At 33.2% G+C, this 129,359-nt stretch overlaps 10 protein-coding genes across 14 annotated transcripts in view; 6 read left to right on the forward strand and 4 right to left on the reverse strand.

Annotated features, from left to right (window-relative positions):
- The window catches only part of LOC114190404 (uncharacterized), a 3,139-nt gene extending 1,262 nt beyond the window's left edge, over positions 1 to 1,877 (forward strand). The window contains exons 4-9 of the mRNA XM_028079272.2: positions 1 to 25; positions 580 to 676; positions 799 to 913; positions 996 to 1,150; positions 1,258 to 1,383; positions 1,481 to 1,877. The exon at positions 1 to 25 is cut by the window's left edge and continues 70 nt beyond it. Of these exons, the coding sequence (XP_027935073.2) occupies positions 1 to 25; positions 580 to 676; positions 799 to 913; positions 996 to 1,150; positions 1,258 to 1,383; positions 1,481 to 1,705 (743 nt within the window). The 3' untranslated portion in view covers positions 1,706 to 1,877. The remainder of the gene's footprint in view (positions 26 to 579; positions 677 to 798; positions 914 to 995; positions 1,151 to 1,257; positions 1,384 to 1,480) is intronic.
- Positions 1,878 to 13,511: 11,634 nt separating this feature from the next.
- Positions 13,512 to 14,642, forward strand: LOC146884778 (uncharacterized). The gene is made up of 2 exons (XM_085676027.1): positions 13,512 to 13,862; positions 13,944 to 14,642. The coding sequence occupies exons 1-2, from the start codon at positions 13,512 to 13,514 to the stop codon at positions 14,640 to 14,642; spliced, it is 1,050 nt and encodes a 349-aa protein (XP_085532153.1).
- A 456-nt stretch (positions 14,643 to 15,098) lies between these two features.
- LOC146884779 (uncharacterized) lies at positions 15,099 to 16,148 on the forward strand. The gene has a single exon (XM_085676028.1). The coding sequence runs from the start codon at positions 15,099 to 15,101 to the stop codon at positions 16,146 to 16,148; it is 1,050 nt and encodes a 349-aa protein (XP_085532154.1).
- Positions 16,149 to 25,779: 9,631 nt separating this feature from the next.
- On the forward strand, positions 25,780 to 32,181 carry LOC114189716 (uncharacterized). Of its 2 annotated transcripts, XM_028078374.2 has the most exons (13): positions 25,780 to 26,037; positions 26,257 to 26,394; positions 26,605 to 26,686; positions 27,236 to 27,312; positions 27,799 to 27,908; positions 28,677 to 28,797; positions 29,823 to 29,939; positions 30,048 to 30,139; positions 30,410 to 30,476; positions 30,579 to 30,657; positions 30,727 to 30,818; positions 31,148 to 31,291; positions 31,922 to 32,181. In XM_028078374.2, exons 1-13 carry the CDS (start codon positions 25,822 to 25,824, stop codon positions 32,060 to 32,062), a joined length of 1,476 nt encoding a protein of 491 aa, XP_027934175.2. In that variant the 5' UTR covers positions 25,780 to 25,821; the 3' UTR covers positions 32,063 to 32,181. The 2 variants fall into 2 exon arrangements, 1 of the variants encoding a protein (XP_027934175.2); XR_003605722.2 differs by lacking the exon at positions 31,922 to 32,181 and having other exon boundaries at positions 30,727 to 31,067; positions 31,148 to 31,285.
- Positions 32,182 to 40,341: 8,160 nt separating this feature from the next.
- LOC114190930 (uncharacterized) lies at positions 40,342 to 41,690 on the reverse strand. The gene has a single exon (XM_028080008.2). The coding sequence runs from the start codon at positions 41,581 to 41,583 to the stop codon at positions 40,891 to 40,893; it is 693 nt and encodes a 230-aa protein (XP_027935809.1). The 5' UTR covers positions 41,584 to 41,690; the 3' UTR covers positions 40,342 to 40,890.
- Positions 41,691 to 45,612: 3,922 nt separating this feature from the next.
- Positions 45,613 to 46,580, forward strand: LOC114191082 (uncharacterized). The gene has a single exon (XM_028080248.2). The coding sequence runs from the start codon at positions 45,761 to 45,763 to the stop codon at positions 46,334 to 46,336; it is 576 nt and encodes a 191-aa protein (XP_027936049.2). The 5' UTR covers positions 45,613 to 45,760; the 3' UTR covers positions 46,337 to 46,580.
- Positions 46,581 to 47,444: 864 nt separating this feature from the next.
- Positions 47,445 to 55,081, reverse strand: LOC114191081 (CTP synthase family protein). Of its 3 annotated transcripts, XM_028080246.2 has the most exons (22): positions 54,722 to 55,077; positions 54,552 to 54,631; positions 54,355 to 54,441; positions 54,190 to 54,240; positions 53,958 to 54,075; positions 53,812 to 53,868; positions 53,377 to 53,441; positions 53,203 to 53,286; positions 51,478 to 51,528; positions 51,328 to 51,390; positions 51,187 to 51,233; positions 50,718 to 50,787; positions 50,565 to 50,627; positions 49,967 to 50,056; positions 49,838 to 49,876; positions 49,444 to 49,593; positions 49,288 to 49,365; positions 49,120 to 49,205; positions 48,657 to 48,705; positions 48,481 to 48,561; positions 48,180 to 48,273; positions 47,445 to 47,986 (listed from the first exon to the last, which is right to left on the reverse strand). In XM_028080246.2, the coding sequence occupies exons 1-22, from the start codon at positions 54,837 to 54,839 to the stop codon at positions 47,925 to 47,927; spliced, it is 1,683 nt and encodes a 560-aa protein (XP_027936047.1). In that variant the 5' UTR covers positions 54,840 to 55,077; the 3' UTR covers positions 47,445 to 47,924. The 3 variants fall into 3 exon arrangements, 1 of the variants encoding a protein (XP_027936047.1); XR_014996661.1 differs by lacking the exons at positions 47,445 to 47,986; positions 48,180 to 48,273 and having other exon boundaries at positions 48,480 to 48,561; positions 49,093 to 49,205; positions 54,722 to 55,081; XR_014996662.1 differs by lacking the exons at positions 47,445 to 47,986; positions 48,180 to 48,273 and having other exon boundaries at positions 49,054 to 49,205; positions 54,722 to 55,081.
- Positions 55,082 to 71,600: 16,519 nt separating this feature from the next.
- Positions 71,601 to 75,044, forward strand: LOC114190978 (pollen-specific LRR extensin-like protein). The gene is made up of 3 exons (XM_028080082.2): positions 71,601 to 71,887; positions 72,404 to 72,501; positions 74,322 to 75,044. Exons 1-3 carry the CDS (start codon positions 71,762 to 71,764, stop codon positions 74,785 to 74,787), a joined length of 690 nt encoding a protein of 229 aa, XP_027935883.1. The 5' UTR covers positions 71,601 to 71,761; the 3' UTR covers positions 74,788 to 75,044.
- A 14-nt stretch (positions 75,045 to 75,058) lies between these two features.
- LOC114190977 (putative protein disulfide-isomerase A6) lies at positions 75,059 to 79,798 on the reverse strand. 2 transcript variants are annotated; one of them, XM_028080080.2, is made up of 11 exons: positions 79,506 to 79,798; positions 78,748 to 78,832; positions 77,938 to 78,035; positions 77,760 to 77,815; positions 77,296 to 77,413; positions 77,119 to 77,146; positions 76,924 to 77,015; positions 76,380 to 76,536; positions 76,131 to 76,255; positions 75,753 to 75,852; positions 75,059 to 75,463 (listed from the first exon to the last, which is right to left on the reverse strand). In XM_028080080.2, exons 1-11 carry the CDS (start codon positions 79,670 to 79,672, stop codon positions 75,398 to 75,400), a joined length of 1,092 nt encoding a protein of 363 aa, XP_027935881.1. In that variant the 5' UTR covers positions 79,673 to 79,798; the 3' UTR covers positions 75,059 to 75,397. The 2 variants fall into 2 exon arrangements, with proteins under 2 accessions (XP_027935881.1, XP_085531973.1); XM_085675847.1 differs by lacking the exon at positions 75,059 to 75,463 and having other exon boundaries at positions 75,759 to 75,848; positions 76,129 to 76,255.
- Positions 79,799 to 105,018: 25,220 nt separating this feature from the next.
- LOC114190831 (transcription factor MYB12-like) lies at positions 105,019 to 110,391 on the reverse strand. The gene is made up of 3 exons (XM_028079880.2): positions 110,107 to 110,391; positions 109,840 to 109,969; positions 105,019 to 106,081 (listed from the first exon to the last, which is right to left on the reverse strand). The coding sequence occupies exons 1-3, from the start codon at positions 110,237 to 110,239 to the stop codon at positions 105,247 to 105,249; spliced, it is 1,098 nt and encodes a 365-aa protein (XP_027935681.2). The 5' UTR covers positions 110,240 to 110,391; the 3' UTR covers positions 105,019 to 105,246.
- Between the last annotated feature and the right edge of the window lie 18,968 nt (positions 110,392 to 129,359).

The following is a 129,359-nucleotide window of genomic DNA, read 5'->3' on the forward strand; positions in this document are numbered from 1 at the left end:
GAACTAAAGTCGTAGTACTGAACAGGTTATAACTTTCACAAATTCATAATTGCCTCTACTTTAGATAGACTTGATCCCATCTCGGAAAGCCTCACTACTCAGATTAGTTCCCTTGATATTCTTCAATTCAACTAATAGAATAGCGATCGAGTGAAAATTTTAAAGTAAAGATATGAATAAGAAATGCTGTTCCGATCAATTTATGGTTGAAGCTTGTATTCATTTAAAATTTTCCATGTTACAAATGATTCCTTTTGTGTATTTTGATGTCAAGGATTCCCAAGTTTATGCTTCTGATACGCCGAATTTTCGGAGGCAATGGCAACCCTTGAAGAAGTTTGCTTTGTTTTGCTTGTTATTCCTTTTCTTGTGCAGAGCAAAATTTCTCTTTCGAAGAATTATTAGAAAGGGTTCAAGCAGTCAGGAGATGCTTGTTTTCCTTTGATTATTCTGGATTATTGCATCGACTCTGATAATAACACACTACAAGTTTTTTTTTTCCTTATGCGTGACAATGTTTGTAAAAAATGTTCAGTTTTATGATATGAACTACAAAATGCTGACAGAAAATGTAAACAGCCCTCACAATCCTACTGGCAAAGTTTTCACAAAAGGGGAACTTGAGATTATAGCTGGGGAATGCTGCAGCAGGAATTGCTTGGCTATAACAGATGAAGTATGTACTTCTCTGCATTGTTTTGTGCGGGAATTGCTGGGAATTTATAATATGCGAGAATAGAGCATTTGTCTTATATTTGAGTAATGTATGTTTTGTGTTCTGTTGGATTCTATATGTAGGTATATGAACACGTAACGTATGACAATCTAAAACATATATCCCTTGTCTCATTTCCTGGGATGCAAGAGCGGACTATATTAACATCTTCTTTGTCCAAATCATTTAGTGTCACAGGTAAAAGCTCAAAGCTGCATGCACCAACATCTTCTTCATTATTTGTGTGAAGAACTAACTCACTGTTGATGTGTATCATCAGGTTGGAGGATTGGATGGGCAATTGCACCAACTTTTCTTGCGTCTGCTATAAAAAATATTCACGTTAGACTCACAGATTGTGCCCCAGCACCTTTTCAGGAAGCTGCATTGATTGCTTTGAGAAGTCCTCCAGAATACTTTGAATCCCTCCGAAGTGTAAGAGATCAAAGTACATTTGATGGCGTTATTCACTCCCCTCATAACAAAATGCTATATTTCTTATTCGTCTTTTTCCTGGTGTTTTTTTTTTTCAATTTGTGCAGGATTATCAATCAAAAAGAGACTATATCGTAAATTTGCTAGGGGGAGTAGGTTTCAAGATTGAGTTTATACCTCAGGGTTCTTTCTTTTTATTTGCTGAGCTTCCTGAAAATTGCCCACTTTCAGATGTATGTGCACTCTGTACTCCATTTAAGGAGTGATTTTCCTGCAATAAACAAGTTCATTCTTCTACTTTTTTCTAACAAAAAATGTTTTGTTGCACAGGAAGAATTTGTTAAGAAACTAATATTACAAGCAGGGGTTGTGGCCGTTCCAGGACGAGGATTTTTTCATACAAACTTATCATCAGATGAAGTTTCTAACTTACCCTATTCCTACCAGAAGAGATACATCAGGTTTGCATTCTGCAAAAGCGATGCGACTTTAACTATGGCGGCAGAAAAACTGGGTAAGCTTTTGGATGCTAAAGGGCATCTTGTGCTATATTAGATTTTGAGAAAGAATAATGTAATGACAGGAACAAACGACTATGATTGAGGATGGTCGAATTGAGAAGCTTGTATTACTTATTCATTTGAGCAAAACAACCGCGAAGTTTGCTAAACTTGTATTTGTCTCACTGTTCAAAAGTTGAACGATATTACAGTTATTTTTTTTTTCATCCTTTTTTTCCCAGCCTTAAATGCCATATACTTGGATCATAGAAAAATCATGGGTTAAATATGTTTTTGATCCCTCAAGTTTCAGCAAAAATTGGAATTAGTCCCTCTTCAAAACTTTTGACCAATTTAGTCTTTCATCTTTCAAAATGCGTGAATTTAGTCCTTTTAACCAAATTTTGTTAAGTTTTTTTGACGTTTCAAGCGTATTTCATGATAGTATTTAAATTATTTATACTGTTTGACACATTTTTGTTTCAATGTTAACTTAAATATTATCATGAAATGCGCTTGAAACGTCAAATAAACTTAACAAAATTTGGTTAAAAGGACTAAATTCACGCATTTTAAAAGATGAAGGACTAAATTGGTATAAAGTTTTGATGAGGGACTAATTCCAAAATTTACTAAAACTTGAGGGACCAAAAACATATTTAACCCAAAAATCATAAATTCAGTACTACAAGAGATTTCAAAATATTAAAATTTAGCTTAGGTTTGTGAAGACACACTTTTGGCCTGAACTTATTCAACATAACGCTTGACCCCAGAAATGAGAAAAAAAAAATGTAACTTGTTTTATGCACCAGTGCCATCTAGGTCATGATTAACGAAGTTACAGTTTTAATAACATTCTTAAGAGAGCTTATTTTCTGAAAATTAGGAGAAAGAAATATTTGGTAAAACTGGTAAAATAATATTTTATGTATTTTTTTTAATGCATTAAATATTTTAAGATATTATTTGGAATGGTTGAGAAAGATCATATTGGTCAAGGAAAGGACAAAAATATTTAAAAATCTAATTGATTTCGCTCTCCAAATTGTATATATTATTTGGACATTGATATTTTGATAACTTTCTCCGTAATATTTTTTATTTTTTAAGTGATTTTAAAATATGATAAATGAAAAAATGAAAAAAATAGAAAACCATTTAAAAAATGTAACATATCAAGTTATAAAAATAAGTTGTCAAAATTTAGTCGTTAAAAAATTATTTTCTATTTTAAATAATACTCAAAGAGTGTATTGAAATTTTAGCCATTATGAAATATTTATCAATTCTATAATAACTAATTTCTATTAAAAAAATCAAAGTGGCAAATTTTGGTGGTGTATTCGTTTGACAAATATTTCAAAGTAAAATTTTCTAGGCATGTTTGTAACTACCTTCTAGGCCATTAACATTATTTATTCTCCTGTTAAGTTTGACCATAAGAGAAAGTCACGTACAAAACATAACATGGTAAATTATCAAATGGAGATACACGTTCTCAAATAAATCAATCCTTATCAAATCAAATATATCTTAATATATTTTACACCTTTATTTATCTATAAATTTCAACTGAATAAAAAATAATAACATATTAGAATACTTATATTAAGTATGTTTTACTATATATTATAATTGTGGTGATAGACTTAATATTGAGGTTCTGATAAGTAAAAGGTCGATTTGATAAACATTTATGAGAGTTTATATTGAGGATACAAAAGGTTGAACAATTAAAGATGAACAATAAATGTTAATGACAGGATTAAATAGGACATTGAGAGACAATTAAGAAAGGAGGAGAATTTCAGGGGTCAAAATATGGAGTGGGGGTACTGGACTCAAAATATGGATCTCAGCTGAAATTGAGAGAGGGAAATACAAGCAAACAAGAATCATGGTGATGGAGAGATATACCTAAAGTTTGCAGAGAAGGACAACTGAATAATTGGTTATCATTAACATGGTATGTTGAATGTTGTGTTTCAAACAGCAATTGACCCGGGTGACGAGGTCATAATATTCGACCCTTCCTATGAATCATATGAAGGATGTGTTACCATGGCCGGGGGAGTACCGTTAGTAATTAATTTTGGGTCATACATATATATGACACATAGTTAAATGTGTTAGGATCATTATTTATAAAGCCAAATAATGAAGTGATCTGACTAAATTAAAGATTTGGCTAAAGACATATGTCATGAAAATAAAAATTGTATAGAGACCAATTAGTAATTTCTAATTTGATGAGGGGTCAAATTAGAAATACTAAAACTTAAGTAATTCAGTTTATAAATGGTCGTGGTCCCCTTCTGAGAGCACACACAGAGTCATAACGTACTCTTCCTGTTCATTTCTCCCTATCCCCATCGAGGGAGAAAACCAAAGGGAAATAAAGGTGCTCTACAGGAGGAAGATCACTGTATCATTAGTGCTTTCTAATATTATCGTTATGGTCAATTCAGGTACCCTTCCGTTTACTTTTTACAACATGGTTATCAGTATGAGATATTGTTTATGATTGATTGTCAGAATAGATAATAGGATCATATTCTGCGTTTTTATGCTTACATGTGGTACTCATACTTGATTCATGTTTGTCTTTGGTTAATTTAATTAATTTCTATTCAGAACCCTAAATCCCTACTTCTGAAACCCTTAATCCCAATTTTGTTTTTTTGGGAGAAAAACCCCAAATTGAGAATCCTAGGGTTTCTTAAAACCCTAATTGAAGTAAATTATTTTAATTAATTTTGAATTTTGGGTTCAAGACATTTGAACATAAGGATTTATATTTTAGAATATAAATGATTTTATTTATTTTATATATTTTTTGGTTGTTTAATATATAAAATAAATATATTTGGTTTTGGAATAAATATATAATCAAATTTTGGTTTTGTTTAATATTTTAAATGAATTAATTGAATCAAGAAGTCACCAAAGTGACCTCTCTTGAGTAGATAGTTCGTGAAAAAAAATGTTAAATGTTGGTGTTTATGTATGTTCATGCGAGTATTGATTGGCCCAAAGGAAGATTAATATTTGGCCGGATTGCATACACACTTGTGATGATAAACATGTGATAATTATAAGGATTTACTTTGTCGATGATAAATTAATCCAAAGATTAGTTTGTTGTTGGACGTGCTTTATTATCAATGTTTGATCATTACAACCAGATACCTCTAGTAGTTGATATTACTGTCCAAAGACTTGATATTAATGGTGTATTGGGTGTTTTGGGATGGGTTAAACCATTATTTGAATATTCCTCTTGTTTTATATATATATATATATATATATATATATATATATATATATATATATATATATATATATATATATATATATATAGCTTCAGTTGCTTCTGTATCTGCCAATGTGAATTATGTTCTGATCCTCAATGGAACAAATTTTAAGGACTGAAAGGAGAATATTGAAATTATTCTTGGCTGCATGGATTTGGATCTTGCGTTAAGGACTGAGGAATCCCTACTCCTACGGCGGAGAGTACTCCTGAAGAGAGGAGGGATCATGAGAAGTGGGATCGCTCAAACCGCATGAGCATAATGATCATTAGGCGCGACATCCCAGAGGTGTTTAGGGGCACTGTTTCTGAAGACGCTACTACTGCCAAAGAATTCCTTGCTGAGATTGAGAAGCACTTTGCAAAAAAGCGATAAGGCGGAGGCAAGTACTCTTCTTCAGAACTTGATCTCCATGAAATATCAAGGCAAAGGAAATATTAGGGAATATATTATGAGCATGTCTAATATTGTCTTCAAACTCAAGGCACTAAAGCTTGAAATCTCAGAAGATTTGCTCATTCATTTGGTGTTGATTTCTCTTCCTGCACAGTTTAATCAGTTTAAAGTATCTTATAACTGTCAAAAAGATAAATGGTCTCTTAATGAGCTCATTTCATATTGTGTGCAAGAAGAGGAAAGACAAAAGCAAGACAAGACAGAAAGTGCTCATTTTGCAAGCACCTCAAAGGCTAAGGGCAAAAGAAAGAGATGGGAGGATCCCAAGAAGGAAGCTGCTAAGGGTCCAGAACAAAAGAAACAATCTCAGAAAAACAAATGTTTCTTTTGCAATAAGACTGGACACGTAAAGAAGAAATGTGACAAATATCATGCTTGGCGTCCAAAGAAAGGTATGTTTCTTACTTTGGTCTGTTCTGAGGTCAATTTAGCGTCAGTACCTAGTAACACTTGGTGGTTAGACTCAGGTGCAACTACTAACATCAGTGTTTCTATGAAGGGTTGCCTGAACTACCGGAAGCCAACTGATTCTGAAAGATGGATATATGTTGGAGATGGCAAATCGGTGGAGGTGGAGGCTATTGGGCATTTTAGATTATTATTATGTACTGGTTTTTATTTGGATTTGAAAGACACTTTTGTTGTGCCGTCATTTAGACGGAAATTAATTTCAGATTCTTATTTGGAGAAATCCGGTTATTCTTTTTCATTTGGAAACAATGAATTTATTTTGTCTTTTAATTCAAATATTGTTGGAACTGGTTCACTTTTGGCTTATGATAATCTATATTTGCTTGATACTGTGACCACCTATAATGAAACCCTCAATACAGAATCTCATGGTACTAAACGTAAAATTGACAATACTCAATCAGGAGCATTATGGCACAAGCGCTTAGGTCACATCTCTAAAAATAGAGTTGAACGACTTGTGTCAAATGGAATCTTAGAGTCCATTGACTTCACAAACTTTGATGTTTGTGTTGAATGCATTAAGGGCAAACAGACCAAAGCGAAGAGATTAGGTGCATATAGAGCTTCAGACGTCTTAGAGTTGATTCATACGGACATTTGTGGGTCATTCCCTACACCTTCTTGGAATGGTCAACAATACTTTATATCATTCATAGACGATTACTCAAGATATGCATACTTATTTCTTATGCATGAAAAGTCACAGTCTTTGGATGTGTTCAAATCTTTTAAAGCTGAAGTTGAAAATCAACTCAACAAAAGAATAAAGTCTATTAGATCTGACCATGGTGGTGAGTACTATGGAAGATATGATGGATCAGGTGAACAACGTCCAGGACCTTTTGCCAGGTACCTAGAGGAGTGTGGAATTGTCCCACAGTACACCATGTCGGGATCACCCAGTATGAATGGTGTAGCTGAGAGACGAAACCAGACTCTTAAGGATATGGTAAGGAGTATGATTTGTCATTCCACCTTACCAGAGTCACTCTGGGGAGAGGCACTAAAGACGACAGCTTATATTCTAAATAGAGTACCAACTAAAGCAGCTACCAAAACACCTTATGAGCTTTGGATTGGGCGAAAGCCTAGTCTAAAGCATTTCCATGTGTGGGGTTGTCCAGCTGAGGCAAGGCCTTATAAGCCAAATGAAAAGAAATTGGACTCCCGAACAGTAAGTAGTTACTTTATTGGTTATTCTGAGAGATCCAGGGGATATACATTTTATGATCCCATATTAAAGACAATTTTTGAGACAGGGACTGCTACATTCTTTGAGGATATTGAGTTTGGGGGAAAGAATCAGATTAGGAAATTTGTTTTGGAGGAAGAATCGGTAACAATTCCAGAACCGATTCAAACAATTACTTTTGATGAAGTAAGTTCGGAACCTCCACAAAACATTGCTGATGAACTCCATACTCAAGATGATTTGGTTGTTCGTGAAGAAAAAACTCAAGATCCTCAACAACCTATGCTTCATGAGCCAGCACCTTTGCGAAGATCCATGAGAAAAAGGAGAAGTTCCATTTCAGATGATTATGTTGTATTTCTCCAAGAAAATGAAGATCCTAACAATGGTGTGATGGAAGATGATCCAATCACCGTCCGTCAAGCCATACAGGATCCTAATTCAGAAAAATGGATTGAAGCAATGAGGGAAGAGTATAAATCCATGCAAGACAATAAGGTTTGGGAACTTGTCCCATTACTAGAAGGTGTGAAACCCATTGGTTGTAAATGGTTATTTAAAACCAAACAGGATTCTAACGGTAATGTGGAGAGGTATAAGGCTCGTCTTGTAGCTAAGGGATTTACTCAAAAAGAAGGGATTGACTTTAAAAAGACTTTTTCTCCAGTTTCATCAAAAGACTCTTTTAGGACAATTATGGCTCTTGTTGCACATTATGATTTGGAGCTTCATCAAATGGATGTCAAAATGGCGTTTCTCAATGGTGACATTGACGAGACGATCTATATGGTGCAACCAGAAAATTTTGTGTCAGGAGACCCAAAGAATATGGTTTGCAAATTGACTAAATCCATTTATGGACTAAAACAAGCATCCCGTCAATGGTACCATAAATTTCATCAAGTAATTCTCTCATTTGGCTTCGAGATGAATCTTGTTGATGATTGTGTGTATCACAAGTTTAAGTGGAGCAAGTTTATTTTTCTGATCTTGTATGTTGATGACATTCTGCTTGCCACTAATGATATAGGCATATTGCACGAAACTAAGAAATTTTTGTCAAAGAATTTTGAAATGAAAGATCTTGGTGACGCCTCCTTTGTATTAGGAATTCAGATACACCGAGATCGATCTCGGGGTATTTTAGGATTATCACAAAGGAGCTATATCGATAAAGTTCTTAAAAGGTTTAGCATGCATGAATGTAAATCCGGGGATACTCCAGTTGCTAAGGGAGACAAGTTCAATCTCAATCAGTGCCCAAAGGGAAATTTGGAAATTGAGGAAATGAAGAAGATTCCTTATGCGTCAGTTGTAGGGAGTTTGATGTATGCCCAAGTATGTACGCGTCCAGACATAACATACATAGTTGGGGTTCTAGGCAGATACTTAAGCAATCCAGGAATGGACCATTGGAAAGCAGCAAAGAGGGTCATGAGATATTTAAAGAGAACAAGAGGTTATATGCTTCACATACAAGAGGTCAGACCAGTTGGAGATCACTGGGTTTTCTGACTCAGATTTTGCAAGATGTCAAGATAGCTTAAAATCTACTTTAGGTTACATTTTTATGTTGGTAGGTGGTGCGGTTTCTTGGTGCAGTGTCAAGAAAACCCTTACAGCTTCATCCACCATGGAAGCAGAATTTGTAGCATGCTATGAGGCATCTAATCACGGGATATGGCTGAGAAATTTTGTTACAGGGCTGAAAATTGTGGAAAGCATTGAAAGACCAGTTAAGTTATATTGTGACAATAAATCAGCTGTATTGTATTCCAACAACAATAGAAGCTCGACTAAGTCGAAGCACATCGACATTAAGATCCTAGTTGTTAAAGAAAGAGTACAGGGTGGACAGATTTCCATAGAATATTTAGGGACAAACTCCATGATTGCAAATCCTCTAACTAAAGGACTTCCACCCAAGGTCTTTCATGAGCATGTTGCTCACATGGGTGTTTTACAGTTTGAGGAATCTGAGGTTTAGTGGGAGATAGTCATTTTTATATGTTTTATGTTCTATGTTTAATTTCTTGTATGCATACATTAAACTTTCAGACATATTTGGTTATTTATATATGTGGTTTTAATTTACACTTTGTACATTAAGTTTTTATATTGATCTCATTAAGTTAAAGTTTGGACCAGTTGAAAATAGATGTGTATATATAGATCACCTTCACATAATTTTTCATGCTACACATTTCATGATGAATCCATGTCATTTGGTTGTGTTAGAATTAGTGATCATTGTTGGTTTTAGTTGTGATTGATGCAATGAAAAACTGGTTTGGTTCTACATACTGATATAATCAATGGACGGGACTTTTGGAGTATGCTCGAGTAATATAATGGCAATTTTGAGCTCATAAAGTCTAACACATTTATAAGGTTGTAAGGACATATATATTTGTGACTAGTGGGACATTGTTAGTAATTTTGAGTCATGCATATATATGACACATAATTAAATGTGTTAGAGCCATTATTTATAAAGCCAAATAATAAAGTGATATGACTAAATTAAAGATTTGGCTAAAGGCATATGTCATGAAAATAAATATTGTGTAGAGACCAGTTAGTAATTTCTAATTTGATGAGGGGCCAAATTAGAAATACTAAAACTTAAGTAATTCAGTTTATAAATGGTCGTGGTCCCCTTCTGAGAGCACACACAGAGTCATAACGTACTCTTCCTGTTCATTTCTCCCTATCCCCATCAAGAGAGAAAACCAAAGGGAAATAAAGGTGCTCTACAGGAGGAAAATCATTGTATTATTAGTGCTCTCTAATATTATCGTTATGGCCAATTCAAGTACGCTTTCGTTTACTTTTTACAGCATGATTATCAGTATGGGATATTGTTTATGATTGATTGTTAGAATAGATAATAGGATCATATTCTGTGTTTTTATGCTTACAAGTAGCTGTAAGTTTTCTATCTTCTACCTTGTTTAAGTTTGTATCATATAATTGTTACTTACGATTTATGAACAATTATTAGCAGTATAGTTTTCTTTCTGTGGGTTTTGTGTCCATTTTTCTGCTACAATGCATGTTCAAATGATTCAGTGATCCCGTAGAGATTTACACTGTGTTCGTTTTAAGGAGAGCAAATTACCGAGCAAAGAAATTAGTCAGGTTGGAGTGTTCGTTTTAAGGAAATGTGTGCAGAAGTGAGAGCGAGGATATGATGGATAGATGAGATTTATAATCGCGGCTATTATGCGAGGATATGGGAGGAATGGGTGTGGGTTTTACAATTTTACCCTTCGCATCTCTCTCACGTGCCAATGCATTGTGGGATAGTACATTCAGTAGCCATGCACTGTGTAATATTCCTGAAAAAGGCACATTAGATTCCTGACGGGCTTATGACCATACATACAAAGCTATTTGAATCTGTTTGACTGAAAAAAAAGCCATTAAATACGTATTGAATAAGTTAGATAGGTTGGTAGTTGATATTGGTGGAGTGTTATAGTTATAAGAGGGGAGAAGGCAGCTTGGGTTTTTTGTTTTGGTGGACATATCCGTTCTGTACTGAGTGTTGTGTTTTTTTAAATGTGTGTGTGATAGTTGGGTTTTTTACTAGTGTGTGTGTGTTATTGTTCGATGTGAGTTGTGAAATGGTGAGGAACCCATCCATCCAAGCTCTGCGCCCATTTACCACCTCTCCACCTCTCCGCTCCGCTGCAATGCAAAACACTGCTGCAACCAAAAGTCGGTGCAAGAAGCTGCAACCATGGCGCGGAAAACCAGATCATGCGTGAAGGATTCAATCTTCTGCTGCTGGATCGGATACGGTGCGTTGGTGGATCGAATATGCATGGAATTTGTGCTCACTGGATCGGATACGGCTTCGCGGGATCGAATACGCATAGGAGTAGATCGAATACGCTGTGTGGCTGGACGCTGTTGGATCAAATCTGGCTGGACGCTGGATCGAATCCGTTTTGTGGATGGATAGAGTGTGTGGATCGGATACGGCTATGGTGGATCAGATACGCGTGTTTTAATCATTTTAGATCCCATCTTCTTCCGCAATGGCTGTCATGGGTGCTTGGTTTCGTAATGTTTGACTTTTGTTTTTGTGTAGGAGGTGGTTGACAAAGAAGTGCAGCGGATTCAATGCAGGGGAGATTTTGCGAGGTGGTCCAACACTGCAGTGCAGGGGATTTAGCAGTGCAAGGGATTATTTGCACGTCTTGTAATTGTGGTGGCTGACCTATTGTTATTATTTACTTGCAGGTGGTGAATAATTATGGATTGTGGTTGAGGCGGGTTTGCGGCTCCTTGTTAGTGTTGGAGGTTAGTTATTTCATGGTCCGGTTTATTTTGAGTTACAAGTTTCCATAATATGTTTGTTGGTGTAGGTTTGTTGTGGTGTGGTGTGTTCGTCGTTTTGTGTTGTGGTGGTATGCGTACTTGGTGGATCTGAGTTGAGTTGTGCTCTGTGTGTTTGTGGAAGTGGTCCAGCTGTGAGTGTGACAAACCTTGAGATATGTTTGTAGTTCGGACAAGAAGTTATTCTGTGTGATTTGAAAATTCTAACATGATTCGGTTCGGTTGGTGTAGGTTTTTGAAATTTGTGGAAGTTTGTTTGAAGTCTTGAAAAGCTAAAATAGAGGTATGTAACATGTTCAAGTGTGTTATTTGTGTTACTTATGAAATGTGTTATTTATAGTATGAAATGTGTTATTTCTTTTTTTTTTTTTGGATATATTGTATGTTTAATTTATGGATACATAATGGATTGATTGCATGGTTAATTGTACGTGTTATTATTGAAGGAAATACTTGTAGGATGTTTATAATAGTTCATTATTATGTGTATTATGTGGAGGTAATAGTTTTTACATTTGTTAAAGGTGACATACATGGAAGAAGAATTAGAACTTTCTTATTTGGATGGTGATGATGTAGTTGATGATGTTGTGGGTGTGGACTTCAATATAGTCACACTTTTACACTGACAATTACAAATTCGCACAGTCATAGCGGTAGTAACAATGTTATGCATTGTTGCACATGCGTTGAATATATTGAATATATATTCAAATCATAGCAATATTGGTAAGGAATTTTGGCCGAACAAAGATCGTCGAAGACAACAGCTTATGTCTTACTTGGTGCATACAAATCGATGTCGTGATATCATTCGTATGGGACCAGAGGCATTCATTAACCTGTGCGAGTGACTACGGGCAACTGGGTTAGTGAAGGATGCGATTCGATCGTCAGTGGAGGAACAAGTGGCTAAATTTCTTCACATAATTGGCCATAACGTGAAAAATAGAAGTGTCGCATTCTTTTTCCATCGTTTAGGGTCAACTGTTAGCAAACATTTCCACAATGTGTTGGATGTAATTTTGACTTTGGAGTTTGAATTTTTAATTCAGCCATCAGGAAATGAGGTTCATTCTCACTTGGCCAACAATCGTCGCTTTTTCCCATACTTTAAGGTATAACTCAAATTTTTCCAACCTATGTATTCAATTTTAACATGTACAGTAAGATCCTTATATAACTTTGTTTCGTATATCAAAAAGGATTGTTTAGGGGCAATAGATGGAACTCATGTACGCGTAAGGGTCCGAAGGTCTGATGCCGCAAGGTTTCGAGGGAGGAAGGATTGGCCAACTCAAAATGTGTTTGTCGCGTGTGATTTCGATATGAAATTCACCTATGTCTTAGCTGGTTGGGAAGGGACAACATCTGATTCAAGAATATTGAAGGATGCTCTAGTGAGAGATGATCCGTTGATAATACCTGAAGGTTCGTGTGTTGATTAAGTTTAATTTATTTCTACAATGGTGAGACACTAATAAGTGAAATGTCATGATTCGTGTAGGAAAGTACTATCTGGGGGATGCAGGATTTATGCTGAAAAGAGCGATAATGACACCGTATAAAGGTGTGAGATATCACCTTAAAGAGTTCACACGAAGATGCCCACAAAATCCACGAGAGTTGTTTAACCATCGACATTCATCACTGAGAAACGTTATTGAAAGAACATTTGGTGTGTTGAAGAAAAGATTCCCTATCTTTGCAAGTGGAAGTGAACCTCATTATGCTGTGGATACAATGACAGACATTGTTTTAGCTTGCTGCATCCTCCACAACTATCTACGTGGGGTGGATAATGATGAAGCCTTAATTGATGAGGTGGATCGAGAGCTGATGGAGGACCAAATGGAAAGTAACATCTCTAAAGTTCGTGAAGATGATTATAGGATTGGTTGTAACTTTAGGGATGATTTAGCAGAAAAAATGTGGCGAGATTATGAAAACTCTTAGATATTGTACTTGGTTGCATTGTTTGAGTATGCCATGTTTAATGAAAAAGTTTATCACTCGTAAAAAATGATTTAATAGTTTATTATAATGTCATGAATTTTGTTCAACTAGGTGAAAACATGAACAGGGGAAAGAGTATTGCAACGGACTCAAGTGTCGGACCACGAGAATTTATGAAATGGACAGAGGATATGGACGAAAAGCTTTTGAATGCTATGATAGAAGAAGCACGACTGGGAAACAGGGTGGACGGCAGCTGGACCTCCCAAGCATATAGCAATATTGTTACCAATCTACACCAAGCTGGTTTTGTTGGTGTAACAAAAAATCATGTCAAAAATAGGCAAAAGGTATTGAAGGAGAAATGGCGTGAAGTGCATGACTTGTTTAGTTCCCTTAGCGGATTTGCATGGAGTCCACTAAGTAGACGATTTCAGGCTGAAGACGAGGTTTGGGAAGACCTAATCCAGGTTAACTTCTATACACTTTATATATGAATAAAGTATAAAATTGTATTTAGTTTATTATAATTTGCTTCAAACTCATTTCAGGCCAAGCCAACTGCAGCAAAATGGAGGTTCACTAACGTTAGGCATTACGATGTAATGGAGGAGCTATGGGCAGCTGATAGAGCTACAAGTGGTGGAGTCCGAACTGCAAGGCAAGCACGTCGCATACGCCACCAATCTTGCGTGGATGTTAACTTGAACAATGAAATGGACTACATCCCTGATGCACCAACCCTTGATAGTTCTGATGCGTACCCTCCAACCTCACCACCTCATATGGATGAGTATAGTCCTGGACCAACTCAATTTGTGCCATCAGTGCCATCTGGGGGGACTTCGACATCTTGTGGATCAAAGCGCAAGGCCCCCATGGTGGATTTATTAGACTCACAATTTGACAAGTTGAGCACAAAGTTGGATGGTTTCATGGATGTAATGGAGTCAGGGAACACACAGTTCGAGAAGATGAGCTACATCGCGGAGCGACAAGTAATAGCCATTGAAAAGCGTAATGATATTCTCAGTCAACAAGTGGGGATGTTGCGTCGCAACGCTACATTCCAATACACCGAAAGTGATATATGGGAGATGCTTGAAGGGATGAATATACAAGATCCTAAGCCTATGGACCAGTGTTATGATTTCTTATGCACCCACCCCATGGTCGCGAAGATGTTAATGGGAATGCCTGCCAATCTTAGGTGGAGCAAGCTCTTGAACATGATGATGGGTGGAAAATGACACTTCCGTATGATGCAAGGACTATATCAGTTTGGATCAGGAGTTCATGTTTTTTGTTATCATTTTGTATGTCGTTGATTACGATGTTATGTTTGTTTATGTGTTCATGATGGCTTATCCGCCTGACCTTGTTTTGAAACTTATGGTTTGATGTACTACTTCGACCTACAACTATCATGTCATGTCTTTGTATTTCATATGAACTATGTTTACTGATGTTTTTTGTATTTTCTGTGACCTTCAAATTTGAATTATGTTATTGCTTTGATACTTAATTATAACTATGTTTTTTATCATTATTTGTTCTTGAAAACAATGGCGTCCCCATCATCACATACAAGACAAAAAGGCCGAAAAGAAAAACAGGTTGCAACAGACACTGGCCCACCGGCACCCAAAAGGACATACGTCGGAGATGTTTTAGATCAACGACGTTTCTTTAGCGACATCCGTCAAATGGAACACTATGCACATGAATTTTATATCAAAAAATTTGTGGAGCCAAAAGTTATGAATTATGATTCATTCACTACATCTGGGCTTTATTTCCATCATCATCTTGCCTATCAAGGGCTCGTCGACTTTGTGTCTTTGGATCGTCCTTTCTATCCGGATTTGATCAAAGTTTTCTATTCAAACCTAAGGATCTTTGGCAATGGATACCTATTAAGTGAGGTAAATAGAAGAAAAATTAAACTAAAACCTGATGACTGGTTTAATATTTGTCATTTGAAGTATGAAGGTCGAACTGTGAGCTTTACGGATATACCAGAGGACCTCCCTTTTGATCGTCATATGGCATTATCTTCTATGTTGACTCCAGAGATGCAGGGTCAATGTGTGAGATCAGTCGGCTCTATGAACGTTAATGACAAACTACTACACTATATCCTTGTGCATATTTTGACACCATGCCTAACTAATTTTGCAAAGTTGTTGCATGAAGACATTTTCATGTTGTGGTTGCTTAAAAATAACATATCAATTAATTGGCCACATCATATAATGCAACACATGCTTAAGTGCAAGGCTAGTGACACTCCTCTTCCATATGGTATATTGATAACCCAGATTATGCAATACTGTGGAGTGGATGTTTTTGCAGATGCAAGAACAACTATTGGGAAGAGACATCATTTTTCCACGAGTTCTTTGAAGAGGTTGAATATCGTTAATGTCGACGGTGTATGGCAGCATTATCGTGCCGTTGATGATGATGAAGTGCAAGGTCAACCACAAAATCCTTTACATGGCGAGGACGGAATGCAACTTAAGCATTCTATTGGTAATCATGAAGAACCTCCCTTCCAGTTACAGTCTCATATGCTTAATCGAGTGTGGGATGGTGTGCAAGACTTGCAAAATAGAATGCAAGGAATGGAAGATTTGCAAGGATGCATTCACCGAATAAAAGAAAATTTATCCACTTTGACTCTTGATGTCAATAGACAGATCACAGAAGTTAATTTCAATGTGAACTTAATTCTCCATAAATTAGAGGATTAAGAATGTTCTACTCGATTACATGTATGGTAGCACTCTTTGGTTGTATTTATTTTAACAACTTTATTTATATTTCATGGCGTCAAACTTTTTAGTTCCATTTAATTGGATTTATAACAGTATTGCAACTAAAACAAAGCCCATTCTACAATATTTTTTGATGTTTTTGGAAATTATAAATGAAAAAAAAAGCATTTGAAGATCAATAAGCACGTTCATTACACATTAGAATTGAAAAAAGAAAAGAATAATATATATATATATATATATACATTTTTATTAATTTTTTTCCTTTTTATTAATTTTTTTTACTTTCATTTGTTGTCTTTAAAAAAATTAAGAAATTCATTTACGATACTAATTTAACTAAGGGCTAAATGGTAATTTGATTATTACTTCTACTAAAACATATTTTTTAATCTATCACATCAATCAAATCTTTCCCAAACTTTCACAAAAATTACTTCTAAATTTACTCACCATCACTTCTAAATCCCTTAAAAAAATAACACAAATTTCACTCTTAAATCAACTCAAATCCTGCCACTCACTCTCTATCAAACACTCTCCTTCAAGTGAACAGAGCATTAAAGAAGGAAAGAGAAAGAACACAGATGATGAAGTGTAAAATAAGGGAATTCTCTTTTCTTCAATGATGAAGAATACAATGTTTATATAATGTATCAGCTTCTAAATAACAAGCATAATCTAGTTTAGACTAACACAACTGACCCTTTCTCTTAGCAAGTTCAGCATGTTTGTCGTGTTCGGATGTGTTATTGATACTATATTTTGTAATTTATTTTTTGTCCTTTATGTGTGTAATGGTGGTCCCTTGTTTTTGTATACCTAATTGGACAGATTCACGTGCCACTTGATCCACCTCAATGGACCCTGGATTCAAGCAAATTACTCGGATCATTTACTGAGAGAACTAAAGTCGTAGTACTGAACAGGTTACAAATTTCACAAATTCATAATTGCCTCTACTTTAGATAGGCTTCATCCCCATCTTGGGAAGCCTCACTACTCAGATTAGTTCCTTTGATATTCTTCAATTATACTAATAGATTAGCGATTGAGTGAATTTTTTAAAGTAAAGATGTGAACAAGAAATGTTGCTCCTATCAGTGTATGGTTTAAGATTGTAATCATTTTAAATTTTGCATGTTGCAAATGATTCTTATTATCCATTTTGTGTATTTTGATGTCAAGGATTTCCAAGTTTGGTTTGTTTTGCTTGTCTTTTCTTTTTTTCTATGGTTCAAAATTTCTCTTTGCAGGCTTATTAGAAAGGGTTAAGCATTGAGGAGATGTTTGTTTTCCTTTCATTATTTTAGATGCTTGCAGCGACTGTAATAATAAAAGCAATCACACACTACAAGTTTATTTTGTTAAGCGTCAGAATGGTTGTAAAAATGTTCAGTTTTATGATATGAAACTACAAATGCTTACAAAAAGTTTAAACAACCCTCAAAATCCTACTGGCAAAGTTTTCACGAAAGGGGAACTTGAGATTATAGCTGGAGAATGCTGCAGCAGGAATTGCTTGGCTATAACATGTTCAAGTAGTGATTTTCCTGCAATAACATGTTCATTCTTCTATTTTTTTTCTAACAATAAAGGTTTTGTTGTTCACAGGAAGAATTTATCAAGAAACTAATACTAGAAGCAGGGGTAGTGTCTATTCCAGGACGAGGATTTTTTCATACAAACGTATCATCAGGTGAAGTTTCTAATCCACCTTATTCATACCAGAAAAGATACATCAGGTTTGCATTATGCAAAAGCGATGCGACTTTAACTATGGCGGCAGAAAAACTGGGTAAGCTTTTGGATGATAAAGGGCATCTTGTGCTATATTGAATTTGGGGGAAAGAATAATGTAATGGCAGGAACAAAGAAGAATGATTGAGAATGGTCGAATTAAGAAGCTTGTATTACGGATTAATTTGAGCAAAACAACTGCGAAATTTTCTAAGCTTGTATTTGATTCATTAGTCAAAAGCTGAAATATAACATTTTATTTCCTTACTTTTTTTCCTAGCCTTAAATGCAATATACTTGGATCATAGAGAAAAATCATGCAAATGTAGCACACCAAGGAATTTCAAAATATTAAAATTTAGTTTAGGTTTCTAAAGACACGTTTGTGTCCTGAACTTTTTCAATGTAACGGTTAGTTGTATGCACCAGAAATAGGGAAAAAATTGTAACTTTTTGTAGCAGTGCCACCTGGGTGATGATTAATAGAGTTACAGTTTTAGTAACAGTCTTAAGAGAGATTATTTTCTGAAATTAGGAGGAAAATTATTTGGTAAAGAAGGTAAAATAATATTTGATATATGTTAACTTTTTAATGCATTAAGTATTTTAAATATAATTTGGGATGGTATTGAGATATAATTTATTCACCAGTTACAGTAATAAAAAAGGAGAAAAATATTTAAAACATTAATTTATTGCACTCTCAAATTGTATATATAAATTCGGAAATGATATTTGAACAAAATTTTTGGACTCAGTTTTGACATAGATGAGGTGGCACAGTAGTTAAGTTTTTTAAATTGATTTTCATTAAAAAGTTTTACCTTCTTGCACGTACGGACATTTTTTGGAGAGAAAAGAAAAAAAGCATTGTGTTTTGCAGAGAGAAGACAAAGGCATTTTGTTTTGCTGAGAGAAGACAGAGGTGACGAAAACACATCGTTGAGAACAAGGGTTTCCATTGTCGTCATCCATGCCCACGGTCGTTTGTGAGTTTCCTTTAATTTTATCTCACGACTTTCTCACACCTTCATCATTTCTGGGTTGGTAACCTAATCATGATTTATTTATTTCTTTGGCACAAAGAACCTACAACCCAAACATCAAAATGTTTGGTCTGTGTGAGATTCACCAGAAAAGTTGAAACATTGGGTTTATTTAAGCAAAAAGGTCAAATATTTGTGTAGTAGGAGTCATTGCAAGTAAGGAATGTGGTAAGAGTGATTGCAAGGTTGGGAGAATCAAGTTTTTTGGGTGTTGTTGTTGGAATCCTTCCTTCGTCGATGTTCATTCGTTATGGGTTCTGTATGTGGTGAGTAGTGTTGGAATAAGTGGGGAATTTTTCTTAATATTATGAACAACACTAACAGTTTTTTTTAATGCAAAAATATGAAACTTAATCCACAGGCAAAAAGTGCCTGAATACTACGATTTATTTGTTAAAAGTTAGATGGTGCTGTAGTTTGTTGACATTGCCAACCATTTTGAAGTGCAAAATTATGGATGGATTCAAGATATGTGAACTGAAAAGTCAATGCAATGTAAAGTGGATGGCATTACTGGCTTAAAATTTTTTTTTTAGTCATTTGTATAAGTGCACAAAACTATATGGTAGATCCCCAGTAATTTTGAATTGGGTCCCCATTTTCGACGTCAGACCTGATGTCGAAGTTGTCATGAAAAGAAAGTTGCAACTCTGTTGTTTGTGTATATTAAGTGCAATGTTAAGTTATGCAGAATTATATGTTGACAGTAGCAGGCCTTGTGTTTTGTGGAATGATTGAAATATGGATAGACAAGTTTATTTGATGCCTTATTAGATGAAAATGTAAGTCCAAATTTCTAGTGTTTATGCTTTAATAAGAAGAAGTATTATGGACATTTAATTATTATCAATATGGAAGTAAGGTTCTTTATATATTACTTGTGATGAATATAGGATTGTTAAAGGATGTGGTGATGTTTTGGAAGGGGACGAAATTGCACAATTTTACAAAAATTGGGACTAAATTGAGACAAAAATTAAAATGCAGGGACCAAATTAAGAATGAGAAAATGACACCTGGCATAATAGTGACATGTGGCATTGTCACTGTCACGTGGCACGATGTCAGCTTGACACGTGGCAAACTTTTCAAAAGAAAAATAAATAAAAATTCAAAAAATTCAGAAATTGACATGTGACACCCCATTTAACGTTATTACAACACTACTAACGGAAAGGACTTGATTGCATCAAACTTTCCAAAATAGGAACCAAATTGAGATAAAAAAAATAAAGGGACCAAATTGATATTTTACTACGAAAATGGGGACCAAAGACATAATTTAACCTAAAAGTTATAATACATCACTCGATCAAAATGACACAAAGAAAACATAATATTATCAAATATTCAATGTTAGGAGGATGATTATTTCTTCCGTATCAAATACTTTGAAATAAATTATAATTATTTACAGTTTAGATTAGAATACCAAATAAAATTTCATGAGAACCAAAATATTTATTAAATTTGTAAACTACAAATATTAATGAAACTTAGTTGACAAAATTAAAAATTATTTAAAAAAATATAAAGGAAAACAAATATTCAAATTAAAATATATTTTAAATGTTTGTTTACTTCAATTTTTTAAATTCTAATGAATTTCTTTTTTATACACTAATAAAGTTATAATACACCACTTGATCAAAATGACACAAAGAACAAATAATGAACATAATAATAAAATTTTGACATAGATTTTGTATCTTTTAAACTCCAATATATGTTGGATAGTGACAACAAAATATTCATGGCAATTACATTAAATTTTTATATTGTACTAAATAAAAGTTATTTATACAATTAAAGTGAAAAAATTACAATATGATTGATAATGAGTTAGAAAATAAAAAATAATTAGATAGAATATATCAAAATATTATTTTACATGATGAAAATAAACAATAAAAAAAATGTTAAAAGGTTTACAAATGTGTGTCTTAGAAATAATTTGAGAGACTATTGAAAGAAATCGCACAAAGGAAATCAAATGTATAATCAAGGGTATAATAAGATGAAAAATACCTTAAAAATCTAAGAAAACTTTTCAAATATCAACATACATACTTAATGGTTGAAAAATAACGAAAATTATTTTAACGAAACAAAAGTGTTCTTCAACTTAAAAAAAATCAATAATAATAATAATAATAAGTAAATAATTTTTTTTATATTACATTAATTTGAGAGTATTAAACATTCTCATATAAAAGGAAAATATATAATAAATAAAAATATTAAAAAATTATAGAAATATTCAAATGTGAGGCATAACAATTTTTTAATTGACATATATTATTTTAACATAATTACATAAAGGTTATGATAACATGAAAAATATATTGGAAATGCGAATGAATTTTATGACAAAGCAACTAATTAGAAGAAATAAAAAATAAAAAGTATATATATATATAATTACTTAATTAATTGTGAATATTTTAATAATTTAAACAGATATGGCGGGAACGAGTATTATGGCGGGATATATACATCCCGGTACTCATCCCTATACCTAATTGAAAAAGTCGGGGATTTCTCGTACCCATACCTATACCCAGTCAATGCAGAAATTTCCCATCAAAATAGAGACAGATTCGAACAATACCCACACGAAAACAAATTTATTTGTCATCTCTAATTATCAACTTTCATTTCGGTCATCTTTCATTTCGATCTGTTGGTCCTATTATTAGGCTTTAGAGGGTCGTCATTACTGCAGGATTTCGAGTAGTGTCGTCGTCACTGCTGAGTTGATTTCTTTTGTTAACTCTCTCGCTTGTAACTCTCCTACATCGCGGTGTCTGCCTTCACACACTTCTCCTAGTCCCACAAGAGCACCTCCATTGTGAATTTGTGAGCAATGTGTCGCCACAAAACTGCAAATTGTAATTTATGTATATATTACACTAGTTAAATTTGAACCGATGTAAAATGTGTTTTACTTTCTACATTGGCAGTACCTACATCATCCATTTATCCAATGTAAAAGTTTATTAATAACCGTAGCAGTGTTGACTTTATAAGTCAAAGTAATTAGGTTTATTGTATAAAGAATTATAATAGTGGTGTGATGGATTTTCTTTTTTCTTTTCCGAAGGGTTCATTAGGAAGAAATTGTATATGTATGACTTGAGTACTTTAAATAACTGATATAAAAGCCTGATTTTTTAAATAAATATTTTAAATAATTATTTTGGTTACAAATATTATGTCGGTTATTATAACAACTAATGTAATAGGGTCTTCTTTTTTGTTTATCAAAACGTATTCTGTAAAATTCATGAAATTTAATTAATTAATTATTAAATGCGGGTAGTGAGAATTTTTATGATATTAATTATTGATTAATATAATTTGGAAAAATATTAGTTTAAATGGTTAAGAATACTTAGTTGTGTGTTCAAATCCTATATATACCATTTATGTTTTATTTAATTGATTTTTATTTTAACAATATGTTTGATCATGTTGAGTGATAATATAATCTTAGAATTATAAGAATTATCATGAAACATTAATTGGTTGAATGGTTGTGCATTGAGTTGACATTGACATGGTTATGGGTTTAAACTTTGGTAGAATCAAATTAAACTTTCTTTTTGCCAGCTGACAACAATTGGAGAAGATTAGAGTTGACCAAAGGGGAGTCAAGTGCTACCATCACAAGGGAACTCTAGCATTGTCTATTAAACAAGGAAACCAGGTTAGGGGAGTTGGAACCGTCTACTTTAATTCATAATTGCTTAATTGTATGACATATATGAATTATTTAATGTATATATTCTATCAATTTGGAAATTTTCGTGATTCTGGAAAATTTTTAAAAACCGCCTGACGGGCTATTCATAGCCGCCAAGTGACTCATTCATTTGGAGTGATTTCTGGGTCTTGAAAGGGGAACTGCCTGGCGGCCAGGGTTATGCAGTAGACAAATGTTAGAATTGTTATAATTTTTTTAAAATTTTATATTTGAATTTATAAAGTTTTTATTTTTAAAGTAACTCTAACATTTATTTATAAATTATAGATATATAAATATTTAAAACAAAATTTAAATAAATATTAGTGCAAAATATACATTTAAATAAACTTAATTTTGTTAAAAATATCAACTATAATAAAAATACCATTGTAAACTTTATATAAAAAATTAAATTTGATACAAAGATGAAATTGATTCAGTTTTTAAAAAATTGGGACTAAATTGAGACAAAATAACAAATACAGAGACTACATTGAGATTTTTCACATCCAATAGTGACACGTGACACTGTCACTGCCACTGCCACATCACATTGTCTCTGTCACGTGGCACAATGTCAGATTGACATGTGGCAATTTTATTTTTTTCAAGAAAATTATAAAAAAAATTAAAAATTAAAAAAGAAATTAAAAAAAATCAAAAAAACCACGTGCTGACATGAGACACATAATTAACACCAACGAATTTTCTAAAATAGGGACTCAATTGAGTCAAATAAAAATGGAAAAATTTACTTGAAATTTCACTAAAAAAATGAAAACCTCTGAAATGATTTAACCTTTGAAAAATTAACATTTTTTCAATTAATGAAAATTTAAAATACATACGATTAAAACTGAAAGCGCAGGGATAGAAAGATTTTAAAACAAAATACAAAAATTAATCTATTTAAAACTTTGATTGATAGATATTTATCTACCTTTTACCTTATATATGTTTGAAAAAAAATGAGAAAATCATAGAATTAAAAGAAAAGTATAAAAGAAAGTTAGAGAAAGAAAAAAATATATTATATACTTTTGTCACTAATTATTTTTTAGTATTAAATAATAAATTTATAATTATAAAATACTATGTGAAATTATTTTAGTTTAATAATATTGTATAAAAAAATTATTTTTCTTAAGAACGATATCAAATAATTGTATATAGTATATTAAAAAAAATTGTATGTGATTGTCTTATTTCTAAAAAAATTAAATAAATTACTGAAATTGAATTACACATATACAAACAGAAATGTTAAAACAAAATAAAATCAAGGTTTAATTATGCCTTTGGTCCCCATTTTGGAGTCAAAATCTCAAAATGGTACCCAAAATTTTAAAAGTCTCAAAATGGTCCCCTTTTTTGTTGAAACATCTCACGTTTGCCCTTGCCATTAAGTCAACGTTGACGCCGTTAGAGGGAGTGCCACGTGTCAGTTCCTCGATTTTTTGAATTTTTTTATTAATTTTTTTTTGAATTTTTTTTATTTTTATTTTTTTTTTTGAATTTTTTTTAAAAAATTAAAAAAATTGCCACGTGTCAAGCTGTCATCGTGCCACGTGGCAGTGACAGTGACACGTGTCAGTATTACGCCACGTGTCATTTTTTTAGTCTCAATTTGGTCCCTTTATTTTAATTTGTCTTAATTTAGTCCCAATTTTTGTAAAAATTTGCAATTTTGTCCCTCTCCAAATTGAAATCAAATTTAATTTCTGTATAAATGTACACAAATATTTCCATCAAAATTGATATTTCAAGTAAATATTTTTAACCAAATTAAGTTCATTTAATTAATATTTTACATTGAACTTTATTTAAAATGGTTTAAAAGTTGTTAATAGAAAATAATCTTAATAGAAAAAAATTCATAAATTACCTAGTTCATGTTACAATAAAACACATATAAATTTAAAATTTTAAAACAATTTTAAGTAAAGTTGAATGTGAAACATAATTTTAACTAAACTTAGCTATGTTAAAAATATATAATAAAAATATCAATTTGAATACAAATATCAAATTTAATAAAAATATTTGTATAACATTTATATAAAATTAAATTTTGTTTCAATTTGAAGGGGGACAAAATTGCTAATTTTTACAAAAATTGGGACTAAATTGAGACAAATTAAAATAAAGGGACCAAATTGATACTAACAAAATGACACGTGGCGTAATACTGACACGTGTCACTATCACTGCCACGTGGCACGATGACAGCTTGACACGTGGCAATTTTTTGATTTTTTTAAAAAAATTCAAAAAATAAAAATAAAAATAAAAAAAATTCAAAAAAAATTAATAAAAAAATTCAAAAAATCGAGGAACTGACACGTGGCACTCCCTCTAACGACGTCAACCTTGACTTAATGGAAAGGGCAAACGTGAGACGTTTCAACAAAAAAGGGGACCATTTTGAGACTTTTAAAATTTTGGGTACCATTTTAAGATTTTGACTCCAAAATGGGGACCAAAGGCATAATTAAACCTAAAATCAAATTACTGATTCATTTAAAAAATCGAATTCAAGACAAAAGAAAAAAAAAATAGAAATCCTTAAAATAAAGAAGATACAATATTTTAATATCTCAATTGAAACAGAAGAATATTAATTATTAGTTAATGTAATTTTGACAATGAATTAATGAGAACAACTACGATAAAAAGAATATAATTATTCTGGCTAGACATCTCACACTGAGGAAAGACAAAACAAACTGATTAAAAAATTAATTTTTCAAAATCTATATGTCTCGGTTAAAATTTTATTCAAATCCAAAGTTCAATATTTCAATTATTTCCCATTAAAAGATCACTCTTCCGGCTACGCATATTTATTCATTTCAACTCTTAGAAATAAATCATTAATTTCAGAACATTTATCAATTATTAATAATATAAACTAAAATGAATATAAATATTAAATTTTTAATTTAATATGTTAGTGTTTTATAAAAAAAATTGCAAAAGATTTGCCTAATCATACCCAATCCAACTATGATACGGGCTTTAGCCCAAGTACTGGAGCCCACACCTAACAATTAAAAATACTAAAATAGCCTCGAGGGAGACTTTGACCGTAACGAAGAGAAGTTTGTTGGAAGAAATGCCGGGTGAAGAAGATGATGGTGTCGCCGGAGAACAGCGAAGACCTCTCATCATCAACCATGATTTTGATTCTTCAGTTCACATCCTTCATCAAAATGAAGACACTATCTCTCCTTTGCCATTCAGTCATACAGAAACGCTACCTTTACCCTCTCTTCCCGCTCCGAACCAACGCCTTGCTTCTCTCGATGTCTTCCGCGGTCTAACCGTTGCGGTTTGTCTCCACTACTTCCTTCATCACTTCAATTACTTCATGTGTATGATTAATTCGAAAGCGCCGCTAATTCAAGAGAAGAAAATTAGCTTCTATTATTTTGAATATTCTTTTTGATTTCAGTGACAGTTAGTTACTTGTATACATCTTGTGATTTCGACAATTGGAATCTAGTTGCTTCTCCTTGCATTAAAATGAATCTTTTAAATTTCGCTGCAGTTGATGATATTAGTTGATGACGTCGGAAGAGCATTCCCATCCTTGAATCATTCACCATGGTTTGGGGTGACACTAGCAGATTTTGTAATGCCATTTTTTCTCTTTGTGGTTGGCATTTCGATTGCTCTTGTATTCAAGGTACGTAATCTCGCAAATTCGGAAAACGTACGAAACTGATGTTCTATGCCGTGGTTTTGTACTGTATATCACTTAATGAAAGATGTTTTGGACTTCGGCCACTATTTTTTTATTCATATTTATATATATTAGTGGCTTTCTTATATAGACGTGCAAATAATGAAAGAACAATAACTTAGAACGATGTTTCATTCCTGGACAACCTTTCAGAAAGTCTCTAGCAAACCCAATGCGACGAAAAAGGTTGTATTGAGGACAATTAAGCTTTTCCTTTTGGGGCTGTTACTTCAAGGTATGTTCACTCACTTGTTTTTCTTTCATTTCATTACCTGGCAACCAGCTGAAACTTGTCACCCAAAGTTCTCATGTATTCTTTTGTGCTAGTTATCCATTATTCATATTATTTATTAAAGGCTTAAGTAAGTTTTAAGTCCATGATTAATTTGAGGATTTTTAATGGAGTCTCTATGGAAGTTTCTTGCTATGTTGAACACTCAAAAATTTTATGTTTCAACTTAGTTCTTGCCATTTAATTTTTCCTGGGTGTCGTGACTGTTTGTTTTCCAGAATCTCACATTGTTAACACGTGAAGATAAGGAAGATGACTGGACAATATAATAGTCATGCTACTAAATTGAAAAATATAAATATTTTGAGTACTCAATAGACAAAAAAAAATCTAATAGGAACTCAATTGAAAATACCCAAATTTAGCTAGTACTTAAAACTTAATTCAACTTTATAATCCAGGTTTATGTACTTGTAGTAATTTTCTCTGTGTGTATAAGTGATGCAATTGAAAACCTTTGCTTTAATGCTTTTGTCTGAAAATTGTTCATAGGTGGGTATTTCCATGGACGTGGCAAATTGACGTATGGAGTTGATTTGAGTAAAATTCGCTGGCTTGGTGTACTTCAGGTAACTGCTACCTGTAAATTTGTAAACCGAAACTTGTTAGTCTTGTTTTCTTTCCGTTATTTCTAATTCAGTGGATTTTGTATTATTGTTGTACATGTTATTTCTTTTATGATTTACTACATGCCACTAACAATTGTCAGTTTAATTGATGTTTTGTCAAATAACTTATCTATTTGATCTACAGTTAATGACTGATTTTCGATTGCGATCTTTGTAATGTCACTTCTTGACTATAGTCCATGCTTGGTGAATTGTGTTGGGAAAGTAAATATAGTGTTTTCTCACTTATGTTTTATGTTAAGGATGGTTTCAGATTTGCGATAAGTACAAGGGTCATATGTCATTGAAACTAACTGTACTATTGTAGGATATAGGTATTAGCTGAGAAAACAAGTTGGCACTTAAGAAAATAACCAATCACCTATCACTTTAATTTTTATAAACGTGCTATGAGTTTGATACATTATTTTCTTGTATGGTATCCAGAGGATATCTATTGGATATTTCTTGGCCTCAATATCAGAGATTTGGCTTGTAAACCATAATATTTTGGTTGACTCACCGGCAGCTTTTGTGAGGAAATACTCCATTCAGTGGTTAGTTTACATTTCTTGTATTTAGTTCTTCCAGGGGACTGAGCTTTGCAATTAAAAGTTTCAACTTCTATGTTGAATATTGCTATAAACTATACATAACAATGCCATGTTTCTTTGTCATTTTCTTAAAAATGTTTGCATAGATGAGTTCTTTGTGCTAATTCTCTCATTACATATCGATGCAGATTCTGCTACCTGATTCATGATAATGCATAGTACTTTGGGTTTTATAATGCCCTTAAGTTTTTATTTTGACATTCTCATATTAAATGGACGTACTTGTCATGTGTCATGGATCTTTTTTGATACACAGTTCACTATGCTGTATCTTAAGGTTAAAACTTGATTAAGATAAACATTTTTTTCTTTTTCTGCATGTTCCGGTTTGATTTCAACTTTTGTTGATTGGATTTTAATGTCTTGAGATGAAAATGTGTCAGCCATCTTTCGAACCTGATAATTCAATATAAACTAATGCTGCAACTTTCACCCGAACTTCATTACAAAATATTAATGGAGTAGTTGTGAATCATGACCAGTCATTGTTAGGCTAAATGCGTAACCTTTATTCAAAGGCATGAATATATCTTTTATAAACTTTTCAAGCTACCTTTTTGCAAAAATAAATAAATAATTAGAATTCAGGTTACTGTAATGGATGAAGATACTAGCTCTCGGCATCTAAGTGTCAAAATTAAACTTCCGTGGGCACTATGTTTGCTTGCCTTGTAATATTCTTTGGTCCTGATTGCTTATTTCTTTATGCAGGATGGTTTCTATCTTACTATGCTCAGTGTACCTTTGCTTGCTCTACGGTCTCTACGTTCCAAATTGGAAATTTGAACATTCTAATATGCTTGGGTCCAGTCATTTATCAATTATTCAAAATGTAAGGATTTGGTTTTTATTTATGACTTCATCTTGTGTGCTTAACTCATGACTCGTTGTATACAATAGACAAAGTCAGCATGTAGTTTGGTTTCTTATTACTGATATTCTTTGTGGAATCTGTGTCAAATATAATCTATAACCCCTACACATCGACCAGCCCAATTCTGGTGAAAAAGCGACTCTTAGAATATAGTAGGGTTTTTCTTTATTGGTTTCTATGTTACATGTAATTTGGGTTACTATTGCTGATAGTCAATCCTTCCTTTGTGACAGCTGTCAACTAATCATTTCTGAAACCCCTCCCTTATTTTGCTGAAAAAGAAACTCTCTTATAATTGTGGAAATATTCATAAGCTGTATTTTAATCATGGTTAATTCTCATAGATCAAAGTGCTTACAATTGTTGTATTTTGTTTAGGAATAGAAATGCATTTGCATATTTAGTGATAACCTCTTTTTATGACACATCTAATTTCTGTATTTTACGACACATCCTAGATTCTAAAATCCCATTAGCAGTTTGAGCTGTCTAAATATTGGCCAAAAAATTACCTTGGAAATCTGCTTACACTATCAAGTAGTTGTTTAGTTTTGGATGGCATATAAGCTTCTGTTTTTTACTTCAAAATATTTAAATATCAACAGCCGGCTCTTTGACTAAACCACGGGTTTTCACTTTTCAAAAGTCAAACTTCAATTTGTATTTCATAAAATGATGAAACTCTGGTAGACTAGCATCAAAGAATCTTTTGCTATTTAAAAATGATTTAGAGTTCTTACTTTAATGAACTGAGAAAACAATAATTATAGAGTAATATTCATAGATAATCCATAAATATTAGAGAATAGATGCAGATGGATGTTGTGTGACATTATGATGATTGACATTTAATTTCATTTTTCATGGATTATGATGGATTGGTTTTCACGATTATCATTTTTAAATTATGTGTTTTTTTTTTTTTATGATTCTTCTAGCTACTGGGAAAAATTGGTTTGTAGTTATGCATTTTCATATGCCAGGTTCATTGTGAAGTGAGGGGCAGTCTTGAACCTCCTTGTAATGCAGTGGGATTTGTTGATAGATTAATTCTTGGTGAAGATCATTTGTACCAGCGACCTGTGTACATAAGGACAAAGGTTATTTATCCTAAGTAACTCTATACTCTTTTATTGAATATACTGCCACCTCAAATTTAATTTATCTTATCTGTTAAATGATGTTATTCCTGACCTTTTCATTCTCAGGAGTGTAGTGTCAACTCTCCTGACTATGGACCCTTGCCTCCAAATTCACCTGGATGGTGCCTTGCACCATTTGATCCAGAGGGTATTTTGAGGTGGAAAAGCATTCCCTGCTCCCTTCTTTTATCCTTATATAATTATTACAGGCATTGAAAACGATGGTTAAATCTTATAATTTGAGTCTCCAAAAAGAAGATATTTTATTTTATTGAGCTTTTGCAGAGTACTTAGCTTATGTTTTCTTAATATGTTTTCACTGCTCTCTCATGTGTTGGTATTTATCCTTGAGATTAGATTGGCATTGACAACTTTAAAATATAGTCAATGTAATATCTGCTTCTGATTGATTTTCTTTAATCTTCCAGTTCACTCATGTCTGCGATTACCTGCTTCATGGGATTGCAATATGGTCGCATAATTGTACTTTTCCAGGTTTCGGTTATGATTCCCTTATGACGCCTTAGCTGGAAAATTTAAATTTGCCCTTGGGATATGTCTACTTTTTATGATTCAACTGCTGTCTTGTTCATTCAGGATAACAAGCAGAGGGTACTTCTTTGGTCTGTGTTTTCCTTCGCTCTATTGTTAGTAGGATACATTCTGGAGATTTTAGGTACACTTCTAATCATAAATTTATTAAGATAAAAAGGGTTCTATGCTGACAGTTGAATTGTTTTCTCAGGAATTCCTTTATCAAAAGCACTGTACACGTTAAGCTACATGTTCATAACTGCAGGGGCATCGGGCTTAGTCTTGACTGCTATCTATTACATTGTAAGTTCATCCTTGTCCCCTAAGTAGAAATAATTTATATCCCAGGAAAGCAGAGAGATTATAGGCAAATGAACAAAAGGTGGTAGGCTGGTACTTCATGCAGTTAATCTCCTACTACCAATGGAAAAAAAATGTACACGTGTTTTGAGGGCCATTGTTTGGGATCACCCATACAGCCCTCGATAGCCTTATCTGGTGCACTTCCTGAGCCCATTTGTTAACCCAGTTGAATCACTGCCAAAAAAAATGGTGACATTCTGTTCTTAATAGGTGACTATAATCGCTGCCAACTATTTAAAAACCTGCAATCAAAACATATTTTCTTGCAGGTTGACATAGAACATCACAGAAAGCCTACAATTTTACTGCAATGGATGGGAATGAATGCCCTTGTTGTATATGCATTGGCAGCTTGTGACATTTTCCCAGCAGCTATCCAGGGTTTCTATTGGCATTCTCCTGAAAATAATTTGGTAATGTTTGTTTCCCAATGATTCTTTGAATATCTCTTCTTTTATTGTAAGTTATATTATTATATAAGCTAGAACTTGTTTTTTCTTTGAAGATTAAACTTTTACTAATAGGAGTCAACAGATTTCTGTAAATTCCTCTTTGGAATTAGAATTAAACTGCTAATGACCTGTCAGGTGGCATTGGCCAAATTCTAACTAAACTGTTTGCTTTCTTTCTTTGTGGACGATGTGTATTGATTATACTTCTTTGCCTTCTGTGTTAACCTGGAGAATTTGGAATCATAAATTGCTTCACACTTTCTTAGTACGAAAAAGAAGTGACAGTGCCGAATGTATAGTGCAACCCATATACATAACTCTTCACATATTTTGTCCACTGCAATTGAAATGATTCAAAGTATTTTTCACCATTTACTCAAGCAAAATGTTAACTAAAAGCTGTTTAACTTCATTTTATTAGTCCAACGAATATAGCATGGTTTGTTTTCATATGGCAATAATTATGAAAACTACTTTTTTCTAGCATTCCTTAATTTGTCACAATTGCATTTTTTGTGGAGGGATGTCGCAGCAAAGACCTTTTTCGTACTTAATTAGTAAATTCGGTTTTGTTGGCAATTTTATATGCAGGTTGACGCCAGTGAAGCTTTAATGCAGGCCATATTTCATTCCGAAAAGTGGGGTACAATGGCCTTTGTAATTGTTGAGATTTTATTCTGGGGTATTTTTGCTGGTTTCCTCCACAAGAAAGGTATATATATAAAATTGTAATTGATGATGCAATCACACAAAAGGCAATGAGCTGTACATATCTATGTTCCTTGTATGTATCTTCCATTAGAAACTAGCTATGCTTTTTTCAGCAAGTACATATCTTGGTTATATTTGTTGATTCTCCTGTGACCTGCCAAAGTTCTCTTTGTTAACTTTACCTTCAGAGTGTCTGAAAGGCTTTTCCACTGTCTTGAAAATCTTAGTGCGAGTAAAATTCAGCATCGGACTGAATTGATGCTTAAGTAATAATAGCTTTTGCCCGTAAGCCCTCCAATAGGATTAAGTTCCTTTTTGCTTTCCAAAACGAAGATTATTACAGCTATTTGCCATTAACAGGGGGAGTTAATATATAGCAGGGGTACCCTTCGATGCGAGGTTACAAGTTCATAAAAATATTTCCAAGTGTTATTATGCTTAGATATTTCATTTATTAATGAACCCAAAGTGAGGTTCAAGTTGTACGAAAATGACATGTAGTCGAGATAACCCTTTTTCGCATCAGGCAAAGTGTCTCACTTTGAATCTTACCATCGGCTTTATCTGAAAATGTGTTCAAGATTGAGACAGCACAATAAAGTCTGTGAAGGAAGTCATTCTGTATTCCACGAAAGATTAAGGTAAAGAATTTGAGGAAAAATTATGAGTGAAAATGAAGTATCTTCGGCAGAATGAAAATATAGGATATAAATAAAAAAAAGGTGTAAGTTCTATATTTTTTACTTCATTATAAATCGGTACAAAAATAAATAAGAAGAGGATGTGTGTCTGACATTTTTTGGCATTTCCTTCTTCTGTTAAAAATCACTATAAATTGTTTATTTACTAGTGGTTTGTGTAATTGGTGCTTTATAATTAAAAGAAAAGGCTTAAATACTTTTTTGTCCTCATTTTTGTATTGTTTGTTGCAGATGTTTTTCATTTTGACAGAATGTTTAAAATGATCATCATTTTTACTGAATGTTTAAAATAGTTCTTATTTTTGCAATTCGCAATTCGTGTTTTATTTGGTCATTTTCTGTAACACCGTTTAAATCACTAACGAAGCATTGTAATATGGCACGGTTTGTATGTACAGTACACATAACACACTCTAATACAAATACAAACTGTGTCATCTGTACAATGTTCCGTCAATGATTAAACGGCGTTATAGAAAAGGACTAAATAAAACTATGAATTGTAAAAATAAGGACCATTTTAAACATTCGGTAAAAATGAGGATCATTTTAAACATTCTGTCAAAATGAAGACTATCTACAACAAACACTACGAAAATGAGGACCAAGAAGGTATTTAAGCCTGAAAAAAAAATGATTATTATTGAAGACATGATTTCATAAATTATGCTTTTTCTTCTATTTCTTCTTTTACCCTAAACCAAACATTTATAAAAGTCACTCACTGAACGATCAAACACGTCGGGTCCGATAATCACTGTTCCTCAGGATCGAACACAACTAAGCACCACCAGTAGTTGCATGTTCCTCAAGATGGTGTATTAGCAAGAAGTGACGATCATTGCCGACAAGTTAGTAAAATGTCCTAATTAGATTGTTAATCCCAATTAATTTACATAATGGTGATTATTGGATTATTGGATCCCGATTAGACATGTAAAACGGTAAAGCTAAAAACCTATTTTGGAGAGTATAAAAAGATGTCTTAGGTAAAGTAGTTGGGATTTTTTTCACTAGCATTTATGGTCTTGATTAAAATCAAAATTGTGTCTTGCACAGATACCTTTGGAGAAGATGAAATAGGACTAAGATGGAACAAAGAGTATAGGCTAATATTCGGCTTTACAGAAACAATCACTATATTTATTTATCCTTTCGGTCTTTAGTACGAAACATATTTCAGAAGTTGATAGTAATTCATTCTATAATTTTTGTAAAATACTAAAGTTTTTAGTTTATCCCTTCTAAATGCTATAAATATGTGTTTTTTTTAATAAATAGTGAAAATGGAATCTTAAAATTTATTAATATTGAAATTAAATTTGTGAATTTTTAATAATGATTTTATATTAAGAGCAAGGGAATGAGTTTTTACTTTCATTTACTCTTGTTTTTCTTATTTTTATCTACCCGATTTCCCTCTCTATTACTAGATGCATTGTAAGAGAAACATTATTGATACATTTCCTAACATGCTAAATATGGCATATCTGGTTCCTTCTTTTTCAAGACAAGATAAGTCTTAAAAGTAGTGAAGAGATCGCTAGAAGTATTCCTTCTCTCTTTTACCATCTTTAACCCTTGCCATGTCGTTCCCAAAAGTAAATAAACTAAATTATTTCAGAAAACTTTCTAACATAACTTCTCTAAATTCTAATTTTAACTTTATGTACGATTTAATTTAAATTACGAAATATTTTCAGTAATATTTATCTAAACCTATTTTTATAAGTGTTTTTAAGGAAATTTGTCCAAACATATCCATATTTAAGTTTTTCTATTTTATTTTCCTATATATACATAACAGGTAGCGTGATCTATCCCCTTCCCTTCAGAGTATCCCCTTCTTCCTGTCTCACACTATTCAGAGAACAGAAAACACAAAAAAAAATGTCTACTGAGAAAGACAATGCTGATACATCAGACAACACTGTTCAACCATCATCATCATCAAGTGTAAACAATCCTCAAAAATGGCACTTTGGAAGAGCACTTGCATATAGAGCAGTTTATGGTTTCAATGCTTCCAATCACAGAAAAACTAAATGTAATGCTGCCAAGATATCACCAAGCAGACTCAGCAAGGTCTCAGTGCCAACCGGTAATAGCACACAGGATAAGTAAATAGCTTCAAAAATATGTGTTTTTCTATGTACTTATGTAACCTTCTACTTCAACCATTGATTATGATTTTTAGTGTTCTCTCTGTTCCATTTTTATATGGAGATTATAGTGTAACTTTATGCATTATGATTTTGATATCTTCTTGCGCATACAAAACTACATTGATCCTTTTTTGCGTCACGACCATTGCTGAATAAATGCAGAGTTCAGTGTGGTCTTTGCAAGTCATTGGTGCTAATGGCTAAAATGTCATATTTTATGTCAAACTTGTAACAAAGAGTGTTTTATAATTGATTATGAAATCCATCAACTTATAACTTCTTGATCAGATAAACTCAATAGTTTCAATAATAATTTAAATATACCTTTCGTCTTAATTTTTGTTAAAGCATTTTTAAAAGATAAAATTGTGTGGAATTCTAAATTCCAAAACAGATCATCCTTTAAATGTGGAGATTGATCTTATCATGTCATATATACTTTGTATTTATTATATTTCTTTATCAAATTGTGTTATTTAATTAAACCGAAATCACAGAATGAAATGTATGAATCATGTCATCTTCTCAACTATCAAGGCAAAGTGTATCATCGTGCTACTAAATGAAATTCCGTTTTTAAGTTTTGGGTCAGAAGCTAAATGAAAATGTAAAAGTGGGTCTCTACCTTCCGAAATCAAATTTGTCAGTATTTCAGTTGGGCTTTAAAAAGTTACGGACAATGTCTTCCCGCACCTCTATATTTTCTTTCCTACATCTCCAAACACCGCAACAAATGTTAAAGATATTCCTTCATATGATTTGATAAAATGCTGTTCTAAGAATTGTAAATTCAAAAATAAAAAGATTAATTTCGAATTATAAAATTCGAAAGTCGAAAAATAACTGTAGATTGTACAATTCTAATTATATTTTTAGATTATGTATTTGAAAATATATTCTAGATTAAATGACTAAGATTTTTTTTATATTCATTGATTGTACCATATGAAATTAAAATTTTATCACAAAATTAATTTTTTTCTTGCAGATGATTATTCTGGAATTAACTTTTTGTTCACTTACGGATGGTTGAATCCGGAAGTTTATTTCTTTGGCCAATAAAGAAGTATGCAAAATGAAGTATTTGAACAAAAACATACACCATAGTTAGACCAACTATGCATGCTCACATGTTCATAGTGTGCACATGATCCTGAATGATGTCATGTTCAAGTATGCATGTTTACCGTACCATGTTGTCATAGCTAATGCTGCATCTAAAAGAAGTACAAAAATGACGAGATATCAATCACAAAGGGTAAAAAGGTATTTAAACAAAGTTGAGGGTGGAGAAAGAAAATATGGGACTGCATAGAGCAATTGCCAATATTTGAAGCCACAATATTTATTACAATGTTAATGCATGTGCTAAAAACGATGGGGGCTTCTCCTTGCACTTCCAATAGTTTCTTCTGTATCCCAAAAACATTATTATTTCCTACTTTGCCCTCCTAGTAAAAAGTAAAGATTAACGACTAAATTTTCTCTCTCTTATACTTATTACAACAACCCACCTCTTGCATCCCCAATATTTTGAATCCCATTTGACCTAGTCCCTTGTCTCTTCTATTCGTGCAACAGTCGCAATCTCAACTCCAGATCGCAATCCATTGTGTGCTTCACATTCTTTCAACCCTCCTTTCAACCAGTTAAGTTATTCTTCACGTAATTAATCATTTATATGTTTAGTTAAACCGTTAAGTAAATCACTCGCATGCTTTGAATGTTCTATTTGTGCAATGGATCCATGTTTAAATCAGTATGAGTCATTTTGAACCTGTTCTTGTAAATTACGGAAGTGGACTTCTGTAAATCCAAAATTTTCGCTGAAACTGGCCAATATGGATGTCGACGGTTCAGGAATTTGAATTGTGGATGTTGACATCTAGTTCCCATTTTTTTTTGGTTGGGGTGTGGATTCTGATTTGAAGCCTTACAGATGTCAACATTCAGTTTACATATAAGAGTTGCGAATGTCAACATTCGTTTCGTTAATTTTGAGCGTTTGAGCATTGGATTACAAATGTCGACATCCAGTTCCCTTTTGTCCATTTGCTTTTCCTATGTTTTTAAAATGTTGTATTACGGATGTTCACATCCGTTTGAGATAATTGTATTGTGGATGTGGACATCTCGTTCACCTATTTTAATTGATAGTGTTATAGATGTCGTTGTTTTGGGTGGAGCACTACGGATGTCGACATTCGTAAGAGGAATTTTGTTACGGATGTAGACATCTATTTCACTTTTGTTGATTTCAGATTCTCTCCAACATCCCTCGAATTTTTCATCTATTCCAACACTAATATAAGTCACTTTTCGCTGCTTGTACACCTCATAATTCTTTTTTCCTTAACATGTACATTGTGACTAATTGCACGTACTCAAACTTTTGTGCTTTTCTTTTTTTCCTTCTTTCTCCACACCTTTGATACCCTATTTAACTTAATTATTTGAAAACATGACCTTCACTTGTGTTACAAATAAATAATACTTAATTTATTTCTGATGGATTAAACAAGAGATAAAATTTGATTTTGAATTTTATATATATATATATATATATATATATATATATATGCCTAGGACACGAGGTGGTTTAACAAGACGTGGTAGTTCTTCTTCTGGACGTAGTAGTTATTCTTCTACACACGATGTACCCGAGAGTTCTGCACAGGGTGCTACACAGAAGAGACCAACAACTTCAGCTCGTAGAAGGGGTCAACAGACTGTACCTGCTTTACCTGATCAAAACCTACGATCACATAATCAGGATGAGGATGTTATTGAGCACGGGGATGTCGATGTTGCTCAGGACCAAGAGGAGGGGGTTGGGAATGATGGAGCAGGATTTCCTGGTGGTCCAAATGATACATCCTTATTGGTTCGTTATGCTGATCATGTAGCACGTGTGATATGGGAGGGTAAGGTTAGTGAAAAGTTTTTATAAATGTTATATTTGATTGTTCAATTGTTTTTTTATTGTTTTATTGATTTTTTGTTTCTTAGGATCGAGTTATGAAACTGGTCTCTCATTCTAAGAAAGTTAAAAGATTTAGATGACCTCACACTTCTGTTCAACCTTTTGCGTTGAATTCTGGTTTATTGCCTTGTGCGATGTTTTGTATGAGTACCCCGATGCTGGGTTGATCTTGGGTTTAATTGAGAGATGACACCTTGAGACAAATAGTTTTCATCTACCTATTAGTGAGTTGACTATCTCTTTAGATGATGTGTGGTCGCTGATACATTTTCCTATCACCGAAGAGTTTTGCCCAAATGAACCACTTGCTTATGAAGATTCAATAGAAACTTTGATGACACTAATGGGTGTGGATCGGACTATGAATTCAGATAAGTTGAATCATTGTCGTGTTGCCTAGGTTAGATTGAGTTGCCTGAGATACCTCTATAACAACTATTGCGAAAACCAACTATGAGAGTTTGTTGCACGAGCGTATCTTTCGCACCTTGTTAGGTGCACCATATTTGCTAATCAGAGCGCCACTTTTGTTCATGTGCAGTACCTGCAGCTATTTAGAGATCTCCCTACATGTCGTAGATATGCTTAGGGAGTTGTTGCTTTTGTCTACCTTCATGAGCAACTAGGAGATGCTAGCTTTGCATCAACAAAATAATTATTTGGATATCTACCACTTTTACAGGTACCCATATACAGTTGACTTTTATTTTCGTTTTCATATCAGTAGTTAAATGAAATGTTATTATATGTAGATTTGGTTATATGAGTACTTCCCTACATTGGAAAGAAAGTAGTTACGCGATACGTATGTCGAGATTGAACCTCGTGCAACACGTTTTGTCACTAGACAAGTTACTTGTAGTCTACAAGATATTAGAGCCCAATTGGATGTTGTCACATATGATTGGGTGATTTGGTCCCCATATGGATCACATATAACTGCTCGACCCCTTATTGTAGCTTCCATGTTTTCTGGCTTCATCAGGCATGGTAGCATGGTTCACCGTCATATGTCGAAACGTGTGTTGTGACAATTTGGGTTTATGCAGCCTATTTCGCGACCGCCAAATCCACTTCCTATGGTGGACTTTTCTATTATTGATGGTCGATGGAGACACTACGACCAATATGTCGTTGTTCATGTCACAGTCGCGCCAACCCCATTTTCATGTGTTGATGGATATTTGTAGTGGTTTAGGAGAGTCTCTCATCCTTATCTTATACGCGGTGTTGACAACAAGCGACCCATTTATGTGGTTATGCCCCGACTTCGCTGAAATCTACTAGATGACATGCCAGTATGGAGGACAACAGAGTCATCATCTTCTGGTCTATTAGTATGTTAGCAATTTATTTGTTGATATTATTAATTACAAAAATAATTTACATTAATGTCGTGTTATTGTAGGGTGCCATGAAACGAAATTGTCAGCGGCCTCCAAAGGATGTAAAGACGTTAGTGAGGGCACATTTGTTTCCAACACTATACCGGATGTCCACATCCGTTGTTTTCTTATTATCAATTTAAACTATAATGTAAAACATAAAATTATTTAATTATAATTACATATGTATATAGAAAATAAACAACTAAATTTCTAAATAAATATTTTTATATCTAAAATAATATATGTCAAAGGCAAATAAATTATTTAAATGAAAAAAAATGTAATGGCTTGCGCATGTGGACCAAAACGAAATTCAATCGGTTCAAAATGCTTAAATCAGTGCACAAATCAAAATCTAACAAGATTCATGGTGGAAAACTCACATGCGGAGGTCGCAATGGCCGGCGAAACGCGGAGGAGAGCTTGCGAAGAAGTGAAATAGTGAGGTTTCGCGTGGCTGTTAAGCAATATATGAAGTGGGACGTCGGGTCTGAGACTACCCGACGTCGAGTGACGTTGGATAAGTGAAAAAATCGACGTCGAGTGACGTCAGCCGCGTGGGGAACAGACGTCAAGTTGGAGTGATGTCAGGCGCGTGGTGAACATTCGTTAAGGGACGTCGAGGCACACATGAACAGACGTCAAAGTTGACGTTTTATTTACAAAAATGTCACCGGTCATTTTTGACGTCTGTGTTCTCTTTAGCAGACGTTAATTGGATGACGTTATAGGCACTTTTTGTGTTAGTGTTAAGTAAAAGAAGTTGCACTCTGACTATTAGCTATAACTTTTGGCCTAGTGGTAAGCGTTTGATCTAACAATAATCGACTTTTGTAAGTGTACGGTTCTGTTAAAGAAGGGCATTCAAACTCCTTGTACTTTTAACAAAACATACATCTTGATGTGCTAGAGGTTGAAGTTGTCTTTTCCATAAATTTCTCAATCTTGATTGTGCTAATCATCTTTTTGATCTTGATCAAGAATCAACCACCGACAAAATGTAAAACACATTAGAACCAAAACTCTAATAACAGTTTATTGGTATTAGATTGAGAAATTTACGAATAGAAACGCCTAGAAGCACTGGACGATTTAATGCAACAAAGAACAAATTTGCGTAAGTATATGATCAACAAGAATATATATATTAATCAATTCTTGATGAACATATATAAAAATCTAAGTATAACAATTCATCACACACTCAAATAGAAAAGAGCGGATTGCAAATACAAAGTTCAACTTACTTGAACCTCTTAAACATTAGCATATAGGTCAGTAACAAATAACTAACCCTGTAATATGATTGTATAAAATGCTAACTATTGGACGATCTTTCACTGTAAAACGATGCAAGGCATTCTCAGCAAAAGCCACATGCAATCACTTGTCTCCTTCAAATATCCTTTATAGCCAACTGAAAAGTCATCTCTTCCAACCTCCCCTTCAAGGATTATTAATGATTATTCAAAAGTACGATGTACTTTTTTAAATCATACCAATACTTCTTCAAGATTTTGAGAAGAATAATTTTTATAATTAACCACACATTTCTACCAAAAAAATGGAAATTCTGGTTGAATATTCCATGGATGCATAGGGTTGAAGTGGCTCATAACCCTAGTGATCTCATGCTAATCTCTTGATAATCACTATCAACAACATCTAAGTGTTGCAACCTCATTTGGTAGTAAAACTGAGCAATGAACTCTTCCGCCTTTGCATCAATCATCTCATCCCCTTCTGCATCATTGCTATCACCATTAATATTCTTCTCCTTCACACCTTCTTCTTCACCTTTGTTATCATCATCATTATTATTATTATTCTCCTTCTCTCCATCTTTCTCATTCTCCGCCTCCTGCACCATTTCGTTCAGTCCTACGGCCGAGGCGTAACGGCTGCTACACCGAGACGATGAGCGTGTAAACGCCGAAGCAGAATCAAACGCATCATCTCCGTGATCAATGCAATTCGCAAACGGCGTTGAGGAGATCGTTGTTTTAGATTGAGGAGTGCTTTCACTGTTATCATCATGCGGTGTAGATTTGTCGGTTGGCATGTGCAGAGGTCTGATAGACCCCACGATCTTCGTCCACACGCTCTTGGACTCCTCATCCACAATGATTTTCGGTTTTCTGGAACGCCCTGATCGCATCATGAACAGCGCCACCTTAAAAATGTTCTTGGACCTCTTTGTCTTCTTGCTGGAAGAATGAGTATCTGTTTTCTTAGGTGATTCATGTGCGGTAATTGCTTTCTGGTCATTGCTAATGATCACAGAGTTTTCAGGGTTGAGCTCCATTATCTATGGGAGAAAGGGAATTAAGAAAATAACTTTGAATTATAACTTAGAATTATATTTCTCCCTGCTACCAGCAGGGGAATATAGAAGAAGAGTGGTGTGAGAAAAGTTTAAACATAGCTTTTATATATATACTAATGAGAAATATTGTACGGGATGTTAAGGAAGGGAAGGAGTCAACACAAACATATTGTCGTTACATTATTGTGTAACTAATAGACAGTGTCATAATTATTTGGGGACATTATTGTTTGAGTGAATTCTAATATTGGGATGGTAGCATACCAGAGAAGCAAGGTTCATGAGTGGCGGTTTTTGAGGCAAAGGACTCGAAGGGAAGGTTTCTGTCTCGGGACAACTGTTACCTTTATTTTTGTTGTTGTCCTTATAGATGAATAAATGAAACCCTAGAAATAAGATGTATCAACTTTGTTAGTTATTTTAAAATAATACGTTTTTACTTTCAAATAATATTATCATAATAGGTATGACAAATAAACTCGTGGTGGATATTAGCCGAACCCGTCCCCATATTGATTGGATATGAATATGGATAATCTCTGACTTTTTCAACTCGATATGGAGATAGGTATGAGTGTGTATATATTACTACATAATTTCTACTTTTTATTTCTTCTAATTATTTAGTTTGTCATAAAATTTATTAGCATTTCCAATATATTTTTTTATCTTATCATAACCTTTATATGCAATTATGTTCAAATGATATATGTCAATTAAATATTTTTTATCTCTCACACCTGAATATTTTCTATTATTTTTTAATATTTTTATTTATTGTATATTTTTCTTTCGTATAAAAATGTTTAACACTCTAAACTTAGTGTTTAATAGCATAAACATTTCATTTACCAGGTAATATAAAAAAGTTATCTTCTTTACTCTATTATTTTTAATTTTTGTTTCATTTAAACAACTATTTTGTTTCGCTAAAACAATTTTTGTTATTTCTGAATCATTCACTATGTTAATATTTGAAAAGTTTTCTTAGATCTCTAAGTTATTTATCTTATCTTACCTAGGGATTAGTTAATGTTTTTAATTAGATAAGTTAAAATAATTATTAAATTTACATATTAAATATTTCAATTATAACTAATAATTCAAACTTAATTTGTAGGGATTAATGATTTAAATTACAATACTATTATATATTTATACATTTAAAATATATAATATAAAAAATTTATCTTTTTAATTTATTTTATTTTATTTTACTTTTTTCAAAACGGGCCAACGGGCTAGGACGGGCTAGTCCGTACATTGGTCTGTCAAGTTGACGGGCTGGACGAGACGGACCAGAACGGGCTGACGGGTTGGAATTTTCAACCCAACTCGTTCCTTTTAACACGGGCTAATGGGCTGGCCCGTTGGGCCCAACCCGTTTTGCCACTCCTAATCTTACCCTTAATTGTACATTTGTTTTCTTTTGTGCGTTTTCATTAAATAGTCTTTCAAATTATTTCTAAGACACACATTTAATAATTTTTTAATATTTTTATTTCTTGTTTATTTTTATCATGTATAATACTATTTTTATATATTTTATATAATTATTTTTATTTCTTACTCATTATCAATCATACTGTAATCTTGTCACTATAATCATATAAATAATTTTTATTTATTATAATATACAAATTTAGTGTAATTTAGCATCATACATTTCATCTAGAGTTTCCCTTCTGGTCTCACATTTATTATTCTCTAATAGAGATGAAGTTTAGCATCTCTATAAAAAAGAAAAAAGCTTGATACGCAAAAATTAAATTACGTAAACCTAGCAAATTTGGGATTTGCTTAGTGAAGAAAATACATAAATATAGTTCTTTAAATATTTTTATATATGCAAATATTTGTTGTATAAATTACTAAAGGAACCCTTTAGTTCTGATTGCAAACTCCTCTTCCGAACTCGAAGTAAAACTTTTTTTAATGATTTCAAAAATAGAAAAAGCTATTATTTTCGCCACACACAAATGCGAGTTTATCTGAAAAAAGCTTTGGAAATAATTGATTTATGAAGTTTGAGTGAGAACAGAAAATGTACCTCTGATCCATTCTTTTTCCATTTCATGGGAACAAGGGCTAGCTGGACCTTTGAAGTTTTACACATTCTTGTAAATTTAAGAGTAAGAAACAAAATAAAGGAAAGAGAATAAACAAGTCAAACCTTTGTTCTTTCTCTTCTTTCTAAATATTACAGTGTGAAGTTTCGTTCTCTCTTTTGTAAGTGTATCTTTTCCAGGGTTTTTCATTTTTAACTCTTTTAATCACTCTATGTAGGCATTGTTGTTGGACTTGTGTTTTCAGTATTGTCATTTTTGTATGAAGTTCAAGCTTTGATTTCAATCTAGCCGAGTTTGGGAGAAATATTGTTTAGGGTTATTGTAGAAATCATTTGTTAATTGAAGTCGTTGCGATGGATTTTGCAATTAGAAAATATAATATGACTGTTATATAAAAAATCAACGTTATAAATAATATTTACCATGTCATTATTTATAATTGATATAAAAATATATAATTTTTGTCTGGATCGATGATTATAAACTGTGTATTATTCTTACCATCGTAGCTAAATGTCCTAAATATAATTTCTGTGAGCTGTATGTGAATGTTTTGGTTGACTTCTCCATGTCAACATTTGGGAATTTTTTTCTCAATTCATTTAAAAAATTACCTAATTTTTAAACTTTTTGGCATGATTTTTTCAATTTTTTTAAAAAAAGTAAAAGAAAGGAAGGGGGAAATACAAGTAATACAGTTCATCATTTAGAATTCGACATAATTTTCAAACGTATGAACATTTAATGATTCTGATTGAATGAATAATATTGAGAGTGTTTATTTTGGTAATTTAGAAGAAAAAAAGTTTAATCCGTAGAAAAGATCCAACATTGGCTATAGATATGAATGATTGCCAATTAGTTATCCCCTTGAGTACGAAATCAGCTAAAATCCTGTTAGATACAAACAAAACACAACATAAATTTGTTGTGACATTTTTTTCCAATAATAATTAGTACAGCTTTTGAAGCACCAAATGAACTTTTGGAGAGAAAACAAGGTGCAGTAGGTAAACAATGAATTGCGTGAGCGAAACGAAACAGAAAGTTCCTAGATTCAAACGGAAAAATAGTTAGAATAGTTGTTAGAGCTTTGGATCCGCTAGCTCTTAATCGATATACATAAATCATATTACGACAAGTTTACTTGGAAAAAGTGCCTAAACTTTACGTCTAAAATGTCGCGTTTAATGATATTTAAATTTTGTGACTTAAAGCATTCACAGCGGCGTTCAAGTATGATCCAACAAAATCCAACTAGAAGCAGCCTCCATTTCATGTGGTTGTGGGCCCTTCTCTCTATTTTTTACACGTTGTGTCATGTCGTATGACCAAAAAGACCCTTACAAAGGGGTGATGGATTTCCAAAAGTGCTTATTTTTTTAAAACTTGTGTTGATCACCCTTACTAACCATTTTTATCTGTTACGTAAATTGCAAACCTCTAAACAACCACCTTAGATCATTCTAACTTGGGGTCCAAGTACTTCAACCCTATTCGTTAACATCTAATGATGCGCACTAAAGTGTTTTACAATACCAAACTAATTTTTTAACTAGGTAAATAATACTCTGCAGTACTTCTATTTAAAGAAAGATATGAACACTTTGCATAATAATTATGGTAGATAAAGTCTCTTAAATGCTTAAGTTGATTAGTAGACTTTGGTTGGTAAATCAATGATAACCTATACGAATAAAGGGCATTATAGTAATGAAGTAAAGAAATTATATAATGCAGTCTATCCAGCTTGATCCAACCGCGTACGGTGAAGACGTGTCCTTAACGAGTTGGCACTTCACATTTGATATGTGAAACTTGAGACTGAAAACAAAAACTACTAATCTGTCTCTTTCTCTGATCACGCTACGCGTCCAAAAACCTCCCACACCTTTCTCACTCTTTCCCACTATTGCCCATAGTATATATATGGAAAGAGCACCCAACATCTTTCATCATCAACTTAAAGCACATTCAAAAAGAGTTTCCACATTTCTTGCAATAGCTACGCATACACTCCTCTGGTCTTCACTAGATTTGTGTTTCAACAACATTAATTGGAGAACAGTTATAAGAGGTATCATATCATGGGTTTGAAGAACCGTGGCGTTGGTCATAGAGCATGGAACCTGCTGCGAGTGACATTGCTGTGGGCACGTAAAGGTGGGGTGTTGAGACGGAGGGTAGCGATGGAGCTGCGTCTGGTTCCAAAGTACTTGAAGCGTCTCGGACACAGTAATACGCCGCCCAGCCATATTCATTACTTTGAGCGCGAGCTGTCCTTCGACAAGACCCCCATTTTCCATGTCAAGATGTACCGTCCAACCTCTATGCGCTTCCACTTGCCTCACATTCCTTGTATTAACCCACAAGTTGATTTTGAGTATGATTTCGACGACGACGATGATGATGTTGAATATGATACCGGGAGAAAGAGTGTTCTCACGGCTGCAGGAGAGTGTGACCAAGAATTTTATGATGATTATGAAAGACGCCTGGAGATGACGTCTTGTAGTGAACAGGAGGAACAAGAAGCAGATGCCCAAGGGATAGATAAGCGAGCCGAGGAGTTCATACAAAAATTCTATCAGCAAATGAAGCTGCAGCGCCAGATTTCTCTTCTACAATACAATGCAACACCCAATAGAGACACGACTTCTTGAGCAGTTTTTCAAAAATACAGGCGGCTTACTTCATTTTTCCTTCTTTTTCTGTTGAGTTTTGATGCCACTGTTAATGTTAAAACATTTTAGTAAACGAAATGAGAGAGACTACTGCGGGATGCTGTAAATACCAGGAGCTAGACTTCAGTTCTAGTATTTACATTTTTTTCATGATTATATGCAATAAATGCTACAGAGCTGCCATTCATCGTTGAATTTAAAAGAATGTGACTGATAGCGCCTATGTATATGACATGGAAAGAACTTTTTATAAACTTGTGTAATGCTATAAAAATAACTTGCAGTTCATATTTTACAAACTTATTTCATGCTCAAATTTATAATAAAATATCATTTATAAAGAAATTATAAAATAGTTCAATTATTTACATAAACACGACCTATGTCTTATAAGCAGAAAAAGGCTAAATCCTGTGTAAACTAAGCGGTAAGGTGATATGAAGTTGACAGATTTCATCCATAATATCCAACGCTGTACTCTCCAATGCAAACATAGAAATAGAATGTTGACAATAAGAATAATGATACCAAATTAACTGGTGTTTTCGCTTGGCACTTGTCTCAAAATTAAAACTACGTGATCCTAAAGGCAGATCCTTAAATTGTCCTCAGATCAGCATAAATGTATAGAAAATGGTAAATGTAGCAGATTCTCAGAAAGAGTAGTAATTATGCTGATCTTGTGAAAATAGTGATCAAAATCTGACAGTTTAAAAATCGTAAATACGTATCAGCCATCATGTTATAAACCCATCGTTATAATCTCATCCATAAAACGATTTCTAATTTCCAAAACTCATAGTCAACAAACCTTCCAAAATAATTGACCATGTATTACCTTTTGAATCCGTTGAATAGAAAATATAAAACCTAACAAGCGTACATACAATGAAAAAGATCACGTATATATTTGGGGTAGCATGCTGAACTAATAAAGCGAATTGAATTTCAAGCAGTAATACAAAAATCCGTAAATGTCAGTTAACTGTCAGTAATGAAAAAGTGACTGCTTAAATTGTAGCAAATTGTCATATTCATATAGTATTATTATCAACACATTTTTATTGTGCAATAAAGGTCGAAAAGATATTCGAAAATGAAATCTTATATTAAAGGACATGGTATTACATCAACGGCAAACTACACCGACCGGAAAGTGTCTGGCCACTGCCCGAATATATTTAGAGCGTGGCCATGACTTGCCGATTTAAGCAAAGTGAAGAAAAGACCTTATGAGCTCTACAAAATTACTATTCTAGCTGCCATGGTTGATTGCACTATCCTTCACAAGCGAAGATACACTAGTATTTGCAACCTCCTTTAAGCATCTTGCCATAAAATTAATATAAAAAAATTAATGTGAGGTTTTCTGATGATAATAAAACAATGAGTGTGGAGGTGTGCATAATATTACTCGGCGACTAAGCTATAGTGTAAGCACAGGCAGCTGCAAATGTACAATATTACTCCCTTCCCTCTCCCCAACTTTTTTCCCTCTGGAGAACCAGTTAACAATGGGAAGATTAAAATATTCTGGGAGAGGTTCTTATAGTAACAAAATCAAAGATCAACTTCCATTTTGCCTACTAATATACGCTTCCAATTTCCCTGTTGCGGCCAATATGAGACCTACGTGCAGCATCATTAAATGTTTAATAGACAACCAAAACAAAACTGATGAGAATAGTTATGAGCTATTTGAAATGGGAAAGGGGAATTAAGTGTTTGAAACAACCAACTCAACACAGATGGTGAAAATAACTTAGTTCATTCATTATATGGTCCTTAAGATATAAAAGGCAAGTTAGTGAGTAGCCAGTACCTAAAAACAAAGCAGATGGCCTAGCTGGCCGTGATTTGAATTCTGGATGGAATTGCACGCCTACATAAAATGGATGACTTGGAAGCTCTAAGATCTGCACGAGAGAGAATTTATGAAAATCCACAAAATAGATGTAGGGTACAGAAAAACAAGTGGTGAAAGAAGTAAATTCTGTGTAACGATAAAATATAGGAACAAAAAAACAGGATAACAAATGCAACCACAAATGAAACTGAGATTCTCAACGTTTCTTCTAAATTAATATTGCTTCGCATCAACATTACCCAAGCTAAAAACTTACCTCCATTCGTTTTCCACTTTCATCCTTCCCGACAAATTGAAGTCCAGCTTCTTCTAAAGTTCCAATCACATCTGGATTTACCTGCATAATGTTGACGTCAAATAACAGAACATGTACCACATCACACCCATCCTCCAAAACGATCGAAATTCACAAAAGAAACTTCACAATCAAACCTCATATCTGTGCCGATGTCGTTCATCCACATACTCTGAACTACCGTACCTAGCAATTAGGAACAAGAGCGAAATGAGGAAATATTTGTAGAAGTGTATAAAAAATTTCCACAACACTTGAATTTTTCAGATCCACATTCCTTGCAAAATATTCAGGACAAGTAATAGTTGTTAAATTCTTTTTTCAATTTGTGAGTGTTTCCATGGGCGGGGTGAAGAATGTCAAGCACTTTAGTACTTGAATAAACCCAACCTCATTTATTGACATGTTTCTTTCATAGTAAAGCAGGCCTAGACTGAGACTTAATATTGGTCAATAGCCAGACACCTCTCTTAAAAAGCAGTATAATTGGAGGAACGGGTGAAGATGAGTTATTTCAATAGAGGGATATCTGACCTGCTTTTTACTTATTATTTCGTCAACTTAAAATACTACCTAATGGGATATAGCTAGGTCACATACAGCTTGGAAGTGATACAATCAGATGTCTGTAAGAGTGTTCTCCGAGATCCAAGTCTCATGGTACTTCCCATATGCGTTCGTGAACCCTGTTTATGACAGAGTCATTACAAACAAACAAAAAAAAGAATAGGAAAATCTGGGAACTGGGGAGCTAAGACACATACATACCTCTGGCATGAAAATCACAACAGGATTCGGTGTTTGGGCATCAAACTCTACACTGTTTGCTTTTTCCCAACCCAAAACCTTTGAGGAATGTTGAATTACAATGTTAAAAACATGTAGTTAAAAGAACCAAACATCACAAACAGATATGTTACTTACTGATCTAGCAAATTCAATTACAGAAATTTGCATTCCCAGGCAAATCCCCAGGTAAGGAACATTGTTCTCTCTAGCATATTTGGCAGCAAGCATCATACCTCTCACACCACGATCTCCAAATCCCCCAGGAACCAAGACACAATCTGCGCTCTGCACGAGTCAATTTTAAAAAATGGATGTTGTCAGTCAAAAGCAATACATATTTCCTGGTACTGTATAAGTCCAATTTGAAAGATGATCTATACACAGAAAACATGTCATTTTTCCACAACTAAAAAAGCCTATAATCTAGCAGAGGTAAGGTACATTATCTAAAAGTATGACGTTTCAGAATTTGCCCACCATACTAAAGATATAATTTGACTAAATTTTCACAAATTGTACATGCGTTTACCTTCAAAGTCGTCCAGGCTGTAGCATGTGCTTCCGGTGTCTGAATAAAAACACAATAAAATAAGCCTGACATTCTTCAAAGTGACAAGTAAGCTAATTTCTTGAAATGCAATTTGAAAGAAATCATTACTGATTTTGCACTCTCGTCTTCTAGATCAGACGCTGCAATCCAGTCGATTGATGGCTTAAAAGAGCGTGCAACACAAGCATGCAGAAGGGCCTGTAAATAATCAGGCATTATTAAAAATTATTACACAAATAAATAGATGTAAAATTATTCAGTGCATTTCAATGACAACCCTTGTATTGAATTGTCAAAAAACTTGCAAAAACAAAATTTATTTGTTAAATGAAAAAGCCACCACGCTGCAATGGAAGTGAGTTGATGCTCCTAAATTGTTGTACACGCTTTAATTATAAAAAACAACAAATTATGCTAATTGCTACCAAAAGGAAATAGCAGTTTTAAGGATTTATTAAGAATATGAAATTCAGATAATTTCTCCAGAAAATGACATTAGATTTATGGGGGAAAGTCAGACTAAACGAAAAAAAAGCCAGAATTTTAAATGATATTATCAAGTTGTGCATATATGATAGATTCCTCATTTTCAAAACCAAGCCAATAGCTACATAGTCAATATAATAATCTGCCATTAAGTTTTCAGTTAAATATACTGTTATCGTGCCACTCTTGTGATAAACATGAAATAAGAGATAAAACACACCTTTACAACCGATAAATATGAATCTGTTAGACCAACATACTTTCCAACCATTGCAATCCTAACCTGTAATTTCAAGTGCTGTCATACTCATTGCACAATTTATTATAAAATGCATTTGGTAAAAGCATTGCAAACTAAAGATATAATACTAACAGATTCAGTAAGACTGTCAAAGGTCTCAGCCATCTCTGTCCACTGCTGCAAATCAGGAGGTGTAGCTTGGCTGAAAAAGAATTTAGTAAGTGTGAAGAAAAAAAACAAGTATAATATATCCAGCACGCCTAAGTATGATCAACTTTATTCCGAATAATGAATATATTCTGTCTCACTCCAATTGTGATGTAGGATGGCAAGAGGGGTCATTTAAGCATACATAGATTACAGTGCAACTTTTCATGCAATTAAGCGCAATTACCGTTGTTGACACTTCATGTTATTGAAGTAGAAAAACTTTATCAATGGTTTCGACTTTGAAGGATGCAGAAGAAATAGGGTTTATATCATCCCAGTCAAAGTTTGAAGACTTTAACAGACTCAGATTAATCAAATTACATCATAACTAGAATTTTCTTCTATCTTCCCTAAATCAAGAAGTCGTCTACTTTCTAAGGAAAAAACTCACTTGAGTAAGTTAAGCTGCTGCAGAATTGAATGATGAGCATTTTGGTTCTGAAAATAGCAGCCAATCATAAAAAAAAAATCCACAAAATATAAACAAATAAGCCAAGCTTCAATGCAACCAAAAGATTTATCAAAAACTCACTCTCAATAACAGGGGAATATGCCAAATGTTTGGTACATCATGGATGTTCAGAATATTCTCAATCTGTGAAAAAACATACAGAAAATATAGATCAATTAACCGATAGAACAAAACTCTCAGACAACTGAGCTCGGTTCACCAACAACTTACTGGAACATGACAAAATTTTGAGAGCTTTTCCTTGGTACTTTCTAGAAGAGGCTGCCAAAATTCAAGAACAAAGTATTTCAGCAGCTAATATAACCAAACTAGCATTAAAGACAACAGAAAAAGTCAAAACAGAAGGAAACATTTGAAAAACGCTGAATTTATAGTTGATCTCAGCAAATAGAAAAGATGAACAATGTGAAATTCAAGCAATCACCACATTATCCTAATAGAATTATTAAGGTAAGAATGCAGCTCAACATAATAGCCCAATTGTAACAACATAATTTCCCTGGGGAAGAAAAAGCAAAACAAATAAACAGAAGCTCGAAGTAGCTTTGCATAGTACCGAGTCTGTCTTATTTTACCAAGAAATCATATTTCCTCAAACAAAAACACAGTACCTTGGGGTAGTGGAGTGGGAAAGAAAAATATCTGAGAGAATATAGGTTTTAAGGTTCTTTTCTAGGTCATTAGGCTTCAAGTATCTATTTACATGTACAGAAGAATGTTGCATGTACAAGGTCAAACCCAACATCCCAAATACTCAATCTAACAACATTGATCCTTGTACTACCTTTCTAATCTTAACCAGAATTCTAACAGGATCCAATCCATTAGTGCTAGAATAATGAACAAACACACCCAACCAAGAGTGATACTATACTACCTTGCCACGTCTAAACCGTTAAAGAACAACAATTTAGAAAATCATTATGTAGGCCCTTATAAAGACTGCATTAGGGCAACTACAATGCAAGGATCTTATAAAAAACTCTCATGAAGTCTTATCTTACTTTAAATGGGTCTCATCATGCCCACATCACTTATAAGCAACTCTTACAAGTTCTGTTCCAACGGCCAAGTCTTGTAAAACCCACATATCTATAATTTTGTATTTACATTTCAATTCTCAAGACATGACTGTTGATATTGAACAATTATTCTTTATTCTTGAGACCATACAAAACTCATTATTAATTTTAAAACCCTGATCATGTCACGTCAGCAGGGATTTTGTTATAAGACCTGAGTCTTAAATTTAAGACTACTGATAAGACCTTTGCATTGGAGATGTTTGACATGTTAATCTGAAATGGAAATTTCATTACAGTTATTCATCCACTGAACAACAGATTAATGGTTAGACAAAAACAAAAATAAATGAAATTTATCAACGTGACTATGACAAAAAATATGAAAAGCGTGAAAGTGTCGACCACATTCAGCAACACTATTAACATCACATTTTTTATCAAATATTATTACTGGGAGACTAGGTAAAGCCAATTTTCTGACTTTTACCCACACATTTAGTGAAAGACCCAACTTTAAAGGAAAAATGGACTTCCATTAAGACGAGCATATTAACAAATATTAATCATAATCATATTTGTTGCTAAAAGTGGAACCTGAATTTTGTAACTGATGCTCGTGTCAATAATTCCCTTTGCTTAAAAGAAAGAAAATAATAGTGTAGTATGCAACTGGGCCTGATAAGACTAAGTGAGCGAGAATTTTGTAACTGAATTTTGCAACTGAAGCTCATTTCAATAATTCCTTGACTTAAAAGAAAGAAAATTATATGTACGCAACTGAGAGCGCTAAGATTAAGTGAGTAAGAAAATTATATGTACTCCTACTACCAAAAGACTCAAGAGCGAACCTTACAACAGAAATTATTTTCTTTTAAATGCATCCCGGTGCTAAAATGGCAGAACAATATACCTCTGCAGAGCGACTTGTTAAAAGATGAGGTGTCAATCCCAATGCTCGCAGTTCCCTGACGCTATGTTGTGTAGGCTTTGTTTTCTGGAAGCAGAATATTGTACCCGAAATGAGAAAAGAAAAATCAATTTAAACTAAGTCTGCTGCAGTAATGCACAAGTAGTTAAATAGTACTTGCTCTCCCACGACACCCAACACTGGTATCAGGCTAACATGGATGAGACAGAAGTTATCAGGCCCTGAGAAGGAATCATGAGAATAAAAACATAAAAAACGTATTACAAATACTATGTATCAAGATAACATTTCATTTCCATAATAAAAAGGAAAAATTGTCAGCCAAAGAAAACATTTCATTGCCATACTTGGACTTCCAAGTTGGGGTGATTAGGGGAATTTTCAAAAAGATTTTAAAAAGGTTTCCAAGTCAAACATGAGGAAAATTATCAGAAATTCAATAATAATAAATGATTTTGACAATACAAATCATAGCCGTAAAAGGGCAATACGGTACTGAGTAGCATACAGAGAGAGAGAGAGAGAGAGAGAGAGAGGGAAACGCTATATTGTCTACCATTAGTTTAAAAGCAAAAATATTCTATTTCATACCCACTTGAAAGGACAATTGCCGTAGAGCCTCAATAAATGGCATAGATTCAATATCACCTGTAGAAAGACAAATATGATCCCGTATTATTGATTGAAGCGGATGGTGCAGTTTCAATAGAGGCATCGTCTCCAAGTAAAAATCTTACCAACAGTGCCTCCCAGCTCAATCACACAAACATCCGCAGGGCCCTCTTTTCCGTCAACGGGAATCACAGCAACGGACTCAATCCAATCTTTGATAGCATCAGTGATGTGCGGAACCACCTATTTTAAAATACCAATGACTCAGCAAACCGGTCTTTATTATCCACAGTCGCATACAAATAAAAAACAAATATGTAGCAACAAGAGTTAAATGGCATACGTGCGGTGTATCACCTGAACAGTTTTCCCAAGATAATCTCCTTTACGTTCCTTCTCAAGAACAGACTAGTCACAAGAAACGAAACCGTTAAGCCACAAAAGCAAAATCACTCTCCAGCACCCTGTAACTGAGTTCCATAACCATTACAGAGGTAAAGCACTGAAAAAGCAAGCATGAACCTGGTATATTTTTCCAGTGGTGATGTTATTATCCTTGGTAAGCGTAACATCGAGGAAGCGCTCGTAATTTCCCAAATCCAAATCAACCTTTCTCCGAGTCAAAACATAACACAGAGAGTTGAAATTGAGCACCAGCTGGGCGCCAATGAAATTAAAGCATGCAGAGGTGAAATAAACACGGGAAGAAGGAAAAAAACCTCTCCGCCGTCGTCGAGAACAAAAACCTCCCCGTGCTCGAAGGGAGACATGGTGCCAGCGTCGATGTTCAAATACGGATCTGCATGGGAGCGGTTGAAAGGTGAGAATTAGTAGAAAAAGCGGCTACAGGAAACAGAGGAAAGAGAACAAATTGAGAGAAAGAGAGAACCGATTTTGATGGAAGTGACGCGAAGGCCACAGGCCTTGAGGACAACGCCGATGCTACTGGCGGTGACGCCTTTGCCAAGGCCACTGACGACTCCCCCGCTGATGAGGACGTATTTCATTTGGTTTTAGGGGAAATGAGAGAAGTTGGCAGACCAAGTGTTTGGGTTTATACCCGAGCGGGAAGGAAGGTTGAGACGGTTATGGAATGGAATGGGAAGTGTGCATTAAGAGACGAGAGTGGTGAAGCTGACGGTCCCTTTCGAAATGGTATTTAAAAAAACCTAAAGCCAAAATTGAAAAAGCGTCTCAACTCAAGTCTCGTCTCCACCTCTTCCATCTTCTTGGACTTATAGCCGCCTACCGCCCACAACTGTCCAACTTGCTGCTTTGCGCATAATAAAAAGCCATTATAAAAAATTAAAATAAAACGTTTATTGTTAATTATACGCTAATATCATAATAAATAAATTCCAACGTAAAAAATAAAATATAGTAAAGAAGAAATGAAAACGAATTATGGAAAATGACTTTCATGTAAAAAATAAAACAAATAAGCATTTAAAATGTTTAATTTTACTAATCATTTTTTATTATAGCATAATTTTAATTATGGTAATATATTTAATTAGTTTATTTTCATATATAAATTTTAAGACAGCATAAATGCAGACTCGCTTGGACGCGATCAAGAATCTTTTATACCTTTTATATGGATAAATTTAATTAACTATCTTTAAAAATGAAGTGGATTTAAATTCTTCTTTCTCTTTAAAATAAAAGTAAAGATAAATGTATAACATTAATGAATCTGGTTAAGTCAACAAAAAAGAAATGTAGCTAAATAGAAACTAAGTAATTGTATTTTATAATAAAATTTAACAATTTTTAAAATAAAAGTAAACGACAAATGTATAACATTACATGAATTTGGTTAAGTCAACAAAAAAGGTAGCTAAATAAAAAATAAGTCATCGTATTTTCTAATAAAGTTTAACAATTTTTAAAATAATTTTACTATGTTTTAAGTATCAGAAAAATGTAGAGTAAATATAATTTTGATTTCAAAATTTTAAAAATTATTCTCTCAACAATGTAAATACACTATGTTAATCTCTAAACACTAAATTTTACAATTTAAAGTTAAAGATTTAGATTTTATAATAATTTTTAACCTCTCGAATTTAATATTTAAAGACTATTTTTTTATTTTATTTTGAAAGATTAAAAAATTAATAAATTCGGAAATCAAAATGAGAATTATCTCAAATTTTAGAGATTACAAATATAATTGAACCTTTTCAATTTTTATGATCAAAATCTATTAAATATATAAAGAACTCAATAATAATTTATTTATATGTTATTTTGAACTTATTATAAATATTATAATTTAATATAATTGTAACTTAACACATGCTTATGGACACAAAATATATGCAATTTTTATTTTTCATATTTCTAGAAAAAGTAATCATTATATGGATAAAATAGCTGTTTTAGGTTTATTACATCGATAAGGTTATAATTGGTATATTTGTTTATAAACTCAAATATTTTTCATTTTATCTCTCCAAGTTAGATAACTGTAGAATTATTTTAAAAGTTTATATATTTTATTACATGAGTTTGATTTGGTTTCTTTGTTCTTTCTAATTTTTAATAAAATTTCATATAAAAACAAATAATAAATGATGTCAAAATATATTTATGTCGGTATAACAATATAAAAATATATTATGATGCTTAATATGAATTTTACAAAAACTTAACCTTACTTTTTATACCTGTTTTTATATTTGTTAAAAAGAAAAGTCTATTAAAATTTTTAACGTAAATTTATGTTTGATAGGTGAATACCGTACGTAAATGCAGTTGTTTTAACAATTAATCAACCCATAAATCCAAAAAAAATAAAAAAATGAACATTACTAGCTCAAAATTACTAATTTTAACGCTACACAATAACTTACCAAAATAAAAGTTTGAAATACTAAAAAAATGCAAGATTTATACAAAATGAAAAAAATGAAAATTGTGCTAGAGCATGTCAAAATTTAAGTAATCCAACTAAAGCAACAAAATCAAAACATGTTAAACAAAAGGAGTTTTATCCAACGAAATATCTAAGAATATACATCCTATAAGTAGGGATGACAACGACTTGGGTCAGACACGAATATTGCTTATCCAATACTCAACCTACAACAAAAAATTAACATAAAATATTTATAATTGTCAACACTAGATTTCATTAACTTCGTTTCGTGCATTCATAAACATCTCAATTCCAATTTCATGTTAAAATCGTCTCACAAATATACTCAAATCTATCCCTAGAGACTTTTGGTCTATGATTACTCATCAAAGTCTAATCCTTTGGATCATCAAGAAGTAAAATCATGACTTAAGTTCAAAAGTTCTTAAGATCATTAATGATGAAATTTCTATCCCTAGAGACAACTTTCATTAGGTACTTAATTTCAATTCTAGGTTTAAGAGATATTTTCCAACAACTAAAGAACCACAATCAAGTCATGGGTGCTCAAGACACAGTAATAAGCATAGAAATCAAGTACTAACATTGAAATGAAAAAACATATGTATTAACCTCACAAAATACACAAGAAATCAATTTATTACATCTAATTTCCACAAATAAGTTTAGCTTTTCATGATGAAGAACCTAGGGTTTACAAAATTGAAGAATAGGGAAGAAATTGACACCATAAATTAGAACCAATGCCTCTCTCAAGGTTCTTGGTAGTTGTTCCACGCTCCAATGGTGCCTCCCTTTCACATCTCTATCTCCAATTTTGTGATCCATCTTCCTCCTCAACCCAAAAGGGACAAAACCTCCACGGATGAAGATGAAAACACAAGGAGGAGAAGGGAGAGGTTTTGAGCACCCTAAAGAGCCTATCTCTAGCACCTTAGGCGATTTATAGTTGTGAGAATGGGAGAAGATTATCGAAATCCTCGTGAAAACATGTTTAAATACTCAATTTCGTGTAGCAAGACATTCTTTATATTCAATTTGTAACTGAATAATAATCATTTATATATTCAATTTGTTGAGATTTCTTTATATCTATAAAATGTTTCACAAATAAAACCAAAATACTCTTGTCTCCAAAGTTATTTTATAAAACCTTAATTATTTAAAAAGTAGTAATAAAAATACCACTAAAAAAATAAACATAATAAAAACAATGATAATGACATTTATCACAAATATTGATAATTTATTTACACAATTGTTGTCATACATTTTTTTACGTCTGTTACCACCTACATGCCAAACTAAATTTAGTAATGTTGAGGACAATTTTTTGTATTGATGCATATACAATCGTTCACATGAATAATAATAACAAGTCATATTCTCCCATGAAGAAGCCGAGATAGCAAGTCATATTCATATATTCATATTCTCAGATGAAGAAACACATATTTTGCTTTCTTGAGATAGTGCAATTATGCAAATCCCAACGAATCAAACCAAATACTTTTTGAGTTATTCCCTAACGTTTCTTTTTTGTTTTACTTTTTCGCACGATAATTTCTAGTGACATATAGCCCAAGATATTCGTTTTGTATCCTAAGACCCCCAACTTATATTGAGAAAAAAATTAATGTTCCTTAATTTTTAAGTGCGATAGTGATTCGGTCACCGTTGATTGTCTTTTATATATTTATATATATACTGTCACTACTTTTCTCCCACCAGCAGAAAAAGCTCTTTGTTTGCTATCCTTTTCCTTTCTTTATTTTCCTCTTCAAGAGAATCATATTCAATAAGTGGTCTCCCGAGGGAATTTCCCCTTTTTATTTTGTTAAGGTTGTCCTTCTCCTCCTCATATGAGTGATCCAACATACCATAATAATATCTTATTTAATATAACAGATAAATTTTATTTGACTTAGCCTTATCGTTTTTTATTAAATATTATAATTTTGTTCATAATTACTAAAGATGCTTACATAATTACTTTAAAGCTATGCTCTTATTTAAAATCACAATAATCTATATATTTTGCATTTAAATATGTTTTGTTCTATTTATCTTCAATTTCATTTTTCTTAACGTATAAATGTGTATTCAATTGGTAAACTTCAAAATATCTCAAGAAAGAATTAATTGAAAGTAATGCTTATAACTTGGATTCTGTAAATAAATGCCAAATTTTATATTTTGGTTTACTTCACAAGTCAAATCTAATTTCGACTATTTAAATAGTTTATGTTCCTGTATATTTTTTATTTTATTTTATCAGAATGTTCCTATATTTTATTTGTAAAACCCTCTTTGTTCTACAAATTTAAAGGGTCTAGCCCTATCTATTGGGCCTAAGGACTGATCCATAGGGTGTCCAAAGCCCCTAAGGCAGCCTAATCCCTCTTATTTCTGCCATTCTTGCAAAAACAGTACCTTACTCTATCCTTTTTTCCTTCAACACAAGCTCTGCTAGGGTTTTGATCTCCTCCATCTTCAAGCTAGCTCAACTCCGTTCCTACATCACGTAAGTTGGTCTTCAACTCGTATCCTCTCCCATCTAACTATATTTTCGTGATTTCAGTTAGGTTTTACCGTAGTGAGCTTGTGTAAGACCCGAGAAATTTAAATAATTAATTAAATAATTATTTAATAAATGTGGGTAGTATGAGCCTTTAAGGCATTTAATGTGAATTACTATGATGTGGAAAAGTACTAGCTCAAGTGGTTGAGAGTACTTTAATTGTGTGAAAGGACTTGGTTTGAGTCTTATGTATGCCAATTGTGTATTATTTATTTGTTTTTATTTTTAAATATATGTTGAGCATGATTATGAAATGATATAATCATTTAATTATATTAGTCATCATGAAACATGAATTGGTTAAATGGTTGAACATTGATTTGGCATTTGTATGGTTATGGGTTCAAGCCTTAGAGAACCCAAATTAAACTTTATTTTTGCTATTTTGGGTTTTGGCTTGAATTTGAAGGGTTAAGAGAAACCCTAGATGCATGGGCAGCCAAGGGAGGCTAAAAAACGGACCATAAAGAATCAATAAATGATAATAAACATTACCATTAAACCTTAAATTCGTTTTTGGTAATTATCTAGCTTTAAGGCACCTTTAAAAGGCCAATGTGAGGTAAGAAGAAGGGTTTTGGCAAGTTGTGAGTGTACTCAGAAAATAGAACACGAATTTTGAGAGTAGTAAGGTTGGAATGAAGCTTTGAAGCTGAATTGGGAGAGAAAGCCAAAGGGAGATCATTGAGGATCAAGAGAGAATTCACAATAATTCCAAAATTTAAGCCAAGGGAATTAGGTTAGGGGAGTTTACACGTTAATTTTTATATATGAGCATGAACTGTATAATGATTAATGATAATTGTATGCTTGTATCTTGTTCTAGTTGCGTTTTTCAAGTTTCTGGAAATTTTCCACAAACCGCCTGACGGCTTTGAAGGCCCGTCAGGCAATGCATTAGAGTGACACCCATTTCTGGGTTTTGAGATGAACCGCCTGGCGGCAAGGGTGACTCTGCCAGGCGACGCGAATCCTTGTGTTCTTATTCAACGATTCTGTATGGATTCTGTGATGGTTGAATATTGTGCAAGGTTCCTGTGCATGATTGAATTTATAAAGTTATGAAATCGATGATTATCACTATGTTTGTATGAATTCAAGTGATTGATTGGGAAGCATCAAAGTGAAAGGAGGTCGTGTTGGGATTGGGGTCGAATTGTTAATTTGATTCTTGGAAATTAATGATAACAAAGTTGAGATTATGGAATTATTGAATTCATAGGCATTAAAGAAATCAATTTGTTTGTAATTTATGCGCTTGATTGATTGGGATGAGATTTGAGGGTTTAGGGTTCATCACGGGTGCGGGAAAAAATCTGGGGTTTGCCCAGAATTCGATGTGCCACCTGGCGGTAAGTATGCACCGCCAGGCGATAGACGCGACAGTACTGGAAATTGCATTCTATGACTATTCGGGACGCGTTTTGGGATTTTGTGAGGGTAAGGCTAAATTTTACACGTTATAATTATATAAAAATAGTTCAAATTGAATAAATATGATGAGTGAACAATATAATTAGGTCAAGACGAATGCTAGAATTGTTGATTTGGGTTTTTAAGGTTTAAGTAGATGCAGAACAATCTGAGATTTTTCCAGAACTGTATGCATCGCCTGGCAGTGCATGAATTGCCGCCAGGCGACCCACGTTAAAACAACTAAGTTTCTGGGTTACTGTTAAAAAATTGCATGGCGGTGGAAAGCTGCCGCCAGGATATGCGCGTGGTGTTCTGTTCATGAAAACGTTGTTTTTCGTACTTTTGGGCAATAGGAACCGTCGGGCAGTAGTTTAGTCCCGCCAGGCGCCACCATCCTGATTTTGGGCGCTAGGTGCCACTAATTTTTCTAGTTCGTGCAGTTTTCGTAAAACTGCATTTCCTGGTTCGTTAACCGTCCAATTTAGGTGAAATTTTGGCAGGTGGTCTATAACATGTGGTTCTTCACTTTGAACGGTGGAGATTGGTTTTGGAGGTCAGTAGCTAGATATATAAATTACTTAATATATATGATTTTGGAGTCTTTAAAATACATGAATAAGCTCTTGATAAGTTCAAGTAACTTCTAATGAAGTATGATTGAGTTATGTGGTAAGTCTCCATCAATTTGAATGTTCCTTTGGATTAGTCACATATGGAGAATTGGTTTGGTGAAGGCATGGGTGTCAATATTAAATTGCATTGGTGCATAAGATCATGTGCTTAAAATTGTTAGAGTGTTGCTGCTTATATTTTGTTTGAGCATGCTTGGGATGGTCTATATGACTAGGGAATGAATGCACATGTGAGGTGCTATAAGGCCTGGAACATTATAGATGGTAATGTTTTTCATTAGGGGTACTCTAGAATGAGAGCAACTTGTGTGAAGTGTGCTTAAACCTGAACTAAAACTAATATTGTGCAAGTACTGGTGTAGCGCTTGGCAGTAAAGAGGGGTGCGCCAGGCGGAGTCTACAGTTCAATGAATCCTAAGGCACGTGGCGCGTGGCGGTAGGAGAAGTTCCGCCAGGCGATAACTGTAGTGGCAGTGAAGACTAAGGCGCTTAGCGCCTGGCGGTACGTGTCCCCCGCCATGCGAATTTGCTGCAGCAGATTGGTGTTATGCTTGTTATGATGTGCGTGATCTACAAGGCTTATAGGATATCTTAAAGGTCGACTTGCTGGTGTTCCTTGAGTTGAGCTCAGAACGTATCCCTTGAGTTGAGCTTGGGATAGGGGTTAAGCACATGGCATTCCTTTAGTTGAGCTCGGAATGGCATCCCTCGAGTTGAGCTCGGGATGGCGGATGAACACGAGGAACCCTTGAGTTGAGCTCTGGTTGGTGAGTGTTGCCGGTGTGAGTGTGCTGGTTGTGGCCAGTACGGATGGGTCCAGATAGATTGTTCTCCTCAGTAATTGACTAACGAGTTTGGTAGTCTTGGAACGTTATGGATTATGTTCGTATATGGGAACTCCACCTGGCGTTACGGTGTATGATCCATAGCAATGGTTTCCCGCACGTGCTCTATCGGTTGTGGTCGATAGGTATGGCAGCAGGTCATCTTGAGGTAATCACTAGAAGACGTAGAACACGGTTCACATGGTTATGGCCATGTGATGTGAAATCAAAGGACAGAACTCCTTTGGTGTGATTGTATTATATGTGTAATTGTACTATATATATGTTTATTTTGTTAGCTCACCCTATCTGTTTGTGTTTGGCAATGATCGTATACGCGGTATACGTGAGCAGATGGTGTTGTAGGTGAATCTGGTGAGACGTAGAGCCAGAGCGGGGCTAGTCTTGGGGAGTTTTTCTCAGAGTTTTTACATTGTCTTTATGATTTCAAATAAGTTGTAATTATTGGTAATACTGGACTATTTGATAATTATAAGAGTAATTATGTTCTTGGATTTTGAATTATTATTGAAGTAATAAAAGTTTGAAATTTCCCGCATTTTTGGGAAATGGATTTATAATTAATGAAATTTTATTTTCTTATTTTATTTTATTATTTAAACCCGTAATATCCGGTAGGAATGTTACAGCTTGTCCTAAATTTGTCCCGCTGTTTTTTCCAGCTTCGAATATGCTCTTAGAGCTACTGTGCTCAACTGTTTGGGTGTCCAAGACCTTGGCTAGTATTTTTCCAGGTAATGGCAACTAGGGTTTATGTTTTTAAAGTTATTTTGCCGATTTTTGTTTTGTTTGTATGGTTGTGATGCTTGAATGAGGTTGTTAGTCGAATAAAAATGTATGGTGTGCAAGTATGTTTATTTGATGTGGCGTTACTCTTTTTTCTACACTACACACTTCTCGTTAACCGTTGGATCGAGCTGAAATTCTAACAGCTGATCCTTAACACATAATTCTTGACTTTGACCGGTCGGATCTTGAATCGGAGCTCTGTAATGAGAGCAGTTTTTATCGCAAGGTCATTGTAGTTTGGTTGTTGACAACACTGCACACTTTTCGTAAAATGAAGGTTCCTACTTTGTTAATCGTTGGATCGAGCTGATATTTTAACAGTTGATCCTTAACACATAGTTCTTGACTTTGACCAGAGCGAGAGCAGTTTTTATCGCAAGATCACTGTAGTTTGGTTATTGACAACATTAAATACAATTTTTTTGGAGCTTTACACAAGCTGCAATTTTATTTCTAAAATCCTAAAATCGTTTGCATAATGTGTTGTTAAGTTGGATTGCTATGTTAAAGCATGAGATGAGTGAATGTGCATGAGTAAAATGGTTTATGGGTTGTGAATGATGAGTTTGGCATGATTTTGGCGTGTAATGAGTATGGGATGGTTGGTTATAAAAGTGACATGGAATTGGTATGAGCAATAATGTTATATTGATTGATGGAACATGATGTTGATGTGGTCAGGACGTAATTCCATGATAGTTTCGTGGTGGTGCCTCATTGGTTAGGACGTAATTCCACGATAGTTTCGTGGTGGTGCCTCATAGGTCAGGGCGTAATCCCATGAATCTCTAAGTGAGATCTCATGGTGGTGCCTCATTTGGCCAGGATGTAATTCTATGACCCCTATTAGTGGGAGTTCATGGTGGTGCCTCATTTATATAATTTAGTAAGGATTCAAGGTAAGGATTGCATCCTGACACTCTAAAGAGTCTGTGAGTCTCACGCATAACGTACTGACTCAAGTGGTGAGAGTAGTAGGAGGCTTGGAACACTATAAGGTTAACCTTGTGCGTGAGGGATGAAACACTGTAACAATTAGCTCGGTAGAGCATTAAAGGCCACCACAAGTGCAAGTATCCGCTGAATCCGACTAATTATATGTTTCTGGATAAGTCATGTCTTGAGCCTTAGTGTATTGGTTACGAGTCATCACATGATTGGTTTATGTATGTGTTCTTATAGATCCAAGTTGTAATCCACAAATCTACTGAGGTACTCGGATATCTGGTCTCTAACTATCTTCTCTTACTTCAGTCATATATAGGGGGCGGCGCAGAGGGACCTGCAAAAGACACTCTGATGCCTAAGTCAGCACTAGTGATATCAGGATTTCAGAGAATATTTTAATGCGTGATCAATGCATAGAACAATGTGCTATTTATACCTTTTTACATGTGGGTCCTACCTGAAATGGGCTTTCTGGCCCAATATTCCCTTTTGGCCATTTCTGGATCCAATGGTAAGGAGAGAAATTACAAGGAGGTCCTTCAAGGGTTGGCGGTATTCGATGTTCAACCATGAGGATCTTCATGGGTGGGTACTTCTTGTCTGTCTTGTCTGTCTTGTATTCATAGGTTCCTTGTTGGCCCTCTTTATTTATGCTCGCGTTGGGGCGGATTGGGCACTATTTTGATATCGTCGCATGTCTTCAACCCTAATGAACATAGCTGCTCTTTTCCTAAGCTCTTGCATTCCCAAGGGTGGGCGCATGGCCAGCTCGTCGACGAATGGTCCTGGCCTAAGGGAGGTCATCATGTATGTTAAGATGAGGTTGGGGGTGAGATCTTTAATTTTCATGGTGATCGCTTCGAACCTATCTATGAAAGTTCGGAGGGGTTCTCCCTCTTCTTGCCTGAGGTTGAGGAGGGCAATCGTTGTGAGGTCGTGGAGGCGACTTGTGTCGAATTGCATAGTGAAGGTAGTGGTTAGTGCGGTAAAGGAGTCGATGGTGTAGGATGGTAAGCTCATGAACCATTCCAAGGCTGTCCTCTGAGGGCTACTGGGAACGACTTACACAGCACGACATCGTCTGTGGAGTACAATCCCACTTGATTGGTGTAAATGGACACAAATTCGTCTAGGTCAGTCGTGCCGTCATACGTGATGGTGGGCACCTTCCACTTATGGGGTAGGGGGTTTCCGTGATTCCATCTATGAAAGGGAGCTGACGGTTCTTTCTTGAAGCAAATGAGCTGTAGTTACCACCCGTCGTGGGCCCGGTGAGTTTATATTCACTCTCGTTCTTGGTAGGAGGGATATTTACTCTCGAATGAGTGGGACAAGGTTCCTTAGCCATCCTATCTGTTTCGATCTTCCGCCTGAGGTGAGAGTTCTCTTCCCTAAGTGCTTCCATTTCGTCTGCGTTTCTTTTCTTGTATTCTGCAAACTCTTGTTGCATTTTGGCTTGGGCTTCCAAAATGCACGATATTTCTGATGAGGGACTAAGGTCCCCGACTTCAGCTGTCGGGGCCACAGTTGGGACTTCTACTGCTCTTCTTCTCGTGGATACCATCTTATCTTTGGGTTGTTGTTTAGATTTGCGAAGTACTCTACGGCCCCACGGTGGGCGCCAATTGTTCTTATAGAGCCAAGCTGTAATCCACAAATCTGCTGAGGTACTCGGATATTTAGTCTCTAGCTGTCTTCTCTTACTTCGGTCAGATATAGGGGGCGGCGCAGGGGGACCTGCAAAAGACACTTTGATGCCTAAGTCAACACTAGTGATATCAGGATTTCAGAGAATATGTTAATGCGTGATCAATGCATAGAACAGTGTGCTATTTATACCTTTTTACCTGTGGGTCCTACCTGAAATGGGCTTTCTGGCCCAATATTCCCTTTCTGGCCATTTCTGGATCCAATGGTAAGGAGAGAAATTACAAGGAGGTCCTTCGAGGCTTGGCGGTATTCAGTGTTCAACCATGAGGATCTTCATGGGTGGGTACTTCTTGTTTGTCTTGACCATCTAAGTGGTAGTTGGACTCAGGCTGCTTCTTTTGAACTTTGGTGTAGAACAAATAGTCTGGGGAGGGGTACTTAGTGCAGAGTATGCAGCTTAGGGAATTGTTGGTAGTCGCATACTTCAGAGGAAGACATCTAGTGCAGGGTATGCGGTCCACATGGTTGTTGGTGGCTGCATACTTCAGAGGAAGACATCTAGTGCAGGGTATGCGGCCTACAGGGTTGTTGGTGGCCCATACTGCAGGAGAGGACATCTAGTATAGATATGCGACCCAGAGGGATGCTGATGGCCGCATAGTACAGGGAAGGATAGCTAGTGCAGGGTATGCGACCCACAGGGTTGTTGGTGGCCACTAGCAACCCTTTGGGCCGCATACCCTGCACTAGATGTCCTTCCCTACAGTATGCGGCCACCAGCAACACCCTGGGTCGCATACCCTGTACTAGGTATCCTCCCCTGTAGTATGCGGCCATCAACAACCATCAAGGCCGCATACCCTGTACAAGGTATCCTCCCCTACAGTGTTCGACCACCAACAACCCTATGGATCGCATACCCTGCACTAGATATCCTCCCCTGTAGTATGCAGCCATCAGCAACCCTCTGGGTCGAATACCCTATACTAGATGTCCTCTCCTACAGTATGTGGCCACCAGCAACCATCTAGGTCGCATACCCTGTACTAGGTATCCTCCCCTATAGTATGCGACCACCAACAACCCTGTGGGCCGCATACCCTGCACTAGATGTCCTCCCTTGCAGTATGCGGCCACCAGCAACCATAAAGGCCGCATACCCTGTACTAGGTATCCTCCCTTGTAGTATGCGGCCACCAACAACCTTGTGGACCGCATACCCTGCACTAGATATCCTCCCCTGTAGTATGCAGCCATCAACAACCCTTTGGGCCGCATACCCTATACTAGATGTCCTCTCCTGCAGTATGTGGCCACCAGCAACCATTTAGGTTGCATACCCTGTACTAAGTATCCTCCCCTGCAGTATGCGGCCACCAACAACCCTGTGGGCCGTATACCCTGCACTAGATGTCCTCCATTGCAGTATGCGGTCACCAGCAACCATAAAGGCCGCATACCCTGTACTAGGTATTCTCCCCTGCAATATGCAGCCACCAACAATCCTGTGGGTCGCATACCCTGCACTAGATATCCTCCCCTGTAATATGCGGCCATCAACAACCCTTTAGGTCGCACACCCTATACTAGATGTCCTCTCCTGTAGTATGTGGCCACCAACAACCATCTAGGCCGCATACCCTGTACTAGGTATCCTTTCCTGCAGTATGCAGCCACCAACAACCATGTGGGCCGCATACCCTGCACTAGATGTCATCCCCTGCAATATGCAGCCACCAACAACCCTATGGGTCGCATACCCTGCACTAGATGTCCTCCCCTGTAGTATGCGGCCACCAACAACCCTATGGGCCGCATACCCTGCACTAGATGTCTTCCCTTACAATATGCGGCCACCAGCAACCCTATAGGCCGCATACCCTGTACTAGGTATCCTCCCCTGCAATATGCGACCACCAACAACCCTGTGGGTCGCATACCCTGGACTAGCTATCCTCCCTTGTACTATGCGGCCATCAGTAACCCTCTGAGCCGCATACTCTATACTAGATGTCCTCTCCTGCAGTATGCGGCCACCAACAACCCTGTGGACCGCATACCCTGCACTAGATGTCTTCCTCTGAAATATGCGACTACCAACAATTCCCTGAGCCGCATACTCTGCACTAAGTACCCTTCCCCAGACTATTTGTTCTACACCAAAGTTCAAAAGACGAGCAGCCTAAGTCCAACTACCACTTAGATGGTCAAGACAGACAAGAAGTACCCACCTATAAAGATCCTCATGGTTGAACACCGAATACCGCCAACCCTCGAAGGACCTCCTAGTAATTTCTCTCCTTACCATTGGATCCAGAAATGGCCATAAAGGGAATATTGGGCCAGAAAGCCCATTTCAGGTAGGACCCACAGGTAAAAAGGTATAAATAGCACACTATTCTATGCATTGATCACGCATTAAAATATTTTCTGAAATCCTGATATCACCAGTGCTGACTTAGGCATCAGAGTGTCTTTTGCAGGTCCCCCTACGCTGCCCCTTATATCTGATCGAAGTAAGAGAAGACAGCTAGAGACCAAATATCCGAGTACCTGAGCAGATTTGTGGATTACAGCTTGGCTCTATAAGAACATAAACATATTAACTAAGGGAAATCTATGATTTGTTAATATTATATGATCATCTCTGTAATGTCTATTTGTTGAGGTTAGTGTGTATTGACACTAAAGAAAATAGTATCAAAAGAAAAAAATATTGATTGATTTAGAAAATATTACAACCAAATATACAAGAAAAACAAAATTGTAGAAAAATTAAATATTCCTAACATCCTTTGTGATAGATAGTAGGTCTCAATTATTCTCATCTTATCCATAAAAGTAGATAAAAAGTAAGTTACAAAAAGAAGGTAAAATATGTGTGAAGTGAACACATAATTGATCTTGCATTTTAAGTGACTAAATGATGTACATTGGATTGGATTTTCTTGTATAAGAAACGATAATGATAATTAATATTAATACATTTAGAACATTTGTAATAAGGTTAGAAGTTAATTGACTCATGACTTGGTTGTCACAAAAGACCATGACTAAAACATTGGTTACTTCAAAATGAGTGAGTAAATGTTTGACCCATACAACTTGGTCATAAATGATAATGGTAGATACTTTTTCTCCAAATAAGACTTTAAAACAATATGTTATAGATCGGTTTCCATTAAATTAATGAGTTTCCTAAGAAAGCAAAAAAATCAAAAGTAAAGGAGTGAGTATTAAAATAATTATCCAATTTGCATTTCCATGTGTACCGAGATAAAGATAATTTTCTATAGAAAATAATAATGATTAACATGGTTAGTATAAACTTTTTCGACTCGTGAACAACCACTGCTAAAATGTTAATTTTTAACGTCAGTAATGGGTGTAGTTTAGTGGTGATTATATTCGTCATTATATTTATTTTCGTCAGTTAATCCACCGACTTAGAATTTGGCACCACAAAAGTATTACCGTGTTAATTTAATATAATCATTGAAATAACTGCCTTTAAAATTTTTAAAGTTGGTTTTAATTGTCTCTAAATTAATTTAAAAAAAATTTCATTTAATATTTAGAGGTGGTTATAATCACCAGCAAACTTGTAACATTTTGAATTCGGTTATAACCGCCACCAAAATTGTAACATTTTGAAAAAGAAAAAAAATTAATCATGTGCACTCCTCATAAGTGATCCAACATACCACAATAATATTTTATTTAACATAACAGATAAATTTTATTTCACTTAGTCTTGTCATTGTTAAATATTATAATTTTGTTCATATTTTCTAAAGATGCATACATAATTACTTTAAAGCTATGCTCTTATTCAAAATCATAATAATCTATATATTTTGCATTTAAATATGCTTTGTTCTATTTATCTTCAATTTCATTTTTCTTAACGTATAAATGTGTATTCAATTGGTAAACTTCAAAATATCTCAAGAAATAATTAATTGAAAGTAATGCTTATAACTTGGATTCTGTAAATAAATGCCAAATTTTAAAATACCCATGTGCACTCCCTAATTTCAAGGATTTAATCATGTTTAGTTGAGTTAACTCTTGATTAACAAAGTTAACTTCATTTTCTTGTCCATTATTCCTCTTTTGGTTGAACTCCTCCATTATAAACACTAGTATCCTTCATTTGTAAAACACACCTTGAAGATTGAATGAAATTGTCCTTGTGAGTTATTAAGAGTTTAAGAATCATCTTCTCTTGTTTTGGTTCTTATCCTGAGAAGCTTTCTCAAGTAGTTAATTTCATTGCATTTATCCTTTGATTATTAAAAGGGGTGTTCTTACTTTTTTATTGTCTTAATCTATCTTTACTTTTATTATTTTACTTTCTTGATTTTACTTTGAAATTAATACAACAAGTGAATTTTTTCATGGTTCTTCTTGCTTTTGCCTCATACTTTTGTAATTTTATGGAATTTCTCTTCTCCAACACCTCTTAAGTTGATAAAAACCCTTTTAACCATGTATGATTTATGCTACTGTTGGATCCTTAAAGTTACAGGATTTGTCTCGCTTGAAAATGTGGAAACAATTGTTTATATTTATATTTGAAAGCATAAATTTGGTATGGGTAATTGAATCTTTTTAACTATTTTTATTTGAAATTTATTTATTGTCATTTTCCAAATGTATGCATATGATGATGATGGAGATTATAATTATGAAAAACTGGAAAAAGAAAAGTCATTCTAAAACTACCCAATGTTATTTGAAATGAAAACGAAATTTTTTCTAAAGTTGCATCCACTTGTAAAAATATAGAATGTGTCTTATGTTAAATAAGAGGAGTCCTAAGATAGAAAATGATTCAGACACATGTCACCATTCAAATAAACATTAATTTAACAGAAAATATCAAATTAAATTTATTTAAAATATATTATAACTCAATTGAGTAATATATATATATATATATATATATATATATATGAACCGATATAAATCATATGTATAAATATAAAAATCAAATTACTAATTAAACTAATATATAACTTTGACACATTTTATTTGACGTATTAATATTATGTTTATTCATCTTATTTTAATTACTATCAATTTTAAATTAAAAATATAAAGCATTAAAATAGTGTTATTGTTGTAACATTTGTATTGTTTTTTTATATTTTATTTATATAGACCGTCTCACAAATTCACATACGAATCATTATGCGAAATAGATCCAAACGAATGAAACAAGTCCCTCTATAATCCTTAAATATTATGAAAACAAATACTTTCCAATGACAATTATAATTTAATTACATGCGAACAAAAATCAATTCAAATATAATGACTATGAAGAAAAAAAACATGGATAACAGAATATGTATTAAAAATGAACTTTTGTCCCTTCCAATCAAATTATTAATACACTTGATTTTACATTTTGCAATAATAATAAACAATAGTTAAAAACAATAACTTGAAAAATATCTTTCACCTATTATATTTATACATGATCAATTTTCTTAATTGTCTCCAAAAGAGAAACTAAAAAGAATCTACAAATGTTATTATTAGAGGAAAATGTATCATATTGATTTTCATTACTTTATTTTTTAAACCGATTATATTGCCTGTATATAATAAATTGAATGGAGAATTATGAAGTATACGATGACTTTTTTCTTACGGATTCTCCTCAATCAGAGAAGTAAAGTTTTGTTGGTTTACAAAGATATAATTTCTAAAGAATAAAGATGATTTATTAAGGATTAAATTTATATTTCAAAATTATTGCCTTTTTATTATATCACTATTTATTTATTTTTCATGTAATATTATGGTGTGCCTACCATCATCTTTGAGAATGAATATTTTTCTCTCAAATTTTTATCATGCTAAACACAGGGAATAAAAACAGAGTTTTCTTTTACGAAAAAAAAAAAGGTTTAAAATAGCAACACGTGTCAGGAATAAGGTGCGCGTCTAGGATCATGAAATAGAGCAAAGAGAACATATTAGATTTCCCTCCAATCGTTTTTCTGAGGCCTCAAAACCAAACCAACTCTGATACTGCTATGTTTCACTGTGATGGAAGACGGAACGCAAAGGGTAAGCCTTCTCTGCACAATAAATTAGGGTTTCAGCATTGAACAAATTCTTCTTCCCACCCCAAAGAGAAAGCCTGAGTTTAGATGAGTTGGTCTCAACAATGGGTTCTGATTCCAATTTGGGAGGGACACCCTCAACATCCTCGCCCAGTGCCAAGCGCACCAGAGATCCTGAAGAGGAAGTTTACCTCGACAATCTTCGCTCCCACAAACGTTACCTAAGCGAGGTTACAAACATCATTTTCTAATTCCCCCTTTTGTCGTTGTATTATTACTTCCTTTATTTTAATGTTTTTACACTAACCTACTTTCTTAATTGTTTTTCGTTTGTCGGTTTGTTTTTTCGCTAAGTTAGACTTCTTAATCATTCTGCAGTTATCTTTGTGAAATGCCCTGCTATGGCCTTTCATCTTCCACCGTTTCTAACTGTGTTTCTTTTAATACACGTTTCTGAATCTTGATTTAATTTATCAATAATTGCCTTGTTTAAGTATTGTTTAGATTTGAGAGACTTGTCTTGAGTGTGTTTTTTTGTTAATTACGGACTTGTTTTGTATGACAAAACACGACATCAGAAGGAACATTTTTTTGTTGGAATATGTGTGTTTGTGTCATATAGATCTTTGTTTGAGTTGATATCTTGTGGTTTTAATATTTTATTTTCGTTCTTGTTTTTGTTGCAGTCGAATGAAATTAACTATTGTTAAATCAGAGTAACTTACATTTATTGTTTCTGTCCCCAGATAATGGCATCCAGTCTCAATGGATTGACAGTTGGGGACTCGCTTCCTGATAATCTCATGGAATCTCCGGCAAGATCTGAAAGCATGTTCTCTTTCAGGTAAAATCATAACTATTTTTTCTGTGTAAGATTTATTCACTCTTTGGGATTTTATGAATAACTATTTCTATGGATGAGTTATTTTGATTCATTTCAGCTGTAACAGTAGGATATTAGTAGAACTTGAGTAATGTAGGAGCAAGCTTGTAATTGCTCAGGACATGAGTTATTGTCAGTTGCATTATTACATTTAACATACATGTTGTGGTTTGGCAGTGTAGGCTGGCTTTTGAAATCTTTTGTAAATTATACTATTTTTATCTTCCTTGTTACTTTTGTGATTATTCTTCTCTCTGTTATATGCCAGAGTTCGGTTTAAGTTTTCATAAAATCATCATTTGGCAATTGATAGATACAGTAGATAGTTCTGTTGGTATCTCTAATTGCATATCTTGAGTCTGAATTAATTTTCACCTGTAGTGGTATTATGCTGTGTATTTTTTTCTTTGGGGCGGTGCCGGCCAATCAACTACTTTTGGTGTGCATAAGTGTTGAGAAGGAGGATCTCTTTGGTATTACAGAATAATAAAGCAGGAATAGGATCACTAAAACTTTCCTCATTTTGGTTTTCTTTGCAAAAAAACTCCGAAATTGAAATGGGTAGAAGACCCTGGTTTGTGTCTAGTCACATGATCTGGATACTGAGACATTCACATAACATTTTCTCATGCAAACATATTATATATGATTTAGTAATAGTCTCTTCACTTGGTGCTCTTTAAACAGAACCTTGTTGACCATGAAATTTTTGTCATTTTCATGGTCGAAGGGTTCTTCTTACTACTGTGCCTCTTATGTGGACTATTTGATGTGTACTTGTGGAGTACTAATGGGTAGGTGTAGGGACTAGAAATCACAACCAGAGATACTTTCCAGTCTTTAGACAAAAGTTGATTCACCCTAGATTCAGATGTGTATCATATGTGATTATTTTCCCCCCATATCTCTTCTTCCTCATAAATAGGCAACTCACCTTACTCAAGAATGCGGATCTTTGGTTCAAAAAAGTAAAATACTACAAAAAAAATCATGGAATCATGGGTGGCCATTTTTATTTTGTGGAGGGAGGGACAAAGATTGAACTAGCAAGTAGCCATAGTCTGCAGAGTTCTTTAATAGATTTCCAACTGGGTCAACTGTGAAGTGACTCTAGCCCTTAGACATGTTGCTTGATTTCTCTTGCAGTATATATACCTTAAAAACTTTCCCATCTTTATATGACTCAAAATCTATTAAAATTATTTTCAAATGTATACACACCCGTAAAAATGATCATGTATGATCAAAATTGTTGCTAACTCTACTTCATTTGTTGTTTCATATTTATATGATCATGGGTTTCCATATGGTGTGTATCTTAGTTTATGGTTACATTCAAATCCCATAATAAACATGACTGTAGACGGCTTTATTCATAGTCAATTAGTCATATATGATTTAGTAACATAAGTGCATAATTTAACATATTCAATACAATATAATTTCACATTGTCATGTTATCAAATGTTGAAAATACTACCAGATTAAGCAAATAACTATAAAATAATCGAAATTTATATGGTGTATGACTAGAAAAGCGATAAAAGTATATTAATAGTGTAGTTCAGAGATTAACAAATAAGGACCGAAAACAAGAGTTGTTTCGGTTTTTTATTTGGTTGTTAGATTAGTTCCATGTTCTGACAATTGAAAGAGTATAATTTGGGACATTTTTAACATAAGAATTGAACTGCAGGCAATCTGTTGTTAAAATTAAATAGTTTTATTACCCAATGATTAGCAACGTTTACAATAATTACTTTTGTTGAATTTATTTTCAGAGATGATATATCTTTACAATATTCACCTATGTCAGAAGATTCAGATGACTTGAGGTTTTGTGAGACTCCTGTGCACAGTTGCTCATCCCAGCCCGACAGTCTTCCCAGTAGTCCAGTTTCTTCTCCACACAGGTACCAAAAGTCTCAGAATGTATTATCTTCGGCACCTTCGTCAAGTTCAAATGCTTCTCATGGCTCTACCGTTTCCGCTGCAACTTGCCCCCAGCCTCGTCAGCGAGGGTCAGATTCATCTGAAGGTCGCTTCCCATCATCTCCAAGTGATATATGCCACTCAGCTGACTTGAGAAGAGCTGCACTTCTAAGATCTGTGCAGATGAGAACACAACCATCTTCTGCATCTTTGGACCTGCCTTTTGGTTCTAACCAAGACCCTGCTCCTAACATAGACCCTGAGGAAAGATCATGCTCATATATGAAATCTCTAGTTGATGAGAGAGAGTACTGAGGAATGAAGAGTGGTGTTAAGTTGTATTGGCAGGGTTGGTCCGAGACAATGGGTGTTCCGAATGTTAATTTTGCTCATAGGAGGATTGTCAATCCAATGCAAGATGGTTGCTTGTGTTAGCTATGGCCAAAAAGTGTTAGTGTTAGTCTTTTCTATCTTGTGGGATTTTGCTAACCCAGCTCTATGTAGTAAATAGTTGTATGGCTTTGGAATTTTACCTTACTAATTTTTTATTTCGTTAGTTTATTTTAATCTAATTGAGGATTGTAAATGAAAAGAATTGACCACGAGAATCAAATATATGATTAACATGCTATAAGCGTGATAAATTTACGGCCACCATCAAATGGCTAAAGGCCAAAGTAAAAGACAACAAAGTAGTCCTCAAAATTTTAAATCGCTCAGGTATAATTCGATCGGGGTAGAAGAATGGTAATCTTTCATCCCCAAATAAGATAGGATCATTAATACAGACTCAAATTAAGCACTACAAGTCTCCATGTCAAATATCTCCCAGCAATGTCGATTTCAAAGTCATCAAAGTCTGACCAGAAGGAGTCGTGGTGGATATCCCAAGATTCCAAGAAGGATGGTTAATTGCACCATTGAATCAAGCATAGGCAGACAAGATATTTTTCTTTAGAGTGAACTCGTCGGCCTTTGCAGGGCTAACAGACTGCATCAATCAATAAAATACAAGCAAGTGAGTATGTATGCGGATTACACTTTCAATTTTCATCTCACTCTACGACTAAATTTAATTATTGCGAAACAATTATTTCGAGAAAACAAGTTGTTTCTCAAGAAGTCTTCAAATTTTAATAATATATAGCATGTTTGGATTAGCTTCTCAGCGAGAAAAAAATAATAGTGTTTAGAATAGCTTTACAGCGAGAAAAAGTGAATTAATTTTTCACGGTGAAGGTGAAGCATCAAATATCATCGATGGGGAATATTGTTATTACCTTGTCAAGTATGCGCTGTAGGCGCTGGATTTCGTTTTTAGCATAATCGGAACCTTTTACCAAGGAATTCTTTGCAGCTTTCAAGTAAATCTTCCCGTAACTGATCATAAAAAAGGTTAATTAGATCATTGCTTCTAGTTTTCTTAATTTTGAGCAAATATTACAGAATATATGCAATACAGTAAAACGAAATAAGCTACCATCTAGGTGACATAATTAAAAGCATATGCCACTCAAAAATATTCGAAAGGATGATGTTTTCTAGAATATATACACAAAATAGTAATACGAATTAAGCTATTCTCTAAGTTACATAATTAAGCATACGCATTGAAAAGTATTAAACAGGATGATGTTTTTAAGAATATTCAAGTTTACCTTGAGGCTGAACCCTGAAGCTTCTCAACTTCTTCTTCAATTCGGGTAAACACGGATTTCTTCTCTTCATCGCTGGCAGCTACAAACTCCTTCACCAAGACATCCAAGCTTTCTACTCTACCAGCCTAGACAGAAATACCAAACGTAGGAATAAGATACTAAGTGTAACAAGTTTAACTTCCATCCCCCACCAAAAGTTAAAACAAAAACAAAACTCTAGCTTTTCCTCATTGATGTGAATTCACTAACTTGGGAAGTAAGTTGTCCTTTTCCATCTCGACTTGTTCCAGATTTCTCATTGATAAAAGCCACAAAGTCATCCAAGTCTCTTCCACCTCCATACTCTTCACCGGCTTTGTTGCTCTTTGGGAAGAACTTCAAGGTAGGAAATCCACTCACATCGTACCTGCATACATATTATTCCAGGAAACTTCCATTATTTATGTTGTAGGTCAACCTTTATAGTTCGCTCAATTTTTTTGTTTCCGTAATCGTTGTAAGCACATTAGTCACGTATCCACCGCACTAGCAGTATTAGCACATCCATCTGTTTCAGCTCCTATATTATTATTTTTTTTTCCCTATTATATCAAAGCCCATATCTGAAATGGATTGAAATGTATTCGCTAAACAGGTAAAGGTTCATATCATCACAATAAAACAGGAAAAAAGAGGAACTGCAAACGAGCACTACGCAAAAAGCACAATAGTCTACCGGCCTTTGCCTCTAAGGTTTGATTTGCCAGAACAAACACAACTCATTAGAATAATAGATCAGATAAATAAAACTCACTTTTCAGCCAGATCCCTATATTTATCAGCATCCAGATTAGCAATGACTACATTTTCCTCCAATTTAAATGCCGTGGCAACTTTCTCGTATGTCTGAATGTAAAAAGAGCACAGTCAGGTTTCATATTATTGGCTTTACAGAAATTAAAGGCCCAACATTAAATTGACAACATGAAATCCTCAAAGATATACTTACAGGAGCAAGACTTTTGCAATGTCCACACCTAGAAGATTCGTAAAATTTATTAGATCTAGCAGTATATGAGAGTTTTCAAATAATATGTAATGTTAAACAAGTTTAACCAACTTCTAGACCGAAACAAAGCATGAGTTAAAGAAAAAATAGGAACAAATGAAAATTATTGCTGAGTACCATGGTGCATAAAACTCAACCAAGACATCTTTGGTTTCATCCAAGACAATCTCATTAAAATTTTCAGGTGTTAGGACCACTACATGGGAAGGAGCTGTAGCAATCTTCACATTTGTTCCTGCAAGCATATTTTCGGGTTAGGAATCACTATAAATTGCAAGGCAGAAGCACACAGAAGACACAGGGGAAACCCAATACTGATGATTTCTATCTCCAAGATGATTAAATGCTAAAAAATCTAGGGAAAGTGTGTACAATAATGTTTTTCTAAGACATGAATGAAACCTAAAAGTTAGTGAGTTTGTAAGTCTTCCCACATAAAAATACTTTTCTTTTTTCAAAAGCTGGTGCAAGATGTTCTAGAAACTACACTCCCTAAGAAGTTACACAGACATTTTAATATCACAACGCCTTTTGCCTTTATAGATATTATAGCACAAGGCTTCAAAAACCTCAAAAAGTACCTCCTTCTGTATTTACAAACTCAGCAAGTGATTCAGCAGTGCGTGGCCCTTCATACCTGTGGTGTCCAAAATGAAGTATTGAAAGTTATGATATATGTGAAAAACGAAAGATAAATAACCATGAAATGAGACGTAAAATCATTTGCATGTTATATTCCAATAGCCAAGATCTCCTCACTTTTTAGGTTCAAGAGATCCTTTTGGAAACCACTGAAGTGTTGGGTACCCAGAAACTCCATATTTGCTGCACAAACTCTTGTGCTCATCACAGTCAACCTACAGTACATTAAGAAGTAAGCTAATGTCAATTTAACGAGTAATGAAATTATTGCATTGCTGATGAGAATGGGCAAAAATAAAAACATACAAGCATGCCAGTTTTTATGGACGTTCCAATCCCGTCTAGTTATAGTTAAAGATCACCACATGTGTGTGTGTTTGGTAGTTGGCCTGGAGGATTGGGTGCATATATAGTGGGAGAGTGAGAGGTGAACTAATCTTTGATTATATAACTATACAAGAATGGTTAAGATTGTTTTACTGAAATCTAATCTTGACTATCCATTTTGATTGTTTGTGTGTGTGAATTTAGAGAGATAATAAAGGAAGGTAGGAGGAGATGCCATTTGCTAAGAAGAAAACTAAGTTTTCAAGAAAGGAGAAAAGACAATTCGAGTAATTATGTAGTAAATGTTAAAGTTGTAGCGTAGACTTGTTCGATAAGAAGGATGCATGGTAGGAGAAAAGATAATTCGAACAATTATGTAGTAAATGTTGAAGTTGTAGCTTAGACTTCTTCGATAAGAAGGAAGTACATAAAATGAACATGCTCCACACCACATTGAGAGACTATCAATAAAATAAAATAAAAAGACAATCATAAATAGACAAAATGCCTGATGATTAGAAAGTACCACAAAAGAAATTAAGTAAACAGAAAAAATGCAAATAATATTCAAAGTTTTGAAAGAAAAACTATGGAGCTGACCTTCCCAATTAAAACAGATTTAGCTTTCTTGAAGCTGCTCCCAAGCTTTTCATATTCTGGAGCTAGCTTTTTGCAGTGTCCACACCTATTATGACAAAAGAGGGAGAAATCGTATTCAGAACGACATTAGTGTAGAACACAACATAAAGAAATTACTCAGTGACTAGTACAATTAACAGGTTATTCTCACGAAGTTTTAAACATCCAATGACTGATCAAGACCTTTTGTTTCGGAGTTTTGGACAGGTTTGGAATCTCAATGATAAAAAAGATGACAGTTTAATTCTAGTATATTATAGTAAGCTTAATTGCAGCATTCAGTCCTTTTGTACAATTACAGGGATTATTATCCTCTAATTATTTGACCAAAGGAATCAAACAGTTGATTAGTTGAATTTAAAAAAAAAAATCAGAGTAGTATTTTTAATTTAATTTATTAATTTCAAAAATAAGTTCACAGACTAAACTGAAGGACAATGCTTCCGATAGAATCTAGAGGAACTAAATTGCACCAAAAGTCAAAACAGCGTCGTATTGTATCATCTACAAGTCGATAGCTAACTACAAACCAATCGAAGTTAAACGGCAAGTTGAAACGCTAAACTCAAAGAACACATGCGATCGGAACAAAGCGAAAAAAGAAGGAAAACACCGGAATCCGTAAACAAAAACCCTACCTAACGATTTCAAAAACAATAATGGAAGAAGCGGTAGTTAATGGAGACAGAGAGTAAGAGATCGAAAAGATTGTAAGTTACCAGGGAGCATAGAACTCCACGAGAGCTCCTCTGTCCTGACCAACTTCCTTCTCGAAGTTTTCTTCAGAGAGCACAACGACGTCGTCTGCTGAGGCCGCTAGAAACAGTAGCGCAAACGCCAAAGCTCCCAACACTATTCTACTGCTCCAGATCTGATACTTCTCCATCTTCTTGTTCTTCTTCGTGGTCTTCTTGGCTGTTTTCTTTCTTCTCGATTTCAGCTCAACTGCTTTGGCACGTGCAGGGTTTTATACGAAACCCCGTTTGAAGCAATAGGTGTATCTATACCGTATTTGTCACGTGGCAACGTTTTATTGCATCGCTTGTAATCAAAGTCATCGTTGGCCTATGCATTTCTCGCGGCGCTACCACATCATTCTACATTCTTACCTATGACGTCTCATCGTTGACGTGGCAATCTTTCAAAGGAACACGGTGTCAATATCCAGACATCTGAGCCACGTGGAAAAGACACGTCATGCACGTACTAATATACGTATCTATACAAACGATGTAATTCGGCTACGGTTTCATAAATTTTATGATTTTTTCAGTAATATTTGTGTTAATTTAAAGGTTGTTATACCGTGAACCAATAAAAGTAATTTTATATGTATTTTTAGAATTATTATTATTACTTTTTCAAATCTTTTATCATATATAATAATTTTAAAAATTATACTTTTCAATGTATTTTAATTATTTGGAGTCTTATTTTTATCTAGTGAGTTCAGGATGAGTTCATAACAAGTACGTATACGTGGGATATAAAAATATTTTATTTATTAATTTCAATATTGACATTTTATACGGTATGTCTTCTTCTCTTATGAAAATATTTGCTTATTTCATTCATTTATTCATGCTTATTTTTTTATTATTATAAATGTTTTTTTGTCTTAGATTAATATAAATAATCGTCCCGTAATTTATATCATAACATGATAGGATATAATTTTTCACTTAACGTGGCATAAAGACGTGTTTTTTAATTTAAACATTTGATGGAATTGTATTTGTATCTCTTTAATTTGAACTCTGTGATTTTAGTTATTTATTTCCAAATTTTATTTGCTGACGTAAACCATTTTTGGTCTATTAATCGACTTTTCCGACATAAAAACGTGAAATTTTCATTTTTGACTCTAATCCGCCGAAATTTTTTATTAAAATATCAAATTTGACTGGAAAACAAGGAAAACGAAACTTTAAAACTTTTAATTTTCAAACCATTTTTACTTTCAAATTTTTTAATTATTTAAAGATGAATATGAGAGATACATAGGAGCTAAATATGAGGATTAACATTCATTCTCATTTAAATCCTTAATTTAAATGAGGTTGTAAATTTTATTATAGAATTAAATATAACTTTGTTATATAACTTTGTTATCTACATTTTAATGTCAATTGAAATTTATTTTTATTTAAAATTTTGGATATATTTTAATTTTGATTTTTTTTTAATTTTTTTAACATATTTCATTTTAGTATTTGAATTGGTTATATTATTCGACATATAATTGAATAATGATTATATATATTTATTTTTTAAATTTAGGAACCAAACTATATCAAAATTTTATATATAAATAAATTTTAATTTCATATTAAAATTTAAAATCTAAAAATATATTTAACTCTTATTTATTTTTAAAAACATATTAAAACATTCTTCAAAGTTTTGCTGGAGGGCATAGGCTATAGGGTGCAATCTTGTTTATTTTTTATACAAAACCTATGATAGTAAATCAGTTTCTCTTTAACTTCATCCTCCGGGAAGTGTAAAGTTTTTTGTCGTTGCTTGGGTTTGTACAAACTAGTCTCCTGTGGATTTCAACTTTTACTTTCTGTACTCCCCCAAATTCTTCTCACACCCAACAAACTTTTAAAATTATTTTAAAAGTGATTTCCAGATTATATATTCCAAAAATTTTCAGGAGCAAACTTTCTGAAATTTCCGAAAGAAAATTTCTAGAACGAGATTGTCAAAATAGAAAACGCAGGAAATGTGTTTTGGAACAAGTTTTTCAGAATAACATTTCTGAAACAAATTTTTTAGAGGAAGGTTTCTGAAATAAATTTCTGTTTGAAATAATTATAGTGTCTTTTTAGAACGAATTTTCTTAAACACCTCACATAAAATGTATTCTGAAAAAATATATTATTGCTTCCTTCATTTTTCTTTGTAACATTCTTCCTCTCTTTTTTATTCCTTTGCAGCAGCGGCATGATGGAAGCAGCAACTGTGAGACGGTTAGTGGTAATAGTGGAGTGATGTGGTACAATAATAAATGGCATTTTAATCTTTTTCACTGCTGTGTGGGTAGAGTTTGTAATTATGTGGGTGCAGGAAGCAATAACCATGAGCTTTTGCAGGTAAAGTGTGCCCACTAACATGGGCCAAGTTGGCATGTTAAAGAATGGGCAAGAGGAGATTCACACAACACGCCCAAAAACTTGGCCTCTATGAAGTTTGATAGTTCTCTTGCCCACAAACAAATATAAGAAAAGAAATCAAAGTGGATGTGAATTTTTTTTGTGTAATTCATTTTTAACTCGTTACTCGTTTTAAATGAACTATAACACCATAAATAACACGATAAAAAATAAATTAAATGTGCATGAATTGTATAATATATTAGTTGAAGAGAAAATTAAATTTAACAAATTTAGAAAGTCGCTCTTTTCATCATGAATCAATTAGTCGGAAAGAAAAATGATAAGAAACATGGTAAAAGGGTAAAGTACAGGAGAAAGACTAAATATCACAAATTTTGAATTCATCAACTTTCTTTCACTTTTTTTTTTCAAATTTTATTTTTGTATAAATATTTTTAATATTTTGTTATTTTTTAAGACTATTTAGTATATAATGAAAAAAAAATATATTCTATTAAATTAAATAAGGAAGATATATTTACATTTTTTTCCATTGTAATCATAAGGATCCACCGTTTGTCTTCAACTCCCTCTGCACTTCAAAATTGTGAACAAAGTAACATAATGAAAGGTTAGTGGGTGGTGTTGTTGCTAGGAATTTAACTAAAGATAGGAATGATTTTATTTGTAGATAATTTTAATTTTTTTTAGTGATATTTACTAATTTTAGCATTATTTTTTCAGGATATTTGGGTCATTTCAGATAAAAGTCTTTCTTTTTTATCCACTTGAAAAAGTTATCCTTTCATTTTATTTTCTGTTAAACGATAAAAGTTATTTTTTCCCTTCTGTATGTTTCTAAATGCAATAGATGGTTTTGTCAGCAAATTACCATTATGGAGACAACCGATAATTTAATTAGCTGCATTGTTAACCAGCCACGTTAAACTTTTTTTTTCTAAAAGAGATGATAATCATATCTTCTTAAAATAATATCTATTTTTTTTAAAAAAAAAATACTCACTTAATAACCCATTTTAATGATATTACTAAGATTTTAAATTAAACAATAAAAGATATAATTAAAATACTAATATTTTAGATTATTAAGTAGATGTATTTTTTTTATTCTTAAAATATCGTCACCTTTTTCACTTTTTTTTATGGAAATGGACGAGTTCATAATTATTTCCTTAACTAGATACGTGGCAAAATAATAAGCACATACAGAAAATAAAATAAAAAAAAAGTTTTGAATAAAGAAATATTAAAATTGTACTAGATTACATTGCATATGTGAAGTAGTCCATATGGCTCCGAATGACGACTACTCGAATCCCACACCGAAAGGACACAAATGCTATAAATAGCGAGTGTCGTTTTGTAAGGACAGGTAGCGAGAAAAAAAGAAAGAAAAGCATTTCACGTGTATACTTAAATAAATCAAATCCACTATTATTTCACTGAGAATTTTTTTATTATTATAAGAAAGCGTTATGGTTGATCTCAATAATAAAAAAATTTAAATAACTAGTCAACCATCATTTAATTATATCACTATCAACTTCAAACTACTTTTTAAATATCTTATTTACTGGATTTTGATATAAATAGAATTTTAATTAAATGAAGAATAAATAAAATATTGACAGCAACCAACTTATGGAAGGAGGTTGTGGAGTGATGAAATGGTTTATTGATAAAGTATAAGGAAATGGAAGGAAAGGTTATCTATTCAACTATTTAACTATAATATTCGGAAGATATAAGGTGAGTTTGATGAATATGAAAGGGAGAGTGAGAGAGACTGTATATTCAATTCCTTCAAAAATAAAATATTAATAACTAATATTTGTCAAAAAAAAAATTTTTGATAAAAGTTGATTAAGTGGGTTAATAAAAAATATTTAAGATTTTATAGTTAGATATAAGATTTTCTCACCATAAGAAAGTATGTGAGAAGAACAAAAAGGTGAAAAGACAAATTAGAAAAAAAAAAAAGAACGAAGAGCATAAGATGTTAGGAATTCAAGTGTGAGTCTAAGTCCCACATTGACCAGAATTGAGAAAGTAGAGCACCATATAAGGATCAAGGCCCATAAACCCATTGCCTTAAGGTTTTGGGTTGAGAGTGGTGTCAGTATCTTATGTGGTTAGGCTCAGGTCTCATTGGTGTTGTTCTCCCCAGTGAAACCCCCTCCTTATAAACCCGACAAGTGGTATCAGAGCCGATGGTTAATACCGGCTCAGACGAGTGCAGTACCAGTATGGTCCTAGTATCGAAAGTCTTCCTGGTAAAGGTCCCAGATAAGGGTTCCAGGTAAGCGTGTCCCGTTAAGAAACGGCGGTACAGAAAAGGGCAGAAAAGGAGTACTCGTGGTTGGGAATGCTTCCGCTGGAGGGGGAGTGTACCAATGTGGTTGAAGGGACTCACCCTTGAGGGGGAGATTGTTAGGAATCCAAGTGTGAGTCTAAGTCCCACGCTGGAGGGGGTTGAAGGGACTCACCCTTGAGGGGGAGATTGTTAGGAATCCAAGTGTGAGTCTAAGTCCCACATTGACCAGAAATGAGAAAGTAGAGCACTATATAAGAATCAAGACCCATAAACCCATTGCCTTAAGGTTTTGGGTCAGTGAAACCCCCTCTGAAAAACCTGACATAAGATGTAAAATTGTATTTTATTGAATTTTCTATAAATCAAAGTTACTCTATTCATGTCATAATTTATGTGAATGTATGAGAATCGTAAATTTTAAAATTCTACATAATATTTCTCTAGAATTGAATTGGTAAAATATGAAAACTACTATAACTTAGATGTGAAAAATTAATTTCAACATTCTTTTATGTTGACTCATTGTGTACGATGTCACTTAAGTGGAAAAATATTAGAATTGATTAATAAATTAATTCAATTTTGTAATTATGGATTAAAATAATGATGAATCCAATGTTAGAATTAGTTAATAAATTAAAATATTAGAATTGATTAATAAATTAATTCAATTTTGTAATTATGGATTAAAATAATGATGAATCCAATGTTAGAATTAGTTAATAAATTAATTCAACTATTTTGAAAAATAATGATAAGCTTAAATGTGATTTAATAAAATAAAAAACCATTAATTATATAGGAATTTATAATTAAATAAAAACTGAAAGTGAACAAATTTATGGACATTGGTTAATAACACTTAATCTTATAAGACTTTTCGAGAATTAAGATCAGTATCTTTCCGTTATGACTTATGTGGAAGAGAATTATAAATTTTAAGATCCTATAAACTATTTTTTTAGGAATTGAACTAGAAATGTAGAAAAATTACAAAAAATTATAATAGTATGAGTTATTAGATTTATAATTCTTTCTTTTATTATCTTGTTGTCCAAATTAAATTTTTTTAATTGGTACGAATCTTAAGAAATTTAGGAAATTCTTTTTATGAATCCTAAGTTATCCCTTCCACTGGCTATTGCAAAATTAACTGGAAGCCGCGAATTGGAAAAGTAATTTTACTGTTATGTGACTATTGAATTTATTGAAAATGTATACGTGAATTGGATGCACCCCGTTAAAAATTGCAGGGCTTCTTCTTTCATCTCCAAACATTTTTCCTACACTCCTAAAATATTTTTAAATTTCCACTTTATTTTGGTTAAAATAAATTTACTTTTCTCTCTCCTATTTAATGCAGAGTAATTAAAATAAAATTATTAACACAATAAATAAATTAAAAATAATTATGAAAAGAAATATAATAAATATACGTATGCAAAAAATAATAAAAGGTATCGGATGTGGATATGTATAAGAAAAAGAATCTGATGTTTACATTTAGTAAAGATTAGAAATAAATAAATAAATAAATAAACACTAAATATTGACATTCTTAAGAGAAATATTTGGAGATGCAGGGAAATGTCCCAAATTGTAAAGCACATGCGGCTCGGGGCAATTGAAAACAATTTCAATTGTAAATGTAATTGAACTGGTTTTTCTACTCGTGCAACGCACGGAATATTTTAAATGTAATATTTTTTATAATAATAATTGGTTTTGTGATATTTAATAATTTATAAGATTATAATATAATGTTTTTAAAAAAAATAACAATAAAAAAAGACCAAATTATATATCTATAATATCTTTTTTTGTTAATCAATTTTATAATTTTTTTTTTACACAACTTTTATTACTTCTTAAATTAGTATGATATTTATTGTAAGTCTTGGACTTTAAGCAATAGATCTTACATTGCACAACAGAATTATAACAAATATTTTAATTATAACAATAGATCCTGCATCTATAATTAAAACAAAATTAGAAATTACATAGTTATAATGTGTTTTTTGTCAAAGAGTTTAAAAAATTTCTTTGCACACCACGTTTTTAGTTGTGTCTGTGACATTTCCATTTCCATCTTAAAAATTGAATTGGATGAGCCAATTGTGTTTTTGTTTTTTTAATTCCATCTGCTGTGCGGTTAACTGCAAGGCCTTGGTTTGGAAGACAATATACCATGAAAATTAAAATTAACTGGTTTCATTTTTATTCATGGTACATAATAATATTTTATTATATAAATAATGTATTTTTTAATTTAAAATTAAATTTAAGAAAAATTTATGCATGGTTTATAATAATAAAAGATAATATTTTTTTAAATCATGCATGATGAATTTTTTTAATGATTAAAGTGGTTAAAATTTTAAAGTTATTTGATGATTTTATTTCGATTATTTATAGAATACGTACTAAATTATGCATATATTAATTGATTTATGGATTAATTAAAGCTTATGATTATAAAATATTTATGAATCATTCAAATGTTGATTAATTATTTTTATAATTATTAAACATGATGATAGATACTTAAAATTCTCTTAGTGACCAAAGTGCTTAGAATTTTAAAATTATTTAATTCAAATTATTGATGATTTTATTTCAATTATCTATAAAATGAAAGCTAAATTACACATATATTAATTGATTTATGGATTAATTAAAGTTTATTGTTATAAAACACTTATGGATCATCCAAATGTTGATTAATTATTTTTATATTATTAAACATGATGATAGATATTTAAAATTTTCTTAGTGATTAAAGTGGTTAAAATTTTAAAGTTATTTGATTCAAATTATTGATGATTTCATTTCAATTATCTATAGAATGGGTACTAAATTACGCATATATTAATTGATTTGTGAATTAATTAAAGTTCATTATTTTTATAAGGGTTAAATATGTTTTTGCTCTCTTAACTTTCAGTGAATTTTAGAATTAGTCCATTTCAAACCTTTGGACTAATTTAGCCCTTCATCTTTCGAAATACGTGGATTTAGTCATTTTAATCAAATTTTGTTAGGTCTATTTGATGTTTTGTACGCATTTCATGATTGTATTTGAATTATTTATACTGTTTAACACATCTTTTTTTTATTTTAAGTCAAATACTATTATGAAATGTGCTTGAAATGTCAAATAAACTTAACAAAATTTGATTAAAATGACTAAATCTATGTATTTCGAAAGATGAAGGACTAAATTGATCCAAAGTTTCGAAATGGACTAATTCCAAAATTCATTAAAAGTTAAGGGACCAAAAACATATTTAACCCTTTTTATAAAATACATCTGGATCATCTGATTAATTGTTTTTATAATTATTAGACATGATGATAGATAATTTTATGTATATCACTTTATTTATATATCCAAAGGAATTAGGTGAATCTAGTTGATGCCAATTTTAATTATGAATAATGTTATAAAATGATTAACATCATTATATTATATTTGCATATTTGTATATCTCCCAAAGGAGAATATTAGTATGTATAGAATGTTTATTTGTATTTGTATTTGTATTTTATGTTTAATTTTTGACTCAATATATTAATGGTAGACATGTGTTAATTATAAAATTTGTTCTTATAACTTTACATTTGCTAGCTACATCTGTTCCGGTCTTTAATGAGTTAAATTTCGTAACTGCTAAACATGTATGAGGTAGGATGGCAAAATGGGCTAGTTCGCAAGCCCATCCAAAAAAAGTCGGGCTAGTACAAAGATCTCAACCTACCAACTTGCATCAATCTGGCCTGCCCAACCTATCAGTCTGTCCAAGCTCGTGAGTCATGTCGAGCCAGCCTGTGGCTTGCATTGTTAAAAAATAAAAATAAACATATGATTTTGCATTAGCAAAATCTCATTTCTTTTCTCATTCATCGCTCGACTCTAACCATCACAAACTTTGTTTGACTCAACCTCACACAATCACCACGACGAAGGCTCTTCTTTCCCTCCCTCCACCACGAACTCGTTCACTCACATAACCACAAGCAGGAGTGAAGGAAGAGTGTGACGCAAGCCACCTATGCGATGACCACCACCATCAACCATCACTAGTGCGACACCACAATCCATTTAAGATAGAGCGCCGACCACCACCACAAACATGTGCGTTTTTTATTTCGCAATTTTGTAAACCCTAACTTCACAATGTTGATAATTCACGTCGTGATTTTTCCTTATTTTTGTAGTGATTAATTTGGGACCAATTGTATTGAGGCATTTTGTGATTTTGTTGATCGTGTTGCCTTATTTTTGGTGGTTTTTGGATTATAGTTGCTTTACTCAGTGTGTTTATGCATTTTGAATGTGTTTATGCTGATTTCGTGCATCTTTAATCACCTTTTTTTCTAATTGGCATGACTATTATTTATTTGGTCTTTGCCATCTATTTGTTTGTGCTTTTAAAAGTCTACCACATGGCAAATTGGGTTGTAATTACACAAAAAAACTCAATTTGGTCCTCATTAGTAGAAAAAAAAATCAAAACCAACGGGTAAGCTCGATAGCCAGCTAGCCCACCCTACTGCGGAACAGGTTATGCATGTCAACCCATTTCCATATTGTGTGCCTGCCAAACTCGTGTTCAACAGGTCATACCAAAATGAGCTTGGTTGGCCCGTTTTGCCACCCTCGGTACGAGGCCAAATATTAGCTTTGCAATTGACATGCTTGGTAGATACCAGAGTAATCTAGGACTTGATCGTTGGAAAGGTACAAAGAAATTAAGATACCTACAAGGAACAAAAAATCACATGCTTACTTACAAGAATGTTACCTTAAGGTGATCGGTTGTACTGATTCAGACTTCATCAATTGTGTAACATCCTTACTTTTAATAAACTGTATTATTTATTTTAAATAAAAGATTTAGAAAATCTTATATTTTACTAATGTTTCATATTTTATCATGATGTAGTTTAAACATTAAAAATATATTTTTATCATGATGTAGTTTTTACTTATTGAAAATAACAATAAGAAGAAAACAAAACTAATAAAATATGTATATATATATATATATATATTGAAAAAATAGTAGGTAAAAATATATTAATTAAAATATTATTATTAAGTAGGTGTGTATAAAAAAAATGAAGAACCTTCTAAAGAGATAACAAGATAAGGAGAAAATATAAGAAGGGAAAAAAGAAAAAAGAAGAAGATAACCTAAAGAGATAAACCTTATCTCTTCATTAATGAAAGCAATGATGATTTGGATAAAAAAATGAGCACATGCATGACTTGGCTTTTATATATATATATATATAGAAACAAAAAGAAAGGAGGGAGAGAAAGTTTAGAGCAAAATATTCGAAGAGATCATAGTCATCTTCTAATATTATTAGTGTACCCTTCAATCCATAAGGTAAGGGAGGTAAGGGGGGAGTGAGGTTAACTCTTTTTATATTAATCTTGATAAACTCATGGGTGTTATATTAATTTTTTAATTATTTTGAATAATATATTATTCTATTTACTTTCGTTTAACTTATTTTTATTTATTATCCTATTATATTTATTTAATTTGTCTTCAGCTTTATTTTATTTAATTTATCTCTAGTTATGAACATGTCTTGTTCCTTTATTTTATTTAATTTATCTTCAGTTATGCATTAATCTTGTCTATTTAATTGATCTCTATTTATGCACTGATACTATTTATTTATTTTATGTAATTTATCTTCAATTACGCACGGGTTTTATTCCTTTATTTTATTTAATTTATCTTCAATTATACACTTATCTTGTCTATTTAATTTATCTCCAGTTTATACACACACTGGTCATAGTCCTGTTTATTTATTCTATTTAATTTATCTCAAGTTACGCACTTGTCCTGTTTCTTTATCTAATCTAATTTATCTTATGCACTGGTTCTGTTTATTTAGTTTATTTAATTTAGATCCAGTTATGCATTGGTCCTGTTTATTTATTTTATTTAATTTATCTCCAGTTATGCAGCGGTCCTGTTTATTTAATACTATTCTATTTTGAAAAAAAAAGAATTATTAGTATAACATTTATACAAATAATAAATTTGGTCTGAAATTGAGAGAAACAATATAAATATTAGTACTTAATTTTGTAAAAATATTTATACTTAATTAGTTTTAATCTTATAAAAAATGGATTACAAAAATATTTTAATTATTCAAAAAATCGGGACAAAATTGAATTAGATATACATAAGTAGGTACTAAATTGAAACAAAAAGACATATATAAGAACGCAATAGAAATCAACATAATGACATCTAATAGTGACATTGACACATGGCATTGCAATGCCACGTGGCACTGACAATACCATGTGTCACACACAAGGACTTGACACATGGTATTTTTTTTTCAAAAAATAGAAAAAAATCTAAAAAACTACATACTAACACGTAACACGTCGTTAACGGCGTTTGTCAACTTCGTCTAAAAGGGACCTAATTGAAGCACTTTTTTAAAAAATTGGATGCAATTGACATTTTTTTAAAAGCGGGTACTAAATTAATACACTTCTACCAAAGTAGATACCATCCAAATAATTAAACGTTCAAAATTATATATAACCGTCATAATCAATGAAACCTTAAATTATAACGTGTTCTCATGTGATATGCCTTTTTATATACAGGTAAATCTAAAAGCAAGTTATTATTATCTTATCTTTGATCATAAAACTATTATTTATATTTATACTATTATTATTATTATCATAATTATTATTCACTTCTTTTATAATAAAAAGTAATAATGAAATTATAATTATAAAAATAAATATAATTAATTTTTACAATTTAATTATAAATAATTTTTAATTATTTGGTAAATGATTTTAATTTACTTCGTATAATATTTTTATTTATTTAATTTAATAAAGTAGTTAAATTAAAAAAATGATTAATTTTAAAAATAGTTAAATTTAAAATAATATAACATTTTTATAAAAGTGAAAAAAAAAACACTAAAAACGAGAATACCTTATATATATATATATATATATATATATATATATATATATATATATATATATATATATATATATATATATATATATATATATATATATATATATATATATATATATATATATATATATATATATAGAGGCATAGATAATAAGATTTTATTCATAAAATATTTCGTACAAATAGTTATTTATAGGTTTAATGAGTCAGATAGTATCCACTTTTGTTCGGATGTGACAGTTAGGTATCCGTTTTTAAAAAAATGTCAATTGAGTTCCAATTTTTTTAAAAATGTCTCAATTAGGTCCTTTTCAGAAAAAAAAATTACTGACGCCGTTAACGGTATTGATATTTAAAATGACTTACAAAAATAAGTATTGAAGTATTTATATTAAAATTTAATGGTAAAGATCATAAATAAAGTTAACGGTGTTAAAAATTTTGTTCTGGAAAGGACCTAATTGATACACTTTTCCAAAAGTTGATACTCAATTAACACAATTTTAGAAGCCAATATCAAACTGACATATATGAACGGAAATGAGTATCATCCAACTAATTAAACCTTATTTATATAATTAATGACTTTATGATTTGAAGTAGATATTAAAATTTTATTATTTAATAAGTACATTATTTTTCATATAGTTAATATATTGGTTGAAAAATAAGTACACAAGACTAGACAAAAGTGAAAAACAGGTTTAATAATATATAATTTATTTTACGTTTAATTACTTAATTTCTATTTTTTTAAATATCAAATTTTAGTCTTCAATTTATTTTTAATCTTAATTTGGTATAATTTATGAAAATTGATACAATTTCGTCTTATTTTTTAAAATTATATAATTTGTTTTTTTGTTAAATGTTTTTAAATGAATGATGAATTTATTATTATTATTATTTTTTATTAAATATGTTCGAAATATTAAATAAATTTAATAAAATTTGGTTAAATAATTAATTTCATGTATTTTTAAAATTAACAAAATTAAGTTGAGCCAAATTATAAGATTAAATAAAAATCTTTCAAATATAAAATAAAACAATTATTATTATAATTCTATATTATCCGAGTTTAATATTTTATTACTAAAAACATTATTTAAAAATTAACTGTGAGGATTATTTGTCTATTTTATTTTTTGGGGTGAAAATTTTCCTATTTTATACAACTAAGTATTTATTATTATATCTACGTCACTACTTCACAACATGTTCTGTACTCAACCTATTTTTATCTTTTTTTTTAGTTTGGATAAATTCCATGTTAGATGCTAGACATTGTGAGAACCTTCTTTTTATGTTTTTCCCCTTTCTAAGTACACTCCCTGCTAGCACTCACACAGAAGTAACACTCCACTCACATGCACCTCTTTTCTTCACCAATTCTCCTCCTTCTCTCTAATAACCAAAGGGGTTTGGGTTTCAATTCAGTTCCTGAATTTTGTTTCCCTTCTTCCTCTACATGCGGAAAAGTTTAAGCACTTGGGCAAATTCCACACCTTGAGGATGGCTGAGGATTGGCAGTGTAGGAAGTTTGAGAATGGGTTGAGAGGCGATCTTAAACTCATGGTGGCCCCACTCTCTATTAAGGAGTTCCCTGCTTTAGTGGAGAAAGCAAGGGTGATGGAGAAGCTAAAAGCAGAAGTTGAAGCTCAGCAGCAGTCTCAGCATAAGGTGAGAGGACCATCTGGGTCAACCAACCGACAGGACGATAAGAGAAAGCCCTACTCCAAACCTCTGCCTCCGGGGTCCAGGAGATCTTCACCTCAGTCTCAGCATCCTCAGTCTCATCAGCACCAGCCTCCTCAGCATCACTCTCACAGGCCACAATGTTTTCAGTGTGGAGGGCCCCACATGAGGAGTGCTTGTCCTCAGCTTGGTGGTAGGCAGACGTGTTATAGATGTGGCCAGGAGGGCCACTTCCTCAGAGATTGCCCCACTGGCAGGAGTGTAGTGCCAAGACCTCCGACATAGTCGCATCCACAGTAGACACGGGGAAGTGCTAGGCCCCAGGCAGCTGGCCGAATATATGCCATGACGGGTACAGAGGCGACCAGATCAGGTAACCTCATCATTGGGTCTTGTGTGATTGCCGGTATGAGCTTATGTGTACTATACGATTCAGGAGCGACACACTCTTTCGTGTCAGAGTCTATAGTGTTGGAGTTGGGTCTTCTGGTGAGGGAACTCTAGTATGACCTGGTGGTGTCCACACCTGCTTTTGGGTTGGTCAGAACCTCGACCTTGTGTGCTAGATGTCGGATCGAGGTTGAGGGACGCAAATACCGGGTGAACCTTATCTGTTTACCTCTGGAGGGCCTGGATGTGATCTTGGGAATGGATTGGCTATCTGCTAATCACATTCTCATTGATTGTAATGAGAAGAAGGTGTTATTTCCCAGCTCAGAGGATGAAATTATGTTGATGTCCTCACAACAGATGGATCAAGCCATCCAAGAGGGATCTTAGTGTTTCTTGATTCTAACTCAACTATCTGTTGAGAATGAAGATGGACACCTTGAGACGATAGTGGTGAGGGAATTCTCTGATGTCTTCCCTGATGAGGTACCCGGCTTGCCCCCTTCCAGGGAGATAGAGTTCTCTATTGATCTGGTGCCTAGAGCAGGACCAATATCAATAGCACCTTACAGGATGGCTCATGCTGAGCTGGCAGAGTTAAAAAAGCATATTGAGGAACTGCTGGAGAAACAATTCCTCAGGCCAGTGTGTCACCTTGGGGAGTGCCGATGTTGTTGGTCAAGAAAAAGGATGGCATCTCCAGGCTTTGTGTGGATTACCGGCAACTCAACAAGCTAACCATCAAGAACAAATATCCTCTGCCAAGGATAGATGACTTGATGGATCAGTTGCACGGCGCTACAGTGTTTTCAAAAATTGACTTGAGATCAGGATACCATCAGATTAGAGTTAAGTCTGATGATGTACAGAAGACCGCTTTCAGGTCTATATATGGGCACTACGAGTACGTAGTGATGCCTTTCGGTGTGACCAACACCCATGCCTTGTTCATGGACTATATGAACCGAATCTTCAAGCCTTTTCTAGACAAGTTCGTGGTGGTTTTCATCGACGACATCTTGATATACTCCCGAACTCATGAAGAACATGCAGAGCATTTGAGGACAATTTTGAGCATCTTGAGAGAGAAGCAGCTCTATGCAAAGCTGTCTAAGTGTGAGTTTTGGATGACCACGGTCCAATTCTTGGGACATGTGATCTCAGCTCAGGGCATATCCGTAGACCCATCCAAAGTTGAGGCTGTGTTAAAATGGGAGCGTCCTAAATCAACGACTGAGATGAGGAGTTTTATGGGACTGGCAGGATACTACAGAAGGTTCATTGAGGGGTTCTCTAAGATTGTGGCACCCTTGACACAGCTGACTCGTAAGGATCAACCTTTTGCCTGGACCGACCGGTGTGAGAATAGTTTTCAGGAATTGAAGTAGAAGCTGACTAGTGCTCCCGTGTTGGTGATCCCTAATACCAGTAAACCCTTTGAAGTTTATTGTGATGCCTCCCATTAGGGGTTAGGGTGTGTTCTGATGCAAGAAAGGAGAGTGGTTGCCTACGCCTCTAGGCAGCTTAAAAGTCATGAGAAGAACTACTCCACACATGATCTTGAGTTAGCGGCTGTGGTGTTTGCACTGAAAATCTGGAGACATTATCTGTATGGTGCTCAGTTCCAAGTTTTCAGTGACCACAAGAGCCTGAAGTATCTGTTCGACCAGAAAGAGTTGAACATGAGGCAGAAACGGTGGATGGAGTTTTTAAAGGACTTCGACTTCGAACTGTTGTACCACCTGGGGAAAGCGAATGTGGTGGCGGATGCTCTAAGCAAAAAAACAGTCATGCATCTTATATGGTGGCCAGAGAGTTGGGTTTAGTGGAACAGTTCAGAGACATGCAATTACAAGTGACTTTAGGAGAGGGTGTCATTAGATGCAACCATCTAACTGTATCTAGTGATTTCCTCGTCCTGATAAAGGAGAGGCAATTATCTGACCCCAAATTGCGGAGAACAGTGGAATTACTTGGCACAGAGAAAGCCAAGGACTTTGAGATAAGAAGTGATGGGGTGTTAAGATTCAGAGGCAGGGTCTGCATACCTGAGGATTTGGAAGTTAAAGGTATGATTCTTGAAGAGGGGCACAAGAGTCAGTTTAGCATGCACCCAGGCATGACTAAAATGTATCATGATCTAAGAGAATCATTCTAGTGGACGGGAATGAAGTCAGACATTGCTCGGTATGTGTCATCCTGTTTGACCTGCCAAAAGGCTAAGACAGAACATCAGAGGCCTGGAGGGATGCTGCAACAGTTGGAGATTCTAGAGTGGAAGTGGGATAACATTGCTATGGATTTTGTTACCCATTTACCACAAACGGTGAGGAGCCATGATGCCATATGGGTTATAGTTGACCGTCTGACCAAGAGTGCCCATTTCCTCGCAGTGAATCTGAGAATGTCCATGACAAAGTTAACACAGTTGTATATCAATGAGATTGTGAGATTGCATGGAGTGCCGTTGAGCATAGTCTTGGATAGGGATCCGCGTTTCACCTCCCATTTCTGGCAGACATTGCAGAATGCCATGGGCAGCAAACTGACTATGAACTCAGCTTACCACCCCCAGACGGATGGCCAGTCCGAGAGGACAATACAGTCTCTTGAGGACCTTTTGTGGGCATGTCAATATGAGCCCAAACCTGTGAGCCGACCCGGCTCACCACGGGTTCGAGCCGGGTCGGGTTGGAAATTTAAAAAAAAATATGATTATAGGCTAAAACGGATTCAGCTCACTTAACCCACAGGTCAAGTGGGTTCGAGCCGGGTTATAGTGAGCTGACCCACAACCCACCAAATTAAAAAAAATTAAAAAATTTTAATCAGATGACATACGTTCCACCACCTGAAATGAATTAGAAACCCTAAATTTTTCATTTTTCCCTTTCCTTCTTCGCGACAATAGAGATTCTCTCGTCTTCTTTGCCCACACCATACGCACACAGCTTTTTCTTCACGCAGACCACACACAGAGACCTTCGTTGGTGCTCTGGTGGTTACTGTTCACTGGTGCTCCTTCATTTTGTTTTCCCGGTGTTCGTCTGTGTCTGTGTTGGTGGTTCTCCGCGTCTGCGTCAGTGGTGCTCCGTGTCTGCGTCGGTGGTGCTCCGGTTCTGCGTCGACGGTGCTATGGTTTTGCGTTGGTGGTGCTCTGGTTTTGCATCGACGGTGCTCCGATTCTGCGTCAACGGTGCTCTGGTTCTGCATCGACGATGCTCCGGTTCTGCTTCGACGGTGCTCCAGTTCTGCGTCGACGGTGGTCTGTGTTAGTGGTCGTCTGCTCGTTAGTGCTACTGCTCTGCTTGGTGCTCCTTCGCGTGAGTGGTCATCGGAGTGAGAGTGGTTTTTCATGTTTGTGCCCCTTTGTGTGGCTGCTCCTCCGCTGCAATTGCTCTTCATCTGAGGTTCGTTTCTTAACTTTTTTTCTGAGCTATTGGGATGTTGTTCTGTTGTTTTATGTTTATGATATATTTGTACTTTGTGGGTCTGATTTATGGAAAACATATTCACCTTGAATGGTTCTGAATTTTGCTTATGTAATTTAAAATTATAATCTGAAGTTTGAAGTGCATGAAAAAGTTTACCCAAAATTTGATTTTCTTGCTTTGATTTTTTTCCAGAAGGTAATTTATAGCATGGAATCTGACAATATTCATGAGAGTGTCAATGTCAATTGTAATGTTGTTGATGACAGTATCAATAATCAGAAAGTTAAGGAACCACCTTCAATAAACAATGAAAGTAATGATGTGGAAAAAGAGAGTAAGAAAGCTAAGACTTGTACATCGGAAGTTTGGAATTATTTTTCTAAAATTGATGTTGCAGATTTTTACTATAATTTTTTGTTTCAACTGTTGCAGATTTTTTGTTTCAGCTGCTGCAGATTTTTTGTTTAGCATTTGCTATTCCACTTTTAGGGATGCCACTGTCAACAAGAAGGGAGACATTTGAACATGTAGTTTATGGCTTCTGTTTTGTAATTTAAAAATATGGGTTGTTCTTCTGTTGAATTTGAATGATGAATCTTAATGCATGTATTTCAGCTGTTGCAGATTTGTCCTATAATTTTTTGTTTCAGCTATTGCAGATTTTTTTTTTTAGCATTTGCTATTCCACTTTTAGGGATGCCACTGTCAACAAGAAGGGAGACATTTGAACATGTAGTTTATGGATTCTGTTTTGTAATTTAAAACTCTGGGTTGTTAGCTTGATTTGTGTATCATTGTGGTTACTGCATTTGAGCCCATTTGGTTTGATAATATACTATTGTATTTGGCTAGCATGGTTTGTGCATCAATATGTTACTAACTTTTAGGAATAAGTCCAAACAACAAATAATCATAAAATTTTCTTTAAAAATGATAAAAAAAAATGCCAAAAAATATTATTTTTTAAATTTTAGACGGGTTAGTGAGCCAACCCACTTAACCCACCAATCCGTGGTGGGTTGAGCCGAGTTGGAAAATTTTTAGCTCACCCGAAAGTGAGCCGGGTTGGGTTACCTAATTTTGAACCCAACCCGTGGTGAGCCAACCCGAGTGAGCCGGGTTGGCTCACTTTGACATTCCTAACCTTTTGCGGACGTGCATGCTGGATCATCTTGGTGCATGGGACGAGGTCCTGCCTTTGATGGAGTTTACCTATAATAACAATTTTCATGCAAGCATTGGCATGGCACCATCTGAAGCTTTCTATGGCAGGAGATGCATGACTCCCTTGTGCTGGTACCAAGATGGAGAGTTGATGGTTGTAGGACCAGAGTTGCTGAGGCAAACTACAGAGAAGGTCAAGCTAATACAAGAAAGGATGAAGGCATCTCAGAGCAGACAGAAATCCTAAGCTGATCAGAGGAGAAGACCTTTGGAGTTTGCAGTGGGAGATCATGTTTTCTTGAGGATTACCCCAACCACTGGTGTGGGGAGGGCTATTCGCTCAAGGAAGCTATCTCCTAAGTTCATCGGTCCATATCAGATCCTGAGGAAGATTGGATTAGTAGCTTATGAGATCGCTCTACCTCCTCAGCTGTCCAACCTTCACTCTGTATTTCATGTCTCTCAACTCAGAAAATATGTGTCTGATCCCTCTCATGTGCTCGAGGTAGAAGATCTACAGGTTAGAGGAAATCTCTTAGTGGAGGTTCAGTCGGTTAGTCTTGGTGATAGTCAGACAAGACAACGCAAAGGGAAGTCTGTCAGTCTAGTCCAGGTCATCTGGGATAAAAGAACGGGGGATTCTACGTGGGAACTTGAAGAGGAAGAATCATATCCACACCTATTCTCTGGTAAGCCTCAATTTTTGGGACGAAAATTTTTGTTGTTGGGGAGAATGTGAGAACCTTCTTTTTACGTTTTTCCCCTTTCTAAGTACACTCCCTGCTAGCACTCACACAGAAGTAACACTCCAGTCACCTGCACCTCTTTCTTCACCAATTCTCCTCTTTCTCTCTAACAACCAAAGGGGTTTGGGTTCCAATTCAGTTCCTGAATTCAGTTTCCCTTCTTCTTGTAACAGTAATCCAACCTGAGGCTACCACAGAATCTCCTTCCCAAGCTGTTCGATCCATCCCTACGCGTAATTTGATTTCCAATTCCTCAGTTCACCTTAAATTTTTTTTTCTGAATTTTGGGTCCTTCAATCTTTTGGGTCGAATTAGGAATCACACTCACGTCCAGACATTTCCTTCCAGCTCCTTAAGTGCTGAAATTGAACCATCTTCTAGTTGAGAGCTGATCTTGCTTGCGTTTGTTTTTTTTAGAAGGTAAGGGAAGCTAACCCCTTTTCTTAAATTTCATAGAAAATTCGTGAATGAGTCTGAATTGCATGTTTGATTGATGAATTGATGTTTGAATTGTATGATTTGGTGAGTGATTGAATTGTGTTGGAGGAAAACTGATCTACTGCATGTGGGAGCAGGTTCGTGACCTGGTATTTTCGCCTAGGCGAGTTACTCTCGCCTGAGTGAAAACACCAGGAGACGCACCTCTGTTCCTGCGCGAAGTCTCGCCTAGGCGAACTAGAGTCGCCTAAGCGAGAGATGTTCTCGTCTAGGCAGACCAGTATATCCTGAGCGAGAGTTCGCCCAAGTTTTCTTTTTTTGCCACTGTTAGTGTCTCGCCTGAGCGAGATGACCTCTCGCCTAGGCTAGACTTTTTAGCCTGAGCGAGAGCCACTACAGTAGGGGTGTTCTAGTTTTGTTTTCCTTAGTGACAATGCATGTTTTAAAGTAGCCTAGTATAATTTAGACCTTGTATGGTTGGAATGTCACCATTGATGTATAATATGACGAAATTGGTTGAATATAAATTATGAGATGTTGTGGTTAGAATGGAATTTCAAGGGAAATTCAAGTGGAATTGTAGTGTGTTTAAGGACGTAAGGAATCCATATTGGTTGGTATCCTGAAACTCCAATAATCATTCAAACTCAGATAGAGCAGAATGGATTATGTTGTGAGGAGTAGCAGGAGGTCCTAGTCATTGGACTTGATCTAGTCCTAAATGTAAGACCCGTGAAATTTAATTAATTAAATAAATAATTAGTTAATAAATGCGGGTCTTGGAAGCCTTTATGACATTTAATAATGGTTGATGTGATGTGGAAAAGTACTAGCTCAAATGGTTGAGAGTACTTTGGTTGTGTGAGAGGACTTGGGTTTGAGTCCTATGTATGTCAATTATGTGTTATTTAATTATTATTGTTTTAATAATATGAATGTGTGTGTTAGGTAAGAATATAGTATTTGAGTTATGTTAGTTGGCAAGAAACATGAATCGGCTTGATGGTTTAGCATTGACTTAATATTTGCAAGGTTGGGGGTTCAAACCTTGGTGAGACCTAAATGAGTTTTTTTTTTTTGCTAAACTTGATTTTTGGCAAAGAAGAGAGGAGGTAGAACAACCATAATGGTCTTGAATGGCACTTATCACAAGCAATTTCGTTTTATGCCATTAAACCATAATTAAGACCCAATTAAAAGGCTAATTGTGAGAGAGAGGAGGGTTTTGGAGTCTGCACAATTGGGGTATTGAGGGCTGTACGAATTCAGAGAGAAACAGTGAGTAGAGAGGGGGATTGAAGGGCTGGACAGTGGGAGAGCTTGAGGAGTTGTTGGAATTCAAGGAAAGAACGCAAGCGTGTCATTTTAAGCGAAGGAATTTCAGGTTATGGGAGTTCCTATTGCGTGATTTAATTTTGATATCGTATAAAGTTGTGTCCTGGATCATGGTTGGATTGTGAAAGCTTTGAATCCTGGTTCTGTTGCGTTTTCTGGGATTTTTCCAGAAATCGCCTGGCGGTGCATGAACTGCCGCCAGGCTGCACATGTGGTTGCACCCAGTTTCTGGGTTTTCGTATAATCCGCCTGGCGACCGGGAGGGAACCGCCAGGCGCTATTGTCACTGTTGTTATTGTTCTCTCGTTTTGATGTGTTGTTAGTGATGTTGTGGTAGTGGGTGGTATTCTTATTGCATATATATGAATTGCATGACGAATTATGGTTTACAGTTCCTAAATTGATGGAAGTTGCATGAACTCGTGAATGGAATTGAGGGGATAGGGTTTATGCGGAATTGGGGATTTCATAGTCGCACTAAATTAAAGGGAAAAGGTTAATGGAATTTTACTTATTGGAAGTTTTAGGAATGGATCATGAACCTAAACATGTGAGTACAACCTTTTGAGTCATAAATTGAATGAAATCAGAGTTGTTGTGAAGGAGGCAAGGTTCGCAGGTGCAGGAACCGCCTGGCGGCACCATATTGGCCGCCAGGCGCCACACCAGAGGTGCGTGGTGTGTTGATTCACGAAAAAGGCTGTTTTTCGTACTTTTTGCGTAACAGTAACCGTCGGACGGTATTTTAGTCCCGCCGTGCGCCAGTCGTCTGATTTTGGGCGCTAGGCGCCTCCAATTTTTCTGGTTCACACAGTTTTCGTAAAACTGCATTTCCCGCTTCGTTAACTGTTCGATTTAGGTGAAATTTTGACAGGTGGTCCATCACATGTGGTTCTTCACTTTGAACAGTGAAGATTTAATTTGGAGGTTAGTAGCTAGAGATATACATTATTTAATATTGCTGATTTTGGAGTTTGTAAAATACATGAATAAGCCTTTGATGAGTTCAAGTAACTTTTAATGAAGCATAATTGGGTGCATGTGGTAAGTTAAATTCAGAATGTATGTTAATATGGCAGAGAGAGTGAGATAGATTTATATGAAACGATATGCTAATAAATGAGAAGAATGCCAAGTGCAATGTGTGAGGTGCAATTCAGTTTATTAACATGTAAGGATATATGAAGATTATGTTTAGTGGATGGGGTAGTTAATATGCTACATTGTTTATGTTAATTTGGAGAAGTGTGTGCAATCTTGGTGACTATAATATATGTGATTAAAAAGGTGTGTATGAGTGGCTAGTGATAGAACTATGATTGGTGTGTGTCCTAATTATTCTATAGTTTGGTGTGTTGTGTGATTGGGATCCCTTGGGGATCTGTTTAAGTGCCGAGAAACCAGTAGCAGTGCGCTACAAGCATGGTGCTTGGCGGCGCGAGCGAGCCGCCAGGCGGACGAAACACAAATCAGTGGCAGTGGCCACTGTTGACGCGTGGCGCCTGGCGGTAGGGAGGGTCCCGCCAGGCGGAATGGAACAGTAGAGACTCTGATGGTACGGTGGCGCCTAGCGGTATGGGGCAGGTGCGCCAGGCGGTGGCGACGAGTGGCGCCTGGCAGCGGGACAGAGTCCGCCAGGCGGTGACGGTGCAGAGATGATTCTGCAGGCGCGTGGTGCTTGGCGGTACGTGTCCCCCGCCAGGCGATGAAGGTGCAATGATGATTCTGCAGGCGCGTGGCACCTGGCGGTGCGTGTCCCCCGCCAAGCGGTGACAGTGCAGTGATGATTCTGCGGGCGCGTGGCGTCTGGCGGCGTGTGATGCCAACCAGGCGGTCTGAACCTAGTGTGTGCCTGGCGACGTGAGATGCACACCAAGCGGTTTTGGTTCAGTGATGGTGCGCGAGGAAAGGTTTCTACGCAGCTTTAGGGGATGTTCATGATGCGATGCTTTGGCTGGAGGCCTAGTTATGAGTGTAATCTTGTATTGGGGTAACACGTGACCACTCAAGGTTGTAGCCTGGTGGTTTAGGAAGTCCAGTGGAGTGTGCGAGTTGTGGCTCGTACGGCGAGGTTCGGGTGATTTCCCTCTTCAGAGTGATTCTTATAGAGTTTTGGTAGTCTGGAACAGCTACAAACTTTATGTTTGTTTTGGGGAGCTCCACTTGGTGTCACGGTGAGATGCTGTGGCAAGGTTATTCCCACGTGTGGACTATCAGGTGGTGACCTGTAGTCGGAGGGGCAAGTAGACACTCATGCAGCAAAGATCGATCATTGTTCTCACCTAAAGGGTATAGAAATGATAGACGTCTAAATGCAAGTGCTGGAAGTGGAGAGTAAAGGAAAAAGGGAGAACAATACTAACCTGGGTTTAAATGTTTTGATGATGAATTTAATATTATATTTGTTTGGTTTTATTTAAATGAGCTCACCCTATCTGTGTGTGTGTGACGATGATCATGTAACTTGTTACATGGGAGCATATGTTAATGCATGTGAGCAGGCGGATACGTAGAGACAAAGTGGGGATCACGACGAGATTATTTACTCAGTTTTATTATGATTTTCTTTTGTATTTTTTTTTATGGTTTGGTTTTGTAATAACTGAATAGTACGATTTTAATTACTACGGAAGCGATGTTGAACTTTTAATTTTCCTGCATTTTTGGGAAATTACGAGAATAAATGTGATGTTTTATAAATCTTATTTCTTATTTATTTTTAAATAGTAATTTCCGGCTAGGACGTTACACTAGACGCAAAGGGGACTTACCCTGGAAACGGTTGGGTGAATACTCCATGTGTCAAGACTCTACAGAGTCTGGGAACCGTTGCAGGTGCAAGCCACCAAGAGCTCTAACTTCGCTTACACAATCCAGATATCGAGTCTAGAACTTATGTTTGAGCAGAGCTGGGAAACCAGACGGAGATACCCCCTCCTGAGCAGGAGTTGAAGCCTTGCTGGGAGTGTTCGCTATAGTTATAGGTTACTGCTGTACGTTTTGGAGTTTGTATAGTTTAGTATCTTTTTTCACCTACTCTTACCTTGTGTATATATATAGATGTAACAGTGTGGAGGACTGTATTAGATTCATATACTATGTGTGTATGACTGTTATCCCTACTCTCTGCTATCTTTGATCATGATATAATATTTTGTTTGATAGTGTGAAAAACTATTAAATAGGATGTTACAGACATCGTTAGAGGGAGTTTAAGTCTCAAAAACTCCTTCTACTAAACACACCTATATTAATTAGTTAAAATATATATAGAGGAATAATGCTAAATAATATAAATAGTCTACGTGAAAATGAATAATATGATGAAAAATTATTGAAAGAGTAAAATAACAATTATAATAAAAATAAAATTTATCTTTATAAATATTTTGAAGTATAATATCAAATTGATAAGATAAATATCGTAATAATGAAACGACTTTTATTGAAGAATGTGATATTGAAATATCTGAAAATAATGGTAAAAAAATGGATAAATCCTATAACGAGAGGAAAAAGTAAATAAAAATAATAATGAAACCTACCTTATGTAAAAAAGTGAAAAGAAGAAAATCATTGTATAAACTACTAAAATAAACTTGTTTGTCAAATAATTCAATAAAATTAAACAAAAACTTCACTTAATTAAAAGTTAAAAGTACTTGTCAATCACACAACAAAAAGATGAAAGAACAAAAATAATATATACTATTTTCAGAAAGGTTTAAAACTCAAAAGCCGAATACAAGAATCAAAAATGGCCTAAGACATTAATAATATATCCTTTCAAAAATAACATTTAACGCAACCAATTTTTTTAATTTGTATCAACTTTGTTCTATCTATAAATAATGGGATGGACAAAAAATCTAATTTTTTTATCCAATCATTTAATCCATTTAAAATATATTTTATTAAAAATTCAAATTCATTAAAATTAATCTTTAAACAACCAATTTTAATTTTGTTTCAATTAATCTTTAAATTTTATTTGTTTTTAAATGGCACTAATAATTTTATTTTAATTATTTGCTGAACTAATTATCTATTTGTGATTTTTTTTCCTAATTGAGTTAAATATTTTTCATTAAATGATTATTATTATTATTTAACGCAAAATTATAAAGAAAAAGGTTTATTTACAGCTAGCAAAACATCGGCAACGTCTTGTCTTTAATTTCGACTCACAACCAATTAGGTAAGGTGATTCAACCTACGATTGTTTTCTACACACCTAACATATATAAATGAGAGTACGACAATATGCAATCAATTTCCCTTTCTTTCTACATCATGTACCATAAGATTACAGGTTATAGGCGCTAAACATGTCCCATTTATATATATATATATATATATATATATATATATATATATATATATATATATATATTAACTTTAATTTAGTTTTTCTCTTCATATATTCCATAGTATATTATTGGTATCTGGAAAGAATATTAGTCATGAAAAAGGAATATTTCAAACTTCAAAACTTTGAAATGTAACTTATTTGAGATTAAAAAAAATATTCTAAAGAAACAGAAAGAAAATAATAACAATATAAAAAACTATACAAAAAAATGTAATTTATTTATGAGCTCTAAATTAACTATGTAAAATAAAATAAATTTGTAACCCTTACAAATTGAAATCCATATTTGGAACTACTAGGCATGCAAAGTGACGGAAATACCAAGATTTGTTCAAAATGTTGGAAATTTTAGGATTGGAACCCTCCGGTATACAAATTTGGAAAAGCAAAGAGGAGAAAAAGGAGAAACAAGCTCACGCACACGCTAGGTCTATTTTAATATATAGGTGGAGGAATCAAGAGAGAAGCCAGTCAACGACGTCGTTTTGTATCTTTAGATCTATCTCTCCCAAATTGTTGTCATGACTTTTCCAATCCTCATCCTCCCACAGCCACGTCAGCAGTTCATCTTTCTGATCGAAATTGTGAGAAGCGAGTTGGGACTCAGCAATGTTATTGAACTCTATCATGCTCTCCCAATCCCAGTGTTGATCCAAGCCAAAGGCCATGGAAGAAGAACACGAAGAGTCATTGACGCTACTATCAGACGACGACGTTTTGTTGGGACACGCATGAACTTCAGCATCACCATCAGGCACCATTTCCACGTCGTTGCTCTCTCTCTCCTCAGTCATGTCCCAAATCCCACACGTTTCCACCAAGCAACTTTCCAACATGTCACTTATACTCAACGCCTCACTCCCCTCATCAACACCCTCAATTTCACACACTCCTAAAATGTCTTCATCTTTTTCACACTTTTCATCTACCTCTGCCTCCCTTCTACCCTCTCTAAACTCTTCTACCACGTCGCCCTCCGCCGACGGAGTCGGTGCCTTCGAAACTGTGTTGTCAGTACTATTTCGTTGACAGAAACTGTGTTTGGTTCTGTCGACATTTTGAAGGTAGGTTTTGTTCTTCTTCATTGCCCAACGACTTGTTCTACCACCTTTTCGCTTGGGAGGAATACACACCATTTTAGGTGTATCAATGCTTCCTGCAACAGCACCTGTACCTTGTTGGTTCTCCATCCTTGGGAAACTGTAAATTTTCCTGCTCAGGTGAGAATTCCAATAGTTCTTAATCTCGTTGTCTGTTCTTCCTGGCAAATGACTTGCTATCAAAGACCACCTACAACCACAAAAACCTTCACTTTATTATTTACATGGGTCCATAATGGATAATCGATCTTTTTTATTTATAAATTAAATATATTTTTAGTTTTTATGTTTATAATTAAATATATTTTTAGTTTTTAGATTTTGATGTGAGATTAAAAATCGTTAAAATCTTAAATTTTGATAAAATTTAAAAAATAAATCGATATAAGTTTTTAAACTCAAATACATTAAATTTTTTGCTGTATTAAATGACATTTATACTTTTTATGTTATTTTATATATTTCAATTTAAATATCATTTAAACATCATTTAATATGTAAAAATTAATATTATTATATAAAAATATTATATTTATTCATTTTAAATACTTAAATAAATATTTAAATTAATCATAATAATAACTATAATATTTAATCACTAAAATTTATTATTAATTAATTTTTTAATGTATGTAAATATTTTGACAACTTAAAAAAATATTGGTTAAAGATGTGTGACTCCAAATTTAAAAAGGCATGCCCAAGTAGTTTCTATACCAGCTGGGTACAAGGAATTGTCAAAATAGGCCACATCTGTCGTATTCAAACATTTCAGCAGTTATGCAAATGTTCAGAGGCTTTATGCGCTGTCAGAAACAAATTTATCTTATATTTTTATAATTTCACAATTTTATTATTTTACATAACTATTATATTTCAAGATTTTATTTATAATTGTCATATTTGACCTTAAATTAAACTGTGTTGTTATGCGATATGTCTTTTTATATAGATGTAAACCTAATAGATTAATATTTCGATTGATTTAAATAATTTGTAGAATAAGATTTTATTCATAAAATATCTCGTGTAAATAGTTACGTATTTAAATAATTAATGGCTTTCCTATTTGAAGTAAATATTGAAATTCATTATTTAATAAGTACATTATTTTTCATGGGATTAATATACTAGTTGAAAAATAGGTACATAAGACTAGACAAAAGTAAAAAGCAGGTTTAATAATGTATAATTGTTTTTAGCTATATATAGTCTTTCGAATTATAAGATTAAATAAAAATAAAAAATGGATCTAACACAATAATAATAATAAAATTTATTATTATTATCTGAGTTTAATATTTTATTATTAAAAAACACTATTTAAAAAATTAATTGTGGGGATTATTTGTCTATTTTGTTCTTCGAGTGAAAATTATCCAATTAGTTCGATTGTGTCTTTTTTTTCTTTTAGGCTCTGTTCGTTTGAAACGAATTACTATTAGAAGGGATTAGGAGAGATGAATTTACGAGTAAATGATGTGTTCGTATCTAATGATTTGTGTAGAAAAAAGAGCAATGATTTACAGGATAGGCATATTAATCCATCCCGCTGAAAAGAGAAGATTTGAAGGTAGAAAAAATGATTTTACATTATTGTCCCTATTTTGGAATTAGTGCTGAATGAAATTGTATAAGATTGGATTCGGTTCTGAATACACTGGAACCGATCCTTCTTCATAAGCTTCAGTATATATATTAGATAAATAAAAAATCAGCATCACATCATACATAATAACTATTCTTCATATTTTTTTTTTATTTATTACTCCTATGAAATTTTTATTTAAAAACTATTCATCAACACTTTTTTAAAATTAATTTACACTCATCAAATTTTTATTTTATATTATTTTTAATTATAAGGATAAATTTGTAATTTGTAATTTTTATTTATTAAAACTTTTTCTTTTATCTATCACATCTATCAAATCATCACAAACTTTCACAAATCTTACCTCTATATCCACTCACTTTCACCTCCAAATCTCTTAAAAAAAACACAAAACTTTTACCATTAAATCTATTCAAATTCATCCACTCACTCTCTTTCAAATCCATCATCTCAAGTAAACAAAGCCTTAGTCTGGGTATACTCCATGTTATTAGATGCCAGACACTAAAGTGGCTAAGTATATCAAAGTCTCAAAAAGCTACTTCTACTAAACACACTCATATTAGTTAAAATATATAGGAATAATGTTAAATAATATAAATAGTCTACTTGTGAAAATAAATAATAAGATGAAAAAATTATTGAAAAAGTATAATAAAAATAAAATTTATATTTATAAATATTTTGAAGTATAATATCAAATTGATAAGATAAATATCGTAATAATGAAACGACTTTTATTAAAGAATGTGGATATTAAAATATCTAAAAATAATAGTAAAAAAAAATGGAAAAATCCTATAACGAGAGAAGAGTAAATGAAAATAATAATGAAACCTATCTTATGTAAAAAAGTAAAAAGAAGAAAATCATTTTATAGACTACTAGAATAAACTTATTTTTCAAATATTTCAATAAAATAAAACAAAAAATTTACTTAATTAAAAGTTAAAAGTACTTGTCAATCATACAACAAAAATAGCCGAATACATGAATCAAGATATTTTTTTTGGTCGGCTGGCTCAAGATATTTATAATATATCTTTTCAAAAATAACATATAACACAACCAATTCTATATATAAATAAACAACGAATTTTAATTTTGTTTCAATTAATCTTTAAATTTATTTTGTTTTTAAATGGGACTTATAGTTTTATTTAATTATTTGTTTAACTTACCATCTATCAATTAATCTTTAAATTTATTTTGTTTTTAAATGGGACCTATAATTTTATTTTAATTATTTGTTGAACTTACATCTATTTATGATTTTCTTTTTCCTAATTGAGTTAAATATTTTTCATTAAATTATTATTATTATTATTATTATTATTAGAAATATTATTATTTAACGTAAAATTATTGAGAAAAAGGTTTATTTACAGCTAACAAAACATCGGCAACATTTTCTCTTTAATTTCCACTCACACAACCAATGAGGTAAGGTGATTCAACCCCACGTTTGTTTCCTACACACCTAACCTTTAAATGGGTGTACAACAATATGCAATTAATTTCATTTTCTTTCTACATCATATACTATATACGATTACGGGGTATATGTGCTAAAAATGTCCGATTTCCAGATATTGTAATATATATCTTTCTACATCATATACTATACGATTACGGGGTATATGTGCTAAAAATGTCCGATTTCCAGATATTGTAATATAAATATATATATATATATATATATATATATATATATATATATATATATATATATATATATATATATATATATATATACTTTTTTTTCTTATAATATCTTCCATAGTATACACCAGTTCCTCGGAATAAAATAATACAAAGATATTTTGTTATACGAAAATTAGGGCATAAAAGTTTGAGTTTGTAATGTAAAAAAATAATCCTATACGCATTTTATTTTTAACAGTTTAATTTATATAGAATATAGTTATATTTTTTTACAAATATTGCAATAAATATAAAATAATTATAATAGAAAATGGCAACATAATAACTTATGTTTCACTACCATTGTAAAATCTTTTACCAGTGTTATATATTACATTTATTTCTTATTTTAAAAGGATGGTCGAAAGAGATCCCTATCAATCTCCGTGATGACAAATACGGCAATCATCTGGGAAGTACTCTAGCGAGTCAGTTTACTTATTTTCTATTTTTCAGGATACAAAGTAGTTGGATATTTAGGGAAGTAATAAACTGAATTGGAATGTCGTGTCTGTTAAGTAACGGTAATTTCAACCGTAAAAAAAATCATAAATTATTTTAAAATTCTCTGAAATACCGCAAAGTTGAGGCTTAATTAATTTTATTACGTATGATATAGTGGCACTGACCTGTTACCCAAAGAAGCGTGCAACTTGACGATGGTGTTCTCCTCTTCAGCAGAAATGTTTCCTCTCTTAAGGTCAGCTCTCAAATAGTTAATCCATCTGAGTCTGCAACTCTTTCCACACCTCAATAATCCTTAAAAAATTTGGTAATGCAAGTCAGAAAGAAACAAATTGGTTAATAACACAAGTTAATGAAAGGAGAGCCACAAAATTTGTAGTTGGAAGTGCAAAGTGAAAGTCAAAACCCTAGAAAGGTAATTAATAGTGTACCTGCATTCTTAGGCAATGACCTCCAAGAACCTTCTCCATTGGCCTGAATGTATTTGGCCAAGATCTCATCTTCCTCCGAGGTCCACCTACCCTTCTTCAACCCTACTTTCTCACAACAAGGAGCTCTTCCCATGTCTGAGGTTTAAGAAAAATGGAACACTAGAGAGTGGAGAATGCGGTGGAGAAGGAGAAGTGCATGATGTGTAGTGTGTGTTTTGTCCTTTACAAGTTGCAAAGCGAGTGACTCGTGCTTTTATTTTTTTGCGAGCTGAAATGTAAAAAGGGTGAGAGGGGAGTAAATGAATTTATAGAACTGGAAAAGCGGTGCACAGAGCTGGGGCTACTGATGGAGACATATCTGTGGTGACAGATTGTGCCACGTTGGCTCTGTATGAATGCTACAGTCGTGGCTCAACCACCGTCGACAACCTCGTGACGGGGCTTCCATCCCCCACGTTGATGCGATACTGTTACTAGGAACATCCTCGATTACACTTGCAACATCCTCATTCCTCCAACACCCATTCTCTTCTATTAATTTAGAATTTCAACATTCATAACTTCTTTGCCATTGCCTAAGAGCTACCTCGGTTTTGTTTTGTTTTTTTCACATAATACGTCATTTAATTACTAATCAATTTGTCAAATTCTTATTATTTTTCCACATTCCCATCTTAACATCATTTTTTAATTGTAATATATAAACAGGCTTAGATACTATAGTCTATCTAGTTCTATTTTTTTATTTGATTAAGCTTTAATTTTTGTCAATTTTTTTTAATTTAGTCGTTATTTAAATAATTAACAGCATAATGAATAGGGTGATTCAGTTTGTTTAATGTGTCATGTTTTATCTTACGTGTCTTGTTTATTTAATATAAAATACGGATTTTAAGTTATAAATCAAAACAAAGGGAAAGGGAAGTAGGATTCCATGAGACCATGGATCTCAAAAACTAGTAAGGTACTTGAAAAAGAGTAAATAATTAAATCCAAAATAATAAAATAAAGAGAGGAAAATAAAAACTAAGAAAACACAAGAGATAAAAAGAAGAATGAAAGTTCTTGTGTTTTTGGAGGAGGCAAATAGACGGAGGAGGACCATGCTAATGGGCCAAAATCCCATGGCCGATGGAGAAACTCACAATAGTCAAACATTTGATGTAAAGACCAGTTGCAACAATAATGTCCATCTCATGCCTTTCAGAGATGTTGGGAATACACGACAAAAGATAGTGTCATCTCATGTGTACAACCCTACCTGGGTTGTGAAGACGTCAATATGTTCATCAGGATTCATAGTTCCGTCGTATCAATCCATAGTTCCGTTATATCGATCTATAGTAAAGCCTTTTCACTTGGGGGGGAAGTTCTACCTCCATTATCCCATCTACCGAGGGATGTCGCCTTGGCTTCCTTGCTCCTCCAAGGGTTTTATTTGTCATAGTATTTGCCTGTGATTCTTCTCTCAACGTTGTGCCTCCCTCCTCATCAATGTGTTGTTGGTAGGGATGGCAACGGGTCGGGTCAGACACAAATAGTGCCTACTCGCAATCCGACCCGCAAATATTTGTTTACCCATCGAATATCTGTTTAAAAAATATCCGCGAATTTTTTTAAAACCTGCAGGTACCAGTGATCCTCGCATACCCTCGAATGTTTAAAAAATATATATTTTATATAATTTTTTTAAAATTAAAGTTAAATAAAATTTAAAAAAATTATATATATATATATAATATAAATTAATTTTAATTTTAATTAAATTTAATCGAATAAAATAGAAATCTAATTTTAATTAAATTTAACTTAATAAAATAAAAATTAAATTTTAATTTTAATTTTTTGCATGTAACAGGTACGCGCGGGGTATGGATAGTATGATACTCACACCCAATTCATTTATAAACGGGTATTAAAATACTCACTATCTGCTACCTTCAAGTACTAACTATACGCTGCAGATTTTATCTGCGGATACTTGTGAGTGCGAGTATTTTTTCCATCCCTAGTTGTTGGCACGATGCTTCTGCACGCTTAGATGTTTCATCCAATTGTATCTGCATTCTCTAATTATCTTCCTACATAGTATTGATCTCTTCTACATTCTGCGTATTATTTCTTCTAATTGGCTCTGCATTTCTTGACTCATCTCCAGCAATGTTGCGAATTAATCTACCATGTTGCTCGTTGAGACCATTCATTCGAGGTATACCTCAGCCCCGCAGTGGGCGCCAAATATTATTGTATGAAACCGATTTGTCCTGCAAGGTATGGTGTTGTTCCTACGCTGCTTATCGAGATGTGTTGAGTCTTTGAGATTGGGATATCCTCACCTAGGCTATATTTTGATTCACGAGGGCAATGGCGAATCTTCACAAAATGTTTTAGGGAAGTCAAAGTAATATACTCAAAATTTATATATTTAATATTATTGTGACTAATTCAATAAAAATTAATACATAATCTATATATTTATAATTATCAAAGAAATTACACATATCTAAAGGAATGTCTATCGTTTTTTCATATTTTTGAATTCATGGTAATTGAATTATAATTAAATTTTTCAGTTAACTTTTTTCGATGTAAATAACCGTATTATCTGCAAAATATTCATCTTCCATTTTATTAACATGCATTTGATTCAAAAAAAAATTCACAAGCTTTCATTTTATTGTTATGCTATAAACAACCATATTATCATGTTTTCATCTTCACAGTAGTTTTTCTATCAATTTTAAAAAATAAATTTATTCTTTTGTTTTTCATTAATATACCTATTTAAAAAATAAGTTTAAGACTAAAAAATAATTTATCATAATCTAATCAAAAGTTGAGAGACATAATTACTAAAAAAACTATGATAATCAAGTTACAATTAAAAATCGACTATGAAAAATCACATAATACATTGTTTCTTCTTCTGTATTAATAAAAGATGAATATACAAAAAGGTCATGAGATAAAAAATAATGTTAAATGTTAAACAAATAGTTCACTATCAAGTGAGACAATAGAAAATTACCTTATTTATTTATTTAATAATGGAAGAGAAAATATCAAAAAAACGAGGATAAAAATACTGAGTTTATGTCTAACTTTTTTTAGTAACAAAAGAAAATAAATAAGCATGAGAGAAGAGTACAACATGTGAAAAACTCAAAAGAAAATGGGAAAGAAAATAAAAAAATATCTCTTTCATTTTAATATATTATCTCCCTTCCTTATGATTCTAACACCTAAACTCACATTGGCTTCACCTATCTCTTTCATTTTAATTTCAGATCCTAGTAACAATTTAGTTCTAAAGACTATATCAATGCGTGTATCAAATGTTAACTTGTCATCCACAAACAAACATATAATGACACATTCACCATTTTCAGATTTAGAATAAACATATTTATCAACATCATTAGGTGAAAACCCATCATAAAGTAAGAAATTATCTAGTTTTTCATGTCATTGTTTTGGTGCTTGTTTTAACCCATGCAAAGATTAAGAGTTTACACACCTAATTTTCTTAACAATGGACAACACACCCAAAGGAGGGATCATCTCAGACAATGAAACTTCCTTTTCCAAGGGAGAGATCATCATGAACTAAGCGGGAGGGATCATCTTGGAAGATTAAGCTTCCTTGCCCAAACTTAAATAAGACGTGAAGTTATGGGAGCGATCATTTTCGTCGATGAAGCTTTCACAACCAAACTTAGATAATAAATGAAATTATAAGAGGGATTATCTCAGTCGATGAAGTTTCATCACCCAAACTTAGATAATAAATAAAGTTATGAGAGGAATCATCTCGATCGATGAAGCTTCCTTACCTAAACTTAGATAAGAAATGAAGTTATGGGAGGGATTATCTTGGTCGATGAAGCTTTCTTACCCAAACTTAGATAATAAATGAAGTTAAGGGAGGGATCATCTCGGTCGATGAAGCTTTCTTACCCAATCAACATAAATAAGTGGGAAGAACCATCTCGGACGAACGTTTGATAAATATAAATACAATGATATTGAGAAATATGGATAAAGTTGACTTTTATTGAAATAATGTGTCATTAACGACAATGCTAGTAGTATCCACTTTAAGAGGTCTAAATTGCTTTTTTGGGGCTGGGATGAGGTCGACACTTAAAGCTTCTTCCAAAATACTGGCTTTGTTCACTTTCAATGGCATGTAATGGCTGAAACGCATGTGTTTTGGGGCTTTAAGTTGTCAAAAGGTCTCTTATCGTGAGACGAAGTCTTTGCCCTTACGATATTGCGAAACTCCCTTAACTCATCCATTTGCATGAACTTGATTGCTCTTATTCTTAAATCGTCAAGTATTGTTACGGATTTTTTGCATAGGCTATCTACAAAGGATCAATATCTAAGAGCAGTAACAAGGTGATGCAGTGCCACTTCAAGGTTAAGGTTGCATATATTCAGCTTCACCTTACTAAAATGCTTCATGAATATCCTTAAAGATTCCCTTTCTCCTAACGAATGTTGACTAGAGCCAAAGAGGTAAGGTGACGAGGCTTGCTCGTAGCAAACTGTGTTCCAAAGTGGGCAACCAGTGTCTCAAAACAATCTATGGACCATGGAGGCAGGCGAGTGAACCAGCTAAAGATAGAGCCTTTTAGAGATGTTGGGAATACACGACAAAAGATAGTGTCATCTCATGTGTACAACCCTACCTGGGTTGTGAAGACGTCAATATGTTCATCAGGATTCATAGTTTCGTCGTATCGATCCATAGTTCCGTCATATCGATCCATAGTAAAGCCTTTTCACTTGGGAGGGGGGGAAGTTCTACCTCCATTATCCCATCTACAGAGGGATGTCGCCTTGGCTTCCTTGCTCCTCCAAGGGTTTTATTTGTCATAGTATTTTCCTGTGACTCTTCTCTCCACGTTGTGCCTCCCTCCTCATCAATGTGTTGTTGGTAGGGATGGCAACGGGTCGGGTTAGACACAAATAGTGCTTACTCGCAATCCGACCCGCAAAAAAAAATCAACATGTTACCCATACGTTTACCCATCGAATATCTGTTTAAAAAATATCCGCGAATTTTTTTAAAACCTGCGGGTACCAGTGATCCTCTCATACCCTCGAATGTTTAAAAAAATATATTTTTTATAAATTTTTTTAAATTAAAGTTAAATAAAATTTAAAAAAATTATATATATATATATATATATATATTTATATATAATATAAACTAATTTTAATTTTAATTAAATTTAATCGAATAAAATAGAAATCTAATTTTAATTAAATTTAACTTGATAAAATAAAAATTAAATTTTAATTTTTTTGCATGTAACAGGTACGCGCGGGTATGGATAGTATGATACTCACACCCAATTCATTTATAAACGGGTATTAAAATACTCACTATCTGCTACCTTCAAGTACTAACTATAAGCTGCAGATTTTATCTGCGGATACCTGCGAGTGCGAGTATTTTTTCCATCCCTAGTTGTTGGCACGATGCTTCTGCACACTTAGATGTTTCATCCAATTGTATATGCATTCTCTAATTATCTTCCCGCATAGTATTGATCTCTTCTACATTCTGCGTATTATTTCTTCTAATTGGCTCTACATTTCTTGACTCATCTCTCGCAATGTTGCAAATTAATCTACCATGTTTCTCGTTGAGACCATTCATTTGAGGTATACCTCAGCCCCGCAGTGGGCGCCAAATATTATTGTATGAAACCGATTTGTCCTGCAAGGTATGGTGTTGTTCTTATGCTGCTTATCGAGATGTGTTGAGTCTTTGAGATTGGGATATCCTCGCCTAGGCTATATTTTGATTCACGAGGGCAATGGCGAATCTTCACAAAATTTTTTGGGAAAGTCAAAATAATATACTCAAAATTTATATATTTAATATTATTGTGACTAATTCAATAAAAATTAATACATAATCTATATATTTATAATTATCAAAGAAATTACACATATCTAAAGGAATGTCTATCGTTTTTTCATATTTTTGAATTCATGGTAATTGAATTATAATTAAATTTTTCAGTTAACTTTTTTTGATGTAAATAACCGTATTATCTGCAAAATATTCATCTTCCATTTTATTAACATGCATTTGATTCAAAAAAAATTCACAAGCTTTCATTTTATTGTTATGCTATAAACAACCATATTATCATGTTTTCATCTTCACCAATAGTTTTTCTATCAATTTTAAAAAATAAATTTATTCTTTTGTTTTTCATTAATATACCTATTTAAAAACTAAGTTTAAGACTAAAAAATAATTTATCATAATCTAATCAAAAGTTGAGAGACATAATTACTAAAAAAACTATGATAATCAAGTTACAATTAAAAATCGACTATGAAAAATCACATAATACATTGTTTCTTCTTCTATATTAATAAAAGATGAATATACAAAAAGGTCATGAGATAAAAAATAATGTTAAATGTTAAACAAATAGTTCACTATCAAGTGAGACAATAGAAAATTACCTTATTTATTTATTTAATAATGGTAGAGAAAATATCAAAAAACGAGGATAAAAATACTGAGTTTATGTCTAACTTTTTTTTAGTAACAAAAGAAAATAAATAAGCATGAGAGAAGAGTACAACATGTGAAAAACTCAAAATGAGAGAGAAAATAAAAAATATCTTAATAATTTTGTTTCTTTATATATTTAATTTTATATTTTATTATTTATTATTGTACTTTATAAAATAAATAAAAAATACTTAATTTAATTTTTATTAATTTTGAATATAATATTATTTAATTTAAAAATATACAAATAATTTAAAAAAAATTATAATTTTATATAATTTTAAAAAAATTAATATAAAATATTGAAAAAAAAATTAGGGGAGGGGGGACTGTGGCCCCCACCTGCCCCTTCCAACCTCCACCACTGCACGGGAGAGCGAGTACCTGCAAGTACTGTGACGCTCAAATTAGTGATAGAGAAGTATGTGATACTTCTAGTAAGCAAATTGTTTTGTCGAAGCTAGCAGGTTTTTGTTTGAGATATTCTCGTTTGACACTCTTAGTTTCCTTGACTAAGATGTATCACACCCTAAGAGGGAAGGAGTTTGGAAAATAATCATATCTTTATCTGAAATGTACGAGAACCATCTTGGTTAAGATGTACAAATCTAGCACAATACATTACCTTATCTTAGGACCACTTTACTATGCTAAGATGTTTAAATCATGTACAATTCGAGATGTGCAAGTCCTTCATAATACACAGGTACTTTGGAGATTGTTTGGAGCATAACGGGGTTTCAATGAAGGTATATAATGATGAAATTTTGTAATATGATGATGGTGAAGAGTGCATGGGAAATTGGTTTTTTATGCGGGAGGTGCAGTGATGATAAAAATGTGTATAGTGGAGATTTTGACGAAGGATGTTGTGTTGGTTGGAGAAAAAAAATAGTGAAAGCTTTTGTGTGAATATGGGTATTGAAGAACTCTGCCAGACTATTCACAATGTTGTTAACAGAAGACGTTACCAAAAAATATTAAATTAACAAAAAATGATAAAAATTATTACTTAATTAACAAGAAAAATAATTAAGATTAAATTGAACAAATTCAACATAAGAACCAAATTAGTATTTAAGTCTATATTGATATAATATAAATTTTATGTTATAAAATTAAATTAATTATAAATTTAGTTATTAAAATAATATTAAAATCATTCTAAATTTATTTTAGTTAAATTTGATGTAGGATTTAAGCGTAAACTTGTCTACAAAGAATTATCTAACAGAGAAGACAGAAGTATAAATGATATGTTTTATTTTAACTGAATTAACCTAATTTAATATACGAATAAATATGTCAAATTTTGAGAGAGCAAATACATTCCTCTCTATTTGTTTTCGTTGCAATTATTGTGTTAATTAAATAAGATATTTTTCACGAAATTCCACGTCAATATAGATAAAACTAATTTACTGATATATAAAAGTAATGGTAAACTTTACTTTTGGATTACATTCCAATACGCTTTTTATTCTGTTAGTTTAAAATTTTAATATATTAAAGGAGTGAGCTCGCATGTGTAACGTGTCTCTTAAATATTTTATGTTTGTACATGAAACATGATCAAAAGGATTGATATGATTTTGTCACGCGAGTTTGGGCCATGTTTTTTTTCCCTGAATTGATTTCTGTAAAAGTACTACTTTTAGCTTCTCTTTATGGAAGTTATTAGAGAGTATTGAGTGTGTGATTAATGGGATAACGTGTAATATAACCGTGTTTTACCTTCAAAGAGTATCCCTCACCTTGAAAACCTATTATGTCAGCATCAGCCACTCCTCCATATCTTCATTTTCCATTTTCATACTTACAATAGACAATTATTTTCAATATTTATAATTTTATTTTCCGAACATATGAAAAATTTAACCCACTCCGTAGGAACTATATCCAATGATTGCAGTGGAGTAGAAAAAACAAACAATTGATAATGATTGTCCTTATTGGAACTCTTTGTTTCTGAGTTATAGTCATGGCGTTGCACTAGGGCCACCAACATAATGAGTTTTTTGTACTCATCTCACCCATCACTGCCACACTCTATTATCTCTCCCGCAACAATGTAAATACTTAATTTTAGATTTATTAGACACATTGTTTTAAGATTAAGATACGTTTACTTAATATATTACACTAATACAAAAAAAAGGCTTTTAACGTCTGATGTTTTCGGTCTTTGACGTCTGCCCAAACACCGACGTCGTATTGGGTGACGTCAAAATTGACGTCAGAAAGCAGAGCAGACGTTAATTAACGTCAGGGCCAGGAGAGTTAGACGTTAATTAAAGTTGGGGCCAGGAGAGTCAGACGTTAATTAACGTCGGGTCCAGGAGAGTCAGACGTCAAATAACGTCTGTCAAGGTTCTACCAGACGTCAAACAGTGCTGTTTTTTTTAAGTTTTGTTGTTTTTACAACATTCTCACACCTGAAAATAAAAAAAAATCCATAATAGTTTCTAAACGCTTTTCTTAAGAGTATTAACTTCTATATTCCGGAACTACTAGTTAATCAATAACTAGAAAAAGGCATTGAATCAAATGCCTTGTAGTTTAAAAAAAAATGAGTACAACAATATTGCATAGCTATGATAGTTTATACTACATAAATCTGTTAGGTATTTGTTATCCTCATGCCATCACCTTAATCTTATGTCGAGAGAAGAAAATAACTCTAGCAGATTACAAGAGATGTCTCATAACAAAATCAGACCAAAGAGAAACAAAAGACATGAAAAAGAACATTACCTCAGTTACTTGTTGGTTTTGAGGTCCTTGATTTAACCTTACCTCACTCACCCCTCTTAATGGAGAATTAAAGATCAAGGAGTGACCACCTAAATATTACTCCAAGGCAACTTAGAGGTTAGTTTAAAGAAATGTAAACACTTCAACATCATTCATAAAAAAGAAAAATACCAAGAACTCTCATGTAATGAAAACATAAACTTTATAGTTCATGGAATGAGTCATCCTTCATTATTCACTCCACCCTAAATTCATTATGACTCATTTTCGTATGGAGTTCACAACATTGATCACCACATCACGCTCATTTACCCTCCAAATTAGATACACGGGTTATTAATTCAATTTCAATTTCAATTTCAAACGGCATGCATAATTAAAAGTCTAAAAGGAGGCAATCCACATGAGAGTGTTTGGTACACTTCTTATAATCATACACATATGAAAAGAATTACCTACAGTATGCATCATGCCATTGTAATCACAATTAACGCTCAATTTAGTAATAACCCTAAATTTAGAAATGGAAAACTAACCCTTTCTAGCAAATGAAAGACGAACTTGGAGAAGGTGGCTTTAAGGTCTCTGCACGCTGTTAGCCAAATGGGGATGAAGAGCAAGTGGGACGAATCTCAAAACGCTGCAAATGGGGATGAAAACGCAAAATATTCGGTTCAAAATGCCTAAAATCAATTCATAATCAAATCCCAACAAGTTTGGTGGTGAAAAACGTTCGAAACTCACCTAGATAAAGTCGAAATGGGGGTCGTCGGTGGAAAACGCTCGCGAAAACAGTGAAACAGCGTAAGGTTTCTGCGTTTCGCGTAGAGATAAGTAAAACTTAACGTCGGTGGTGAAGGAGTCCGACGTTAAGTGACGTCGGGGGAACAACAGTCTGACGTCCTTTTTTAAATGACTTCGGGGTTTTTTGGGCAGACGTTAAATTACGTCTGATCTGGAATGGACAGACGTTAAATTACGTCTGACCTGGAATAGACAGACGTTAAAAAAGTTCGATAATTTACAAAAATGCCACCGGTCATTTTTAACGTTGGATTTTTTTTGAGCAGACGTTATAGGGGTGACGTTATAATGCTTTTTTGTGTTAGTGTTAAGATTATAATTTTTTTTTTAATTTTAATTTACAAAAATATATTTTTTATTCACGTACATATAATCAAGTTGAATATATTTCATAATTTAGTTACGTTTGATTAGAAGTATGTAGATGGTTGATCTAGAACTTGCACTTCCTATGGTGTTTAGTTAACGACATATCATTCTCTTAATCGGTCCGTTGTTTATTATTATTATGATAAATTGAGTTTATGTAACTTCATACGATCCAATTCGATGACTTTTATTATGTGAAATGGCACCAAATATAACATTTTCTAGGATTGAGTAAAAATTAAGGTTCGATTTGTTTAAAATTTAACTGCGGATTTTTCTATTTAATTTTATGATCTCGTGAATTTCATTATTAATTTTTAACATATTTTACATGAAAATGTAAAACTTAAGGAATTTTATTAATTCATCACTTGGAAGCTAATAGCCATGACATAATAAATAAAATATGGTAAAAAATATAAGTTGACTATATTACAAGTGAAATATGATAAGGAATTAGGCAACTCAATTATCAATTTTTTTAATTGAAGGCTCAATGTTGACATATCAAGCTAGGAATTTTGTGAAAGTTGTGGCTATTTTTCTCCATTATTTATGTTCAACGTGTTTAGTATGAAGAAAAAACTAAAGGGAAGAAGAATGCTACATTATTTTTTGGATACGAAGAAAGACTGTGTTCTTACCGTGAATCCGAAACTTCATTATTGTTAACTTTGTGGTCTAAAGATGATCCAATTTGATGACTTTAAAATGTTGACTATGGTTTTAAAATTATTGTTCATTGAATGATTCTTTAATTATCCTTAGTACGTAAGTGTGGTGTTGTTGGTGTAGGGAAGAAGGACCACGAAAAAACAAACTGTATTAATCATCTTTTAGTGATAACGTTTTGAATAGTCATCTTCTCATTGATCATATTGACACTAACATGCTTTTACATTTTCTTTCACCCTTAGGAGTATATTTCTTAATTAACTATTGTGAACTTTTCACTTTTTTCTTTTTACTTGATAAAAAATCTTGTTTTACTCTATTCATATATCAATGTTAATATATAGTCTATGAAATATCAACGAGGGATGACAAAGGACGGGTGAACTATCCCATATTCATCTTTAGAGAAAAAATGTATCAACATTTTCATTCCCAAATGAAACGGGTATCAAGTTTTTATCTCGTCCCCATCCTCATCCTCACCAAGTAATGAGTATATACTCATACCCATACATAGTGACGGATCTTGGCCAATAATTTTAGGGGAGCCAAAATAATATATACTAAAAAAATTTGAACTCATCAATAATTGATTAAGAATAAAAATTTACAGTTATTCCTTTTTTTAATGTAAATAACCATATTGTCGTCAAGAAATCCATCCTTTGTCTTATTCCGCAATCTTGTTTGATAATCTTCACCGTAGAAAATGATACATCAAGAGTTAAAATGAAAATAATTAGGCAATCAATCAAGTAAAATGTTTTTAATTTGTTTGTTCTTGCAAAAAATTGATATAATTTAATAATGGTTAAGAAATTCTTCAAATTTGAATGATTAGGAACATCGACAATGAAATGTTGGAATAAAATTTTAAATTAATCATCACTTTATTAATATACTTTTTTTTAAGTTTAAGACAAAAAAATAATTTATCATAATCTAATAAAAAATTGAGACATAATAACTAACAAAAATATATATAATAATCAAGCCACAATTAAAAATCATTATGGAAAAAAACATAGTACACTGTTTTTTCTCCTATATTCATACAAAATGAATATACACAAGGCTCATGAGATAAAAAAAAATCATGCTAATTATTAACTAACATTTAAGTATCAAGTAAGACAATAGAGAGTTATCTTTTTTTTTTTCAAGAATGAAAGAGAACAAATGAGAAATGAGAGCAAAAATAATTGGTGTGTGTCTAACTTTCATCTTTTCTTTAGAAACAAAAAGAAAACATGTAACAGTAGGATATAAAGTTACTTAATAGACAGTATGGATCTTCAACAAATATTTTGGGTGCCAAAATTTTGGTTGAATTACTCTTTTGGTCCATTTTTTCGTCCAAAAATGTCAAGTTGGTCCTCTAGTTTTTTTAGTCTCAATTTGGTACCAATTTTTTTAAAATTGATGCAATTTTGTCCTTTTCATTAAATTTCCTGAAGTGGAGCACGAAATTCTCATCAAAATTGACACTAAGATTATGTCAATTACACTAACAAAGCAAATCATCTTTATTCACAATTAGGAATGTCAACAGGGCGGGTAGGGTACAGGTAGTAGCTACCCCGTACCATATCCATTGGATAAATATTCGTCCCGTACCCATATCCATATCCGTCGGGTATCCGTTATGCGGGTACTTGCCTATTTTTTTCATATCCGCGGGTGTTCACGGGTACCCGCAGGTATTTACAAAATTATTTAAAAAATAAATATTTAATCATAAATTCAAATAAAATAAAATACATCATTGTCATAAATTTTAAATAAAGTTCAAATAAACTCAAGTTCATACAAGGCCAAATAAGTATAAAAGTAAATATAAAATGACGTTCAACATAATGAAAATTATTTAATTAGTGCTTTGATTAACAAGCTCACCTTCTCTGGTTGATTCCTGAAAAATATATATAAGGGTATTTTTGTGAATTAAAGTTTAGCGGGTATGGGTATTAGCGGGTACAAGTATCCACGGGTACAGATACAATGATGCCCGTACTCGTCTTGTTAACATGCAGGTATCAAAAATATTCGTACCCGCGGGTAGCGGGTATCCATTTTTAATAGTCGCTTCCTACCCGTTGCGGATTTTATCCATGGATACCCGCGGGTGCGGATTTTTTTGACATCCCTATTCACATCTTCAATTTTAATGAAAAAACACCTTGATCTGATTAAATAAATTTAACGAAAAAGGACCAAATTGCATCTTTTTTCAAAAGTCAGGACCAAATTGAGACTACAAAAATTGGAAAATAACTTGATATTTTTGAACAAAAGTAGGAACGATAGAGTAATTCCAAATTTTTTAAATAAACTAGTAAAAATATTGTATTTTCTTTTTTATGATATTAAAAAATTATAATTATTGTTATTGTTATTATTATAATTATAATTATAAAATTAAATATAAATAATTTTTATAATTTTACATAATTAATTTTTATTTATAATGATTAAATTTAAAAAAACAATCAAATGAAAAAATGGTTAAATTAAACAAATAATCACTTAAAAGATAATATTAATAAAATAATTATTTATTTAAAAAAATTTAAAAGGTAAAATCGAAAAATAAATGTGGAAAAAAAATACTTTTCCTTTATATATAGATATAAATGTATAAAAAAATAGAATATCAAATATATAAAATATATTAAAAATATTAAATTTTTCAAATGTATATTTGAAATTATATAATATAAAAAAATTGGGAGGAGGTAGCATGGTCCCTTCTCTCACTATGGTCCATGTTAATAGACAATGAATATTTTAATAACTTAAACGGAGACAGGAATATGGTGAATATGGGAACCCCATATTCAATTGAAAAAGTTGAGTATTCTTCATATCTATATCTAATCAATACTAGAATTCTCTGTCAGAACCATGACAAATTCAGATAATACTCGTGAAAACAAGTTTATTTGATCATCTTTAAATGCAACCACTCAATGGTTATGTGTGAGGTGTGCTGGCATGATAATTATGAGTTGACTTGCATGGTTGTAAAATTTATTAATACATTAGCTTACCTTTTGTTTCTTGTTTGTTGTTGTGGCTGGTTGTTACCTTTTTGCGAAGATCACGTAATTGTGTGAGCAGATGGGTCTGCAGGTGAAGATACTCCTCTTAGTGGTAGTCATGATACTGATTAGTAGAGCTTGGCACTAGGAAAAGATAGTCTTTTGGATGCTTAAGACTAGTCTCTCTTTTTGTTCAGCAAAGTTGGTTGTGTATATTTTTTACATATGCTATAGTTGTTCTTTTGGGATGACTATAACAATATTTTTAATATTGTAGTCACTATCTATTTTGTAGTATCATTTGCTAATATTGTGTTTAGTAGTTTCATGACTATTAAATGGGATGTTACATAACATATCAAAATTTGAATCATATTCAACTTTGGAATTCTCTTATTTTTGACACATGACACCTTAAAAAATAAAAATGATTTAAGTTTTGACATATACCTTAATCTTGACATATAATACTTTTAAAAAAAATAATATTAATTTATTGAAAAAAAATCGTATTGAGTATTTATTTATTTTCTTTTTAAAAAGATAGAAACTCAACCAAATATTTTTGGAAAATTAAAACACACATTCACCTTCATTTTTCATTTTTAGAAGCAAACACAACCTCACGTTAGAATAATTTCATAATTCACCTTGAAAATTGTGCATCGATGGGATGAAAACGCCTAAAATCAATCCACAATCAAATCCCAACAACTTTGGTGGTGAAAAACGTTTGAAACTCTGGAGGAGGTCGGAATGGTGGTCGTCGGCAGGGAAGGATCGCGAAACAGTGGTGGCACGATGAAACAGTGTAGGGTTTTTGTGTTTTGCGCAGAGATAACAAAAAATTGGCGTCGGGGGATGATGGGTCAAACGTTAATTAACGTTGGTGTTTTTGGGGTCCGACATCACCTGATGTTGGGGGCTGAGGGGTCATACGTTAATTTTTAAATAACGTCGGGGTTTCGTGGGGCAGACGTTAAATTACGTCTGTTCTAGAATGGACAGACGTTAAAAAAGTCAAATAATTTACAAAAATGCCACCGATCATTTTTAACAGGAGACTTTGTTTGGGCAGACGTTATAAGGGCGACGTTATATGGATTTTTTGTGTTAGTGATCGTGTTAGTCACATCCATCAAATATTATTAAATGATGTCATTTTATAGTCTTGTTTGTCAAGAAATTCCAAAATTATAGTGTAAGATCTCCTTTTTGTTTTAAAAAGGTTTGGGTTGGTTTTATTAAAGGGCCCAGTGTCAGCCCACTTCTTAACCGCAGAATCCCCCTCCCAGCCACTCACTCTCATTATGTCTCCTTTTCAGAAACAGTCTCCCTTCTCTCTCACAGTTTTGAAGCAGAAAGCTCTGCTAGGGCATAAGCTTTTTCCTCCTCCGAGCTTAGTGAACGATCTTCCTCCACCTCTGTAAGTTGTATTTGTGTCGTAGTGCTCTTTTGGGGCCTGTTGTTGGGTTAGCATCTTTCAAGGTAAGGGAAGCTAGAACTCCTTCTTTTTCTTTGAAATGGATTGTACTTATTTTCATTCTGGAATGTGCTGAGTATGTTTGATTGATGATTGCATTGAATGGGGATGAAGGGTATCTATGGGTTAGAGAACTTTAGGTAGTTTAGAATGCAATTGAAATTAGATATTGATTGTTGCAATTGTTCAGTTTGGTATCATCTATAAACCACTTTGAAATGAGTTTGAGAAGATAGAAGTGCAAGATGGCAAATTGTGCAGTGGGACAAGTCAAAATCTCACAACCAAAAAGCATACGGTGTGACGCTACTCATTTTCCTACACAACACACTTTTCGTAAAATGAAGGTTCCTACTTCGTTAACCGTTGGATCGAGCTGAAAATTTAATAGTTAATCCTAGACACATAGTTCTTGACTTTGACCGGTAGGATCTTAAATTAGATGTCTGTAGTGAGAGAAGTTTTTATCGCAAGGTCACTGTAGTTTTGGTTGTTGACAACATTGACCTTTGTTGCTTGTTTGGTGCATAACTTTCTCTATAGTTATTCAATTAAGTTGGTTCTTTTTGCATTTGGTTCTTGATTCAATCATCTTCAATTTGAATGTAAATACAAAATTTTTGAAACTTTACACAAGCTGCATTTTTATTTCTAAAATCTCAAATTGTTTGCATAATGTGTTTAAGTTGGATTGGATAAAAATTATAAGGATTAGTTATTTTTCAAGAGAGACATATGTTATATGGTTTTTAATGTGTTTTCAAATGCTTGTGTAAGAATATAGGATATTCCATGGGGAAAATCCTATTTGATTTAATTAGTAGTGTGTTCATTGATGTAAGGAGTCGGTATTGGAAGTTTATCCTTATGCTCTAATGCTCATTCAAGGCTTATGTAGAGTGGAATGAGTCATGTGATAAGAGGGGCGGGAGGTCCTGTCTTTAAGAACAACCTCAGGGTTCTTATTACGGTAAAAGAGACTAACCTTGTGTGGTAGGGCAGTGGCGGAACTTGAGCCAAAATTTTGGGGATGCCAAAATTTTGGTTGAATTAATTTTTTGGTCTATTTTTTCATCCAAAAATATTATATTAATCATCTAGTTTTTTAACCTCAAATCGATCTTGATTTTTTAAAAATTGATGCAATTTGATCATTTTCGTTAAATTTTTTGAAGGAAGAAAGGAGTTTTATTAAATTGATAATGAGATTATGTCAGTTACATCAACAAAGAAAATCATCATTATCTACAACTTCAATTTTTAGGGAAAAATCTTGATCCAATTCAAGAAATTTAACAAAAATAAGACCAAATTGCATTATTTTTTAAAAAATTGGGACCACATTGAACTAAAAATAACTAAAAGATCAACTTAATAACTTTGAACTGAAATAAAAAACAAAAAGAGTAATCTCAAATCTTTTATATAAACTAGTAAAAATATTGTATTTATTTTTTTATGATAATAAAAAATAATAAAATTATTATTATTATTATAAATTAAATATAAATAAGTTTTATTTTACTATAATTAATTTTCATTTATATTGATTAAGTTTAAAAATATAATTAAATAAAAAGATAGTTAAATTACACAAGTAATCATTTAAAAAAAATATTAAAAAATAAATGTAGGTAATAAAAAATATATCTTATGCATTAATATATAATTTTTTTAAAATATAAAATATATAAAATATATTTAAAATATTAATTTAAAAAAATATATTTAAAAATATATAATAAATTATGTAAGTATAAAAACTTTTGGGGGGCCATGGCCCCCTATGTCATAACGTGGTTCTGCCATTGGTAGGGTGAAACCCATTGACAATGACTCTGCCGATAGTAGAGGTCACCACAAGTGCAAAAACTACCAAGAATCATACATCAATGTCTAGATCTAGATAATTGAGTTTAAAGTGTCATTTTGTGTGATAGGTTAGCTGATATTGCTTAGCTTGGTGTAATTGGTACGTTGTTCTACAACTCTTTTGAGTGTTATATATATATATATATATATATATTGGTCCCCATTTTCGTAGCAAAATTTGAATTTGGTCCCTTAATTCTTTTTTGTCTCAATCTGGTCCCTATTTTGAGAAATTTTATACAATCAAGTCATTTCCGTTAGTGGTGTAGTAATGGTGTTAAATGTGGTATCACATGTCAGTTCCTGGATTTTTTGAATTTTTTATTTTATTTTTTTGAATTTTTTTTTATTTTTTTAAAATTTTTTTAAAAATTAAAAATTTGCCACATGTCAAGCTGACATTGTGCCACGTGGCAGTGATAGTGCCACGTGTCACTATTTTGCCATGTGTCATTTTCCTATTCTCAATTTGGTCCCAGTATTTTAATTTTTGTCTCAATTTAATCCCAATTTTTGTAAAAATTGTGCAATTTTGTCCATCTCCAAATTGAAACCAAATTTAATTTCTATATAAATGTGCACAAATATTTCTATCAAAATTGATATTTCAAGTAAATATATTTAACAAGATTAAGTTTATTTTAATTTATATTTTACATTAAACTTTATTTAAAATTGTTTTAAAGTTGTTAATAGAAAATAATGCTAATAACAAAAAAATTCATAAATTATATTGATATTTTATTATGTCATACTTTAATATTGTTTTTTATTTGAATTTATATTTTAAATAATTGCATATTTTTAAAATGTATAAAATTCAATAATTTCTATACAAATGTTTTAGTTGGTATAAAAATAACAATTATATAATTTAAGAAAAATTAACTAGTTTATGTAATAATAAAAAACAAATAAATTTAAAATTTGAAAACATTTTTAAGTAAAATTGAATGTGAAACAAATTTAAATAAACTTAGTTTTATTGAAAATATATAATAAAAATATTAATTTGAATAAAAAAGATCAAATTTAATAAAAATATTTGTATAACATTTTATAATTTTTGTTTCAATTTGGAGAGGACAAAATTGTATAATTTTTACAAAAATTGGGACTAAATTGAGACTAAATTGAGACAAAAGTTAAAATATAGGGACCAAATTGAAAATGAGAAAATGACACTTGCCATAATAGTGACACGTGACACTGTCACTGCCACGTGACACGATGTTAGCTTGACACGTGGTAAATTTTTATTTTTTTAAAAAATTTTAAAAAAAGAAATAAAAGAAATTCAAAAAATCCAGAAGCTGACACGTAACACCCCATTTAATACCGTTACTACACCACTAAGGACTTGATTACATCAAATTTCCCAAAATAGAAACTAGATTGAGACAAAATAAAATTGAGGAATCAAATTCAAATTTTGTTACAAAAACTGGAACAAAAAATATAATTTAACCATATATATACTTTCTTCCTCAACGGGATGGATCACAAATCAGCTTGCGCGCTGCACACACACACACAGACACCCACTCTACCACACACACGTACGGAGACACCCCAACCCCCACACACACTCACTCACCCCGCTCACCCACCCCTACGTCCCCCACTCCCACTCACCCCCACTCACATGATTTGCTACTGTGTTGCATGCACGGTTTTCTTACAATATATACGGTATTTTGAGCAATTC

This window comes from Vigna unguiculata, chromosome 7 (genome assembly GCF_037176805.1).
Source record: "Vigna unguiculata cultivar grain cowpea cultivar isolate G323 ecotype 2 chromosome 7, ASM3717680v1, whole genome shotgun sequence".
NCBI classification, from domain to species: domain Eukaryota; kingdom Viridiplantae; phylum Streptophyta; class Magnoliopsida; order Fabales; family Fabaceae; genus Vigna; species Vigna unguiculata.

Excerpts from the sequence above, each read along its gene's own strand:
- LOC114191081 (XM_028080246.2), bottom strand. The coding sequence starts at position 54,839 with ATGAAATACGTCCTCATCAGCGGGGGAGTCGTCAGTGGCCTTGGCAAA. Across the intron at positions 51,529-53,202 it reads TAACAAGTCGCTCTGCAGAG|CCTCTTCTAGAAAGTACCAA; the intron begins GTATATTGTTCT and ends GAATTTTGGCAG. Across the intron at positions 48,274-48,480 it reads AAAGTGGAAAACGAATGGAG|ATCTTAGAGCTTCCAAGTCA; the intron begins GTAAGTTTTTAG and ends TCTCTCGTGCAG.
- LOC114189716 (XM_028078374.2), top strand. The coding sequence starts at position 25,822 with ATGCCGGGTGAAGAAGATGATGGTGTCGCCGGAGAACAGCGAAGACCT. Across the intron at positions 27,313-27,798 it reads GCTGGCTTGGTGTACTTCAG|AGGATATCTATTGGATATTT; the intron begins GTAACTGCTACC and ends TATGGTATCCAG. Across the intron at positions 30,140-30,409 it reads GATCCAGAGGGTATTTTGAG|TTCACTCATGTCTGCGATTA; the intron begins GTGGAAAAGCAT and ends TTAATCTTCCAG.
- LOC146884779 (XM_085676028.1), top strand. The coding sequence starts at position 15,099 with ATGGAACACTATGCACATGAATTTTATATCAAAAAATTTGTGGAGCCA.
- LOC114190930 (XM_028080008.2), bottom strand. The coding sequence starts at position 41,583 with ATGGAGCTCAACCCTGAAAACTCTGTGATCATTAGCAATGACCAGAAA.
- LOC146884778 (XM_085676027.1), top strand. The coding sequence starts at position 13,512 with ATGAACAGGGGAAAGAGTATTGCAACGGACTCAAGTGTCGGACCACGA. Across the intron at positions 13,863-13,943 it reads TTTGGGAAGACCTAATCCAG|GCCAAGCCAACTGCAGCAAA; the intron begins GTTAACTTCTAT and ends AACTCATTTCAG.
- LOC114190831 (XM_028079880.2), bottom strand. The coding sequence starts at position 110,239 with ATGGGAAGAGCTCCTTGTTGTGAGAAAGTAGGGTTGAAGAAGGGTAGG. Across the intron at positions 109,970-110,106 it reads GTCATTGCCTAAGAATGCAG|GATTATTGAGGTGTGGAAAG; the intron begins GTACACTATTAA and ends AAATTTTTTAAG. Across the intron at positions 106,082-109,839 it reads CACGCTTCTTTGGGTAACAG|GTGGTCTTTGATAGCAAGTC; the intron begins GTCAGTGCCACT and ends TTGTGGTTGTAG.
- LOC114190978 (XM_028080082.2), top strand. The coding sequence starts at position 71,762 with ATGGGTTCTGATTCCAATTTGGGAGGGACACCCTCAACATCCTCGCCC. Across the intron at positions 71,888-72,403 it reads ACAAACGTTACCTAAGCGAG|ATAATGGCATCCAGTCTCAA; the intron begins GTTACAAACATC and ends TTCTGTCCCCAG. Across the intron at positions 72,502-74,321 it reads GAAAGCATGTTCTCTTTCAG|AGATGATATATCTTTACAAT; the intron begins GTAAAATCATAA and ends ATTTATTTTCAG.
- LOC114190977 (XM_028080080.2), bottom strand. The coding sequence starts at position 79,672 with ATGGAGAAGTATCAGATCTGGAGCAGTAGAATAGTGTTGGGAGCTTTG. Across the intron at positions 78,036-78,747 it reads AATCTGTTTTAATTGGGAAG|GTTGACTGTGATGAGCACAA; the intron begins GTCAGCTCCATA and ends AATGTACTGTAG. Across the intron at positions 75,464-75,752 it reads TACAGCGCATACTTGACAAG|TCTGTTAGCCCTGCAAAGGC; the intron begins GTAATAACAATA and ends TGATTGATGCAG.
- LOC114191082 (XM_028080248.2), top strand. The coding sequence starts at position 45,761 with ATGGGTTTGAAGAACCGTGGCGTTGGTCATAGAGCATGGAACCTGCTG.